Source organism: Sparus aurata, chromosome 7, assembly GCF_900880675.1.
Source record: "Sparus aurata chromosome 7, fSpaAur1.1, whole genome shotgun sequence".
Lineage (NCBI taxonomy): Eukaryota > Metazoa > Chordata > Actinopteri > Spariformes > Sparidae > Sparus > Sparus aurata.
Genome location: NC_044193.1, coordinates 35,526,965 through 35,671,143, shown reverse-complemented (window position 1 = coordinate 35,671,143; position 144,179 = coordinate 35,526,965). Strand labels below are relative to the sequence as shown.

The following is a 144,179-nucleotide window of genomic DNA, read 5'->3' as shown; positions in this document are numbered from 1 at the left end:
TGTGAAAGGAGCCGGATCCTCAGAGGTCACAGCCGACATGAACTTCTTCAGAGAATACAACAAGCTCTACTACGAGAACTTCATCTACATTGCAGCCACTCACACATTCTCGCAGTATGGACCAGTGATATGAATAACTTACAATCTTATATTATACCATTAAGAATTCATATGGTAAGGTAAGCAGCACCATTTTGTTGATGCAGGAATCCTGAGAGAAGACCTGTTGGGAAGAAGCGTCTGGTGAGCTGTGCTGAACTGGTTCTCGATGTGGACACCAAGACTCAGAGGGTCATCCTGAAAAAGAAGGTACTGTTCTCATTTTAAAATAACCTAGAATGAACAAACAGAAGAGAAAAATGTGCTGAGATCGCCTTATTATTATTATTATCATATTATTTCACCTTCAGAAGTTGGTGCAAGAATGGACTGTTTAAATTAAATTATTGTGGAAGTTTGAATGAGAAAAGGGAACAAAGTAGAACATTTTATGAAAAACAATTTAGTTAATGAATGAATTAAAGAATGACTTACAAATCAATCACACATTGCTGCCAATTTATAGATGAACTGATTATCAAAAATAAATCTTATGATAAAAAGGATGATTTAAATAAAAGTATGAAAATATTCATGAATTGCAATTTTTGTGCAGGAGCCAGGGAAGCGCTCCCAGCTATGGAGGATGACTGGCTCCGGCATGCTGTGTCATGAAGGCTCGTCTCCACCACAGAGCAAGCCGGCCCAGCCACGCCCACTGGACTCCTCTTTGGTGTTGGACATTGCCGGGCTTGCAGCCGTTAGTGACAACAGGTTTGTACTGTACCTGTGGGGTGCCTATGAGCTCTCTCAGGGGTCATAACGTCGGCCAATTTTGGGAACTGGCCCATGAACAGGTAGGAAGTTTATAATGGAAGAATTGACCCTCTTTCTCTACCTGTTCGTCCCTCTCAGTTTTGAGCCGTTGATGCTGAGGAGGCCGGACTCACGCCGCAGCACCACCCAGACATGGTACTTCAGCACAGGCATGCTGACCTGTGGTCTTCCCCGGCTGGTAGTACAGGTAGGTACACCTGACTAGTCTTTTGATGTGGAATTTATAAAACTAGTGCATTAAGCAGCTTTTTCATGAATGGCCAAATGAGGCTGTGTTTGAAGGTGGGACGTCAGGGATATTCAGGTTTGTTGTGAAATCTGATATTCCAGGATATAATTGGCCGTTTTTGACTATTTTTGATTTTGCTATTATATTTCACCTTAAAAACTATTTACTTGGTGTCATTATTTTCAGCACAACCTCACATGTGTGACTGTACAGTTATTTTTTCATTTTGACATACTGTATTAACACAATGGACATAAAATCACAAAAAAAAACATAAAATCTGAGTAGTTTGATTTTTCTACTGTGAAAACCACAAATATGTTTAACAAACCATTTTTTATTACTTATAATGCAAATATAAATTGTTGTTTGCTAAATATGTGCATACATTTAAAAAATTACAAAGTTATATGTAACTATTTACATTTAAATGCAGGCAATGCTCAGGTCTGCCTGAGCTCCTTCCAGCTGAATGAAGAGCTGCACTGCCTGCTCCACATTCAGCTTCTCCTCATTGTTCTGACTCATTAAACAAAAAACCGACTCCACTACACACTAAACACACTACACCAAACGAAAAAGCGTGGCGGACATTATTTACCCTAGGTCAGGTTTTGAACGTGCCGGTGGGTCCGGTCGCCTCGGGAGGTGGGCCGTGTAGGTTGGCTAGTGGCTAGCAGCTAGCTACACACGAACATCCACAGATTCCGATTCCACTTTGTTGTCCGTGCATCTCCGGATCTCCTCCGGATCTCCTCAGACCCGAACAGAGTCGGTCCGGACTCGTTTAGTCTCATTAATCCACAACAGTCAGTTTAGATGAACAGAACAGAACAGAACGGGACCGAACCGCCGGCAAAATCCCGGTCCAGCTCGCTCCACTGCAGGTATAAACCTGCTTGTTTCTTAAGGTGGGGGGTCGTGGTGGGCTCTGCAGTGATTGGCTCTGGTGCGCACGTGACTGTAGTGGCTCCAGTGGACAATGCTCGTGGAATTTGTAAAGCATTTATGAAATAATTTATTAACGGTATCATTACAGTCCAAACAAATGCGAAATAGCACACCCTTGAACCACGCAGCAGCCATGTTGAAACTCTCAGGTCAGTCTGATCCTGATCCGCAGAGATATTTGACAAACACACACACACACACACACACACACACACACACACAGACAAAGGTTACTTGCTTTTATAGAGAGATGCCCCCTCCTCTGAGTTTAGAGCCCTCACATATGTTCTGTTACTGTATCTCCATTTTTGCCACATGATTTCCTTCAGTCTTATTTTTAATTCATTACTTGTATCAACCAGGTGAAGGGCGGGCTGGAAGGCCTGTGTGATGGAGCAGAGGTGGTGCTGGGACCAGACTCCGGGCTGATGGAGCCTGGCCCAGAGCAGCAGTTCATTAACCAGAAGATGAGACCTGGTTCTGGGGTGCTGTCGGTCCAGGTGCTGCCAGATGGACCCACACGTGTCCTGCAGGTGAGAAATAAAAGGCTGAGGGACTAATTATCTTTCAGTGCGGACAGCATTGGTACTGGGCCGCTCTTTTTGCAGTATTGATTTGGTGATTTTGAACCTCGATGAAAATATTTTAAAATTTATTTTAATGTTTTCTTTTCATTTCCATACACTTGGAAAAATAGGTTTTTGAGATGTAAGAGCTCGATGAGTTAGGGAATTACTGAAAGTGAATACCATGTCTTTTTTCACCTTAACACAATGTGTCACAGTCAAGTAAATGAGTTGAAATTGAGAACCCAAATGCAGTAACAGAACACAATGGAACGTATAATGATCAAAAGAAAAAAATAGTAAACTTACTAGAGGTGATAACAGAAGAAGACAGGGCAACATAAGTAATCAAAGGTGTCTGGGAAGTCCAGGTAAAAACTAAGAGTAATTCTAAAGAGTGTGGTCCAACAAAACAACAAATTTATCCAAAAGGCAACCAAGGATAAAGCAGGAACAAAGGGACCAATGCACCAAACCGACAAGAAGTGAGGGAACACACATGGACTTAATACACAAGGATTAATTAACTAAATGTGGTGGAACTTCTCTTTGTTGAGGTAGAGTTGCTAATTCTCATAAGAATTTTTGACTCAGTGTGATGAATCAGATCTCTTTAATACATGCTGCATGGAGAGAAGGTCCAGAGTGTTCTCTGAAGGTCCTCCAAATGTTTCAGACTTAAATACAACAGAGTGGGGGTCACGTACTTTTACAACACTTGGTAATTACCGCTTCCCAAAACAATGACCCCCTGATATTTGAGCTGATCGTGCCTTTCCTAGGACAGTGATACATTGATGTTTTATTAAATGTCATCTTATCTACCTTTCTGTTAACAACTCAGGCAGAGAGAATTGCCCCACATATAACTTTCTGACCCTCACCCCATAAAGGGATTCTCCTTTCCTTCTCTCACGTCCTAATATGTTCTTTACAGCACATTGATACTGAACAGGGAAAACGATGTAATCACTCCCTTTTGACAGAAAGTGTCAACACAACATTTCTGGGAATTACCTTCAAAATTTCAAATAAAACAAAACCATTAACAACTACAAAACAAAACAAAAAAATCACTGAAAATGACTGTTTGTTACAGTAAATAACAATACAACAAATCACACTAAAAGAACAAAACTTTACCAACTCATCATGTGAAGCATCATATGGGTTACCTGGGGCCCATTCCAGTGGACCAGTTGGGCTGAAGTCAGTCTCTCAGAGAATGGGAGGCCTCCCTCACCAATTAGACGCTCCTTGTCAGCCACCTTAGCAGCCCTCACTGCACAGGGCGAACACCAAATGGCAAATCCCCTCGGAGATAGACAGGTTTTTTCAACCTTTGAAGGGGAACTCTCATCACTATGATCACAAGACTATGCAAAACAAGTTTACAGTAAACTTTTTGAACTTTAGGTGATTCAACTTAATGCTACTACAGCAGCTGAACTGCGTAAGCAAGAAGATAATAAGGAACTGATTGCCTGGATGACACCAGACCAGCAGTTATACGTGGTTGGGGGTCATCCGAGGTCACACAGGACTCTTGTTGATATAAATACTTGACCTTTGCATGAACAAAACTGAAGATATCCAGTGATAAGCATTGCCTCTGGCATTCAGGACTGGTGAAATAGTACCAGTTTTATTGCATCCTTTATCTTTGACTACACAGATTCTGATCATTCAATGATTCTTTTCCTACGGTGGAAATCATACGTAGTCACAATGATGTTGAATCTTGTAATTTCTCATCTGTTTGTGGTTCTCTAGGTCAGTGACTTCAACCAGAGGAGAATGATCCCGAGCTCACCCAGCACAGAACAGGACAGGAGCAAAGAAGATGTGAAGAAGAGAGAGACTGAGCAGGAGCTGGAGGTATGAGTACCTTTCAAATAATTTAATGGAAGCCTTCATAATAAACCACGGTTTGTAACGGACATTCACATCTGACTAAAAACACAGGTTAACTACATGACACATTCATGAACCATCGCTCGTAAGTTTAATTTTAATATGCAGTTGTGTTGAAAAGTTTCTGTCCACTCATAAAGAACATGTATATCATGGCATATATCTCAAGTTCCAATGTTTTGTACAGTTCTCATTTTTCTGTGATGGAATGAGTGGAACACAAACTACTTTTTCACTAGAACTTCATTAAGCTTGGTTAAAAATATTATATATTATTAAAGGTCTTCTGAATATACAACCAAATCTGCTTGATCAAAAATATACCTACAGTAACTTGAATTATCAATTTAGGCGATTATAGAAGGTTGTGTGAATCAAATTTTATTTGTAGCATGGCCTCTTAACTTCCTCTGAGTGATTCTGATTGATAACAGCTGGTGACTTTTCTGGAACCATTTCAATACTTGTTTGATACACCCATAAGACTCAGCCACAATCATGACAATGGGAAAGTCTAAGGAGCTCAGCATTGATCTGAAGGAGTACATTATTGATTTAAACAAGTGAGTAAAGTCACTTGGAGCCATTTCAAAGCAGTTACAGGTCCCAAGATCAACTGTCCAAACAACTGTTTAAGTAAAAAATGTACATTGGCACAATTGTGTTACTGCCACAATCAGGAAGAAAACACAAACTGTTACCTGCTGCTGACAGAAAACTGGTCAGGATGTAAAGAGTCAACCAAAAACTACCAAATAGCAAGTCTACAATGAATTACAAAGTGCTGAAAGACAGGTGACAGTGTCCACAGTCAAGGGCTGCAAGAGAGGCTGCCTTGAAAGAAAGAAGCCCCTGATCCAGCACCTTAAAGCTTGACTGAAGTTTGCTGCTGATCACAGGGACAAAGAAAAGAACCTTCTGGAGAAACTCTTTGGTCACATGAAAGTTGTTTGGCCACAATGAGCAGCAATATGTTTGGAGGAGAGAAGGTGAGGCCATTAACCCCAAGAAAACCAAACCTGCTGTCAAGCATGGTGCTGGTAGTATTATGCTGTTGGGCTTTTTTGCTGCCAGTGGATCTGCTACTCTAAAGAAAGTAAATGGAATAATGAAGAAGGATCATTTTCAAATTCTTCAGAAAATCTTCAGCTTATCAGTAGAATATTGGGTCTTGGGTGCAGTTTGGTGTCCAACAGGACAATGACCCCAAACACACATCAAAAGTGGTAAAGGAATCAGGCTAGAATTTAGGTTTAGGTTCCTCACTAGAATCCCACCGAGAACATGTGGACTGTGCTGAAGAGAGTCTGTGAAAGGAAGCCAACTAAATTAGTTGAACCTCATAGATTCTGTCAATAGGAGCGGTAAAAAATGTAGCCAGAAAACAACCAGAAGCTTGTGGATTGCTGTCAAAACACCTAAATAAGGTGAAAATGGCCAAGAGACATGTAAATGCAAATGACTGTCCACCTGGGTGCCATAGAGCATGCGCACTCAAGACTTCTACCAAATGAGTCGGCTAATTTCCGGTTTAGCTCCGAACTAACTTAGATGGGGATACAATGTAATCAGGCGGCTCTTCTGGAACATTAAGTCTTCTAGACTTGTATTACCGTTTTACAGACACGTCCTTCACAATGTTTTTGGGGAAAGTCCCCAGTGCGTCACATGATGATGTACTAACACGCCTTGGCCAAGACAAAAACTGACTTCAAGGCCTGTCGCTCTTTGTGGGGGGCGATGGGGCCAGCCATCTTCTTTTCAGAGGAAGTTACGGTCAAGCCAACTGCGTTAAATAGTCCTCCTCCTCTTCTTCATTGGTTTTACCAGCAGACTAAAAAAACACACCGCCATCCACTGTATCGCTGTATATAACGTCATAGCCAATGCTGCTATTGTGGCGGACCGCCACAAATGAATTAATGTGTGGGAAACACTGTCTCTGTCTTGTACCAGGTGCTAAAGCTCATGGGCTTAATGTTTTACAATGCATGACCTTCTATGAGAAACAGATCCTGTGATTTCTTTTTTGTATTAATTCACAGGTGTTGGTAAACTTGGAGGAAGGTCTGGGTGTCTCTTTGGTCAATAAGGTTCCTGAGGAGCTTGTGTTCACAACACTGTCTGGTATAGATGTCCACTTCATCCGTACTGCTGCCAACGAGGTGTTGGAGCTCAGCATTCAGAACATCCAGGTAAGCTCACCACAGCTGTGAGAACTTTCAGTATCCCTGTTCAAGTTCGAATTGTATTTGTCAAACACAAAGGTACTTCACATGAAACAAAAAAACAATAAAGCACAAAGACAGAGAGCACATATGGTATTTCCTAGATGGTGAAAGGTGATCTTGGTGTAATTCATGTCAGTGAGATGACAAGGTGTGTGTCTTATGCTGAATTTAGCAAGGAGAAGGGTGCTGGGACAAAAAGGACAGCACACAGCATGCCATGTTTGTTGGAATAAAATCTGACTATGAACATTTGGTTACACAGGTATGATTCAACCAATGAGGAACAGTGACAGAAAGTGTTGGTGTCAGTTCATCCAAGAAGGAAACATTTGATGTTGATGACTTGTGAAAACACCTGTGTCATAGTGTCTTTTTGTTGTACTACTCAAATTAATTCCTGGTGTAAATGATTGAAACTGATTCTCAAAATCATCTTGACACAAAGAGATGGATTCAGCTCAGCAAGATAAGTGCAGTCCATTTGCATTGTGCAGGTTTATCCAGACGCTTCCTGTCAATATACAGTATGACCAATACTCATGTTGACCTCTGTACTGTTAATAATGTGCATAACTATTAGGTCCTGTCAAGACTGTAGTATAAATGACTGTTGTATAAATACTTGGTCTGTATCAGGTGGACAACCAGCTCCTGGGTACCACCCAGCCTGTGATGTTGTGTGTGACTCCAAGCTCCAGTGACAGCAGTGTCAACGACAGTGGACCGGCCCTGCAGATCAACTCAGTTAAGGTTCCCAGCAGCCTTATGCTAACAGATCTCTTCAAGGTCAGTATCCCACACTGAGACACTGCTGTGTTACATAATCTTGCCACAGAATCTTTCTTTTCCAGCACAGTTAATCCCTGGTTTCTTGTGCACATCATAAATCTAGTGCACGAGAGTGAGACTCACAAGGTACATGGTTCATGTATTCATCATTCCACGAGACAGGCTTGTAGGAAAATTGAAAGTTGTATTTCCTGTATGCTACGCACAAGCCTACAGAACTTAGAGCTGTGTGGAAAACAATAGTGTCTACACGCTAGAAAACGGATGGATGGATTAGCTCCATGTGACATCAAGCCCTTCTTAAGATACAAAGACGAACGGCTTTCGCCTAAACAGAGCATAATGGAACAGTCTTAAATTCATGCTGGGTTAATTTAGCTCTTATCTCAGCTCTCTTCCTCCTCTTGCCGGGGTGATCATAATGCTTGTGGCTGTGTTTGATCTGGCTGGCTGATCGGAAGATCTTTTGGATAGTGATGGTCTGCTGAACTGAATGTAATCCCTTCACTTGCTTTTCTGACGATTATGAGTGTGTTTCTGTCATAACTATTACATGCAACATGAATGACAGCAAAAGAATTCAGAAATTCAGTGATAAATTATATAAATATGATGTGTTCACAGCACCTCATGGTGACAGCCCGACGCTTCACAGTCATCATCGAGGAGAAACTTTTGCTCAAGCTGCTCAGCTTCTTTGGATACGGACAGACAGAAGCTGGTGGGTCATTAGTTGAATGTCATTCTTAATATATGTGTGATTCAGAGATTTACCAGAAACTTTATTTTATTGAACGCAGAGCTGGAGAAGTTGGATGAAAACCTCCACGAGAAGCCAAACGAGAATGTGGGACCTCCCAAACGTTACTACTTTGAGAACCTGAAGATCAGCCTCCCTCAGGTCAAACTGAGTGTCTTCACCTCTCACAAGCTGCCACCTGATCTCAAGGTGACCTCACACTTTTATTATTCTATTCTATTCTCCTTTTCATTTTTTATGTGGAGCTTCATAATCTGTCAAATAATCAACTTTGATATAAAGCAACATGGAACCTTCTATTGGCTTCATCAGGTGGTCACATCTGGAGGCAGCATGCAGTTGAAAGAAAAGTGTATTGCTTTATTTTTAAATTATATTAGCTATAAATAAGCAATGTTTTACATGAATAAGATGATCAAAAACTCAAAGAAACAGGGTCCAACGACTATATCGATTTTTTTCTCAGTTAACATAAGGAATAGTCAGTAGGTGGATTTATTGCTGATCTTTTGGGGGCATTAGCAATGTCACCTAATTAAAAATGAGACTTCAATGGACTGAGCATTGCAAAGCAACAAGACTATCAAGTTAGCATAGCCAGCTGACAAAGAATCAAATGCAGCTGTAGAAGTTGTAGAAGTTTTAAAGCTGGACTAATATCAGATAATGATTCAGGCATAATGTTTGATCCATCTTTACATGTTTTATCACATTTTATCACATATGTTCGCTGTTTATGTCACCCTAGGCTCTGAAAGGCACCCTGGGCTTTCCTCTGGTTCGGTTTGAAGACGCAGTCATTAACATGTATCCGTTCACCAGAGTACATCCCTATGAGACGCAAGAGATCATCATCAACGACATCCTCAAACACTTTAGAGAGGTAAGTGCTGAACACCGACCTATTAAGCATGTTTGTAAGCGTAGCTTTGAACTTCTTTACTTAATTGGCCAGAACAATCCAAACTTAATGTCCCACACATAAAAAAATGTGAGTTAATACCCTTTAAAAATGCCTGCATGGTTGATGAGAAGAAAAAAGGCATCATGACCACACAGTCTAAAGAGATGAGATTTAAAATGTTCATGATTATGTCCATGATAATGCACTCTATGTCCCTAATGGCAGTTTGATGCATTTCAAGTCTTTTTAATGTATGTTCTGCTACAGTCTGCATTCAGTTGTAAGGAAAAAACATGGTCTCTTTTACTCTCTCAGCAGGAATTCATTTGGTTAAATGAACTCTCTTCTCAACCTGTCCTATTTATGTCTGCCTCTAACAGATTTCATCCCAAAGGAATTTTTTCACAAGCTAGACACATTCATAGCTAACAAAGGTTTTTACGCCCATGTTTTAAGTCCTTAGGGGGCGATATGGCACTGCCAACACTGATTACCCCACCTAGTGGATTCTGTATCCGCTCTAACCTCTGAAATCCACTCTGCTTCATCAGGCCGTGGAGCCAATAGATTTCACTTTAGTCTATGTGTTTACGTTGCTGCGTTGAGTATCTGCTCCGTTGCGTATCTGCTCCGTTGCAGCTCACACACAGAAACAAAAACTGAAGGGAGGGTTGCCGGATTCCAACACGTGCATCCCGTGGAATTCTTGGGTAACCCTGGCATCAGAACATTGCAGGAGCCACACAGTGATTGTACTTTATTATCAACCATGACCGAGTACCCACCTCATAAGGATGAAGCTGAGGAGCTTGGCTGAAGAACTTCACCCAGTGGATGGGGGGTGGCCAGATTCACTTTTTATAGTATCCAAAAATAAAAAAGAATGTGGTCAGTGGATTTCCTGATCCACTAGACAAGCTGTGCCGGTCAAATTTAGAAGCGCCCCGTCAAAATTTTAAATACTTAAATAATTTAATTTGGATTTGTGGAAAAAAGGGACACTTGACCAAATGTTGCAGCGGGGGGGGGGGGGGGGGGACACAGACACACAGTAATTTAATCATTTGTTAATACATTTATTCATAAAGACAATAACAACCAATTTGTTGTATTAACACAACTGGAAAAATTTATGTTTTGCAATGTGATCCGACTTACTATGAATGTTTTTTGTCTTTTCAATGTAATTTTCAATCTATGGAATCAAACTGTGCCTTTTTTTTGCCAAGCTTCTCTCAAGTTTTACTCTTTCAAATAATCAACCATCTAGAGAACTTTTCAGTACGCTATTTTTCTACTTCTTCTTCTCATCATCATTAATTATTATTATTAATAATATTGTTAAATTGAGCCTCTTATCGTTTAACAGAAAAATACATCATACAAACAGCAACTTTTGCAGCCTTGTCAGTCTGATGGAGAGTTGTTACCTTTCTGTCATCACTAACATGCTGTTAATAATCAAAGAAGCTCTGAGGCTTTACATTTGTTCTATATGTTATAATACAAGATTTCAGCATTGAGCTACAATCAGGCTACATTCATGATTTTGTACAGTCAAACTAACCAAAAACTTCTTATTGATCATCATTATAAAGTTTCAGGGCGTTCCTGTAACCATGGTTACTCACGGTGCCAGAGGGGAGGCAGAGACGCTGAAGCCGTTTACACAGATACACTGCAGACAAAGTCCAGACTATAGTTGTTATTTCACACATGTAGCACACAACAGGAGACTCTCCGTGTCAGACGAGTTCTCACGTGTTGACTAAACTCAGAAACTAATTGATAACGTAGCAGCGCGACGAGTCCTTGCTAGCTGAGCAGCTAAACATTTAACTAAACTCAGAAACTAATTGATAACGTAGCAGCGCGACGAGTCCTTGCTAGCTAAGCAGCTAAACGTTAGCGCCGCTCCGTGTTTAGATCCCGCCCTGTGTGGGTCACTGCACTGTCATTGGTCAGACAGCACACGCTGTTAACGATACCATTGGCTGCAGAGTGTGACAATCTGTCAATAAAGATCAGCCAACACTTGTTCTCCTCCGATCTTCATTGATCTCATAAGTCGCCTCTGTGAAGTTTGAATGACGGAAATCCGTCGTAGCGACGGAGAACTTTAATCCATGTGTCTTTGATGGGAACCTTTCTACACTACAGAACAAAAACGGGACAAATTGTGTCCCGGGAGAGATTTATGTTTTCCCGGGACAGCTGATGAAAAAAGAGAACAATTCTGGGAAAAACGGGACGGGTGGCAACCCTAGTCCAGACCCGTACCTCGGTCCGCTTGTGTTATTCTTTAGAGTATTGTTCAGATCTGATGGAGGGGGAACAAAACCTGTTAATTTTAAGCACAAACAAAAAGCGCAAATTTCTGTTTGTGGTAATATTTTTAATGATACTCTCACAAAGGAACAATAACACATTACCACCACCCATGGGCTGCACCATGAACAGATGTCACATACAGCTGTCATGTAATTCTACCCTGTTTGCGTGGGATCATAACTGTGTATTGTTTGCTGTCTGTAGGAGCTGATCAGCCAGGCAGCTCAGATCCTTGGCTCTGTGGACTTCCTAGGAAACCCCATGGGCCTCCTCAACGATGTCAGTGAGGGTGTATCTGAGCTCATAAAGTACGGCAATGTGGGTGGTCTCATACGAAATGTGACGCACGGCGTGTCCAATTCTGCTGCCAAGGTACCCATCTGAGCTCTGTATAAGGGACTTGTCTTCTTTGTGTTTGGTTGCGTTTTGTAATGTGTTGCACAAAAGCACAGGTGTTCCAATTAATGTGTCCACCACCCAAATGTACTTACACACCCTCTTACCCAGCTACTGCCCTCTATCTTTAATCAGCACAAACATGAAAGTCCTCATCAAAGTTATATTCACTGAAGTGAAGCTGTCCATTTATAATTCCTGTTGATTAAACAGGTTTTATCTCATGAAGACATGCAGACGATAACACAGCCATGTATTGTGAACATCCTCTTGTCGTCTGTATGTTAGTTTGCAGGAACTTTATCAGACGGGCTGGGGAAGACCATGGACAACCGACACCAGAGTGAGCGAGAGTACATCAGATACCACGGAGCCACCAGTGGAGAGCACCTGGTAGCAGGGATCCATGGACTGGCTCATGGTACAACCTGTAAACATTTCTGTGTGTAATTACAGAAACAGCAGTGATGATTCATGCCTCAGTTTTGGGGGAATTAAAAAGATTAGGCTAATCCTTTTTATACCTACAGATGCTGTAAATGTCTGCAGGTTAAAATGTTTGTAAGTGAGGAGCAGCATGGCTCTGTGATCAGTGCTCTGATGATCAGTATCATGTGAGTTTACATTTTTATTGTGGGATTGTGACAGCTGACAGATACGCAGACTGAAGACCATGGATAAAAAGTATCTATCACATTGTCATCCGTGTAATATGTCACCAACAGGTGTACCGAGTCTCTGTTCATCATCCCAAGCTACTGAAAAATAATCTCAAATAAATCCTATGTTGACATTCTGCCATTTTTTAAGACATGGCAAATATATGTCCAAGTATATTTTGATGGCAAACAGCCAATGTTAATACATGCTAACACATGTCATACTACATGTGTGGGTTGGATTCTGTGCCTCAACACGCCCTGTTGTCTGAGATAGACACAGATATTACTTCACCTGCGAGCATTATCTTTCCATAATGTCAGGTTGTGTGCTGTATAGTAAGAAAGTTCTGGAAAGTTCTGCTCACTAAATGAGCCTGAGTGTGAGCAGTCTGCCAACTGTTGTACAACACTGTAGTGAGAGGGGAGCGAGAACACTCTCTTCATACGATATCCTACAGATTGCCAGTCCGTATGAGCCAACAACAAGTGCACCGCTAATTAACTGTTCGCTCAAGTGAGAATGCTCTGCTAATCATGATAAACAAGGATACAAGAACAGTATATTCAGCACGGAGGCGTCTGCATTTCCATGAATTAATGATGTGCTCCAAAGCTGCCACAAGTCATCCAGTGTTTCTCTCTTTACAGCCCTGCCCTGTAATCTCAGAAACACCACTTTTACCAAAAAGTTCATGAGAAGTGGATAATCTGGTGATCCAGTCCGTCTGTTCTTCTTCTCTGCAATCCATCCTTTTAAATACACTTCACTTTCCCCAGGTATCATTGGAGGCATGACGAGCATCATCACCTCCACAGTGGAGGGGGTGAAGACAGAGGGCGGAGTCAGCGGCTTTTTCTCAGGTCTGGGTAAAGGTCTGGTCGGCACTGTGACCAAACCGGTGGCTGGAGCTCTGGACTTTGCCTCAGAAACAGCACAGACGGTCCGGGACATGGCTAGTCTCAGTAATCACAGGTGGGTTGAAGACTATGCTGTGTTGATTCCTTCATGAACAGGAAGTGTGTACTGCACTCTGTATAAAGTGTTTGTGTTCTTGGCTGTGTTGTTCAGGCTCGGTGTGCAGAGGGTCAGGAAGCCTCGCTGCTGTAAGGGACCTCAGGGCTTGCTCCCTAGACACTCAGCCACACAGGCTGACGGTCAGGAGCAGCTCTTCCGCCTTACAGACAACATCCACTCTGAGTTGTGAGTCTCACTCATTTCAGCGCACTGTGACGCTGTCTGTGTCTTTTACTAGAGATGCACCGATCAGGATTTTTGGGGCCGATCACTGAAAGCAGTATCTGCCGATCCCGATATTGCCGATCACCGATCACAGTGTCAAATCCATAAATTCTTCTATATTGTTGTCTTGTGTAACTTTCATATATTTAATTAATGATTCTTCTTACACAACATTGACATTGTATTATTAAGTATAAAAATTAGGAGATGAGAAAGTATCATGAATTGACCACCGTTTTATTGCAGGCTGAGGCAATGTGCAATATTTCACACTCTAGAGACTCTTAGAGACAACTTGGACTCAGCTTACACAGAGTAACTGTAGCTTACTAGTGGGAATGCAGTCAGGGAGGGAATTTTGTCATTTTAGGGGCACCAAGGCCACATGACAGGGCACAAAGGCCACTGAGTAAAATGTGTTGATTTACCTTTCAGACTGATACCATAACATCCTAATTTATAATAAGACATGGATTGTGTATTAACACATTTTTTAATACCAAAATCAAGTTAAAGTTACATTAGAAAGTAGTTTTTGTTAAGTAGGGTTAGGGAGAGATGATTTTTGTGACACCCCACTGAATATTAGTGTTATTGAATATTTCTCTCAATAGAAATTCCCCAAAATTATGGCAAAGCACATTTTTTCCAAACAAAAAATTGTAGAATAACCAGCAGGAGACCACTGATGTGTGGAGTGATTTTGGTGACACTACACTCTGAATAATAGTGAAGTTATTGAATATTTTTTGTAGTTTCTCTTTTCAGTGTTGCACTTTGTAGACGGTCCCTGCGCCCTCGTCTCACAGCTGGCTGACCATACAGACCAGAGTTAATGTCCAGACGCTCGTTTAGATGAAAATACGGTTGTAGCTCGTTGTCTACCTTACTACGGTAGGAAAGAGCCGTCGTTTGTGTTTTAACAAGGTTTCATTATGAGTTATTGATCCGGGAAGTTCGAATCTGTGAATATATTTCCAACTTTACCGGACTAAATCAGTCCTACCACATAAGTCAGTTACGTATCATGTCAAAACCGGCTGCGCTCGCTCGCTGTGCTGTAAGTTTCGTTCTTCTGTTTTGAGACGCTGCTGCTGTTTGAGAGGCTTTCACGTGAGATCATCGTGATGATGAGACTCCACCTGCACGAACCGCGGACTCACTGAAGTTACTGTGAGTGACTACTGTGCACTCAGGTGGCTGTAATTAAAGGCAAGCTCGCTACGCTGACCGGGCCAGGGGCACAGAGGCCACTGTGGCCGTACGATGAGATTTTTTTTCACGCTGCATCAAGGCCAAAGTGCGGGGCAACAGCGGCCATGGCCACCGTAAAATTCCCACCCTGCATGCAGTCAGTGCACTGTCTTTATACTTAAACGTCATCTGATCGGCCTGATTTGATCTATTTTGAGAACTCCGATCAAAACCGATAGGGGCATTATCGGCCGATTGCTATCAGTTGCCGATCAATCGGTGCATCTCTATCTTTTACCTTAATTACCTGCTGTCCATCAGACTGACAATTCATTGTGTCTTTCTCACACCAGCTTCATTGCTGTGGAGCCCATCGACAGCTACTGCGTCCTCATCTCCTCCAAAGTAGTCTACTTCCTGAAACCAGGTGACTATGTGGACCGTGAGGCTATCTTCCTGGAGGTCAAGTACGACGACCTGTACCACTGCCTAGTCTCTAAGGATCATGGGAAAGTATATGTGCAGCTCACCAAGAAGGCTGAAAGCACCAGCAGTGGTGTTGCCATTCCTGGACCCTCCCACCAGAAACCCATGGTAAGACACTCACCTGACTGTCTTCATCGACAGTCTGGACAGTACGACAGCTTTACAGTAACCCAAATTACACAGAACATTTTGTGTTTTTCACCAGTTCCCTATACTGGTATCTTTCCATGCAGTTTTGCTGTTATTTGTCCAGGTTAATGTGAATAACAAAACACTACACACTGCCAACAGTTGTCATAGAAACGATTCATTTGTTAGGAATTAAAGTTTGTTCAAATTCAACTAGCAGAAACAACATATTACATCTCAGCAGGAAAGATCATTGTCAGTCACTGTTGACTGGTTAGGTGACACTTAGTCCAATCATCAAACTAATGCTAGTTGCTCTTTAGTAGTGGAAATGTCAGTAGCCCCATTCACACTGCTGTTTGCATGCAGGTCCTGCGCCAATTCTCCGCCTCCTCCTCTGTGTGAAAGTCTCATAGACGGCGCTGATCCGCCTCGGGTGGTAGTATCAGTGGGGCAGTATTGGCGAACCGAACCAGTCTGAATGCAAATGCCAGTGACACGTATCGAGGTTGTGTCAGTCTGACAGTCTGATAACTACACAGGTCCTTCACTCAGCTTAATACAGAGAAATGTCCCACAAAGCAACGTTACAGGACCGAACAAAAGTAACGTAGTAACTGTAACTGTCTTTGGCAACTTATATGCGGAAAACAAATACCGCAGCTGTATATGGAGAAGCGTCCGTCCTCCTGTCTGTCCTCCTGACTCCTCGTCACATTTCTGCCCGAAAAACAGCGTCTGTCACAGCAAAAAACTTTAAGTGATTGTGTTGAAAAAAAAAATCACTGCGACGGTCAGCCCTCCTGACTGAGACTTTAATGAACTTTCCCCCAGAAAACAGCCTCCGTCCCTGTGAGTGACAGAGTCAGACAGCGTCCTGTTTACTGATGGAGATTATGTTATTATGTAATTTACAGTGAAAAGCGTAACTTTGTCACTTTCTAGGATGTTTGGTGGGTCAGTATGTCAATCACAACACATTATAACAGCATCCATATGATTATAAACTATCCGCGGGTTCAGATTGACAGGAAGACACCGGGGAAACACCTTGAAAACACACAGACGTCATCATCATGATGCGTACTCTCACGCCTCTTTAGGAGCCGCAGCGCCGGCTTTCTGTGTGAATTACACAGCGGTTCTTCTTTACTCCGGGGATGCTTCACTCTGTGTGAATGACCAGCGGCAGAGAATGCAGCATCTCTGTGTGAAAAGGGCTAGTGTTAGCTCTGAGCACCTCAAGCTAAAGACCATTCTTCTCCATTACATTAGGCTGGAGGCAGAAATCTGAAACCTGGACAAATGAACCCATTAACACAAGCATACACTGACCAGGTTGTGATCAGACTGCACAGCAATTGTTGTTTGGACACAGTCATTATGTCTCCATCTTAGTTATGTTGTGATCAGACTGATAACAGCCCAATAATGGCCCCACCTCACAAACTGGGGTGGGCTGGATGGATGGTTAGATGTATAGATGGATAGATACCCTGGACAAGGCTCAACAAAACACACGATTAACATTTTAAACATGGGTCATCCAGTAATCAGATGGCTGTTGGTTCGATTCCCCAGGTCCCCCAGCTGTCTGTCAAAGTATCCTTGAGCGAGATACTGAACCCCAAATTGCTTCTGATGAGCAGTTGGCACCTTGAATGGGTGAATGTGATGAGCCAAGTGTTGTAAAGTGCTTTAAGCGGTCAGTAGACTGAAAAAAGTGCTATAGAATGCAAATCCATTCTGTGGATGTGAGTGCAGACACATATGTGCACCCTCCGCGCTCACATCCCACACTCACATTATATTTCCACAGCTTTGAGGGTAAGACACCCACCATCAACACCTAGTGATCATGAATGTTTTCACCTTCACCATCATTCAGAAAACCCTGATCAAATACATTAACATTCATTGTTGGTGCCATCCCAGTTTGTATAGGCTGATCCCAGCATTAGGAGAACAGGGCCTTGCAGTGATCAGGGCAAAAAACATCCCAGAGAAGATGTTGATACCAACCAAAATAAGCTCCTGGTCTTTCAGGACCTACATAACTTGTAAAAATGAATAGACAGGAGTAGTGACTGTGGAGCCCATTGTCCATGTTAATGAGTATTTAATCTCAGAGTCCGTCCTATGTTTGTGTGTATGGTCCCAGCTTTAATGTTGTCACTGTGTTGTTGATTGTGTTACAATCCTTTCAACAGGTCCATGTGAAGAGTGAGAGTCTCGCCATCAAGATCTCTCAAGAAATCAACTATGCCAAAAGTCTGTACTACGAGCAGCAGCTCATGCTCCCTGCCAGCGCGAACGAGGACTGCTTACTGCTCGAGTCCTGATCACATGACTTTTCTGAGGAGGTTATTGATTGTTGTAGGTCTTAATCTTATTAAAGTGTTTGACAAACTGCATTAAAGGGAAAATTCAGATACCTGTGCGCTTGGTTTAGTCACATGACCTGATGTTTGTTTGAAGCACATACATATAAATGACTTTAAAAAAAACAAACATTTGCAAGACAATGTTAGATTGTGTATATGCAGAGAACACTGCTAACACACCACTGACTGACTGCTCATGGCACCAGGTGTACCCATCCTACAGGTATTCTTTGTGTTTGTGAATAGACAGAAATGTAAATAGAGCTTCATACCAATACTATCAACCAGTGTATATACTGTAATAATTATGAAGTATTGAGAGTATCAACAGAAGCTGATATAATGTGAAATATAACTGCCTTTACAACTCTATTTTGTTTTTAAGTGACTACTAGTATGAGTGGGTGGAGAATGAATTGCACTGACACAGGGAGGGGAGGCCCCTGCAGCCCCCTGCCTCACACACACTGGAGCTGCCAGTCACTGTCTGTCTTTTACGATCACACACCCCGGGTCCCACGTGTCTCAACTTTCATTTATCAGCCCTTTTTTAAAGAGCTCAGTCTTCTTTCTAACCAGCATTCTCTATAGAACAGTGTTCACTCTTTATTGTGCACAACTTGTTGAAACTTGATCCTGGTTTTAGTTTGGTGTCAGATGAGATTTCCCTGAGTTGTGTATTCGAGAGGAAAAGGGGAGTTCAGGACAGAACTGTCAGAGGGGTAGTGGACTTGAAAACTTGGAAACTGCTTGAAATAAAGCACCACAACTGCAGCACGTACTGTGTTGGATCTTTTTATTTCCTAACTTAATGAAAGTTATTCTGTTACTGCATGCATATAATCTGTCTGAGTGAGTGTCATGATAATATTCACTATGATAAATCCTGTGGATATTTATATATATGAAGATATTTATATATATATAAATTATTTATATATAAATTACTATTTTATCAAAAGACACATGATCACCTCCGACTGGCCTGAACATGCAACACCTGACACTGTGGTATGCCATGTTAGTAAAACAGTTGATAGCTCGGTAAATAGAGATCTAGAATTGTCTGTTTAAAACTCTACTCTTTGTTTTTAAAGGAGTCATCACCTGGTTTTTTACATATCCAGTCCCTCTTGGATCGCTTTGGATCAATTCTTAAAACTTATTAAAAATGAATTAATAAAAAAATCAAACATAGAGCTTGTTCTGACACTTTTTCATACCGCGACTTTCTCACGCGAGATTATGCGCGAGGTTTTGACCGGTCCGGATGTGCGTTGTATTAATGGGCGCGTTCAAGTTGACCTCCTGCTGCCTGATCACATCAGCGAGATCTGCTGGCGACGGCAGGGGCGGGGCTACAAACGCTGCTATGAAGTCGGACACTCTCTCTTCCCGTAGACGTGACGTGACCTGGCTGAGCTTGCAGTGTTGCCTCCTTCGTCAGCGAAGAAGTGGAGGAAATTGAAATTCCATTAATGTTTGATTACAATCAACAACGACTGCGATCAGTTTTCTTACCTGATGCTATGGGAACTTTGCTGGCCTTTTTCTCATATTAATCTCCTTCAGAAATTATTCAATCAGAGATGTTCAAAGTAGTAGCTAACTAAAACATTTGGGCTGAGGGAATAGAGCAGTGGAACTGCTGCTGTGTTGCATGCAGACGACCGGAGATCAAGACCCGTGTCAAGCCTGTATTTTTGCAGAGGATGTATTCATCTGATTATGTGTATGACAGACAGTTCATATTTAGAGACAACAGAATGTGACAGCTTTGTCACAATAACAACTTCAAATTTGGATACTTTGTAATTGCTTCACTTCAAACGGTCACACAGTGGCGCATCAAGAGTAGATGAAGAGCCTAAATGTTGTCTTACTGTAAATGATCATGTTCTGTTTTCCTTGTAATGTCACCATTAAATACATTTGAACTTTGTCTATCTGGTACATTATAGTAAGTCTTGCCTAATAATAATACAATACAATTACAACAGTTACTCATTATTATGATGACAACTGTGCTTAGGTGCATCATGATTAAATCACAGCTGAGGGGAATTTGCTGACTACATTTAACAAATAAGCATAACTATCGACACATAAGATGATGCATGTTATTATAGCAACATCACAATGAATGAAATACATTTCACTGAATGAATGAAATACAATAATCAGAACAAATGACTGAATCAGATGCCTTGTCCCGCTGCACCATCTCATCACACGCAGAATAGCTCAGGATAATTCTTTGTATTGTTAATGTGACGGGAACAGAAAGGGTTAATTAATAAGAGTGGATAGTACAGATAACACTGGACACAGCAGTTAACCACTTCTCCATCATCACCACAAGCTGACGACATCTTTCAGGGTTGTTGCGTTACATGAAGGATTTTATAGGTTTATTCATGGTGACTATCCCACAGGTGCGGCCGCACGGCTGCTACTTATCTGAAAGTATTTGATATTTGAGTAGAAAAGAGGCAGAGGCCTTATGGATATGGAAATTCATCGGAACACACGTCATATACATCAGCGTAGATGAGAGCCAATTAGGGCAAAGTCCTGACGTCATGAAGGTGGGTCTAGACTCGCGCAGTACCTGGAGAGCAACAGCGCGAATGCTCTGCAGCAGCCTCGCTCCCGCGATAACTTAAGGTCATGTGACATCAGATGCGGAGCAGAAACCACTCCCATCCAGGCAAGGCCGCTTTAATGCACGGGCTTACCTGGGCTGAAGCCCAGGGGCCTCACGCGTTCAGGGGCCTCCCAAGTTCAGGTTCACAATGAGCTGAAAAGATCATATTGTTTTGTAACTTGTCAGGTTTTCTGTCAATCACTCTAATCGCACCTTACGTGGCTGCTGATTGATCCAAATTAGGAGTGACCCACGTGGCCCCATAGCCTATGGCCCGTGGGCTGACCTATCAGAATGTCTGTAGTTAGTTTTGGGGTGTGTCCCTCTATGATTGATTGACATTTAGTGGAAAATGTCGGGGAGGACGTTTGAGAGTGGTGCCCAGAAAAGCAAAAAACTAAGAAAGAGTTGGGCGAAAAATAATTACTGAAGAAGATCCCAATGCTTTTTTAAACCAGCTGCTGCTGAAGATGGACCCAGCACCAGGGGAAGCTCGCTATCTCACACACCGGAGGGAGCGGAGGAGGCGCAGGCCGCGCAGGTGGATGTAGCTGGAGAGGAGCAGCAGTGGAGGGCAGGAGGAGGGGGAAGCACACGGGCCCCAGAGAGAGGACCAGGCTGCAAAGCAGTCAGGGGGAGACGAGTCAAATGACCCATGTAACAGTGACCCGGGCCGCAGGGGAAACGATACTGATGCAAAAGTGCGCGCTTATTGGGCGAAAATGGAGTCCTGTCAAAGTAAAGATGCTAACATGATGGATCACACCCCATGCAAACATGTTCTATCCTTTTTAATTAATAGAATGGTGTTAGTGGAGCCTGTTTCATATGTCCACGCTTGCTCTCCATGACTTCTCCACACCGGAGCGCACAACAAGGATGCGCTCCGACTCGGACTGCCCTTCCACCTGGACACCGCATACCTCGACCCCGTACTCGGCCAGAGTTTACCCTACACACGGTTCTCGTATTTCTCCTTTCACGGACTCCTCGGCGTGTGTGATTACTCCTTCAGCCTGCGTTCATCCGCAAAAGGAGCGGCTCGAGTGCGCTGCGTAAATGAAGGCCACGCGCAGCTCAGAAAGCATCTGCCGCAGGAGCTGGAAGACAAACGACTCAGCAAGGTGGAGACACTGCGGGTAGCTATTTACTATATCAATGTGGAGCCTGCTGGACTTGTATCGGGATGGAGGTGTCACTCTGAGACGCGCGTAACTGCGCCGCTGCAGCAGAGGACAGAGTGCAGCAATGATGGCGAATACTCGCTCAAGTTGGCACAGCCATATAAATGTGCCACAAAGTCAACCCAGTGGGAGACTTGGAGATCAGGCGCTAAATTCGGATTAGCTGTTGTTAACGTAGTGCTAACTTGAGCCAGTGTGCAGGCGAAGTTGAGCGCACAGAAGGAGAGATTGAGAGCAAGAGTGAGCGGTCTGCAGCGCAGCCAGCAAGAGTCTGTGAGAGTGCAGGGGTTATTATTGCACCTTAAAATGCATACAAGCAAACATGCAAATACATTTATTGAGCACAGAATATATTTCTGTTTCCGCAAATTAAATTATGTTTTTAGATTATACTGCAAACCTTCTATAAATGTTGCTCAGTTTCATCTTTTTGGCATCTGGCATTAGGCCATGTTGCTATCCATGGGGCTGAATGGAGTGTGTGTGTGCAGGTGCATGTGATTGGTTCACAGGCCCACTGAGGCCGGAGAACAGGTCACTAACTTTGATCTGTTGCTGTTCTTCGCTTATACTGTTATTAGTTATTATCAATATTTGTGCAGACAGGTGATGGTTTGTGATGTTTTTCATAATATCGTTTGAAATCATATTTGCACACATTTTGGTTTTATTATGACCATAAGTTGCTGTGTGTGGTTCTTAAATAAAGTGTATTGTGTTTCTACTCAAGTGGGCTCAGTGATATGTTAATAACAATATTATGGTGTTTTCTGGCTCAAAGAGGGAAAATTCACTGTTGTATGTCTCGAAAGAAACTACTGCATTTTGTGATGTAGATTACCTAGATATTACGCTTTTATAAAATGAGACTCTATAAATCGAGGGGATGGAGGGCCTACAAAACCTCTCAGCCCCGGTGCCTAACATTAGGTTAAGGCGGCCCTGCATCCAGGTCATCGTGGACACATTTTACCCAGCATGCATCACGATTTAGGCGCAGCGCTGCGCAGCGCTGCTTGATCTTGAACTCGCCTATTATGTAATGAGGCGCGCGTTGATTGGCCGCAGGAAGGACAGAGCCGGAATGGGGGGCGAGCCTGCATGCACACACAAGCTGTGTCCCAATTCAGGGTCTGCACACTTCGAGTGCGCATTTGAAGTGCGATTACGTCATTATACCGCGGCGAAGGGTGTTCTCATAATGCACCCCACAAATGCGCACTCCTTTTACCTGTTTTTCGAGTGTGCACCGCTACTACACTTCGTGGTCTCACATATCCCATGATTCATCGCGCGCCCGAAGAGAAGAAATAAATAAATAAATAATGGCGACCTCAAGTGGTGCACATCTCGTATTTAAATGTAAGTATTGGGTTTATACTCGGTTTTTACTCCTTTGAACATCAAACGCCAGATATGTTAAACTTCAAGGGACATTAAAACCTCCACATTTCAGTTAAAATACGTTGGTGGCGCTCAGCTTGATCCCTTTGGAAGTAAAGCCTTAAAAGCCTTCACTTTCAAACGTAAGATGTTCAGAGGTTGACTTGTATTTAATATCTTATGGTGACTGTGGAGATGTTAGAGACTATCTTTACTTAATGTACATAAATTGACCAAGATGAACAGATTTAGATCAGGCTGTGATCCCTGCTTTAGGACTATCCTCGATAATTAGGATATTATTATCCTCGATGATGATTATATATTTTTTTGATTTACGATGATTTTGCCGGCGGTTTCGGTCCCGTTCTGTTCTGTGCATCTAAACTGACTGCTGTGGATTAATGAGACTAAAAGAGTCCGGACCGAGTCTGTTCGGGTCTGAGGAGATCCAGAGACGCGCGGACAACAAAGTGGAATCGGAATCTGTGGATGTTCGTGTGTAGCTAGCTGCTAGCCACTAGCTACACGGCCCACCTCCCGAGGCGACGGACCGGACCCACCGGCACGTCCAAAACCGGACTAAGGGTAAATAATGTCCGCCACGCTTTTTCGCGAACATTGCCGTCACGTTTGCTTTGTGTCTGGTGCAGAAGAAACGGTAAAAACAGGCTTTTGTCACGAAAGTGTCCAAGCAGCAAGTTTGGTTGTTGAGGAACAGGAAGTTGTGGGAGGGACCTAGGCGGATGATTGACAGGCAACGATGGTCGGTGTAGAGACAGCGATACTGAGAGTTGAGAGATTTGTGACATTTAGCGTGTTTGGAGTGTGTAGTTAGTGTGTTATGTAGTGTTTGGTGTAGTGTGTTTAGTGTGTAGTGGAGTCGGTTTTTTGTTTAATGAGTCAGAACAATGAGGAGAAGCTGAATGTGGAGCAGGCAGTGCAGCTCTTAAGGAGCACAGGCAGACCTGAGCATTGCCTGCATTTAAATGTAAATAGTTACATATAACTTTGTACATTCTTAAAATTTATGCACATATTTAGCAAACAACAATTTATATTTGCATTATAAGTAAAAAAAATAAAATGGTTTGTTAAACATATTTGTGGTTTTCACAGTAAAAAAAAAATTAACTTTTTCTACTCGGATTTTATGGGTTTTTTTTTGTGATTTTAGGTCCATTGTGTTAATACAGTATGTCAAAATAAAAAAATACAGTCACACATGACAGGTTGTGCTGAAAATAATGACACCAAGTAAATAGTTTTTAGGGTGAAATATAATGGCAAAATCAAAAATAGTCAAAAACAGCCAATTATACCCTGGAATATCGGATTTCACAACAAACCTAAATATCCCTGATGTCCCACCTTCAAACACAGCCTCATTTGGCCATCCATGAAAAAGCTACTTAACCTCCCACTTTTCTATAGGAATACACTTTTGTTATGGGCACTGCACTAGTAAAGAAAATGAGAGATATGGATAGATGTAAAGGCCTATTTTTTTGGGCAGCATAATTCATCATTAAATTAACTAGAGCATTTTAGTTTTCCTTCCATAAGGTTCATTCAAAAATATTTGACTATAGTGCTTGCTAATTTACTCATGTAGATCCAGGACTATCATTGCCATGTTTACCATTGATCATTAGCCTATGTGGATGCAGGATCATCATTGCGATGTTGACCATGTATCATCGTTAATGATGATCCAGGACCATCATCGTCAGGTTGACCATGGATCATCAACTGGATCATGGATCTATCTATCTATAAAAAGGCATGTCGGGTGCAAAAGACGCTCACTCCCAAATCACCATCTTACATGACAATTTGACAGTAAGGATTACATAAAAGATTAAAAAGACTGCTAATGGAAGTGAAGCATCTTATGTATTGGGGGTAGCAAGGCTTTAGTATCGTAGTCTGGTTCAAAACGTTAACCAAAACATATACAGTTATTTCAAAGAAAATACTTTACTAAGAATTGTACTAAATGCAGTTTAGATCATTTGGAGCTTTTACATAACGTCCAGTAGCACATTCTTAGATTCAAAAAGGAGAGCTCTATTCTTTAAAGAAGGAAATACTTGTAATCAGCACAAAGCTCAGAGTCCAGCAGTAACAAAGGGTTGGAGTGATCCTGCTTGAGTATCTGTAGACATTACTATGATTTAGCCCATGAAGAAATTAATGAAAAAAAAGCATTTTTGCTTTTTTGATCAAAGTTTTTAATTTGACCTCCAGGAACTTGTATTGAGCAAAGACGGGAGCAGAGACAGGACCCAAACAAACCATCACATGAGCCAGGTGTGAACAGCTGTTTTGGACAATGAAATAAAACTAATTTATTTAAAATGTCTTAATTTCTGAGAGCACAAATACAATTTCAACTGTTTCTCACAGATCCAAGAGAATAATGATCTTTACCAAATGATACTTGATGGTTATGCAACTTTATCAGAGTATCAGTTAGGAATGGCTATAGGCCCATCATTTACTTTTACATGGGTTTGACTGCCCATCAGAAAATTCAATTTCAGCTCTTTCCTGGTTATGAAAAAGTGTCTTCTTTGGGTCTTTTGTCAGTATGAGAACTGTTTGTCCAGCTTGTAGCCTACCAGGACTACGATTCTCCAGTGCCATTATTCCCTGGGATCTTGTGTGAACCCTGCAGACATTTACAGACTTCATCCAAGACTTCCCCTAGTATGATGCATTTAGAGCCTCCTACATTCTCCTAATCAGTCAGAGTCGAGTAACCAATCAGCTAATTTGCTCACAGTGTAGCAGTATTTTGTGCAGCATCTGGACCTTTGCTCCTACACTGCATCAGAATTTGTCCTCTCTTTAAGGGTTAAGACCAGCTGCACTTTTCATGTTCCAGTAGCGCTGCGTGTTGCTGCTACCAGCTGAATGGACATTTCACTACTGCCAGGGAATCATTGAAGAGCAGGCGCCACAGGAGAACATGGGTGGTGGCGCGTGGATGAGCAGCAGAGTCTCGAATCACGTCAGCTCACATGTAAAGCTCAGGAGCAGCAACAAGGAGGTCAGTGTGAGGGAGCGCTGGCTGACCGCTGCGTCAATGGCTGCACACAAACAAGACAGTATACAGAGCACTGCTGCAGATCATTAAAAATAAGATCATTACAGTTTACATTACAATCAGCATGCTGGCAGCAAGTGTAATGTAATAACTTCTCATTAACAGATAAGTCAAAATTCTGTATTAATATCATCAACAAATCTCTTGTGCAGAGCCAGACAATGTGCAGCCGTGCTAAGTTACCAACACCACTGAACCACTGAAAACTGACATTATGACGTGTAAATATTCAGGGCAAAAGTATTACTGGGGAAATGCCACAATAAAATATTGTGTCAATATATTTAACACACATGCACATTTATTCATGTGAGTCATTAGGACATCCTGTGGGTCATTGACTCAACCGGCCTTCAGGTGTGAATGGTTGTTAAGTTTTCTGGGGAGGGAACTCAGTGCTGCATTGTAGCTGGGTGATAAGTAATGTCATGGGCCAGCTCCTCTGTTCAAAATCAATTGTTCCAGTTTGACATAGATGGATTCTTTACTCCTCTTTCAAACCATCTGTCTTCTCTGGACAAGATGTTCACGTTGTTGTCCTCAAAGGAATGATTTCTTTCCTTGAGATGTCAGTGGACAGCAGAGGATGGCTTCCCCAGGCTACAGTCAGTAATACAATGGTCTGTCAGTGACCTTGTCCTTTCCTAGATTTTGTAGATATTCTATAACCTTACAGTTTTATAGAACTGAAGAAGCGTCTCGCTTGAGAGATGTAAGGTCTTCAAGAAACTGAAACCAAAACTGTAGTCCAGTTGCCAACAGCACTTAGAATTAACCTTAGATGTTTGTCTGATGTATAGAATTGTTCTGGTCTAGCCAAACAGGTGGTCTGTTGTAATGTGTTGCTAATTAACCTTGCAGTACAGCTTGCCTGTAATACGTTGTTAATTAACCTAAAAAAAAAAGACAAGGTTTTGGTTATCAACAAATGTAATGAAGTGAAACTATGTTAAATAAAGCCCAAATAAATGCATCATCCTCTGAGCTCTGTTCTTTTGATATGGCACTACATTCGTCAAATGACAGCCTGTGTTGTCTAATTATGCCATGATAGATGCATGTTTGTAGTATAAGTTTGTTTTTTACAGTGCTATTTGGTAGTAGGGGCGGTGTCTAATGGATGTATTTGGTATAATAGCCTAAGTATATACATTTAGGTCTAATAATGCATTATGCAGTTTCACATTACAGCATGCGTTTGGTGTTGTGCTCTGTAAGTAGGGTATAACTTTGTTTACTCTAATATAGTTTTTGTCCAATTCGATATATATAACATTTGGGATTTAGTGACATTTTCAAATAAATACCATGTAATTTCTCGTTTTTGCCTAATTTCATACAAATTGAGGCTAATTGTGTCTTATCAGTTTACCGCCTAAAAACAACTATATCAGTTCTATTTTGTCTAATTTGACAAAAAGTAGGGCTTATTACATCTTACAAGTGCAATCTAAAAGAAAGTGCTACCAAAATGTGTTTGCTTTTAAAATAAAAAGTTTTGCAAAAGCTCAAAATTACAGTAAAAGGAGCCCAGATTCCTGTGGACACCCTGTATTCATACTACTTGTTTATTACAGTAAGGTACCACAGTAGCTGTAACAGTGCCTAAACTGACTACGAAATGAAATGACCTACCAATAAATTGTTCTCTTCCTTTTCTTAGTCTTGGGTTGTCTGCAAAAACACACAAAAAGGAACATTAATGGTGAGCACACTGAACAGATGCAGAACCAAAGTACCCCACAAACAGACTCACCAAACACAATGAGGCGGGTGTGGGTGTCTGTGGATCCCAGAGGATTCTGGGCTGTGCAGCGGAACATGGAGCCGTTGAGTTCAGCAGGAACTCTATCCAGGACGAGTTCCCTTCCATCGTGCTCCTCACTGCCATCTAGCAGACGGCCACCGACCTTGGTCCAGGTGAACATGGGCTCAGGGAAGACCTCACTCTGTGGACACACACAGGTTTGTGGGAAGGGTGATGTAGGGTCAGGGCACAATGTGAGCTGGGAGAACAAGGTTTAAGAGCACAGATCTCTCCTGCAGTAACTGCTGTCATGTCTCTGAAGCTCCTTCTTAACCTGTCACACTGCACTGGAGCAAAGCAGTGGGCAGCACAAGAATGGCAAACATATCTGTATGAATGTTATATCTGAAGCTTTTATTATAAAATATGAGTTTAGCCTGAAATAGAATTGACCACAAACACAGACACACAAGGGAGAGCACCCTTGGTGCCTGCTGTCGCTTGCTGGCTTAAGATTTGTGTACAATAAAATATCTTTACCTAACCTGTAATGTATACAAAGGTTACAATACAGATAAACAGAATGAAATTAAACCAATCGCTGCCTGGAATGAAGGAACTCTATCTAAAAACTTGTGGTAAAATAAGAAGGCACCCATCTGACCACTTTTTAGAGAGCTGCTGTTTTGGAAACTTACTGCTGAAGGTCCCAACTGGAAACCCTGGACCGTGATCCGCACTGTGTCTCCAACCTTGGCCTTACTGGGGCTCATGGTCAGCTTGGGTCCTCTGGGAGCAGCTGGTAGAGTAAAATACCATGTCGAAAGAACATATTCATTTCCATTGTGAAGATGTTGTAAAAATGAGATGTATGAATAATAGGAAAGTCATAACAGCACATACAGTACCAATGAGGTACTGGTATAAATCACCTATGGTGAAACACTACAAACTGCTAAAAATTCATTTTGGCTTTTCAGAAACCTGCAGGTGACGTCACATTGGCTCTGTCCACTTTTTTTACGCTTAATGGTCAGGACTCCATCCAGTATGTATGACTTCAGTAATTACAGAATATTCTTAATATTATAAGCATGTGGCCTGAGTAATAGTGTTGAGAAAGGGAACTGACTGACAATAAACCCTGTCACTAAATCAATGCTTTAATCACTGCTTAATCAAAGAACTCTTAAAACCTTCGACAACCTTTCTGGAGTACATCCTTAAATCCAGACACAGTCAGTCATTTTAAATATGTGGAACTTTAGAGTGCACTAGAGGGAATTAACTGTTGACTTGAAAAACATGGAGCGTTGACTCAATTTGATAATTCTGTTCTGGTCTATTAATTTAACAGATGACGAAAATCTAACCATTTGTAATGATGTTATATAAAGACAGCAGCAGAGTGAAACATTAATGAAATGAGATTTAAAAAAAAGTATTTCATCCAGTATGCAAAACAATTAATAACACTAGCATCTATCGACCGAACTGCAACAATGAGTTTCTCCAAACTACCCAGGTCACAAGAATAGTTTCCATGGGCTAAAAAGCACTCGCTGTACAATGTGGGGAGATTTTCTGGGGACTCTCAACAATCTGCAGGATGAGGGTCACATGAATGTCGAGCTTACTTGCTAGCATATCAAAGTCCCCTTCTGTGGTTGGAAAATTCGCTTCAAAGCCTGGGGCACTTCCTGAGGGCTGGGCAGGTCCTCTTCCATGGAGCCCACTATGTTGCATCATATATTTTTATCGTAGCCCAGACTGGACAAACCAAGCACTTTTATGTTTTAGCTGCCATTGTAGGATCTCCTACACAGTCGGAAGGGGACAGTGAAGGAAGCGGAATTCAGTCTGTCCAAATCTGCAATGTCACCATGAGACTGCACTAAATCCTCCATACCGGCCCTTTAGATGAGGGTTTAAAAATCTGATTAACTGGATGTTGTGTTTGCATGAAAATTCATGAAGGGAATAATGACATATTTTTGAGGGAGGCTGTCTTGCCACAATTCTTCATTTAGTTTTAAAATGATTGCACTGATTGGAAACACTGCTGCCCATCGATCAACATGTTCTTCTCAATTTTCAAATGGAGTTTTGATTTTTACTTTTTTGATAATTAAAGCCATACAGCACATGTCTGAGGGCTCATCGCTCCTAAACTATATCAATACCCTTTGGCGTTTGGATTGTAGTTGGGCGTGGACAGGGAGTGTTGAAAGCAGCAATTGTGTATGGGAGCTTGTATCAACAATGTGTTGAGCTCAAGGGTTTACAATTGTATGAACTATCAGCAGTGGGTGCATGAGGGCTTGTACAGTTACAGCAAGAAATACGAGGAACATACATCAGTCAGCAACACTGAGCTCAAGTAAACAACAAACTGTCATACTTTAACAGCAGTAGCTACAGGTTGGTGGCTGTTAGCTTGGCACTACTTGAAACCATTTAAGGAAGGTGAGGGGTTTTGTTATGTTATTGTTGTGCTCAGATTGTGAGGCTGTGCTGTCTCATTGAAGCTGAAAAAAACATGTATGCATTCACACATATGAACAAATATGAAAAAGTACCAGTCAAAGGATTTGTTTGATCAGTTTTCACAGCACTATCCCTGCAGTAAGTCTAAGTCTGATATAATAGAAAACCTGAGTTAGCCAGAGCGTAGGTTCATAACTCACCCAGTGTGACCTCAGCCTGCATGGGCATAGACAGAGCTGGGTGGTTGACCTCACAGCTGAACAAAGCCTCGTTGTCCAGCTGCGGGTTGAGGCTCCAGGTCAGCATGGCTCTGACCTCCATAGTGCCATCACCTGCCACCTGCTGCCAGTGCTGGAAGTAGTAGAGTGGGTCGCTGCTCTGAACCCAGCGGGGAAACTCTCGGCTCACTACTGTTTCGGGGATCACCTCGGTGGTTGACTTGGGTACTGACATTGACTCTTGCTCTTGCCCCTGTTTGGGGCCATCAGGGCCATCGGGGCCATCTGGGCCATCTTGGCCCAGCCGAGCCAGCTTCCCCTCTTGTTCCAGCAGGGACAAGGATTTTTGGACTTTGGTGTCATCAATGTCTCGACTTGTGAGAACCTGGGAGCTCCGGAGCCCTGCCGGGCTCCTGCCTTGGAGCTTTTCCTGCCCTGGGTCCTTGCTTTGGTCCCCCCCTGAGGAGGAAGACTTGGCAGTTGGCACTACATCAATTAGCTCACCATCCCGCTTGAAGTAAACCTGAAATGCAGGGACAAAGACAGGTGAGCTCAACAGGAGCAGCAGAAGCATTTAAAATCATGAAGACAGAGGATACAGTACAGAGGTGATTTACAGAGGCTCTGACCAGACCTATGACTCCGAGGATAAGAAGAGATGGCAGGTGGGGAAAGGAGAGGCATGAAGCAGGAGGGGAGAGAGAGAGAGTCGGACATCATTACATCACATCATTACTTAGACCAAATCTGGCACTGTTTAGTTTCTGTCCAGTTTGAATGAAGTGTGTTTTTTAAGATGAGTTAACAAGGCGATTAGGCTTAGTTTCTTCGAAAGACAGGAACTTGAATTCAGAGGACGTACAGTTGTGTTTTTAGTTTTTTACGGAAAATAGGTGCGCAAATATTTTCTCTCTTGACATTTTGTGAGTTTGTTTCATTAATTTACTACACTAAAGACTTAGAGAGCTTGTGAAACTCATAGCTGATTAGCATGCAAACCTTAGTAGATACTGTATCTCTGCAACACAATACATGTCATTGAAGGAATGTCAACACTTTTTTCTTCTCATTCTGTTGATATTGATGAATTTTCAATGTTTTAAAAGAAAATTCTGGCCATGTCTCACATATTGCAGCTGTAAACATTTATATGTTCGTGGGCTTCTCAGAACTAGCCTTTAATAGGGTGACCTTGTGGCTCTGAAAAGATTTGACATAATAAAGTATGCCAATCTTAAATATTTTCAAAGCATACACATTCAATGGACAAAAACAAGACAACTATAATGTATTGTGTCGTGTGCGCATAATTAAAATCTCATATTTGCAGAAATGTTCATTTCTGTAAGATGTGCTTTAAACATGAAGATGATGATGCCTACATTAAAAAAACATGAAAGAACAGGTATATCATGTCAGTCTTCAGTTCCAAAGATTTCTACATTTTTCTGTGATGGAATGAGTGGAACACAAACTTTGTTGCAAAAACCATTCATGAAGATGGTTCAATGATGAATTTGTTTGTCTTCTGAAATTGTGACCAAATCTGTTGGATCAAAAATATACATACAGTAACTTGAATGATCAACTGAGGTGATGATAGAAACTTGTGTGAATCACTTCTCCTGAGTGATTCTGATTGAATCAGAGCAGTTGGTGACTTTTCTGGACCCATTTCAGTAGGACCTGTTTGATACACCCATTAGACTCAGCCACAAACATTACAATGGCAAAGTCTAAAGAGCTCAGCATTGGTCTGAAAGAGCACATGATTAATTTGAACAAGTGAGTAAAGTCACTTTGAACCATTTCAAAGCAGTTACAGGTCCCAAGATCAACTGTACAAAAGAATTATTTGTAAGTATAAAGTGCCAGTCACAGTTCTTTCGCTGCCAATATCAAAGAAGCATCCATGCAAGCACAAATTAAGAGGAGGGTTTGGCCTCCCTTGTTTTCAGTGCTATTACTGGGCAGCAAACTTGAGAGTTCTGTTCCTGTAGCACAAAAGTCTAACGGCAATCCCCAGTCTAATTTCAAAACCTTCTTGGCTCCAGATTGAACAGGCAGCCTGTGGAAGTACATCTCTTCCCGAGCTTTTGAACAATCCCACCAAAGCCAAACTCCAAACATACATAATGAATTCTGTCATTCTACATAACTTGACAACATGGAGGCAAATTCAGTCTTTCCTAAATCTCCCCAAAGTCTTCCTAAACAGCCCTTTTTGCATTTCATTCCAGGTTTACACTGTGTCCACAATTATTAGGCAAGTCAGTATTTTGACTGTATCATCATTATTATGCATATTTTCCAACTCTAAGCTGTATAAACTGGAATGCTTATTGGATTTAATCATATCACGTGTAACGTATTTGTGTAATGAGGGAGAGTGAGGCCTGAGGAGATCAACATCCTATATCAAGGTGTGCATAATTATTAGGCAGCTTCTTTTCCTTCGGCAAAATAGGCCAAAAAAGATATTTAACTGACTCTGAAAAGCCAAAAATTGTAGGAGTTATTGGGGCGTAATCACAGAACTAAACATTTTGCTGCAAATAGTCAACAGGGTCGCAAGAAACGTGTTGAGAAAAAAAAGACACTAATTAACTGTCAAAGATTTGAGAAGAATCAAACGTGAAGCTACCAGGAACCCATTATCCTCCAGTGCTGTCATATTTCAGAACTGCAACCTACCTGGAGTGGCCAAAAGTACAAGGTGTTCAGTGCTCAGACACATGGCCAAGGTATGGAAGGCTGAAACCTGACCACCACTGAACAAGACACACAGCAGCACATGAGCAGCAATATGTCTGGGGGTGAGAAGGTGAGGCCTTTAACCCCAAGAACACCAAACCTACTGTCAAACATGGTGCTGGTTGTATCATGCTGTGGGGTTGTTCAACTGCCAGTATGTGGACCTGGTGCTTTTAAAGAAAGTAAATGGAATAATGAAGAAGTAGGATTATCTCCAATTTCTTAGGAAAACCTCAAATTATCAGTCTGAAGATTGGGATGTTCTCGGATGTTCTAACAGGACAATGATCCCAAACACACACCAAAAGTGACAAAGGAATGGATAAATCAGGCTAGACTTGAACCCCATCGAGAACATTTGGACTGTGCTGAAAATTAAGAGGTCTGTGCCAGGAAGCCAACAAATTTAGTTGAAATTCACTGATTCCTTCAATAGGAGTGGTTAAATATTCAGCCAAGTGGACCAGAAGCTTGTGAGGTGATGGCTAAGAGACATTTAACCAGGTATCAGAATAACGGTCACACTATCAAGAAGACCTATAATAGATGAATAACAGAACCAAAGTTCATGAATGTTTTTTTAAGACAAAGCAATAGAAAGTAAAAAAAAAAAACAATTGATTACAAGTCCACAAGTCTTAACACAAGAAGATTTCCTCTCTTATATTATCTGTTTTCACACAACCTCTGACACACTTCTGGGCAACAAGGTAATTTGAAGCAAATTAATAGTGAAATTATCTCCATAATCCAGGCACAGAAATATAAATAATCTACATAACTAAACAATAAAGCTGTGCTCTTGTTGTACATTATGATGTATTCATGCATATATATCTGTGTGTCATGTAGCTCCTCTTTGTTTCACTCATGAGTAAAGCCACTTTTTACTGGATTTTTGTTTCATCACATATACAGCTGTCCTCTAATCCCCAGTACATTTTCCACAGAGGTCACAGAGTGTGCAGACCAAAGCTTTAGCAGCAGCATCAAGTGGGAGCACTGTTCTCTTTTGATTTTTTTTGTCTGAGAGTGCTAAAAATTTCAAATCCTGCAGTGTTTCCAATTTCATTCTGCAGTGAAAGTACTGTTCTCCTCCTTTTCCAAAGGGTTGTTTTTCATCATCATACATGGATGAAAGGATGGATGATGAAGTTCTCCTTCATAGCACACAAAGAGGTGAAGCAAATTTGATTATGGAGACTGAGACCTCCAAGAGAGTGAAAGGCTGCATCTCACCATGGGAGCTGGCTTTGCTCCCTTAACAATGCAAACCAGAGTGAAGTTCTGGGCCTCGTAGCGACTGAAAGGAGCTGGGCTGTTGGCTGCCACCACAGAGATAGACTTGGGAGGTACTGCAGAGAAAATACACAAGGCACTCAGAGATTAAATTGATATCTAATCTAATAATTAAAAAATCAGGTTATCTGATGCGTCAGAGTGCTGGTGATGCCTTCCATAAAAAAAAATACATTTTGGGGAATGTGCTGATTTACTTTCTTTCTGAGAGTACAAATAGATCTCAACCTCATGCAGAGCCGGAGTCAGGACTTCATGTTTGTTGAACTTAATTCAATTAAAAATGGGCTTTATTGGTAGAACTAAAACATATATATTAATCTCTCCAACACAACAACACCATCAGTGATTGATTAACCAGTGGACATCTGCCCTCACTCTTCCCCTTCAATCTGTTGACAGTGGAACATGCTCGACAGAGAAAGAGAGAGATATTCTCTGGAATTACATCCTCCTGTAAACACACTGATTGTAATGCAACCTGTCCTATTTAATGTAGGAGGCTGTGGCTCAGGAGAGCATGTCATCTACCAGTCTAATGGATGGTGGTTTGATCGCTGGATCCCCAGCTGCATGTCAAAGTATCTTTGGGTAAGATACTAAACTTACTTGATAAGTATCTGAATGGATTGCCATTACATTTGGTAAAGATGTCCATGTTGGGTAACACCTCCTCTTACTGGTTCATACATTTCATGGTAGGTAGGTGGAAATGACTAAGCAGCATGTATGAAATTTCATGTTTTAATGATTTAATTAATGCTTGTTGGAAATTTAATTTCCAACAAGCAGTTAGTAAACAGCTGCTAATTTCCTCAATAATTTCTAGAATACTTCCAACTGGTTTCTGCTTAACTTCTGCTGATCATGTCATTTGAATGTCCAACTGGTTACTGTCTAACTTCCACAGGACAGTAAATTGAAGCACATCGTTTTTTTCTATCTTACTGATTTCTATCACTTCAGGTGACGTTTATTGAGTTTCTTTTATTTGATTTGATTTTATTGGGGAAAGGTAACATAAACAAAAATGTTCAGGGTAATTTAAAGTAAGTTCTCAAATATGTTTACAGTGTATGTATGAGCACAAAAATATATATCAAAAGCTGCAGGCCTTGTGGGCCTCAACTCAGTCTTAAGGCAAATTGACAGTCCATGTCCACCTGGAGGTGTGCATATCTGCTATTACCCATCTGTGTCATACATCAGTATTCAGCCACATGCCCACATGTATACAACCATCATAACAATGTGTGTTACCATTGCAGTTTGTCAGCAAACTTTGTGTCTTACTTTCTTAGATGTGCCCACCTGAAACTAAATTGACCATCTAACTATATACATCAGAAAAAGGGAGCTTACATTTCTATTCACCTCATGAATGGATAAAAAGCTTTGAATCACTATTGAAGCCATACAAAATCTGCTTGCACTGGGGTTGTAAATTCAACCCATTTATTCCCAAACTTATTTTTTGAATCCTCAAAGAAAAAGTGATCTTGTCAATTCTTTAAACTGTATTTTCAAAATGATTCCATACCACTCTTATAGTGTATGTGGGACTGGATTTAGCCACTTTCTAGTATATGATTTTTAACTTGCCACCAAAAGAGCCTGCAGCAGCTTTGTATCACTACTCTATTTCCAAAATGAAACATGTCCCAGGTAAAGAATCTCGAGCTACAGGGGTTTTGAGTCTTGAATATTCTGCTTAATGTTCTGTGAATCCCATTCCAATACATACTACATTTGGAACAAATCCCAGAATATATAGAAATAGTTTGCCTCCATTGAGCCAAATTGTCTCCAACACATCAAACTTCTAAAAAACGTCTAAAAAGTAACTTATAATATTTTCCCCAAAATGTTCTCTCCAATCCATGGAGTTAGTAATTTGGGGGTACTTTTAAAGAAATGTCAAATATGTTACTAGGTAATTACCACCTACTTAACCTGAAATGTCCAGACCTGTAAAACAAAGTGTTACATGGTGCCCACAGGAAGTAACATAATGCCAATGAAGATTCTCAGTCATCCAGGTCATGGTACATCCAAGAGGCTTCTTCAGTTATAGAGAAAGTCCAGTTGCCTTTCTATAAAAGTTAGACATGGGATGAAACCTAATGAGTTTGAACCTTTCTTATGGTCTTTAAAGTTCATGAGACAACCTCAGAGATCAATACATACCTATGACAGTGAGAACGATGCTTCCAGAGGCTAGAATCACTTTTTCTCTGGAGTTCCTGTCATAGATCCCCACATGACACTCATACAGACCGTCATCCTCCATCTGGACCTCAGGAAGCCTGTTCATATTCAGGATTACAAAGATTATAGAGGGTTTTTTTTTTATATCCATACTGTACCTGTCATCTTTAACATCCCTCTATATTCCTCCACTTTCAAAAGAATCCTCCCTGTAACCAGTCCTACCGAACAGTTGACTGATAGACAAGGTCCTCTTGTCTACGGTTGTCCTCCAAGTGGGAATAACTGGTATTGTACATGGCATCATAGGTAAAAATCTTCTGCTTGGCACTGCCTCCTTCTATCACCTAAAAGGGAAAGTGCATTGGTATCACAGACTTTGAATATCATAGCTGCAACCATATAGACACAGCAATATTCTGTATGTATAATGCTTCATATATTCAGTTCAGATATCAGTTTTCAACAGGATTTTAGCATGCGAATGTTGTACATTTACATTTACATTTACATTTAGGGCTTATGGCAGACCCTTTTGTCCAAAGCAACTCATTGGTCGGGGGCTCGTTGCACCACTGTGGCACCAGAACAGAGAAGAGTCGTGACTTTGCTGAGCGACCGTTGTTTGCTCTGAGCGATGGCAGTACCAGCCTGCCAGCTGATGTAGTGAAGTGCTCACGCTGGGGCGTGTGGTACATATTCTATTTCCTTCCTCTTTGCTTCTGCACTGTGCAACACCATGAGTGTCTCACTGGCCCTGACTGTTAATTAACAGTTAATTAAAACTCCCCTGGAGCAACATGGTTGCTTTTCCTCTTATTTAGGACATGAGTGGTCATGCACTTCGGCCTCTTTTGTTCAAAATGAGTGTTACAGAAACCAACTCTGAAATATTAGCCTTACTTTCCTTTAAAAAAAGAAAAAAGTTTTTCACTGGGTTACACACATGCACACTCAGCTCAATACATGGGAAAAAAGACCTTCTTGTGGCCTTACTCACATGAAGAAAAAAATGTTGAACTTAGGAAATGAAGCACCAGACAAATAATTCTTACTTGCCCCTCAGGGCCTGCATATAGGGTAACTGGAGGAGGGAGTGTCATCAACCAAATGCAGACGGAGGATGGCAAGCAGCAATGCATCAAGTTCACCTGTGTGCTCACCCGAAACCATACAATCTCTCGGAGGTTGCCGTCTGTTTGGAAGTTGCACTTGACTGTTACTGTGTCTCCAATGACAACATGAGGAAGAGGTTCAATGGAAACAGTTAAATAACCTGCCAAAGAGAGAACATAGAAGATAATTAGATACAACATTGCTTACCCTTGTATGGCCCTCGTGGTGAACTATGATGTTAATGTTCTTATGCATTTACAAAGCAATCTACCATGAAAGCATTACTGGACTTGATGAACTGCACTCAGCAGCCTCAGTGTTAATATCCCTGTAGGCTGTAGCTTTGGTGGCCACTCAGCTTAATTTAAAGCTGTGCTGAGGTCAACCCCTATTTGACAAATATAAAGCTCACAATACACAGCCAAAGAGAGCATGGCAAATGAAAAAGAGAAAACAGAATTAAAGAAAAATGAAGGGTCACAATATATGCTGTGGACTGAAGTGAAAAACTACAAAGTGCTTGCTTATATATATGTATATATACCAAACAGCAAGGCCATAATTATAATGTGTTTTGGTTGGAAGGTGTTCATCGTCATATTACAATAATGCATAAAACAATGCATATATTTGTGATATGATTATTCTTGTCATTTTTTGATCCCTAATCACCATTATGTACACTGAAACAAGTGAAGATGTAAAATTAAAAACAAAGCAATGTAATAAAGTACACTTTTAGACATTATTTTTATTATAATGCGCATCCCATGTTGGTGTATTTTTAAATCTCTTTCAATGGCAGGCACAGAATTTTCTAATTTATGAATAAATAAATGGTAAATTGGGTCTCTCCCAATGTTGACTCAGAGAATAAGTACAATCAATAATATCTAGGCTTGGTTAAAGGGGTTTACAATTTGTTAAATATGGCCAGAATGTGAGGGTAGTAATTGTAAGTGACACCCTCCGGCTCTTGTTATTGAAGCCAGTGCTCCTCAAATGCTCTCTTGAGGCTGGCTCCAAAAGCGAGTCCATCCCCATAAGCGACCGTAGCCCTTTTCACAGAGAGACTCTGCATTATCGCTGCTAGCGAAGGTTGCTTTGCTCCACCTTTGTACGGTCACACTTCAACCAAGCAACCAAAAGAGGCATGACGGTACAGACAATGACATTAAGATGGTTTTGGGGGGAAAGTTCACTGAAGTTTCGGTCAGGGGGGCTGACTGTTGCAGTGATTTTTTCTATAAACCTTTCCAGAGACATTTACTAGAACAACACAATAGTGGAAGGAGGGTTAGGGTGTTAAAGTTTTTTGCTCTCAATTACGTCACATAATCACCACCATTTAACTGCGCGAGCTGCCTCGCTCTTCTGCCGGGGACAGACACTGTTTTTCACGTGGTAAAGTGATGAAGAGTCGGTAGGACAGACAGGATGACGGACACTTCTCCACATATAACTGTACTAAAGACACTACCAGCTAATACCTGCTTTGACTGACAGCTAGCCATGAGTTGTCTGCTGGGCTTTACTTCAGCTTATTCAAGTCACTGAACTTTTCAAGGATTTTACTTCACATGAAATGTCTTTCTGTGCGGTTAATTGGACTAACAGACCGGGGGAGAGGGGAAACTGAAGTGAGTTAGGTGAGGCGAAATTTGCTCCCCTTTATGTGTAAGCACAGACAGCTTGTTAGCGAACAGCTAGCTTGGTAGCTTCCAGCTAGGTGTCCCTGTTTAAGTAACAAGGCTTGCTTCATCCTCACGCATGTGTGACACCCAGTAATGTGTGGTCACATTAGGTAATTTGTGTATGATTTTTATATGACTATTTTTTTTGGAAATGAGCCTTATTAAGGTAATTTGATGAATATTTATGTTGGTAACAGTACCCTTATTATGCCACAAGGGGGCATCGCCTCCTCAATGGGACAGACTTGGTGCTGTGGGCAGTCCGATCTCGTCTTCAGTATGACAGAAGCGAGAAAAGGAAACACATCACCCGTTGTCTGTCTCATCCTTTCTCTGTCCTTTACAGGTCAGTAACTTGCCAAAACACACTTATGACCGCTAAAATGTTGATTTAGATGATTAATGCGTGTGTTACTGTGTGCTTTGGTCACCCGGACATTTTGGTTTTGTCACTCTGAGAGCAGTAAAAGGAGCGGTAAACAACGCTAGCTTAAATGCTATATGTGCTGCATGTGGTTAGGCTTCCTGTACATTTGAAATGTTGTATTATGCTAAATGTTTTCTAAAGGAACATTTCTTGTGTTTATTTCATGTTTCTGTACCTGAAAAGTTGATGTGAAAACCATTTCCTGGCTCTGTCTTTTTCACATGGTGTTTGCCATTATATTTTGTTAGCAGTGTAAGCAAGCTGCCAGTTAGTCTGACGGGACATTGATGTATGTATGAGAATACAATTTTTTGAGCTAAAAGCTTTACACCAAAGGACATTTGGAGGAACTATGTGTTCAATTTCATTATATATGAAAAGCAATAGTAACATGGACTGGAAGGAATGTGTTTATTGCAAAGAGAGACTTTGTTAAGTTGAGTTGTGACCCAGTATTAGGTTTATGGAAAGTGTGTGAAAAAGGAGACTATGTGTGAAGTGCATATTTGTTAAAAATTAAAGTATGACAGAAGCGAGAAAAGGAAACACATCACCCGTTGTCTGTCTCATCCTTTCTCTGTCCTTTACAGGACAATATCATAATCTGCACACTGGCCACACACCTGGGGCCTGTTACAGATTCTTGGGGGCTCGTCCGGGATCGGCTCCTGATGCTGTCCAGGAGTTGATCCTTAATTCCACTTACCTACAACCAAGAGACAGAGCTAGTGGTCGCATGCCTGGTGCTGGTACCTGAAGGGGAGCTGTTGCTGCATTCCTGGGAGCTGCTGGCTGCAGAGAGCTGAGGAGCATCTGAGACGGGAGCTGAGTGACCATCTGTAAGGGACTGGAGGAGACATTGCCATGGCCAACAAAGAGAGGAAGAACCTGGTGTGGAGCATCAAACAGAGCCTGCTCTCCCTGTCGCCTGGTAAACTTTTCCAGATTGTTGATCAAATTGGTCCACTTCCAAGCAGGGACACGTCAGAGCTATCCAGTGAAGATGCAGAGGGGTGCTTTGAACATATCAATGCCTTCATGTACAGCAAGAACCTAATAGAGTCAGAGGACATGGGGATGGGTGAACTACTGGCCCTGAAAGATGTGATTGATGGACTTGTACAGTCAAATAGTGATGTCATACTACCTGTTGACACAAGTGTAAGTGCAGAGCCAGTGTCTAACCCTGTCACTTCTCCTTCCGCTGAGTTAGCCCAGGCAGCCACAGTCAGTCCATTAGCAACCACTACAGTAAGTGAACCTGCTGCTACTACAGCCGCTGAGGCTAACACGCTGAGTAATGCTAATGTTGTGCCGGATAATGTCCAGCAAATGCTTTTGAATTATGAAGATTTGAGTAAAAAACTACTCCAATATGCAAACATAACATTACAGACCACAGCACAACCGACACCTGCACAGCCTACCTCACCAAACATTGCTCCCTCTCATAGCAGTACACGGTCAGATGGTACCTCACACCACGCTTCAGAGCAGGTAGTGTCCCTCAAAGATCTCTCCTTCATACAAAGACGTGAATTCAAAGTTCAGGGAGGCCAAATTGGGGACCACTCGTCTGACATAAGCTATAACAGCGTATGTAGGCAGATTGAGGAGGGAGTAAAAGACAACTTCACAGATACTGAGATCGTAAGAGGTGTACTAAGAATAATAAAGCCAGGAGATTTCAAAGATATGCTTGTCAACAAGGAAGATATGACGGTAGCTGAGCTCAAAAGATTTTTGCAGTCACATTTAGGTGAGAGAAATAGCACAGAACTATTTCAAGAGCTAATTTGTGCCAAGCAGAAAGAGCATGAAACCGCTCAGCAGTTTCTTTATCGCGTTATCGGGCTCAAGCAAAGAATCCTGTTCTTATCAAAACAATCCGAAGCAGAGATGAAGTATAACCCAGACACAGTCCAAGGTGTATTCCTGCACACAGTGTATCAAGGAATAGGGCACAAACACAACGACATTCGTAGGGAGCTGAAGCCCTTACTCTCAGATCATACGGTTGCCGATGAAACGATCCTTAAACAGGTCATGAAAATAACGAGTGATGAGAGTGAGCGCCAGCGGAGGTTAGGCTCAGCTCTACGCCCAAAACAAACCTCTGCACATAGTGCACAGGTCGAGGCAGAACATATAAAGCAGCCAAATGCAAAAAAAGAAACTGTTGAGCAAAAGAACAAAACAGACATTGTGCAACAGCTCTCTGACAAAGTGGAGATGCTCACTAAGCTTGTGGACTCACTTGCAGAGGCCGTGCAAAAGAACCAAGTGTGTAACTACTCGTCTGCCAAACCACAAATGGACAGGAAAGAGAGGCCCTATGGTTGCCCAAAGTGTCTGGAAAAGGGCTTGCAGGATTGTAGACACTGTTTTATTTGCGGCGGAGAAGGCCACAGAGCCATAGGTTGCCTAAAACGCCCTCAGCGCCAGGGAAACGCAAGCCGGTTGCTGCAGAGGGACAAACAGTAACCGGAGCTCTTACAGAGTCCCACCTTGTAGAGGCAAAAGGTGCCTTTAGTGACAGTCAGCCCACCAGTGGGAATAATGAACAAAATACAGCAACTGAAGCAGTTAAAATAAACCAAGGGTGTTGTCGTAAGAAAACACCTGGTGCACCTTTACAAGAACACCTACCTTCCAGCCAGGAGCAGATAGCCAAACTGATAGGCAGGAAAGCTTTAACTAGGTGTATCCTTAATGGCCTGGCAGTTACTGCTCTAGTAGACACCGGGGCTCAAGTAAGTATAATATATAGGTCTTGGAAAGACAAGTACCTACCTGATCTTGACATTCGGCCTCTATCAGAGCTCATAGAGCTTCTGGAGGATAAATCCCAACTGGACGTGTATGCAGTGAATGGAGAGCTCATTCCATTTGAGGGGTGGGTTATCATCACAGTGAACTTACCGGGAAATGAGGATCCCAATCTGTCGATTAATGTGCCATTTCTTGTGAGTCCCTTACCTCAGGATATGCCACTGATAGGTTTTAATGTAGTGGAAGTAGTGATCCAGGAAAAGCCCGAGAGATTGATCCCCACTCTCACTCAGCTGCTTGGGGGAGCCATGTCCATCCCTGAAGAGACAGCCCAGACTATTGTACATTTTGTCCAGACCAAAAAAACTGTTGCACCTCAGGGGCGCCTGAGAATAGGACAGAAAGATAGAGTAATCTCTGCTGGTGGTGTAACCTGGGTGAAATGTAGAGTCCCACCACAGCTAGATCCATCTGACTCATTGGTGTTGTTTGAGCCAGAGGAAAACTGTGTGCAACTGCAGCAGTTGGATTTAGGTGAGGGATTGTTGGTAATTCAGAACGAGAGACAACCCTATGTAGCTGTGCCTCTAGGGAACCACACTAAACATGACATCACTTTGCCCAGAAAATCCCCCATTGGCATCATTCAGTCAATAAAAAAAATAGTTGAAACTGACTCACCTGCTGAAACAGAGACTAAGGTTCAGAGTATCAGGGTGTCATCAGCCGAGTCAACCTGCACTCCAGTAAGGTGGCAACCACCAGTTGATTTGAGTCATCTTAATAAAGACCAGAAAGAAATGGCAAGTAGAATGCTATATGAGGAGTCATCCGCTTTCTCAAAAGATGTTGATGATATTGGCTGTATTCCAAGCTTACAAATGTCGATTAACACCAAAGACGCAATCCCAGTACAGAAAGCTTACTCTTCTGTGCCAAAGCCACTGGTGGCTGAAGTGAAAGAGTACATCCAAGATCTATTAGCAAAAGGGTGGATTGTTAAGTCGAGGTCTCCTTATGCAGCCCCCGTCGTGTGCGTCCGCAAAAAGGATGGTTCACTGCGCCTTTGTGTTGATTACCGGTTGTTGAACCAGAAAACCATCCCTGACAGGCATCCACTCCCTCGGATCCAAGATCTGACTGACACACTTGGCGGGCATTCATGGTTCAGCATCCTCGATCAGGGCAAGGCGTACCATCAAGGGTTCATAGCAGAAGGCTCAAGACATCTCACAGCATTTGTAACTCCTTGGGGGTTATATGAGTGGGTTAGAATACCCTTTGGCCTTTCCAACGCCCCTGCGGCTTTCCAAAGGAGTATGGAAGAGATGCTTACCTCGCTCAGGGATGAATGTTGTATTCCCTATTTGGATGACATCCTTTGCTATGCCAAAACCTTTGAGGAACATGTTGAGGGAGTTCGAAAAGTCTTGAGAGCACTTCAAAAACATGGCGTGAAGTTGAGACCCGAAAAATGTGAACTGTTTCGCAGGCAGGTCAGATATGTGGGTCGCCTGGTCTCAGCAGAAGGCGTGCACATTGACCCAAAGGATCTTGAAGCTGTGCAGTCTCTTACAGCTAAAACCCCCCGAACAGTTGGTGATGTAAGACGTCTTTTGGGGTTCTTAAGCTACTATCGGAGCTACGTTGGGGATTTCTCACGCATTGCACAACCAATGTATGAACTCCTCAAAGTCAAACCTGGTGTGTCAACTGTGCAACCCAACCAAGCAAAGACCAAGGGCCCCCAGCTCTCCTCCAAGACCGCTGTGGAGTGGACTAGTGAGCACCAGAAGGCACTGGAGCACCTTACCAACAGGCTCACCAATCCTCCAGTTCTTGCCTACCCAGACTTCAGTCTGCCATTCCAACTGCACACAGACGCCTCTGAACGGGGTCTTGGCGCTGTCCTCTATCAGCACCAAAATGGTAAACTGAGAGTCATAGGCTACGGTTCTAGGACACTGACGCCAGCTGAAAAGAATTACCATCTGCACAGTGGAAAATTGGAGTTTCTAGCACTTAAATGGGCTGTGTGCGAGAAGTTTAGGGATTACCTATACTACGCCCCACACTTCACTATTTATACCGACAATAACCCATTGACTTATGTGATGAGTACTGCAAAACTCAACGCTGTTGGGCACCGTTGGGTTGGAGAGCTATCCGACTTCAGGTTTGATATAAAGTACAGACCTGGCAAGACAAATGTAGATGCTGACACATTATCTCGCATGCCCCTCAACATTGATGAGTATGTAGGAGAGTGTACTGAGGGGTTATCACAGGATGTTGTTCAGGCCACCTGGAATGGGACCAGAGCAGCTCAGGAACGGGAGGTGGCTTGGGTAGCTGCACTTACTCTCGCAACTAATGCCGACCAAGACCCCCCTGCACCCCTTTCAACAATCAGTAGGGACGAATTAGCCAAAGCCCAAAGAGAAGATGAAGCAGTGGGGGAAATCATAAGACTAAAAGAGACAAATGCAGTACTGACCAGTGACACCCGACGAACAGTAAACAGAACAGCAAAGAAACTTCTCCATGAATGGAGTAGACTGTTTATAAGCGATGGACTTTTGTACAGACAATCTAGTGACAGACAACAACTAGTCCTGCCCAACAAATACAGGCCCATAGCATTAAAGTGCCTCCATGATGACATGGGGCACGTAGGTACTGAGCGAGTCCTGTGTCTGGCAAGAGAGCGGTTTTACTGGCCGTATATGAAAAGGGAAGTGGAGGAATATGTCACTAGGAAATGTCCTTGTGTTAAACAAAAGAAACCTGTTGGACATGTCCGTGCCCCGATGGGGTCGATCACCTCAAACTCGCCATTTGACCTTGTTTGTATAGACTACCTGCATCTCGAACCTAGTCGCGGGGGATATGAATATATCCTGGTGGTAGTAGATCATTTTACAAGATTTGCTCAAGTGTACCCGACTAAGAACAAATCTGGACGAACGGCAGCTGATCGCATCTTTGAGGATTTCATCCCACGCTTTGGCTACACAGGCAGATTACATCACGACCAGGGTCGTGAATTCGAAAACGAACTCTTCAGGACCCTGCGGGAAAAATCAGGTATCGGACACTCACGGACAACGCCCTATCACCCTCAGGGAAACCCAGCTGAGAGGTTCAACAGGACTCTCTTGCAGATGCTGCGGACGCTCACTGACAAGGAGAAAGAGCGGTGGAAAGACCATCTTCAACACACAGTGCACGCTTACAACTGTACGCGACATGAGTCGACCGGTTATTCCCCCTACTTTTTGCTGTACGGGCACCACCCCCGTCTCCCAATAGACCTATTGTTTGGTCTGATGGGTGATAAGAGTCAAGTGTCACACAAAAACTATGCAGAAAAATGGGCTGGAAAGATGAGTGAAGCGTACCGGATCGCTAGTGAGAACAGTAATCTGTCAAGCATTCGAAACAAGTCGTATTATGACAAAAAATTGAAGGGTGTCATGTTGCACCCCGGGGACAGAGTTCTAGTTAGGAATCTCTCTGAGCGAGGTGGCCCAGGAAAGCTTAGGTCATACTGGGAAAGAAACATCTATGTAGTCAAAGAGCAGGTGGCAGGTAGTCCTGTGTACGTGGTCCATCCTGAAGCAGGAGACAAGTGTAAGACCAGGGTTCTCCACCGCAACTTGCTTTTACTGGTAAATGACCTCCCCATAGAGACTCCGTCACATACAACAGAACATGTTTCAAAGAGACAAACTAAACCAAGACAGCCCAACCACATTCATTACCGATCATGTAATAAAAATGTAAGACGACACAAAAGTGACACAAGTGGGTCTGATTCAGACGAGAGCACTACAGGATATTGGTTAAGGGTCCCTGTGAAAGAAAGAGGACAAGATCAACAGAGCAGTCACCATGACCTACCTGTTGTTCCCCAAACAGATTATGCCCCAGTGGAAACAGACAGGCATGTCCCAGTATTTGTTAGGGAACAGAGACATGATGGTGGACCAGTTAATGACAATGAAGGTGAGGAAGACGGCCAGTGTTTGACACAGCCGCTCGTTGATTCAGTACCACCTGAGATGTTTAGTGAGGATGATGGGCTTTTAGACCCTAGGGAGGAGAGAGTTTTGTCCATCCCAGCAGCAGACACAACCGATCTGGTCAGGAGGTCATCTAGAGAAAGACGACCTAGGCAGCTGTTCACATATGAGACTCTAGGTGAACCCTCAATGCAACCTCACACCACTGTAGCTGCAGTGACCGCGCTGACTTCACCTTACATACCTGCATGGACAACACCTTATCTCACTCCGCCACCCACAAGTTTTGCACCTTATGCCTCATACCCATGCACCCCCTACATGTACACCACACCTTTATTGCATTGAGTATTTGTAAATATGTTGTTTTGTGTTGACCTTTCGGATGGAGATGTTTTATAGTTTAAATGTCAGGAGCCATTTCTATTTTGCAGGGGAGTGTGTGACACCCAGTAATGTGTGGTCACATTAGGTAATTTGTGTATGATTTTTATATGACTATTTTTTTTGGAAATGAGCCTTATTAAGGTAATTTGATGAATATTTATGTTGGTAACAGTACCCTTATTATGCCACAAGGGGGCATCGCCTCCTCAATGGGACAGACTTGGTGCTGTGGGCAGTCCGATCTCGTCTTCAGTATGACAGAAGCGAGAAAAGGAAACACATCACCCGTTGTCTGTCTCATCCTTTCTCTGTCCTTTACAGGTCAGTAACTTGCCAAAACACACTTATGACCGCTAAAATGTTGATTTAGATGATTAATGCGTGTGTTACTGTGTGCTTTGGTCACCCGGACATTTTGGTTTTGTCACTCTGAGAGCAGTAAAAGGAGCGGTAAACAACGCTAGCTTAAATGCTATATGTGCTGCATGTGGTTAGGCTTCCTGTACATTTGAAATGTTGTATTATGCTAAATGTTTTCTAAAGGAACATTTCTTGTGTTTATTTCATGTTTCTGTACCTGAAAAGTTGATGTGAAAACCATTTCCTGGCTCTGTCTTTTTCACATGGTGTTTGCCATTATATTTTGTTAGCAGTGTAAGCAAGCTGCCAGTTAGTCTGACGGGACATTGATGTATGTATGAGAATACAATTTTTTGAGCTAAAAGCTTTACACCAAAGGACATTTGGAGGAACTATGTGTTCAATTTCATTATATATGAAAAGCAATAGTAACATGGACTGGAAGGAATGTGTTTATTGCAAAGAGAGACTTTGTTAAGTTGAGTTGTGACCCAGTATTAGGTTTATGGAAAGTGTGTGAAAAAGGAGACTATGTGTGAAGTGCATATTTGTTAAAAATTAAAGTATGACAGAAGCGAGAAAAGGAAACACATCACCCGTTGTCTGTCTCATCCTTTCTCTGTCCTTTACAGGACAATATCATAATCTGCACACTGGCCACACACCTGGGGCCTGTTACACATGCTCCACCTCTTTGCCCACTTGTGATTAACTGGAAGTGCCCAGATGGCGATGGCCAGTACCACCCACTTTCTGGCTCTTCAGAAACCTGTGGGTGATGTCACGGGGGCTCTGTCTCCAAAAAAGGACAGTTAATAGTGGAAAAATAGTGGACAGAGCCACTGTGAGATTTCTGAAGAGCCAGAATGAAACTACAATGGCTCTGTCTGCCATTTTATTCAGTCAGTAGTTTCAACCTGTTCCTGTTTGGAGGCAGCATGGCAGGAGAATGATCCACACCTTAAGTAACTTCCTCTGATAGCTGCAACTTATATAAGAGAGCTGGAGAGCTCCCTCTTTTTCTCTCTGTCTCCCAACCAGCTGAGTTTTAGTTTGGTGGCATTTGCATTCATTTAGATCTGGTCTACTTTGGTTCAATTTGATTTACCGTGCATAATGCTTATTCTAAATGTTTGCCTTTGTGTGGTCTATCTTTTTGTTGTTTTTGCCGAGCCGGGTTGTAACACTAAACCAGGGCTTTAGATCAACAGGGGGCAACAGTGCTCAACTGTAACTACCGTGGCTCTGTGGAAGAGAAGACACAGCAGGCGGAGACAGGAGAGAGACAGAGTCGGACATCAGCAGTTGGAGCCGGAGCATTTTCACATGTTACTCTGTGAACTGAGGATTTATTTGGACCAAACCAGAGGTGATTAACATTCATGCTGAATATGTAACACACAGACATTCCTTAAAGCAAGGGTAAAGCATAATACAGATGAAAGGGAGGAAGGTCAGAAGCAAAGAGAAATGTAAAAGGTACAGAACGCACTGAGTAACAGAACCACACTGCCTGCTCAAAGACTGCTATGAGACAGACAAATATTCTTGACTGGTAATATCTGTTACCTGTTTTTTATTATTTTAAATTCTTGTTAATATAATTCTGTCAGACAGTGTGGAATGAGATCACTTTGAAAACCATGAATAAGGCTTTTACACAAAAAGCGATTTTCTAGGTTAACTTTCAAATAATGTTGTATGATGTTATCATTAACCATGTGCTATGATGAAATGATCTGAACTTTAAAGAATCACAGATGTAGTTCACTGTGTTCACAGCAGCAGTATTTGGTGCAGCGCTCCAGATTTCTTCCTGACACTTGAATATTAAATATTCACCCTATCCCTCGGACGGCACGGGATTAAATTTAGTAGGGAATATTCAGCTGCTGCGGCTACTGCTGCATGTCTTCATGGCATTCTGAATTTCTGTGTTTGATAGCAGCTCAGCATCAGTCAGCGCTGCTAAAACGGCAAAGCATGCTAATCATTCCATCCATTAAGAAGGCCAGCTGTGCTGCAAGTGTGCCACAAACTAAAAGCTGACCCCTGCTGGTTTAATGAACACACAAACAGCTCACACAGCTCATTGCTTACACACACTAATCCCCAGAAGCAACAGTAGTTACACCACACTGAGATCTACAGTGGTGCTTGAAAGTGTCTAAAGCCCTTAGGCTTAAAATTTTCTATATATCTGCATAAATGTTACCTGAAACAACATTTATTTTTTTCACGCAAGTACTAAAAGTAGATCAAGAGAACCCAATTAAACAAATGAGACAAAAAATATTGTACTTGGTTATTTATGAATTGCGGTAAATGATCCAATATTACATATCTGTGAGTGGCAAACGTATGTGAACCTTTGCTTTCAGTATCTGCACATCGGCTTGGAGGAATTTTGTTCCATTCCTCTGTACAGAAAAGCTTCAGCTCTGGGACGTTGGTGGGTTTCCTCACATGAACTGCTCGCTTCAGGTCCCTTCAGAACATTTCGGTTGGATTGAGGTCAGGACTTTGACTTGGCCATTCCAAAACATTAACTTTATTCTTCTTTAACCATTCTTTGGTAGATGACTTGTGTGCTTGGGGTCGTTGTCTTGCTGCATGACCCACATTCTCTTGAGCTTCAGTTCATGGACAGATGTCCTGACATTTTCCTTCAGAATTCAGGATTAAGGTCCTTTGTGACCTCGCGGATGGTTATACGTCTTGATCATGGAGTGACCTTTGTTGGTCGACCACTCCTGGGGAGGGTAACAATGGTCTTCTATTTCCTCCATTTGTACACAATCTGTCTGACTGTGGATTGGTGAATACAAACTATTTAGATATGGTTTTGTAACCTTTTTTGGCCTGATGAGCATCAACAACTCTTTTCTGAGGTCTCCACACCAAATAAATTCCCTTTGGTCATAATTTTTCTCAATAAAAAAATAGCAAGTATAACATATTTGTCTTGTTTGTTTAATGGGGTTCTCTCTATCTACTTTGAAGACTTGTGTGAATTATGTCATATTTATGCAGAAATGTAGAAAGGTCTAAAGGGTCCACAAACTTTCAAGCACTACTGTATATGTTGCTGTGCTGTGACCAGAGGGGTTCAAAAGGTTAATTCAAATTGCAGGCCTTTAGCTGCATGACTGTATGACAATCTCTTGCATGGCAAACACTGTATACTGTATTTCACATTGTGAAAACATCAGTTAAAGCAACAGTGTGGAACTATTTTACCTTCAAATAACAGCTTCAAAATCATGTTAATGTCACAGGGTCTTTTAATAGGGTGGACGGTGTCCCTTTCTCAGCCACTCTGATCCCCTCTGGCTTGTTCCTGTACTATGTAACTTTGCTGAGCGGGTAGAATCACCGTGCATAATGCTTAAAGCAGTACATCAAACACAGTATCAACTTTCAGTGAATTTGCTGAAACTAGATCACATTTTATGGAGAAACAGTTTCTGGTTTTCCCTTTGATGTCCACCGACTGCTCTATTTCAACTCTGTGATATACAAAGTTTTATGTAAGCAATAGAGGCGAAAGAGGTGAAGAGACCAAAGAGGACACTGATGGCCAAACTTATATGAGTAAATCTAGACTTTACACACTTAGAGCGCTTTCTTTTGTGTGTGTGTGTGTGTGTGTGTGTGTGTGTGCGTGCAAATCATTTGCAAGTCAATGTTTTTTCAAACTGTGATGAGGACTGATAGGAAAATTATTGGGAACAAGGTACATTTTTGTGAGCTTTCGCTCCATGAATGAAGGCATCAACCAACCATGTTGTAGGAAATAGACATCTTGTCTCAGCTCATGAGAATGGTGGATGTGTTGAATGTTTGTCTGTCATCAGCCTGTTTTATATGTTGAATGATACAACTTATGAAGACAATATGACAAACGTGACTTGGGATGAGTAACCTGATTGCTCACTGCACAGACAGACCGCTGTGTAAGTTGGATTTACTGACAGGGAACTTAAACTGAGACAATCCATTGGTGCTGTCTTTAAATTCACCAGACTACTTTGATGAAGACAGTTATTTTACCAAACATGGGTTCTAATCTGTCTGCCTCATCTGTTTAGTTTGTTTGTAACTTTGGTGTTTTAACGTATTAATACATCATTACGGAGCAGACTGGAGTCTTGGGACAGTCAGATGACGATGATGGTGAATGTGACCGCTCTCTACCTGTCAGCACTGCAATGCAACCCCAAGGATCCCCCGAGCTGGCACTGTTTCTCTACCATTCCCTGCCCTGCTTTTCTGTTTAATTTTAATCTGATAAGATACCCATGTTGCAAAATCATGTTGCTGACAGTGTGAATACTTTTGAAGCGACATATTCGCAGGCAAGTTTTTGCCATATTCAAGTCACTTTTTCCTAATACCTCTAGTGTGTAAAGGTCTTCAGATTGTTTTTTGGCAAAAGTTTCAGTAAATAAAAGGCTGCAGACAGAAGCCCAGCTTGACTTGTTGCTGTTGAATAGTCAGTAATATTAGCTGGTGCGCTATTGTGTTGTTGATTTGCACTTTCTTGTTGTTTGGCTGTGTTGGCATAAGGCCTGTCAGCCCATTTGGACAGAGGTTTAGCTGACAACATGTTACAGCCAGCTGTAATTGTCTCTGGTTCAGGTTAAGTTTGTGCAAAGTTTGAATCTCTAATGGTAAAAATGCCTAAGCATGCATTTTTACCAAAAAATTGTTGTTTTCAAGTGGAACAGTTTAGGAATTGAACATATTAAGAATTGACACAATTTCATGCTAACTTTGAACATTTCGGGGTGCCGTTTAGCTCAGTTGGTAGAGCGCACGTCCCATGTGCCGAGGCTCTGCAGGGGACCCGGGTCCCTTTGCTGTGTGTCTCTCTCTCTCCCTCTCCCGGTTTCCTGTCATATCTTCAGCTGTACCATCAATAAAAGGCAAAAAAAACACCTACATTTTTTTTTTTTTCAACATTTCACAGGTGAAATATTGTACTTCTATCTACAATTTTTCACATGTGCTGTCATTTGTAAAGTACAGAAACAAAGCCTCAGCCTGGTGTAGTCTCAATGCTGTGTATGTATGTGTGGGGACCTCATGTCCAGGAGCTGAGCAGCTGCCCTCTGACACATGGACTGCGTCCAAAGGCACCTTGCATAGCAGCAGCCTGGCAGTGCTGGAAGGGACTCTCATGCCCTCTGTCATCACAGTGTGCCTCACCTCAACAACACTGGCCTGTACTGCATGACGTCAGCCTGCTTACAGATTATTTTTCCCATGTTTTTCCTCTTAATCCTCCCTCCAGCTTTTCATCCAAAGAGCCAGCCATTCACCAAGCTCCAGTCTCCCCACACAGACACAAACAATGTGGCAGAGAGATTAACATGTATCAGAAAGACACTGAAATGATTAAAAAAACACAGCACTTTCACATGATAACTCATTCATAGTGTCCTCTGTAAACAACAAAACCAATCATTTAACTGAGGGAAAGCATATTTTGGAATGAGATTAAGGTTAAAGAAATGAGATATAGCGCAGTGATATCACTATCCCTGTTCAGCTTCTGTTTGGCTGTGGACTGTTGCTGCTCTGCCCTACTTTAATGTGACAAACATAGAAAGGGCAATTCAACAGCTTAGCCATTATCGAGGGCTCTGAACTCAAGTGTTTGGAATTCTGTGTCTGGTGTTGTCCTCGCTGGAGGAGATAAAGCTGGTTTGTCCAGCCAAGTTCCTCTCCTCTTTGTGAATGTCTCCTAATATAGAAGGCAGAGTGACCCTCAGGACACCCCTTCAGCACTCCTCTGTGACTATCAGCATTTCCAGCTGACTGTATAATCATATGTCAGTACAGGTTTGTCTGTCATTCAGCAGCTGACTAATACATTTGATTTGGTTGATTCGAAATTAGATTTGTTTAAATTTCCCACATTTTCCAGGGTGTTAGCGCAGACACAGCCTTTATTTTTTTACTCTCACTTTAACCTCTTAATGAACGCCCCCATTTTAAAGTTCTTTTTCCAAAACGACATACCAAAATTAAAAACATGACAGCTCCCACATAGTGTGAGACTCAGGGATTCTATGACATACTGACACAGAGTTACAGAGATTGGAACACAGGTTTTGGTTTCCGTCCAATTCAAATGTCAATAAACTGACTAAGATATAAGGGTTCAGGTATGTCTATGGACACAGCAGACACAATTGGGCCATAGCCACAGGTCTCAGCTTGCTACACTCAAAATCTGAAGTCATAAGACTAAAAAAATGATTTTTCACAATTGTTTTTCTAAAGGCATGTCTGTGCGTTTTGCTTGGGTCCTTTTTTTCCAAGAGCGCCTACTGAGATTCAAAGGCTTATAACTTGAGAACCCCTTTACCTAGAAACATCATCTTGGTCTCAAATGAAAGCTAAGACCCTGCAGGGTTTGTGGCATAACAGCTGTGGAAAAAGGGAACACTCCGAAGGTATGTAGGCATTCTTGCTTCTTGCGGTAGAGGGCTCTTTCTAATGTTGTGTCATGGTGAGTTTAGAAGGCTAGTACATGGTCTGGAAATAACTTTTTTGAGCTTAAAATAATCACGACAGTCTCAGCTTTCCAACAGTGAGTATATACTGTTAAGATCTGATGCTTAGCAAAAAAAACATTCGTTTTTACGAAGGGTGTTCGTTTAGTGAAGGGTGTTCCTATGTTGGAACGATGTTCCTTAAGGGGTTAAACAAAAATAGCAAACATCTCTTAACCTAACGTGAGGTCAGACTTGTGCTGGCTCTCTTACCTACAAACATTTCTTAAAGTCCTGCTGCTTCCTCTATCACAGCTGATCATTGTCAGATTGTTCACATGAAATAAAAGAAAAATGCTCAAAATATAATTTGCCATCAAAACAAAAAAGGCCCTAACACGAACTGGGGTTACAGACCAAAGCCACAGTTCTTAAAAGCATCTCAAGGTTGTCCCATTGTAACACCATAGATCATTTTAACCTGAAGTTGATTTGTGGAAATGCAGCCCAGTCTCAAAAGGATTAATGCTGCAAATGATAAAGGCCATGTCTTGTAGTAAACTGGTTTAATTCTAAACCACCTGAGGATATAATCCATTTAAATATCTCAACTAATGGCTCCATACAAAATGCTTAACAGTAAAGTCAAGTTAATGATAACAAGGACTATAATGGTGATTTTAACAAACACGTGTACATGGATGCAAAGAAAGTATAACAAAAGATCTTATCATTACACGATTGGTTCCGTTATCTAATAATTTAACAAAATCTAACAAAAAAAAATGTTTTAGGAGTGTCTCACATGAAACCAAAATTTGACACGTGCAGAAGCTTTGCAGCGCTAAAAAAAAAGACACAACTTTACCATCAGGGGACCTGTTGAACTGCTGTAAACTGCAAATAAAGGACAGACAGTGGCTGATATTGCTGTGTTGGAGCTGTTCCTGGAACATTATAATTATTGCAGCTCCACAGTCGTCAACATTTTGAAAGGGTTCAATATATTTTAACCTGAACCTTGTAATCCTAAACCTAACCAAGTCATTTTCTTTTGCCTAAACCAATATGCTCCCAACAGGATATAAACCCCTGTGTGTTGGGTAACAATCCTACCCTTAATCAGTCACAACAGCCTCCTGAAGCACTTTGTCGCTCTTACATGAATAGAAATGTTGGTCAACATTAATTATGAGGCAGTATTTTTTCTCCTCATATAAGATGCTGAGGACACGACCTGCTATCACATTACTGTTGTTTGGTCCTGTAACGCTGCTTTGTGGGTTGAAGGGGGACATTTCTCTTTTGTTTGATGAGTGAAGGATCTGTTTAGCTGTCAGACTGTGAACACCATCAGACTGACACACTCCTGTCCACCCCTGAGGCTAGTGATTTACATGAATCATGCCGCCATGTCTTTAAGATTAAAAATAGAAAAAACAGAACACATTTTTTTTAAGAGATAGATTTAAAAGAGAAAGCTGTTTTAATTTGTGTTGCATTTCCCATTACAATTTGATGTACTGTAATTGTTACAAGATCGTAGTTGTTGATCTGAGTCATATAACATACCTGATCTTTGAACTTCTGGAAACCACTTATTCATGGCACCTCAACCTGACTCACCAGGTGTTTATAAGAACTCTGAGTTTTTGTCTCTTCCAAGTCAGGGTACAAGTAGATTCACTACTACAGACCTTAAACTGATAGTGAGTTTGCAGGCAAGGTCGAAATAGCTCAGCTGTATCTTCACAACTATATTGTGTAATGCTGGCATCAAGATGGCAAAGTAGGCAACAAAATTCCTCTTGCTAAACTTAATCGTGTCCAAGTTGACTTTGCTTGAGGTTAATTGCAGGTAGCTGTTTCCGACACATCCAAGCCAAAAACTGTCTTCATCACACTGTGGCCTCTTCCAGTTCAGAACCCTCCCCTTTGGCCTTATTCATGCATCAGTGACCTTTCAGAAACATAAGAAAATGGTTGTAGACAGACCTGGAGGAAGTCCTAGTCATACTGAAAGTGTCAGTTGTGCCTCAGCGAACTCAACTTCCTTTCACGTTCAAGGTGCCATTTACTTTGGATCACTGTGGCTCAGGAGGTAGAGCAAGGGGTCCTGGTAGCCTCTGACATCAGTGTATGAATTTATGGATTAATATGGCAAGTGGCAAGCACTTTGAGTGGTCGTTATACCAGAAAGGTGCTACAGAAGTGCAAATCTATTTACTATATAATCAGAATCACTGAATTACAATTGATCCTGATGGGGACAAGTATTTGTACTAGTTTTTATAGCAACTAGCAGAGTTGTTCACACATTTCACTCAAAACATCAAATGTGAACTACATACAGGCAGTAGAGTCTAAACATGTTAAAGAGAAAGCAACGCATTTCCCCAAATATTGTTCGTATATCTTTAAAAGATCAAGTACTTTTTGAGTATTTGGTGTCATTATTTATTTAAAAGGCTATGGAAAAATTTACTGGACCAAAATGTATGCCATAATGTAGATTAATCAATTACACCTCAGCTACAATAACAACAAATTCAAAGCAAGAGCTCTCTCAAGGCCATGCTGTAATGATGGCAGCAAAGTTGTAAGAATATATACTATATACGTAACACACATATACAGTACAGTAGATATATAAGTCTGATTTTATAAGGCTGAGTGGAAGGGCTTCAGGGTATGTCAGCTCTGTGGTGTCTAACAGTGGGCAGGGAGATTGATTCATAATCCAAACTCTAGACAGGCTCCCGAGATCATAGACAGAAAATCAGTGAATTCTGCTTTGGGATTGACATCCATGCACTTGAACAACCACAAGCATTTAATCATTTTTAAGTACAGATTACCTTGTCCAATATGGGTCAGAGTCAGACAATGGGCTTTTTAAACCCCAAGGCGGAAAATCTCCAAATAGCATTAGGTACAAATCACCAGGCTGCATTAACATTTGAACTCCCTTTGATGCACCATATGTTTTATTTTGCTTTAGATTGTCATCACCTGGAGCCACACAAATATTACTGAATGTATGCTTTAAAATTCTTCATGTGTACAATATCGCCGTTTGGTTATGGCCAGGAAGAAATTGTTATGGCTAATAAACTATGGTTAAGTATGACATGGGTGCGGCAGTTAAACTTGGTTATGGTTAGGCCAGGATTGGAGATAAGGATCATGATTATGGATAAACAACTGGTGAATGAATTGCAAGTCTGTGACAGGACATCTGATGGAGCTGCTGCACGCTCATCCACCATCCCAACATCCACATCCTGTCTTTCCTCCCTGATTCATAACAGTACAACAGCTTCAGTCCATTTAACATAATTCATGGAAAATATTATATTGGAATATGACCCTCTCACATCTCATTCAATATTCAGCATTACTTCAGGCTGCAGCCAACAGAACACATGGCCAGTCATTTGTTTGTGACAACCTTGATATTTAATTTGGGACAATGGCATTGCTGGGTAGCTAGCTAGCTTTGTTGTTAAACATACCGTAAAATTATATTTACTATTTGTCAACCATCAGACCTTTTTCAACAGTGCCATGCCAGTGCTGGAGCAAGATGACCGATTCTTATTCAAGTGAAAGGCTCGTTTGCATGTTTTTAACTGATCAAAGTCATCTTGGGCAGCGTTTAAACAAGATGAAGCCTTGGCATTAAATGGCAAAATCCCTTACCCTGAAAAGGTAACAGGTCCTAGTTTGTTTGAGTTTGTGCCATTAGCGAACAGGTGAATGTTAAAGTAACTGACAGGTTTCAGAGTCTATGTGGCTAGGTAAGAGGTTGTTGTTGATGTTGTCATTTCCATGTAGCGATGGGGATTGTGATAGCGATGTTGTTGTTTGTGAAAAACTTGCATATTTTGATCGCAAAACACATTAAAAATACATTAATGTTCTTAATTTTTTTCTTTGGCAAGTCACCATGGCATTAGCAGGATAATACGTGACAAGGTGTCCATTATCAGGAATCAATAGACGTCAACCTACCTGCATGATGCACAACCAACACATGTAACAACCTACAAATGGCGTTTTCTAAGTGTCATGGGTTCATCCCATATTGTGACTCTCGCCATGTTACCAAAGTTCCATCGTTGGGTCAAGTTGTAACAACTGAGCAGACTTAATTTGCTGATCAAGCTCCACTGTCACCAGAGAACAGTTGAGGAAATCATTCTTACCTTTTACTATAGCACTGTACACCTTGGAAACACCTCTGTGTGTCTGGTGAACAATCTTCTGCACTACTATTGTATATATCTGTATTTAATTCTGTTCTTCAGATACACACACACACACACACACACACACACACACACACACATTCATAAAAAAAAACAGTTATGAGTTTCTCTCAGTCAAGCATTTAAGCTATAAACCAAGTGAGCACATTATAGACTACATTCCAAAAAAGCTCATCCTACTTCACCCCATTCAAACAGTACATAAATGTACAGAAAAAGCTGCTTGTGGAGGTCATGCCCACTTACCAGTCGTGATACTGACAGTGTAAACAGAGAGGAGAAGGCAGCAGAGAGTGAGAGGGCTAGTCATCCTGCCGAGTGCTGCTGCTCAGACCAGAGGATGCTCCATCTGTCATCAGAGCAGAGGACGATGGCAATGTTTGATCTCCCATCCTTCACACTGAGGTTTCCTCACTATACCACTCGGGTTTAGAGTCAGAGGATTAAAGCAGTTCTCTCTCTCTCTCTCTCTCTCTCTCTCTCTCTCTCTCTCTCTCTCTCTCTCTCTCTCTCTCTTTTTTTTAACATCACCCCACTTAATCCAAATAATAACATTTTACTTGACTTGAAATTGTTTTATGTTGTGGACATAACCCAGATGTAGAATATCCCATATTCTACAGTGGTTCAGGTTCAGGTTACTGAATTCTGATATATGAAGTCCTGAGGTGAAGAGATCACATTTTTAAATTAAGGCTTTTAATTGCTACGGAGACAAGAAAAACTTCACATCTTTTGTATCTTTTTAGTAATCACCACCTTAACTGTCGATTCATACAGCATGCCAGTGCTGCGTATCTAAAAGAGGCATGGCCATACAGATCATGACGGTGAGATCTGTGTGTTTCCTTCAACGTGTTTCCCCTGTCGTCCACCTGTTAATCTAAACATGTATCCGCCAAATGTTTATAATCATATGGATGCTGTTACAATGTGTTGTGAATGAGATCCTGACCCACCATGCATTGTGTAAAGTGACAAAGTTATGTTTCTTTCGTCACATAATTGTTGCCATTAAACTGCTGTTTTTCAGGCAAAAATGTGACGAAGAGTCGGCCGGACAGACAGGATGATAATATTCCATTCCACGAGTGAAGGATCAGTTTAGTTGTCAGACTGTGAACACCATCAGAGGGGAGTAACATGCTGATGAAGGCTCTCATTCATCCAGGTCATGGTAATTCTAAGTACTGTATGGTAGGCAACTGGACTTATGTCAATTTCTCAAAGATGTTTCCGTTTCCTAAATTTATTTCACCTCTGCTGCTTCAGTTCTGAACTGACACCTGCCTATTTTGTTTACATCTGCTTCCCCATGAGATCATGTGAGAAGAATCATTGATCCCTCTTAAGGTATAACTTTATCTGTGGTGTGTGAAGTGTCATTTTGTTTTCAAATCATGTAGTGTGTGCATTTTTACGATTAGAGAGTATGTTTGCCCTTATGTGTGACACAACCCAATTAAAAATTGTTCAGTAGGCCCAAGATAAAGCTTTTAAAAAATTCAGTTGAATTTACTATTTGATAGAAATGTGTCCATCATAGTTGAATTACAACAAAGTGGCAGTGGTTCAGGTTCAGGTTACTTTATTTGTACACGTAAATAGATTTTGAAGAAAGAAGAAAAAAAAAGGCATCTATCTTGGCATTGCAACGTGCATCTTGGAATATCTGGCAGACATTTCCGCTTGGACAAGAGAGCATCACCCTAAGCTCAACCTTAGTAAAAATGAACTCCTCTTCATCCCAGGGAAAGACTGCCCTCACATGGACCTGTTGAGGACATCACAGTATCACCTTCATCGACTGCCAGGAACCTGGGGGTAATCCTCGACGACGGACTATCCTGCACCCCCAACATCACTGCTGTGGCCCAATCCTGCAGATTTGCCCTCTACAACATTGGCAGGATCCTGTCTTTCCTCACAAAGGACGCAATGCAACTCCTGGTCCAAGCACTGGTCATCTCCTGCCTGGACTACTACAACTCGCTCTTGGCTGGACTACCAGCCTCCACGACTGAACTGTTGCAGCGTATCCAGAACGCTGCAGCAAACCTCGATTTCAATCTACACAAATTCTCATGTGACCCCCTCCTCCATCATCTCCACTGGCTTCCTGTTCGTCCAATACAAGACAATGGTGATCGCATTCAAGGCTGTAAACAGAAATACACCCGTCTACCTCCAAACACTGATCAGACCACACGCCCCAGCGCAAGCACTTCACTCCACTACATCAGCTGGCGGGCTGGTACTGCCCATAAATACTCTTCAAACCTTTTCACATCATGGATTCCTAAACTGATACAAATTACAACAGAGACCTGTATTTCATAAGACATACCCCAGGGTCTCCCAATTGATAGGATGCTTGTAGATGTTTTATCAAAGTGTATGACACATATCACCAGAATAGTCATACATTCTGTCACTGTGTTACTTTTGGATGAAATGATACTCTCCCCCAAAAACCCCCTCAAGGACCGCAGCAGGGTTCCTGGACCACACTTGTACAACTGTCTTTCTGTGGAATGCAGTGCAATGGAGCATTTAAAACATACAGACTAGACTGTGCTCAGTAAATAATAATTTAACAATAATAAATAAATACAAATTTCCATTATATCTAGTTAAGTACAGATTTGTGTTTGTACTTCTCACAAGTGTCCACCAGATGGTGCTGTTGGTATCATACTATCAATACACCTCACCCATATTACATCTTTAAATGTATATATTGACTGCATTTGCATGAACATTTGTATCAATATGTGACTGACATATGTATGTAAGAGGCAGAATGACATACAGCTTATGGCCCCCTATATATTAATAATTGATTAATGAAATCAATTACTGATATATATATATATATGTCTGTTTATATATGTTTATATATATATAAACATATATAAACAGGGATAAAATAACAGGAAATAGGTAATAAAGAAATTGTGTGTATGCATGTTGATGATGAAGCACAAATTATTTTATCCGTCAGATTCAGAAAAAACTGGAGTTGCAAGGGCTTCACAGATTCGCTATATGTACTTTTACATACTTTTACACAAGTTATGTATTTGATATTAGTCTCTCCACACACAAACTGTAGGTCATATTTTATTCTATATATGACATATCACAACACTATATCACAAGCTATATAGTGAAACCTCAGATGGACACTAAGACGACTATCTACTATGAAATGAAATAGTCCGTGTCCCATCAATGAGTGGTATTTGATCATAAGGCATATTTACAGATTTACACAGCCCATTCTGTAGACATTAATTTGTTTTAGTTTTATAAATTTGTTTGATTTTATAAAGCATTCCATCAAAGTAAAAATGATGTCTCCAACTTTTGTTGTGACCTTGTGAGTCAGGTCATGACAGCTGGTTTGCAGGCCCCTCTTTGGATTTCCCTGCTGTTGTTTCTACACCGGCTGGTGAAAGTGTTCCATGTCTGCCAGCATCTGTACTGTTGTCTACGATGAGGCATTTATGTATTGTATTGAGGTTAACCACACAGACACAAAAGTAGATACATTCTTGTGCAACATAGTGACTCACAGAATTGTAAGTAGTTTTCTGAACCAACATCAAAGTATGTGTCATCAGTGATATTTGGCAAGTTGGACTTCACATGTTGTATACATTAGTTTCACATATTTTTATACATGTTTTATACATTCTCATTAGTTCTCATGAGGTAAGCCGTCCTGAGATTGTCCACAGACTGAGATGGTAAAAATTCAAATCAGTTCACTTTAAAGCCACCATGTTAACATTTGGAAGAATATATGACCGACAACAAACAAAGAAAGGAACTTTGAATGAGATGTCTCCTCTGTGCCACCACTGAAGAGGTTTTTGTTTGCGTCACCCTTCAGCAGGACCTCCACTGGGTAATGGTCACTAACCTCAAGCGCCTGAATAAAAAACACAAACAAAACAGCTTACTAACATCAGCACACTTCTATAGGACACAGTTTTAGGCTTTACATGGGTTGTTCGCTTTTTTTTTTTAACTGCTTTAGTTAAGCCTATCAAATAGCTTCACATTTCACAAGACACGCAGCCTGTTACCTGCTCCTCTGTGAGTCGGTATTCCATTTGGAAGTTAAATGGTTTGGCTGAGAAGGGCACAACTGCTCTGGCAAACCTTTCCCCATGAACCACGATCCTGGTGTAAAACACACAAGGGACAGTCCAAAATACATACTTGATACAAACACTGATGTTTTCTCATTTGAAATAAGATGGCATGTTAAAGAAACTTGGTCCCTACAGTATTTAACACAGCGTAATTTTAGTTGGGTTTCCATGACCAGATGCTTCGCTACTAGACAACAATAAACTGCAGCAATATCTCACAAGGAGGTCATCTTTGGTTATTAGAGGAAACCACACCCATCTGCAAATGCAGCCATCATTTGATCTCAACTACTCACCTGTTTCATGACTTCATCTTGCAGGGTTATGATACTATTGCAGTGACAGAATCTGTCCACATACATATGAACAGCTACCAAAGTACTCAACACTTCAGACACAGAAGCAGACAGGCTGGTACATAAGCTCACACTTTTTGAAGGAAACAAACATCTTGTTGTTTTGATTTAATGCTGAATTCACAAGAAGGCATCCTCCACCTCACTTAAAAACTCTCACAGTCAAATGATTTATAAGGGAGTCTGGGGATATTGCAGTTACTAGTTGGATACTTAGTTAAAACAGATGCTGTGTTACCCAATCATCTGCTAGTATGCTTCTTTGGGGTGTTCACACCTGCATTTAGAGCTGTCTACCTTATCTGATAACTCACAGACTCACATTAGGCTCACAAAACATTACAAGCAGAGGCTTGAGTGGTGTAGGGTCCAACTAGATCTATGGATCTAGAGCCACTTTGTGGTGGGACCTATGGAGTGTGAATTCACCTGTCATAGGTGCAGGACGTGGAGGATCGCACAGTAGTGTCAACCTTATCTGGAATCAGCCAGAAGAGGCTCCTCTCTGTAATCAGGCGAACGTTCTTCCTGTTCTTCTTAGCAAGGTAGCCGCAGTCAGCGTTGAAGTCCCCCAGAAGCATCACATCCTGCTCTTATACAAACATTCACAGCAAAATTGATGGTAGAACTACAAAATGGTATCAACTTTGAGACTGGGTCATTATGAATGTGTCCTGCAGTTTTAATTAGCACCAACAAACCTTACCTCAGTTTTCCACATCTTCTTCACATGTTGTAATACATCATACAAGGCATCTAGTTCCTTAGTTGTGTTGGTCGGAGTGGTATGCTGAGGTATGAGGACAAACTCCTTTATAGCTGAAGATATAGATGGGGTTTGGAGGGAGGGAGGGCGCAAGGAAAGGTGTTTATATGCCACACATCACCATGCTATTCCTCATCTTAAATGGGAATCCTGAGTGTCAGAGAACTGACCTGTCTTGGGGGCTGTGAAGCGGACAACAAAAGGCTCTCTGGAGAAAGCATCAACATCTCCGGGTTGATCATCTGGGTACTGATACTTGCCAGTGACTTTGACTGTACCTGTCCTGTACACAATCAGACAAACAAATTACAGCCTGTATTCAAGATGGCTTAACTTTGGTTCATCCAGCAGTGTGGACACACTGTTTAGCTCACCTGTAAACAAATACATACTGCTCCTGGTATGATTCAGACCTGCCCAGTCTCTCACTGGCCACAGCGTCATACACATGGTCAGTGTCATACCTGAATGTCGAAGAGAGACAGACAGAAAAGTTGACACAACTGTTAATTCTGTTATTCTGATCTTCAGAACATCACTGTTTCTGACTTGTGTTATGATTCAGATTTAGTGCGATACCAAATATTTTATTTCCTGTCACCTCAGTTTGGATTTGGGTGGGTATGTTTGCTCTGAGTGGTGCATCACTCTGTTGCTTCTGATAATGGTCACAGTGTCAGATATGAGAAACGCTGATTTGAACTAACTGTTTGGAAGAACAATGTATGAGTCCACTCTTGATTAAAAGCTGTTTTCACTGTCCTTTGTCTCTGTCTTTGGCTGTTGTCTCTCGTTTCATCTCTCATCTGTGTGTGAATATCTGTCTGACTTTAATCACAGTGCTCAACACAATGATTCATGATTAACAATGTATGCAATTGTTCTGTGAGTTTACAGGTTCACTAGTGCTGTAAAGGTTAGAAAAGAGAAATGCTCTTGCAAAATGTAATAATTTTCAAAAATGTATCAGTTATAGTTCCAATTCTGGATAGGATGCTATCTGGGTTTGGTCCATCTATGAGTGATCTTGGGGAGAGTCACCTGTTAAGGCGTTCAAGCAGCCGTGGTAAAGCTCTTTGTTGACTGTCTCGCACTTCCTGGAGCAAACTCACATCACAGCGAGCGATGATCTGGAAGATATATTACAGCAATTAAAAAGTTATTTGCATCGTAACACAAAAGTAAATGTTGCATTTTGGCCAGGAGGATAAAGCAGATGAAATTGCAGACGGACTGAGGTTTTGTTGTTGGTGATGTGTATTGAGCAAGGTGACGTTGTTCACTGAGCACTTTGACACAAAAATATCTGATACAACAAACTTGCAAGTTTGAACTGACAGACTTCATATGTGTGATTCATGGGTCAATTCAGACAGGATAAAAGTATTTGTTGTTTCAGGTCCTGCATAGCATTCATTTACAAAACCTAGCCTTGGCAGGTTGTATACAGGTATTAGTGATACAAGTGTTAGATGTGGCTCGTCACTGGCTGATCATACCCGTATGTTCTTTTTCTTGTCTAAAACATACTTCTTGTCTTATTTCTTCAACACATTGCCCAAAGCCCTTTATATAATCCTAGCCCCTTGATAGCTATCTTCGGGGCATCCCTTACACCAGCCTGCCTCATTCATTAAGCATTAATGACACATTAACTTGCTTTTGCTTCAGTCGTTGCCCGTAGATGTATTCTCTTACACTAGAAAAGCCCAAATCCACCTTCCGTCACAGCTTGGTTAACTGAGTTAACATCCCGTCTGTCATTAGAAAATACCAAACATTCCCATAGAGGTTCAACTGCCAGTTTCTACAAAACATGGCAGCCTATCCTCTCCTCAATAGTCTTCTCTGGACCCATCTGATTCTTAATGCATCTATTTTTTGACATAAGCATCTTGAACATTCTTCCTATTGCATTTTCCTCCCTGTATTTTTATCTTTTATTCATTTTTGGTATGTTGTGTTCTTATCTCCTTCTGAGAGTTTGGAGTAGCAGGTGAGGGGTTGGAGTAAGGTACTTGTTCTGTGTTTCTGTTTTAACACACCAAAGAGGCCTGGGGAGGAAAAAGGTGTTGGAACACTTTGGATATATTTTGATACTTGCTCAAAACTGGTTTCATTGAGAGATTTTTTTTCTGTTTGGTAGTAGTATCCTTGGGCAAGATCCTGAACTCCAACTAGCTCCCTACCAAGCAAGTTAAGAGGCTGCAAATGCGCAGCACAGTGAATGGTAAAAACATGGATGACTTTTTGGCAATGTACATTACATAATATATATTGTATCAATACCTTTGGCGACTTCTTCTTCTTTTGTTTTTCACAGCTTCCTGCTACGGATTTATGCCATGGACTACCGGGTCAATGCCCGGCAACTGTGGTGCATGCACAGGATGCCGAGGCCATTTCAGATTTGACTAAGGCCTATACATGAAAGAGTAAATTGACTTCCAACTGCATTACATGGCCGTTAAAAGTTTAATTGGACCTTAAAAGCTTTTAAATCGGACTAACACAATAGTCTCTGTCCCTTTTACTTGTTATTGTCATATTTGTCTTCATACAGGTACCCAGAGAGTATTTTGTGCAAATAGGGCTGCACAATATTGGGAAAAAATTATTTGAAATGAATGTTTTTTTCTGCAATATATATTGCAATATAAAGAAATATAGAATGATAAAATAAATAAAATAGACTAATCAAATCATGTCATGCCAAACTATGCAGCAAATAGCAAGCAGCAATGAAATTCAACGCTAAAACACATCAGAAGCAAGAACAAAAGACCACAACTCAGTTCAATATAAGTTGCTTTACCTTCCATCCCTCAACAGTTTGGTTCTAATCCAGTTCACACACACAAAAGCTAAATCCATCCATCTTTGTCTTACCCTGGTAAGAGTAAACATGACACTGCTCTTCTGGGACTTGGAATCCCCAAAGCTTTGGACGTTGAAAGCACAGATTCTAAAATCTGAGGAGCCTGCAACATCACACACACCCGTGAGGAAGGGAAGTAGGAGGAGGGTGAAGGACCTCATGGCACAGAGCTGGGACAGTGACCTTATGTGTGGAGACAAAGACAGATCAAATTTGATTGACTGACATCTACAGTTTTTGTGCACAAGAACCACAGAAGCAATAGTAACTGTAACTGATGATCACTAGCCCTTTTCACACAGAGATGCTGCAGAAATGTGACAATGTGAAGAGTCAGTAGGACAGACAGGAGGACAGAAACTTCTCTGTGTATATCTGCAGTATTTTCTTCCTTAGATAAGTATAAGTAGTAGTAGTTACAGTTACTACGTTACTGTTACTGTTTATGTTGTTGAGTGAAGGACCTGTGTTGTTATCAGACTGACAAGGCCCTACTCCGCGCCGCCGGCTTATCTGGTTGGAATACAAGTTGTTGTGTATGATCTGGGTTGTCTTAATACATCGCAACAGATTATATTGATAATTCAGCAGACAAACTGATAAAAATTCCTTTCCAATATATCACAACAGTACTGGCAAATTTGCACAGTTGCACACTGTGTTACCTGTTATGGCCCTTAGCCCATGGCTGTGTCCTGTGTGTAGTGGGTGTGTCTGTGTGTTTGGGATTGGGAGCACCTGGGCCTGGCTCTGCAGCTGATTTAAGCCGGCTGGTTTAAGTCCTCTCTCTCTCTTTCCTCAGGATCGACACCCTGCTGCTGCTGCTGCTGCTGCTGTTTTGTTTGTTCTGTTCTTTTCTGCACCGGACAACATGCACCTCACATTTGACACCACATACAAGCACCCTCTTACACTACTGATATACACTTCCACACTCCATGGTACATTTAATTTGTGGTTATAATCAATAAACATAACTCTTTTGTTTTCATCCCGCATCAATTATCCATATTTTGTTGCGGCCTCGGAGCCAGTCGTACATTACGTTGAACACACTCATGTAGCTGCCATAACAATATAAGTGCACTCTTGCACTTAACTGGATACACTGAAACAGTGGAACAACATGAAAATAAAGTCCATTGGGTGTTATCTTGTGTCATTGAACTTATTTTGACTGGTTTTTCATAAATGCACACGTATCCTCAGTGTTCCTGAACACACTGTAAACATCATATGAATATAAAGTTACTTTTAAAAGTAACATTACCCAACACTGACTTTAAAGGATCCCTGATCGGTTCAATATGTGCTAACTCTGTTTGTCCATTTCCTCTGACAATTGTGGGATTTTATATGGTGGGAAAAAAGAAAGAAATCATAGTTTGCGTTAAAATAGATTTGTTTTGCAAAGGTAGCAAACCCTTGTCTTCCATGGAAAGGTGTGACCTATCCATCTCTCCCCAGCCACCGCCTGTGCTTTGCTTAATGGTACCTACATATTTATGTATGTAAGTTAACTTATGTAATTATGTAATACCATGATCTGTTCACGACACAAGCTTATACCAAAATTAAGGAATAGGTTGATCACAAGCAGAACTAAAAAAACATATAGGGTTTTGAACATTTCCAATCCTGGTACCTGGAATTTGGTTCCCAACGATCGAGTCATATTCCTATGGTGTAACAGTGTATATCACATGTGAGTCAGTCTTTCTGAGTTTTATTTCATCATTGCTATACTGCATATGAGAGTAGTAAATAAAATAACTGTTGAATTAAACTGCTACATTTAGTTGTTGATAAAAGACGTTTTACCTCTCATACAAGAGGCTTCCTTAGTTCTTACTAACTGAAGGAGAGTTGGCAGGCTTTTAAACTATATGTGGGAGTGTCCTTACAGAGTTGTTAAGGACATGTGTGAGCTCTGAGTTTCAGAGTTGTTAGGGCCACTTGTGGGTCATTGACTCAACCAGCCTTCAGGTGGGCTGCTAAGGCTGGGTGAGCCCCGGTGTGAATGGTTGTTAAGTTGTCTGGCGAGGGAACTAAGTACTGTACTAGCTGGGGGTGATAGGTAATGTCTTAGGCCACCTCCTCTGTCCAAAATAACCTACTGTTGACTTTTGGTATCAAACTGGACACGAACAGCTGTCTCCTGAGCTATATTGACTTTTCACTCTTTATACCACTTTTGTTCACTTCCTCATTTGTAGACATGCTGCTTCCAAAGTCGAACTACACCGTTGTGTGTCTGGGACAGGCTACATGAACCCAACCAAAGTTATTATCTTCCTCAACCAAGGAGTTTTGGTGCCTCTGATACATATATTATCAAAACTTAACCAAACAGCGACTGATTTGCAATTCTTTACCTTCTATTTGTGGCCCAAACAGATAGACTTGTTTAAGTGAACAGTAACATTTCTTTCTAACAAATCAATATAACATAGTCCAGAATGTGTGTGTGTGTGTGTGTGTGTGTGTGTGTGAGTGAGTGTATTTGTGTATGTGAATCCTATCTACATGATCTTCTTGAAGAGTTACTGAGTCAGCAGTCACAGTGGAACTTCCTGTTTGCTTTGCTGTTTCCCCAAGATGAGTTTGGTCTTGGTTGGGTTTAGCTAATACCTCATGCTAATGTTTCGTACTTGTTGTTAAATTTGTCATTTTTGTGGAGTACAATTGTCAAATAACTGCTTTCTTGTTGGCAGATGATAAAAAAGGAACTCTTGTCTATCTGTTAGATATGGTGCAATGGCCAGGAGGTTAGAGATCAAAAATACCAGCTCCTCTAAAAAGCAAACATAGCTTAACAGAAACTTACAAACAAAAAGGTCCTCTAACTTGAACTATTCACTTAAAGCAAAGCCTAATCCAGATGTTAAAGTTTTTCAGTTGTGGTCACTCAAAGTGTGTATCAATTATTTTGATAAAGAACTGATCCTATCTAATACAATCATTTGAAATTAATGTGTGTCATTGTTTTACTGTAATAGCCTTCTTTCGCATGTGCACACACACACACACACACACACACACACACACACACAGATAAAAACACATGACATAAGATATGACTGGTCAGTCACACACAAAGTTTCTTTCTCATTCAGGGTTCCCAGGAACACAGGCAGCTGTGGCAGATCAAGAGGCAGCAGCTCTGTTAAATTACTTCAGGCTCAGGGACAAAACAGCCATGATGTCATGGTTCATAACATGGACTACTTCCGTCAGCCTGCCTGTCATTTATTCCTGTCAAACACAACCCCCCCCCCCCCAAACACACACACACACACACACACACACACACACACACACACACATGAGGAAGAATAAAGGGAAGGTTGAGTGAAAGGTGGAGTAGCAGCAGTTTACCAGATTGTTGTCTCGGTGTGGCAGCGGGGTTTCCTGCTTGCTTTCTCTCTACTGAAACTTGAAGCTCCAGTATGTTTCCTGGAGGTGGGACTTGTTGACAAGTGGAGCTTCGGGATATAACTTGATCTTGATCCTAGTTTAAAAAGTCACTAAAGGCATGTTGTTACTTGTCTACCAAAGGCAAAATACAAGAAGGCAGGTTTCATTTGTCGGCTAAGGCTGTAAACACAGCAGTCAAAGTTGGCCCCTCCTCTCGACTCAACAACATACAGACAGAGAGACACTGCCTGTGTTCCCATTTTAATGGGTGACAGGTTATTCTTTGTCTACAAACAGTTTTTTGCAAAGGAAAATCTCACTCATTCTGCCTGTAATTCAAATTTGGCATGCCAATAAAAAGGAAACCATAAGAATAACTGTGAGAGATAACACTAGGTGAGTGCAGATGTCAACATTCATGTAAAGTCAGTCATTGGTATCATTAGCGTAGGCTGTCATGTGACAATAAGACAGACTACTTATGAGGCTTCATAATCTTACTATCACATCAAACAGTTTAATGATGAAACTAATTACAAATGCACTCTTAAATACTTATGGCTATATTAAAGTCCATTTAGCAATAATTCACTCAAACCTTTTTGTTACGTCATAAAATAGTTCTGAAAAGTCTCAAGTTGTGTTTTTACAAAACTTTTTTTTCATTATTTGTAGGCTGTCCAGCGCGAGATTGGTCCTCCAAAGACTATCCCTGTGCTACCAGTCTTCAAGATGAACATTTAAATTTAAAACTACTTTCCTAACTTTGCAGATTACAGTCTTGTGTCCTATGTGAAGTCTGCTATGTTTCTGTGTTTTATCATTGTTCATCAGTTTTTAAATAAACAAAACTGAAAGCAGTCTAGTGATGTGTTGGTCTCGAACAAAACAGCTCACAGAGCCGGTTCTCCACAGCTACGATCGGAGCAGGAGACGGATTCACTTCTTCTTCCGCTCTCATTTTTTTTCAGTTTAAGCCGCACGTGATTGGTCAACTACATCACGTGCGTCTGTGTGTGTCCAAGCTGAGCGGGGGGGGATGGGAGGGGAGGGGCGGGGCTTACAGACACTGTACAGAAAGAGAGAGAGAAAGAGAGAGAGAGAGAGAGAGAGAGAGAGAGAGAGCAGCTGCTACAGGGACAATACGATGGAAAAGTGTGAACATGAGTGACTGCAGGAAACCAGTCAAATTTGAATTTTAATGACATTGATTTCAAAGGCAGAGTATAGAGTGTGCAAGGATGAGAATCTCATATAGAGCAGGCTCTACAAATAACCTGCACATTAGAACTGTACATCCTTCAGCAGTTGGAAAAAAAGACAAGCAAGTGAACCTGCTGCTAATGAAAGTGCCAGTTTATCTAGTGCAACTACTGCTGCTGCGTCAGTGTCTACCTCCTGTACACCACCACAACCACCTGGACCTCCTACTCAGAGCTCTATGAAACAATCTGTGCAAAAGGCTATGACCCCAGTAAGACAGAACACAACACATGAGGAATTGGCTAAAATGGTTGCACGTGATTTCCAACCATTTTCAGTTGTGGATGACAGAGGATTTAGAAGCTTTCCTCATCGTCTTAATGCAATGTATGTAATTCCAAGACGGAAGACTCTCTCCCACCAAATAATCCCAGTACTATATGACAGAATGTGCTTCCCTGCAAGAGAGAGTTAAAAAAGCCCCAGCAATTTTGCCTGACTACTGACTGCTTGTCAGTCTGTATACTCGATGTAAGGCAACCTTGAATGCCATGAAAGGCGCCATCAAATAAAATGTGTTATTATTATTATTATCATTATTATTATTATTATTGTTATTATTTGCTGGACATCCCTCACCACCACATCCTTCATGTTAGTTATTTGCCACTTCGTTGAAAATTACAAAATTGTGTCCTGTCTTTCGTATTTCACTGTAAATAGTTAAACCATTATAGATATTATACATACAATCAGAGATTGTACCTTTTTGTCAAACTGAGATGTTTTTTTTTTGTAGAACTCAATTAAATGTTGAGTATAATAAGACATATAAATAATAAACATTTTATATAATGTATGTTTTTTACATTAGTAATTTATTTTACATCTAATTTTACATTATTCTTGGTAATAATTTAGATTAGGCAACAACAAAATCTGAGGAGACATTGGGAGCCGGGAGGGTTAGCCAGCTCTTTTTAGTGAGAACGGCTTTCTTGGAAGAGCCGAGTTCCCATCACTAACACAGTCCTTCCAAACCCAAAGATAAGATGTGAAGCAGGTATAATGGTGCATTGAAGTTGTGTCTGAATAATCTCAACAATTCTTTATCAATTCACGAACTCCATATCAATTTTTCGCTTACATACAATTTGTCATGTGGTTTTAGGTCGTAACCCTTGCTGTCCACGTCAGTTGGCAAAACGGTTTATTGGTATGAACCACGAGAGCAAGTCAGGTAAATGAAAACAAGTGGTTCATTGAATGTACTGTTGCAGCAAGTCTGGGACAAAAATAACTTTTTAATTTTCAAACAAACATCCACATGTTATTTAAACGGTCTGAGTAATAAGATATGACACAACCGTGTGGCATCCATCTTGTTTCCACCTTTGTTCTTGATGAGCACACCGAAGTCGTTGGGACGACTTCCAAAAACAGGCAATACGGGAAATTCCACGTGTACTTGAATGCAGCGTAAGATATGCGCTTCGTCACATTTCATCACACTTCTGGTTGGCATTCAGAATAAAAGTGTGTAATTCTAATTCTTCAAATATTTTATTGATCTAACTACAGGGTAGGGGTGCAGGTTGGCATTTACTCACGAAATGATCACACAGTTGAGGAAGTGATTCCAGAAAATGATGAACGTGTTATGCCATACTTCCTTTGTCATCTAGTGGGTGCGAACAAGGAGCCAGCTAAATTTCATAATTGATTGATAATGAACAGCATGTAGGTCGTTATGCACCTTTTCACCCTTGCACAGCATCGCAGTGACTTTGACATCTCTAAAGAACAAGCAGGGTCATGATATTTGAGCATTAACAACAAACGAAGGGATTGTACAAATGACATGTTACTGTTCACTGCATGGGATTTAAATTTATTTATTTATTTTTAAATCTTTTTTGAATAATTTTCAAACTCTACTAAATTGTGTGTGGATAGTGTAAGGCACTCTGCATAGTGCGCTGTGCAAGATATTCAGTTTTATTTGTTTGGGTGACGCTTTTATTCTGAAGGGCACGGCCCGTTGGCCCTGTTGGTTGGCGAGGAAGTGACAACACCCAGAAAACACACTGAAGGTGGATTCTCTCCTGAGGAGTTGGCAACCGTGGATACTCATGTTTGATGGAGGTATGAGCAGCAACGCAGAACCGTTTGTCACTGAACTCCGGCTGCTCCTGACAGGGACGCTTTGCTTTGCTTTGGCTCGTTTCTAGCATGTCCAAATCGTTACTTGTGGCACGAGCCCCAGGTGTTGAGGAGAAGGTGAGGATGACGTTAGCTAACGTTACCAGCACGAACTGTGTGTAAAGAGCGAGGACTCCTGTATTCTGTTCTTGATAGAAACATAGGGAGCCGAAGCTGCTTTTGTCAATCATATTTTGCCTTTATGCCAGAGAGTTCCGTGGCAGTTTTGTGTTTTATGGCTTTAAGGGCTGTGATAGAAGAAACTCAGGAAATACATTCAACGTAGTTGTCACTTTCACTTTTATTTAGCCTGCATACGTGTGTCCAAACTAGAACTAGTAAAACTAGTTTCCTGATTATCACTAAATCCACAGTTGTTGTAACAATTCGCTGGTTGGATACAATTCATTTAAAATAGTGACATTGATTTATTTTGCTCTCGGGAGTCACGGGGAATTCAACTAGTTCGTAACATCTGAATATCTCTTTTATACATTCCTCTGTACGTGAGTACTGTATGTGAGACAGGACATGAGTCAGATATTTTTCTAACGGTTTTGTTTGGGATTTGGACTTCATTGTAGTTTCAGCTGGGAAATGTAAAAACAGCAAGTTCACTAGTTGGTCTTCTAAATATACAAAATAAACGACATCAAAAATATTTTTATTTCTGTTTTTCATACGAAACAGAAAAATCTGATTCAATCTCATCTAATCGGTACACCATCTAAATCTCTTTTACCAAACTAAGATTATCTTAATTGCCTAAATTTTCATGTAGTTTGAAAGGATTATTCAGTTTATTATGACATGAAAGAAGCCAGAGCTGCTGTTGAACACACAGCAGAGTGTGCTGTCAGAGCACGGCCGGCTCTTGACATTTTGGTGAATGAGGAGTCTGCCACTAATAGAAATCAAATAAATGATTTTGTTTGATAGTTGAATCTAAAAATGAACCAACACATATGATTATATAGGGATAAAAACCAAGCAGACCCCGTTCTTAGCATGTGTCCCAGTCAGAGAGCACTATATTATGAATATATATATATATATATATATAAAACACTATTTAAACACAGTAGCACTTTTCACACAGAAATGCTGCATTATCTCCACAGTGGAGGTTCGGCACTTCTCTGTCTTTGTTTTTTCAAACCGAGCCAAGCAATTCTGGTGTTAAGCCGCACCAGTCCCTCCTGTTAATCTAAACATGCACTGGCTGATCATATGGATGCAGTTATAATGTGTCACTTGCGGGGAGGGATGCTGTTTTCTGTGGGAAAGTTAACAGAAGTCTTGGGTCCGTAGGGCTGACCATCGCTGTGATTTTTTTTAAGACAGCAACTACAATATTACAATAGTGGAAGGAGACAAACACATGGTGACTTAAAGTTTTCTGCTGGGGACAAACGCTGTTTTTCGAGCAGAAATATGCCAGTAGGATGGACACCTCTCCAAGTATAACTGCAGTATTTTTTTCCTCATATTTGCTGCCAAAGACACTACCAGTTTCGTAAGTGTTGTTTGGTCATGTAACATTCCTTTGTAGGACATTTCTCTTTATTTTTTTGAGTGAAGGATCACTTTATTTATCAGACTGTGAACACCATAAGCCCGACACGCCGCCACCTTGTCCATTCACACAGGTATGGTTCACCTCTGCTGCAGAGGATCAGAGCCGCAGCGAAATTTCACCCCTCGCTTTACCTGAAACTTTAACACAGAGGAGGCTGTGGAGAACTGGTGCAGGATTACCGCACTCAAAGGGTGGTGTGAATGGGGCTAGTGTCAAATTTGTTATCAATTGATGGTTTCTATAATATCTGGTATTAGGAGGTGCTGCAGTCCCTTTTTAAAAAATGGAAATGGAAAATGACTTGCTTAAAGCACTTTTTCACTTTGTGACTTTTTCCATTTTAAATAAAATATTGTGTTTTCAGGTAAACTGTAAAAAATATGTTGCCGATTCAAGTGATGCTCTTGAATTTCTTGAAGCACCAGTGCTACAACTGGGAGAACTGTCTGGAGCCCTGTAGACCTTTTTATGGATATGTTCTTTATGTGTTCACAGGGAAATAAACAGAGCATGGATTTCCTTGAAAGTCTGGAAATCTACATCCCAGTGAAAGCTGAGGTGAAAAACATCTGTCTGTGGAGTTTACCTAATTCGGTGCTCAGACGAATGGGTCTCCCATTGTGTGACACTGAGGGCTCCAGGAAGCTTGCAGAATCACCAAAAGGCATATGGATTTGTCCAGTAGTCCTACGAAAGAAAGGCCAGAGACTGACCTCTGCAGGAAACAGCATGGCAGAAAACATGTCATCACTAATGGGTAAAGCGTTTCGGGGTGGAACAGGTCCCTTCCGAATGTCTTTTGTCTCCTCCAACCATGCAGCTTACAACATACTGCAGGACGTTATGCCTAAAGGGCAGGTCTCTGAACACATGTCTCGCAGCTCCAAGTTACATCCCGGCTCCGCACCGCAGACCTACCAAGACGCCATCGTCATCTACCATGGACGCATTTACCTGTCCATAAGGAAGCCCAGTCGAAGCCAGCATAAACAGGAGACACATGAACACAAGCCAGCTTCCCAGTTTTCAGTTCTTTCAACACCAGACGTGTCATCTAAAAGCCAGACCAAGGTAACATGACATTTCAGTTGGCGAATACATTCAAGTCTCAGCAACAATACGTAAACCTGGGAAAAACATGGCAGGTCTTTTGACAGGTATAGATGGCAAAATTGGAGTTGAAGTAATATACTGCAATAATCTGCAGCCATGAGATCAGCTCTGAGAGGCTGCACAGTGGTGCTTTGTTAGAATGCTATAATGCTTACAATGATACTGTTAACATGCTGATGCTTAGCAGGAAATGTTAGCAATGTTCACCATCTTAGTTAGCATGCTAAATGTGTTCACTAAAATATTGGAGTATAAGAAATTAACTTGATGGTGAGTGGGAAGTCAGAAGAAATGATACTAAAGCCTAATGGATATAAAGCCCCATTCTGACAGTGGAGTGAGTTAAGTAGTAGGTGTAAAGTTTGAGTCTTCCTCTTTTAGAAAGCTTTTGCGCTCAGTAACATGTGTCCGTGACATCTTTATCCTCCTGCAGCGACAGTACCCCAAGGCTTCTCTTGACCCTGCAGACAAACACCTAAAAAGGACAAGATTGAATGTCATTGTGCCCCAAATCTCCTCGAATCAGCCAGAGGATCTTCCCATACAAGTAGATGATCACTCCACCACATATAAGGTGTGTATAATAATGCCATATATAGCTAAATATAACTAGTTGTGTTGTGAGGGGACAGACAGCAGCTGAAGTAATGCAGAGTACTAATTGCAAATAAATAATATCTTTATTTAAAGCCATATGTGAATCAAGTGAATCACAATTTAATTTCCAAGCGTAGGCTTCCCTATAACTGCATTTACATACATGTCTGAACTGATTACACTATGAACTGGAAAGACAGATATTTGCCTTTATCACGGTAGTGATGCACGCATTACAGGTATATCCATTGCCACCAAGGAAAATCTATGTATTGAGAGGTCAATGTCCTAAAACTAAACCTTGTTATAACTAATATCAGATTGGTGGGTAAAATAAAACCTGTTATTAATGAGCTTACAGCTGATCCAGCTGTGATCAGATGCAGCCATTGCCAGAAACAGGCGTTGCTTAAGGTGGCGCTTCAGAAGAAGGGACTTCTCATTTCTCTTAAAACATATTTTGTTGTCTACGTAATCGAGGATTAGCATTAGACAGCTCCCAGTCTCACAAATCCTCGGTGTGAGCTACTTAGACACAAGGAAAAGTTGAGGTGAGGGAATTTGCAATTTACATGAAATGGGACATACCCACTGTCTTGTCTGTATGGTTGACGTTACAGCTAAAAAACACAATTGCCATTTAGTGCGTGCACATGTGAACGCATGTAGATGTGCAACATGGTTATCTGTCCAGGTTAGGACAGGGACAGGACCAAACAGATCCTCCAAGACAGACAAAGGCCGGTTTGACAACAGGGCGTGCAGTACTGATGTAATCTGCAAAGTTTCCTGATGGACAGATAGCTTTACTTGTTGCTGTAGTAACTATTTACTGCTGATAACCGTACCTGATATTAGCTAGTTAGTGCTACTAGCCGTGCATTCAATCCTATTAACTGACTCAGCCCTGGGCAGCCAGGAGCCGTAAGAAGTAGGAAAAACACCCTTGCACCATCTTTCCTGTCCCATCGGTCTGAGAGGCCATGTTCACTTGGAGCTTTTTAAAGTGAATAATTTGCTCAATAGTAAAAAAAAAGATTTCCTCATTTCAAGATAAAATCCAGTAATTCAGTCGAAAATAATTACGTGACCAAAGGGGAATATGAAAATATAGAAAAGATAAGGGCCCAGATTAAAGCCTTTGGGTATACCACCAGCAAGGTAGACAAGGAGATGGACTTGCCAGGTCCCTAGAAAAATGTCTTTCAGAGAGACAGGACTTTAAACACTCAAGAGAACAGCCACCTGTTGTCACCAACGTGATTATTGAGTTAGATGTTAGTATGGGTTAGTTTTACAACTAATTAGATATGGCATATGGTAGTTCTTGTATTCTGTACTGTGGATTTTTGTGACACCACTTTGTATTTCCTCCAGGAGCTGCAAAAAGTAAATGGTCCCAAGAAGAGGCACACCCCATGTAAAGTAACACAAAGTGAAAACACAATGGATGTTACTCACCAAGGAAGGGATGCACCCTCACCCAAGATTGCACGATCTGTCCCTAAGTCCACAGTGCACACCATGCAAAGTCATTGTCATAAGGACACTAGAGGAGACCAGACTGCAGAGAAAGCAACACGCCATGAGTCAGTTTGGTTTCAGCTTCGAGGGGAGCAGGAAGAAGTGGTCAGCAATGACACTGAGATACAGAACTTAGTCAGTGAAGAAGCTGATGGCACCAGTCAAAACAATGATGGTGGGGAATGTGACAACATTGTCGGTGTTGTAGAGCACAGCAGCAACCAGAGCTGGAGCAAGAGAGCCTCTCAGGGGGCAGCCTGTGCTTCCACATCACTACAGCAGGAGTATGACGAGCTGGCACAAGAGGAGGAGATCTCTCAAATGAAGGCCAAACTCAGACTGAGCGAAGCAGTTCTCAACAACATGTACTCATCATTATGACAGCTCAGTCGTGGTGAACAGCAGTAACAATGCTCTACTTCTACATTGATGCAGAATCATCCATATCTGTATCCTGATGCATTTGATAATCAAAAATATTTCCACAGCTCTAGAAAGGATGTCTTGGTGACAAGATATGTTGAAAACTAGTACTCACATTTTGTTGATGATTACTCCAGACAACTACTACTATTGATTTCTCTTTTTTTGTGATCAGGTATGTCTTGATAATTTGCAAGGGAAGTGGAAGCATCATCCAAGTCGCACAAGTGGGACCTGGCATATACTGTTGCTTTCTGACCCTTTACTTTCCTCCTTGGGCCATCAGCAGGTATATGCTAATTATTTATCTTTGCACTCCTTTAACATTGTCAGACTCACAACTGACTATTGAGGAAATTAGGAAAAAACCTCCAGAATCAGAGATGGGTTGGGTGCCAGTGGAAGTGAATGAAGCCTGGAGCCTCTAGCATGCAGCAACACTTGAAGGATATGTATGAGACTTTATGAGGCTTTGAATGCTTTGGTAGGTTTTTCTACTTTTTAATCCATTATTTAAGTATCAATAATATCTATGAATATCTTAAGAAATTATTGTTATAATGAGACCATTACATGTAGATTAGAGTATCATTTTTGCTGTTTAATGGAATGCCTCTGTCTCCTAAGCCCATTTTTTTCCGTTATTGAGTGAATCCTCTCCTTGAGTTTTCCATGAACTTATGTTTGTACTCTGCTAACTGAAAACCTGAAAACAGTCGCCCCTGTGTTGTATTGCTGACAGAATGTCTACTAAAGCTGCAAGAGTTAATTGTTTTAGATGTAGCTCACAGCTACATGCTTGTGCCCCTTAAAATATAATTTTTCATTTTCAACACAGACATTCACTTTTGGCAGAGTGTTACTGACTTTTTCAAAAGCATTTCATGGGATATATTTCAGACAATAAAGAAATGATTGTGTGTACAGTGTTGTGAGTTTTTGCTCAATTAATGGAGGATTCAGCATGTCTCCCAGATGATCTGCATCCAGCTGCTGCTCACCCCCATAGACACTGTGTGAAATAATTTATATTGTAAAGAATCTAAAACCTCCTGTATTTTTTAATTAAGTTAGGGAAAGGGTGCATCACTGTTTGTCTTTTGGTAATTTAATCAGTTGCATATTTGTTTAGAAATTTCACACAAATTAATTAGACCAACAACACTGCATCACTGCTGTGATTGCTAGAAGTTGTCAGAGCTTTCTTGCACCTTTCACAGTTAAGCACATATGCAGGAGCAGCCTGGGATTAATCCACCAACCCGGTGATCGGTGGTCATCCCGCTCTATCACTGTGCTTTCAACTATCACATTAATAAAGATCAAAGATAACAATAATTTGATGGCAATCACACCAATATTAAACTGCAAAGATAACAAATTCACACTTATTACTTTATCAGTTGCATTTGACAAAATAGTCTCAGCACAAGTTCCCCCAAGCTTGCAATCATACCACATGATACTATTCTTATCTTCATTACTTTATAAAAAAAAGTATTTTTTTAAGCAATTCTTCAGCAAATTCAGGGAGATTTAGGTCGATTTCAGGAGCTCTGTTTACTCTGCATGGTATGACCCAGCACACGTCCACTATTCTCACTTTTGGTAGGTTGGCTGGTGCTTTTCTCGATTTCCTTTTACACTGAAGTTGCTGCCCCCTCGGTGTAGGAGGCTGGTTGTCATGGCAATGCCGTGATCATCTTCAACACAAGATAAACACAGGAACAATAGAGGACATCAAAGGACCAATGTTATTGATTCTCATCATGTGGCTGTTTGTCAAATCAAGGAGGCCAAAAAGGCTGACCGCTAGACTAGACTGCTGAAAAAAATCACACCAGCGCGCAGATGGTGAGACGACTACTGGTCGCTCGGTATCACTCAAGTTAACCAATCAGTGGCCTGCAGTGTTCTCAATCCAATTCAAGTATGGGCTTAGCTCATTCGGGACCTCAACTTAGGTGAAACCAAAAAAAGTATTAGATACCAAGCACAGTTTTTTAGCAAATGGAAAACCACAAATGAGTCTTCAAGCAAGTGGAGTCAAGCCACACCATGCAAATGTACCCCAGCGTTTGAAACTTTAACACCTCACACGACTGTGCAGTCGCCACAGTTCATGTCCTATGCAAATATTTGTATTATTGTTTCTATTATTTTGTCCAACCCATTTCTATTAATGAGGGTAGCATAAATATTAGAAACATTATTTAGTCTAACTTAATCCAATTTATCAGCTTCACAATCTACGTGCTCCAAAATGACCGTACAGTTGAATCAACTGCTTTCTAATATAGTTTTTTAACAGAATCTCATCACAGCAGAACAAGTCCATCCTCAGTGACAGAATGTCAAATCCTCTGATATGAGCTGTGGAGGAGATTTGACTGGGAAACAGTAAGGAATGGAGGGAGGAAACCTCGGTGCTGTGGTCCTCCCACCTGATGCCTGACTATAAGACTGCAGGTCTCCTGAAGTCAGTCCACACAGACAGGATGCACTGCTCATGCTGCCGCTCTGCCAGGCCACAGACTCTGAGGGTAAGACTTTTTTCACGCTCTATTGATCAACTGGGACTGGGAATATGCAAACTAGTAGACGCTCATAGACACCCATAGAGTTAAAATTACTTCTTGATCATAATTGAACCAGTTGGTTTTAGTTGAAAAAGTTCTGCTCTTTTTGATGTTGTCGCTAGTAACACTTTTTTCTTTTTTCGAATGTCATCAGTTTTGTTTTTTCAATCAAATCTCACTGTCCCTCTCAGTGTAAAGAGTCTTGGGGGTTTGCTCACTTGTTATTTTTAACATCAACAAAATATCAATCGGCCAAGAGCTCCTTGCTCTTAAAAATAGATGACCTTCATCTGACAGGTGAAAAGAAAGCAAGCGTACATGATTTATTTATGTCATTTTTTGGATTAATACACACTCAACAGTAGAGGGATGACAGCAAAAGAGGTAGAGAGAGAGAGATGTATAGCGACATGCAACAAACCAAACCCAGGAAGTCAACGTTTATGGTTGGCACTTTTAACCCCCTCAGACCCCAGTTCAATTGTGTTTTCATTACAAGTTTGGACACCAAAAATCAAGATATAATCAGTGTTGTAGGTTGTGTTCACATTTGTTCTGACAGTTTCTCACCTCCTTGTCTTCAGGTGATGTGTGCTCGGATGTGTGTTTTCTACTCTGCAATGTGTCTGGCAGGCTGGCCGCTGTCCTCGGAGGCAGCCAGACTGCGCTGTGGTTCTGATCTCCTCAGTGACCTCATATTTGTGTGTGGGGAACGTGGAATCTATTTGGGTGAGCCCATATTCATCTTATCCACTTATTTTACATTACATATCTAATGTCACCAATGAAACTGCCTTAGAAAAGTGGAAAACTGTGGCATTATAAGATAAGATATGACTTTATTGATCCCTCACTGGGGAAAGTCACCTTTTTTGGCAGACATGGAAAGGTCAGGAAATCGTAAACATCACTGGCATTCAACCTTTGCAAGTACATTTATACAAATCTTCACATATGAATATAGAATGTGCAGTGAATATATAGAGCAGGACAGTGATTTTAATTTTGCACTGGAAATAGAGTTTTGCAACCTGACCTAAAGAAGAAAACCATGCCATTAAAACAACAGTACAAAGTAATGGAACTAAAAAGAAAAATTGAAAAGAATCTTGTTTAGAATATTTCATTATCTTGTGCATTGTAATGTGCTTCTTGGAGACAATCTTCTAATTTTTTCATCAATTTTCTGTGAGATTTTTTTTTAACACTGCCCTTATCATTTTAAGTGCTATTGTTTTTTTTAAATATCTAGGGGAGGGTTTGAGTAGAAGGGGGCAATAAATGGGTGATATAATCCATATATTTTCCTGAATCCAACATCCACTCTGAAGCTTGATATGATCACATACATGTATCTCAGTGTGAAATGATATCCACACAGATCACCATTTATATACAGCGATGGCTTTCAGAGGTTTGTTGAAAGGATGGCTAAATGTTGTCCCAAAAATTAGAATTTAATTATTATCTACTTACCCTCATGCAGAAATAAGGTTTTATAGTCCATTTCTGGAGCTTCACAGTAAAACAGTGATGCAGCATTCTCCCAAACAACTGAAGTAGATGGTCACTTGCTTGAAATGTAAAAAAAAAAACAACAACAGAAAATAGCATAAAATAGCTCCATACAGCCAAAATTATTTGAAAATAAACTTCCCTTTCTATCAGAGTGGGGGTGAGTAGATAATAACCGAATTTTCATTTTTGGGAGAGCTGTTCCATGAAGTCTGTTTCTCTTTCACTGTTTTATGGGACAAACTTCATTTTATTTGGGCCTCCACCCACTGCATGCAGAATAACAGTAACATAGGAAAAGCAGGACAACTTTCTGTGCAGAGTTTGTGTGTTCTCCCGGATCCTTTGTGGGTTATCTCTGGTTGCTCCTCCAGGTTAGGTTAATTGGTGACTTTAAATTGCCTGTCAGTGTGAATATCACCGTGAATGACTGTCTGTCTCCATGCGTCATTCCTGTGATGGACTGGTGACCTGTCCAGAGTGTACAATGCGTCTTGTCCAATGTCAGCTGGCATTGACTCCAGCAGAGATCTAATGGATGGAATGGATGTTGTCATGGCAGTAATGCACATTGATTCCATTTTGTTTTGATGTAGATTTTATTACAGATAAAAATGTTAAGACCAAGATGCAATCAAGGTTGTACTACACTGGCAGAGGTGCATAACACAGATAAGGTCATGGTCATCAATGTCCACATGAAACAATGCAGGCACTTTAAGCAAGTTAGTCTCGCCACAACATGAAATACACTTTAGCAAAATGTAATTTGATTGTCCTACAAAACAATAGTTCATCATTAGAAACAAAGTTGACTGGTACAGCATCTGTTGGATTGGCAGTGTGCTCTCTACTGTAAGGTGCATTGTAGCATTTCATTTGAAAGGTTTATTATTATTAAAATATACTGTAATCTCTCCAACTGCATACAAGAATTACCCACAGGCCCTTTCACTTGATTACCTTTCCCCTGCTCTAACCAAGGCCAACTTCTCTGCCTCTATCAAAGTGGTGACAATCCAAGAAAATGGCAGTGTACTCACCAGGACACCATGCCTCAGTGTGCGATAGCTTTATTGTTTAAACATTTGTTATCTGAGACCAGCACAGCCTTTACACTGAAAACAATGAAAGGTGCAGAAACAGCACAGGGATCATTTAGAAGCAGAGATATGCAGAGGATGTAAGAAGGGCAGGGGCTCAAATTTCCAAAAGCCATTTTTTGCAAATAATTAAAAAAATAATATACCCAGAACGACTACTTTTGTGACACAGTTAAAGCAATATTAAACGCCGATACATGTTTTTTTTTATTTTTTTATTTGGCGGTGACCATTAAACCACTTGGATTGAATGCCTGCTATTGATTACAGCTGTTGGTAACAGGAAACACATATCAAAGGGGGAATAGAGTTTGACAGAACACTGGAGCGCTCTCAATTGATTGAATATCTGTATGTTTACTCTTGTTTTAACCTGATGTCTATCACTCTCGCTCTTCACCTTCTTTGCCTCCTCCATTAGCAGGTTCTTTTTTTTCTTTTTCTTTTTCTTTTTTACAGTATAGAGTTTTCACCATTATTCCAGTTGTTCCATCGTTACCTGTGGATAGCCACCAGGAAAAACAAAGCCACTTCAGGTTTTGGTTAAGTTTTTGCAAATGCACTTCCTTCACCCAGTGGGAGGCTGAATAGCAGTGTGAAAACAAGGCTTATATGGAACAAATCAATAAACAGATTGTGTTCTACAGCCATTACATGGTGGGCTAATGAAAATTTAATCAGTTTAGTTGGTATTGGACAGAAAGTTATTTTGAACTAATGATAGCACTAGATCAAAAGTCAGTATATGACCAAAGTTATTACAATTTATAGCAAGGCGAAGAATTTTCAACCTAAACCAAGATGCTGGTGCTAGAGGAGAAGTCAGGTGATCACCAAATTTTTAGGATCTTTAGGTCTGTCAGTTCAGATATTTGAGTCTGGGCCAAAGTAAGGGGATAAACCGGTTGATCTCCATTGCAATCTATAGAGCTCCATTTAGCGTGTCTAGAACAGCAGTTCTTACCTACAGTATGAAAAACCTATGGTGGAGGTTAAATCTTGTGTGAAGGTTTTCATCATCTTGTAAAAAACAAAACAGTGTGATTGCCTGACACATTTATTTTCCAGGGGAAGATATCTTGTCAACTACTTGCCAGACCGACATGAAATTGTCTTTTCATATTCATTCACGGCTGGATCATCATGAAATTTGTTGAACATATTCATGCTCCCCAGAAGAGCACTTGTGATTTTAATGCCCCAAGTGTTTCCCCTCTTGCACCACCCACTTTGCATTTTGGAATGTAATGACAATAGGTGAGATTTTATCAGATATGTATGTATCTGGTGCTACCATTTACATTTACAGCATTTAGCAGCTTTTGTCCAAAGTGACTTACAGTAATTCATACATACATTCATACACTGATGTCGGTGGCTACCATGCAAGGTGCCGACCAGCACATCAGGAGCAGTTTTTGGGATCCATTTTCTTGCCCAAAGACACTTCGACATGCAGACCAGGGGAATCTCTGGCTCTACCCCTGAGCCACAGCCGCCCCATATGTACCATATGTTTTGGAATAAGTGAGTTCCTGAGGAAATTCACGAGTGCCCTTTTTTTTTCTTTTTTAAAGAAACAGTATCAAGGCTCAAAAGAAAGACAAGAAGCTTATGTTTGTCATTACTTTCTCTGCAGGTAAAGGCACGTGGTCTGGTTATGGTGCACGGCCCAGAGGGAAGGGGATAGTGGACCAGTGCTGTCAGCCAGCTGGCTGTGAACTTCAGCATCTGGAGATGTACTGTGCTAAACCAAAAAACCTGCAGCACACCACAGCTTATCCAGCCACAACCACAGCATCTCATACCACTACACAGCTAGACACGGTATGACCTCTACTGCTTGAATATAAAAGTTCATTCTTCTCATTTAGAATTTTTCCAAGGCAACAGTGACTGGACTTGGCTCAGTTGTCATCAGTGGACCTAAGTAAAGAACTATGCCATTGTCAGTGGATTGGCTTAGAAAAATCAAGGAGGTACAGGTCTTCATGGTTGCAAGATTTTGGACCTGATTTGAAAAAAAAAAACCTCGGAAATCCTTGTTAAACCAAAAATGACTCAAATAATTTTCAAGCAAAGAAAGACCCGGTCTGAAAGGAGCCAGGGGACAGTAAGGACGGGACAATACCCGACCTGTTTCAGTATTACAGAGGCTGTTACTATGAACGACTAAACCTTATCTTGTTGAATTGTATACATAACTCATCCCAAATTCCATTCATTCCATGCCAACTCACCCAAAATTCAGAATCATTCCCATTATACTACAATTATAATGTAGACTTGAATCCATTCTGTCAGAGAAATTGGCCTGTATAGAATTTAAAATATAAGGTGGAAACAATTAAAACATTAGAATAGCAACTTAAATACCAGAAGCAAAGCTAAAAAAAAACACCATGATATTGTTGATATGCATAATAAATCCTGCCTGATCAGTGCAAGCTTGACACTGGACTTAGGTTATTTGCTTCAGCCATGCTACAGGTCCATCAGTCAACTCTTTATCCTTATCTTTGTCTTACAGGCGCAGCAGTTCCAAGCAGTATTTCAGAAGAAACTCTTGGAGCACCTGGGGACTCCCAACAGTCCAAAGAGAGAAGCCTACAGAAAGAAAACACAGCCTTCACTTCGTCGGAAAAGCAAAGTTTCATCATCACGCAGGAAGAATAACACAAAGAACACAACCAGCAGGCCTCCTTCAGCCTTTCAGAGTCCCCTTCAAAGATTGATTACATTTGAATCATGACCTTTGACCTTGTGAAAAGCTGAAATTGAGACTGGAGCCAGCAGCAATTTTAAAGACTAATGCCAACTAGCTTGACCCTGAAGACATTCTCTGCCAAGTAGGGATCACAGAGGTCGAAAATGGCCAGGCTACGCTACACACAAACTGGCAGCAATATTGGAGGTTCTCAGTTGAAGAAGAAAATAGACAAGAGAAGTTCTGACACCTTCTTGTACTGGCCCTTGGAACTCAATGGAATCTCAATGAACCTTTCTTTCATGGAATTTTCTGGAACAGAGTGTCATTGTGTGACTGATGTGTAATTATAACTGTTCTCCCTTATCCATGATATCCACACAGACTCTTTTCTAATGACACCTTTTTGTTTCTAGGTTTAAATGTGTATGTAATAGCCATCTCTGGACTAGAAAGGTTGACAAGTCAATTCTAATAGCTGTCTACTTGACTGGATTCAATTTATTAATCCGTTGATCCAATCTTGGTCTTGGGAAATGTTTTTTGTTACAGGCTACTAAATGTTTAACAAAAAACAATAATATATTGTTTACTATCTGTGTTGGAAAAATTAGAGTGAGGCACAATACATTTGATTTTTAGTAACTTGCCTTAATTACAATCTTGTTTGTGTACATGTTATTTGTACTTCTTGAACTGAACCAAGTAGTGCCAGTTTCACTACAGCTCTCCATTAGCCCTGTGCCATGGCAGCAACTTGTGATTTACCTAATATGTAAATCATATATTATATTAAACATACATTTTAAGTCTGTGTAGTGTGGAATACAGTGCACTATTTTTTATTGTGTGTGTTTGGGACAGACATTAGCAGGGCAGAATGCACTGACCAAATCTTGTGTATTTATTGAATCATTTTCAAGTTCTGTCTATTATGGTTATACAGACTTTTATTTTTATTTGAGACCATAAGTGTTTATTATTTCAATTTCTGAGTATTATTTGTTTTCTATAAAACAATTTTAATGCATTCATTATTTATTTGACTGTGACGACATATTCCTATAATAAATAAATATATAATTAAAAGATTCTTGATGTTCATGTTGTTAAGACTAAGCCACGCAGGATAAAGGACAAGAAAGAGATTCACGTTTGAACATGCCATTCTTCTTCTGCTGATCTGCACTAACAATATTGCTCACAGAGTTGTTATGAATTAAAGATTAGAAAATGTAACACAAAGAACCTTTTATTTTGACGTTCAGCTTTAGGGACTCATATCATAAAGGGACTCATTTTACTTTGACGTGACTTAAGTTATCTTTTTCCAAGAGTTCTGAAGGCCATATTTGCCGTCTGTGTAGAGCAGCCTGATAAAATGACTGCTAAATAAACATTATCCAGTGATTAGCAAATTCGGCATGTTGATGTTTAATGTCCCTAATGCATTTTATGCCACAGAACAAATTGTTGACCAAAGACCCTATTTCAAGCATCCAAAGGAAAACTCATTCAGAAATCATGCTGACTTCAAGGCTAGGGAACTGGAAGTGCAAAAATGCTAACTTATTTCTGGGTTTTAGGATTCATTTGTGCAGCTATGTTTATGGATGATGCTGGTATTCTCTGTCTCTGATGCGCAGACGGATATCTACCTTATGTCCATGTCTTGGTTTGCCTAGCTTAGCATAAAGACAGGAAGCGAAGGGAAAGAGCTAGCTTGGCTATGCCCAAAGTTAAACACCACACATTCCAGCTCTTCTAAAGCTCACTGATTAACATGTTGTAACTTTTCCAAATGTCCTACTTGGGAAGCTCTCAACCGTTTTACATTTTTCTGGAAAAGGAAAGTTTGAGGCAAACTGCCTGCCCCAACCTTCAAGTTAACATGTCCCCAGCTAGAATAGAATAGAATGACTTTATTGATCCCAGAATGGGACAGCAGCAGTGGGTCCACAAAAAAAAGAAAGAAAAAGAAAAACACAGTGTACATAACATAAATAGAAAGCAAGATATATACTGTGAGGGCACTCAATCTTTCAACTCTGTGAGAGTGGTGAGAGAATCAACTCATTGCAACCAGGTGTGTGGCACTGATTGGCTTGGTGTGGGGAGCCTTCATATACCCTGAGTCTCCAGCGCTCTGTGCTGACTCATTATCTCACCTTCAGAGGTAGTGAGAGGTTCTCCCCGTGGCCCCTCAACTCAGAACTTTGTGTGTATTTGGTGTCAATTGCCTCGTGTTTTCTGGGTCTCCTGGACAATTTTGGTTTTGAGTCAGCTGCTTGGCAGCGGTGGTCAGTGTTGGGCACGTTACTTTTAAAAAGTAATTAGTTATAGTTACTAGTTACTTCTCCCAAAAAGTAACTGAGTTGGTAACGGAATTACTCCACTATAAAAGTAATTAGTTACCAGGAAAAGTAACTATTGCATTACTTTTATTTCTTCCCCCTTTTGAGCTCAGCAGTCATTTTAGCGTACTCTGCATCTACATAATTATGTATTTAGAAAATGTATTTCTGCATGGCGGACCGGCTCCTGTTCCCCCCCGATATTTTGCCAGTGAGTGCTCTGAAGGAGTCTGAGTCAGCTGTTAACAGGAGCATGTTCTCAAAAACATACCTGTCTATCATTGCATTCAGTTCAGTCTGTGTCACAAGTTTTTGTGAAGCTGTTAGCAGAGCTCACGTTAGCCACACCTGGCCTGCTATCATCATCAACAGCGTCAGCAACGGAGTTTTTGGCCAGTGTTAGTTTTGTAGAAGCGTGTGCCACCGAGAGATGCTTCATTAGATCAGAGTTTCTTACAAAGGACGTGGACAAAAGAGATTAAAGTCGTGTCTGTACTTCCACTTTGAAAACGTCAACTTTCCCTCCAGACTCGCCATTGCTGCAGCTCACCTCTGCTAGTTAGAGTGTGTGAGGCTGCTGTGTGCGTGTCAGGCTTGTGTGTAAACCGAACATTGCCACTGATTGGCTTAAGAACTCTCACTCAACGTTAGAGAGCCAATAATCATCACTTATGTGGTTGTCTTGCCCCTCCCTCCTCCCTCACCGGAGGAAAAAAGAAACAGCTCTGCAGCTCCGGTGGCTGAGAGCCGGATGTCGGATGACAACTGCTTCAATGATCAGCTTCAGTTTGTAATGCGCCACATGTAATAGTCGGTAACGGCGTTGTAACGATGGAAATAGTAATTAGTTAGATTACCAGTTACTGAAAAAAAATAACGCTGTTTAGTTTCCCAACACTGCCAGTGGTTTAGTTAGTTTATCATTTTAGCGCTATGTTTTGTTAGGGAAGCCTGTAGTGGCTCTATACAATTTTTTTTTTTTTTTTGTTTTCTTTTTCCCCCCTTTCCCATCTATCGCTTTTCGTCCCAACCCCTCCCCCCCCGTTTCCTGACGTGTGTGTGTGTGTGTGTGTGTGTGTGTGTGTGTGTGTGTGTGTGTGCGCGCACATACACAGTGCAAACTATACTATAAACAATAATTATCTGTACAACTATATAATAAACAATTCCAATGAATGTGCAATAACAGAAATAAAATGTACATATGAGTGTGCAATTATAAAACCAAAGGTAATATAAGGGTCATTCTACGAAAACGTGCCTTTTCCATTCTGAAAATCAGATTTTCAAAGTATTATTTTTATTGTGTTTAAGGACTTATTTGGTTTAAGTAGACCCTTACCTGTCAGAAAATGTGGTGCCATCTCAGGTTATCTTATATATTTTATTTTCCTAAAATAATCAACATGCACATGTGTGTTTTGTCAGTCGCGTTACCAACACCAAATTGTATTAAATAAGTATTTGAAGTATTAACAATATTATTAGTATAATATTAATAATGTATTGTATAATTCTGGTTTTGGACACAACAAATATTGGGACATGGTAGGGAAAGGATTAATAGTAACAGGTTTGACTAAATTTGTTTTTGGCAGCCATTACTAGCCATGTGGTTCACACCATTACATCACATGGCTCTATACAGTTTTGTCCCCCCCCCTTCTCATCTATCGTTTTGCGATTTTTTTTGGCCAACACAGCAGACCCCTTGACTAGTGCTTCTCAGACTTTGGACCTCAGTGATAAACTAGCTGTGCATGGTCAGGCTATTGCCGCACAAGAAGCCCTTTTAGGCTCTCATGAACAAATGCTACGTGCGATCGATGAGCAACAGGCCTGTCATGACAATATGCGTAGGGAGATACTTGCACGTCTACAGACACCCGGACCAGCCCCAACCCTAGTACAAGCACCTAACCTCACAACTCCCCAAGCACCTCCAGTTCCACCTCATGGCCCTATTGTAATTCAGGAGACCAAGCTGGCAACCACAGCCCGCTATGACGGGCATCAAGGGAGGTGTAAGGGATTTATCACCCAATGTAGTTTTAGTGTTTGAGTTACAACCCTCTATGTTTAGCACAGACTGAGCCCGGGTAGCATATATAATATCCCTTCTTTCAGACAAGGCCCTGTCATGGGCTACAGCCTTGTGGGATAGGCAGACTCCGGTCTGTGCTGATTCCACCCTCTTCATAGCGGAGATGAGAAGGGTGTTCGACCACAATGTAAGTGGCCAGGAAGCAGCCAAACGCCTTCTTAGGTTACGTCAGGGCTCTTCAAGCATGGCAGAATTTTCAATTCAATTCCGAACTTTAGCTACGGAATCAGGTTGGAACAGGGATGCTCTGGTAAGCACTTTTTAGTCATGCCTTGTCTGAGAGGGTTAAGGATGAGCTTGCTTCCCGTAAGGTTCCAGATTCACTTGAGGATTTGATCTCATTGGCAATTAGAAATGACAACAGAATCCATGAGCGCAACAGAGAGAGAAAACAGACGTGCAACCGCCCAATGTCAGAGGAGTTTAACATCCCTCATGAAAGACCTAACTTGCCTAAGGGATCCCTTAACGATGATGATCAGGAACCCATGCAAATGGGATGCACATGGCTTACTTCAGCGGAAAGACAGAGGCGTATGAGCAGTGGAGCTTGTCTATACTGTGGGAGGGTGGGTCACTTCATTCGCCAGTGCCCCTCTATGCAGAAACATGATGCGCAGGAAAACAAATAGACTCATCAGACCATGGGGAGGTCTTGCCGAGTCTTAATAATTCCCCGCCAGTGGCCAATAATCACACCCTTTTGCCCTTTGAGTTATTATGGGATGGACACTGGTGCACCGTCTTGGCATTTGTTGATTCAGGAGCAGCAGGTAGTTTTATGGACTCAACCCTGGCCCAAAATCTCAAATTACCCACTTTCGATCTTGTCCACTCGCAATCACCGCAGTGGATGGGCAACCATTGGGTATGGGTAGGGTTGAAAGGGTCACCTGCCCGATCTTCATTCGCATTGGCAATCACACCGAAGAGATTAAGTTATTTCTTATTGATGCACTTCAGTTACCCCTCATTTTGGGACACCCATGGCTCAAGGAACACAACCCTCACATCAATTGGAGGACTGGGAGGGTGCTGAGTTAGGGGCCCAGACTGTGCATCTCGTATGATGGAATCAGACTCTGTTCAACTCCAACCTTTGGGTCTTGAGCTTCCTGCTGCCACCAGCGCCTCTGCCTCAAAATCTCCTAGTTCAGTAGGCCCCACCTGTTCTACCCCCAGTGATCCCCTGACCCTTGGGGCTCTCGAGTCCTCGATTCCTGATTCTTTGTCCTCTGTGTCTCTTCTTCCCAATGGGGTTCCTGCAGAGTGTACTGAATTTAGCGAAGTCTTCAGAAAACAGAAGGCCTCCATCCTTCCTCCCCATAGGCCCTATGATTGTTCCATCAATCTCCTCCCAGGCACTACACCCCCAAGGGGCCACTTGTATTCATTATCACAACCTGAAACATCAGCTATGACAAGCTAAATTGATGAAGCTTTAGCTGCAGGTTTCATTTGCCCCTCTACATCTCTAGCTGAGGCAGTTTTTTTCTTTGTGGGGAAGAAAGATGGGGGGGCTTCAACCCTGCATCGATTACAGGGGTCTAAATAACATCACCGTTAAAAACAGCTACCTGCTCCCCCTCATGTCCACGGTGTTTGAGCGGCTACAGGGTGTGTCATTCTTTACCAAGTTGGACCTTAGGAATGCCTACAATCTTGTGCACATACAAGAGGGGGGCGAGTGGAAAACGGCTTTCAACACTCCACGGAGGCACCATGAATATCTGGTCATGCCCGTTGGACGTTCGAATGCCCCTGCAGTTTTCCAGGCCTTTGTTAATGATGTCCTCAGGGAGATGCTTGAACTTTTTGTCTACGTGTATTTGGACGACAACCTGACTTTTTATTCTAAGTCCTATCTGGAGCATGTGTCTCATGTTAAGAGGGTTCTCCAGAAGTTGTTGGAGCACCAACTCCTAAGGCAGAAAAATGTGTCTTCCATGCCCTCACTATGCACTGTGGCGAAGAGCAGTGTCAGAATGGACCAGAGCAAGGTCAAAGTGATGCGGTAATGGCTGCAACCTGACTCTGTCAAACAGGTTCAGCGCTTTTTGGGGTTTGCAAATTTTTATCGACGCTTCATTAGGGGCTTTAGTTCGATTGTTGCCCCTATTTCAGCACTGGTAAAAGGCCCTCCTTCACGATTTCATTGGTCCCAAGAGGCTGAGAAGGCATTTACAGAGTTCAAGAGAAGGTTTACCATCGCACCGGTCCTGACTCACCCAGACCCCTCAATACAGTTTGTTGTTGAGGTTGATGCCTCTGATGTGGGAGTTGGAGGAGGGTTAGGGTTAGAATGAAAGATTTCAACCTTTTCATTCCATCCAGGTTTGAAGAATCTGAAGCCAGATGCCCTATCTCGTCGTTTTGAGGGTTCAGGTAGTGACAGTTCTCCAGAGCCCATTGTACCTCTTACTTGCATCCTTGCCCCACTCACTTGGGAGATTGACACGGTGGTTCAGGGGGCTCAACAGCAGGAGCCCGACCCAGGAGGGGGGCCCCATGGCTGTCGGTATGTTCCGGCAGGAGTGCGATCACAAGTGCTTCAGTGGGGTCATTCCTCGTGCCTCACAAATGACCCTGGTGTTCGTCGCACTGTTGATTTTCTCAAATTGCGCCATTTGCGCCCGAAACAAGATGTCACAACAGTCCCCTGCTGGTCTGCTCCAGTCTTTACCTATCCAAAATTGCATGTGGCTCTGGATTTTATAACAAGACTACCCTCATGTAAAGGGTTCACTGTCATTATGTTTGTTGTATAATAATAATAATAATAATAATAATAATAATAATAATAATAATAATAATAATAATAAAAGAAAACATTTAATCCCTTGTCACTGAAAAGTAGCACTTGATGCCATTTGCTGTTATAAATTGTACTTAAGCTGTAAATACTGAATGGAATAGACAACATGCAACAATAGAACAATATTTTATTTCACGAATTATATAAAATGAACAAATAATTTTAAAAGAACTCATACATTGTTAAAGTCATCAATGACCTCCTCACCCCTGCAGACTCCGGTGCCCTCAACATCCTGCTACTACTAGACCTCAGCGCAGCCTTTGATACTGTCAATCATTCCGTCCTCCTTAAAAGGCTGCGCCAGCAGGGTGTTGAGGGCACTGCTCTCGACTGGCTCACCTCCTACCTCACTGACAGGCAACAGTTCGTCTCCCTCTGGCCACACATCCACCCTCTCTCCTGTTACGCAGGGGGTCCCTCAGGGCTCAGTCCTCGGCCCCCTTCTTTTCATCTGCTACCTGTTCCCCCTTGGACAAATCATCCGCAAACTCAACCTCGACTTCCACTGTTATGCTGACGACACCCAGATCTACATTCGCACCAAACCCACCCAAAATCCTCCACTCAACCACATCGAAACCTGCATCTCTGCAATAAAAACATGGCTTTCCCAGAACTTCCTAAACCTCAACAGTAACAAAACAGAGCTCCTCCTCATTGGCACCAAACTTAAAAAAACTGGACCCACCTCACTCACCACTGACAGCTCGATCATCTCTCCCTCCCCCTGGCACACAACCTTGGCGTTATCTTGGACCCCACCCTCTCCTTTGATCCCCATGTCAGCTCCACTGTCAAGACCTCCTACTTCCACCTCTGCCGCATCGCCAAAATCAGACACTGCCTCTCCCCCCCTGCTGCTGAATCCCTTATCCACGCCTTCATCTCCTCACGTTTTGACTACAGCAACTCCCTCCTCACTGGCATCACCTCTCATTCCCTCCATAGACTTCAGACGGTCCAAAACTCTGCTGCTCACCTCCTCACTAACACCCGGTCCCGTGAACATGTCACCCCCGTTCTCTACACCCTCCACTGGCTCCCTATCAAACAACGCATTGACTTCAAAATACTCCTCCTGACCTTCAAAGCTCTCCACCACCTTGCCCCACCCTACCTGTCTGACCTCCTTATCCCCCATCGCCCCTCCCGAGCCCTCCAATCCTCCTCCTCTCTCAATCTGACTATACCACCATCCAAACTCAAAACCTTCGGAGACAGAGCTTTCTTTAGAACAGCGAGGTTGCCATTATTTATTTAAGTTCAAGTTCCTTTATTAGTACCCAGAGGTAGATTTTGTTTGCAGCAGCAGCAGAGTCATTACACACACATATGGGAATACATAGAGACACAAACACACACCATCCAGCTCAGGACAATGAAAGCTAGAAAAAAGGAAAAGGGAAAAAAAGAATCTTAAAAGTCTTAAAAAGTTCTTACAGGTCTAGGTCAATTTATAGCTGTGAAGGATGGTAGCGGTGTGTCCTCCAGGAAGAGGGAAAAGCAGGCAGCATTTGTGGGGAGCATTTGGAGAACACTTTGAATTGGGACAGGCTTTGCGCGGCATAGTGATGTACACTACCGTTCAAACGTTTGGGGTCACCCAGAAAATTTTGTGTTTTCCATGAAAAGTCACACTTTTATTTACCACCATGAGTTGTAAAATGAATAGAAAATATAGTCAAGACATTGACAAGGTTAGAAATAATGATTTTTATTTGAAATAATATTTTTTTCCTTCAAACTCTGCTTTCGTCAAAGAATCCTCCATTTGCAGCAATTACAGCATTGCAGACCTTGGGCATTCTAGCTGTTAATTTGTTGAGGTAATCAGGAGAAATTTCACCCCACGCTTCTAGAACCCCATCCCACAAGTTGGATTGGCTGGATGGGCACTTCTTGCGTACCATACGGTCAAGCTGCTCCCACAACAGCTCAATGGGGTTTAGATCTGGTGACTGCGCTGGCCACTCCATTACAGATAGAATACCAGCTGCCTGCTTCTTCTCTAAATAGTTCTTGCACAACTTGGAGGTGTGCTTTGGGTCATTGTCCTGTTGTAGGATGAAATTGGCTCCAATCAAGCGCTGTCCACAGGGTATGGCATGGCGTTGCAAAATGGAGTGATAGCCTTCCTTATTCAGAATCCCTTTAACCCTGAACAAATCTCCCACCTTACCAGCACCAAAGCAACCCCAGACCATCACGTTACCCCCACCATGCTTGACAGATGGCGTCAGGCACTCTTCCAGCATCTTTTCAGTTGTTCTGCGTCTCACAAATGTTCTTCTGTGTGATCCAAACACCTCAAACTTCGATTCGTCCGTCCATAACACTTTTTTCCAATCTTCCTCTGTCCAATGTCTGTGTTCTTTTGCCCATATTAATCTTTTTCTTTTATTGGCCAGTCTCAGATATGGCTTTTTCTTTGCCACTCTGCCCTGAAGACCAGCATCCCGGAGTCGCCTCTTCACTGTAGATGTTGACACTGGCGTTTTGCGGGTACTATTTAATGAAGCTGCCAGTTGAGGACCTGTGAGGCGTCTATTTCTCAAACTAGAGACTCTAATGTACTTATCTTCTTGCTCAGTTGTGCAGCGGGGCCTCCCACTTCTCTTTCTACTCTGGTTAGAGCCTGTTTGTGCTGTTCTCTGAAGGGAGTAGTACACACCGTTGTAGGAAATCTTCAGTTTCTTGGCAATTTCTCGCATGGAATAGCCTTCATTTCTAAGAACAAGAATAGACTGTCGAGTTTCACATGAAAGTTCTCTTTTTCTGGCCATTTTGAGCGTTTAATCGTCCCCACAAATGTGATGCTCCAGATACTCAACCTGTTCAAAGGAAGGTCAGTTTTATAGCTTCTCTAACCAGCTAAACTGTTTTCAGCTGTGCTAACATAATTGCACAAGGGTTTTCTAATCATCCATTAGCCTTCTGACCCAATGAGCAAACACATTGTACCATTAGAACACTGGAGTGATAGTTGCTTGAAATGGGCCTCTATACACCTATGTAGATATTGCACCAAAAAACAGACATTTGCAGCTAGAATAGTCATTTACCACATTAGCAATGTATAGATTAGTTTAAACTTAGATTAGTTTAAAGCACTGTTTAAAAAAACAAAACAGTGCTTTTCTTTCAAAAATAAGGAAATTTCTAAGTGACCCCAAACTTTTGGCCGGTAGTGTAATTGCACTTCAAATGCGCACTCCGAAGGATGTTGCCCCTGAATTGGGACACAGCCAGTGTGTTTTGACCGAGGTCCTCAGTTTGCTTCCCGCTTCTAGAGGGCATTTTGTTCCCTTGTGGGTGCTTCAGCTAGCCTTTCCCCCCGCGACCAATGGTCAGACTGAGCGCACCAGACACTCGAGAACACTTCGTTGCCTGGTCTCCTCCAACCCTACCACGTGGAGCGAACAACTGGTGTGGGCTGAGTATGCTTATAACACCTTACAGAATGCATCTACGGGTTTCTCTCCTTTTGAGTGCCAGTATGGATATCAGCCACCGTTGTTCCCAGAACAGGAGAGAGACGTGGGGGTGCCTTCTGCTGCTCAGTTCATCCAGCTGTGTTGTGCTACCTGAAAGCGCGTTCGTGCGTCTCTTCAACACTGTGCAGAAGCACTACGCAGACCAGCATCGCCGTCCAGCCCCAAACTATCGGGTTGGTCAGAGGATGTGGCTCTCCACAAGGGATCTCCCACTGCGGGTAGAGTCTCGCAAATTGGCGTCACGCTTCGTTGGTCCCTTCAAGATCATTCAAAGGATTAACCTCGTCACTTTTCGCCTCCTGTTCCCCCGGTCCATGAGGATTCACCCCTCGTTTCATGTTTCCCGCCTCAGCCAGTCTGCTCCAGTCTGCGCCAGTCCACTGGCAACTCCATGGAGGCATCCGCCTCCACCCAGGTTGGTTGGGGGTCAACCAGTGTACACGGTTCGCAGTGGTGGACAGTAACGGAGTAAATTTACTTGAGTACTGTACTTAAGTACATATCCAGAGGATTTGTACTTTACTTGAGTATTAGATTTCTTCGGTACTTATTACTCTTACTTGAATACATTTCCAAGACAAATATTTTTACTTTTACTCGAGTTAATTTCTAGGAAGGCTGAAAAGTACTCGTTACTTTCAGGTCTGCTCTTTTTTTTTTTTTTTCTACAATACTATTGGACACAAGCTGTGTTTGTCAAAGAAGGAAACCTATCACAGTGCACGCTCTCCACTGGGATCTACGTAAAAGCGGAAAAACGTCATCCCTCCCCATAAGGATACCACCAAAGTAACCGTGCTCTCGACTGCGTTTGTCAACACAAAACCGCGACAATGGCTGCATCAGATGTAGTTTTTTTGTAAAGCAGTGATTCTCAACCAGTGGTCTGAGGACAACATTGGTCTTTGAGGGGGTTCCAGTTCCCAACTTCTGATAGAGTTAGTTGGACGGTGCAGGGTTCATTTGGTTACAGTTTTAATGATAGTTAATAAACATCTGCATCTGCAACATCTGCTGCAGTGATGTTGCTAGGTACGCATCCTGCTTCCCTGACGCATTAAAATCTGAAAGGACGCACTAAACTCACTATCCATGCATCCCGGGGACGCACCTCATTTTTCCCATGAAAAACGATACATTGTGAACATTAAACAACTCGTGTTTAATCACAGTAACTGGCAAAATGAACCTTGTTGTTAGCAGACCGGACAAGCGCTGTTTCAACCCTCTGTGCATCTACTCGGCTCAGACGTGATCCCCTGTACAAAGTATCGCGACATCCTAATTTAGCTGCTACCAAAACAAATAGCCCTTCACCGCTGATTTCATTTCAACCAGGGACGTCGCACCCGTGGGGGATGTGTGTGTTTTAACACCCACACTTTTCCCGGTGAGAGGGTTCAGCACCCACACTTTTTCTGCAGTTATTCTGCAGTTTTGCACAAACGCCATACTGCGGCCGCTTAGTCTGCTCTCGCTGCAGCTGCCTCCTTTCCCCCTCCCTCTCCTGTTGCTGCTTCAGACATGACACCGGCTTTGGGACTGACCGGCTGATGATTGGCTGTTCTGCCCTAAGTCCCGCCTCTCTTGCTATGCTAGATTTATTGTTCAGCTCGTGCTGATGAGGCGGGATCTGCCGTAAAATACCAAATAATAGCCGGGCGTGTATTTGTCTCAACCACTTAACAGACCAGGTGTTTATTTGGGACAGGCGTTTAATTCCCTCCTAACAAAAATCCGGGATGAAAATGTCACAAACTTCTCCAGCTTCTCTGTGAATTCTCTGGAAACGGAGAGGAACCAAAAACAATGTCTGTAACGTTCTCTGATGATTATAAACGTTGATTAGTCCTGATACGTTCAGTTACAGGTCGACACCAAACCACATGATGTGTTTTATAATGTTTGTATGTGTTTACAGCTGCTAATGTATGTAACGCTGTTACTGTGATGACATATGACAGTTAAATATTTAATATGTCTATAATAACCACATCCTGACATGTAACTGTGATTTTTGATAATCGAAGTACTAATAATAACAATCATGACAAAAAATTAACAGAGACTGCAGATAAAGATAAGAAGCTGCAACTGGCAGTTAGCAGCTCTCTTTTCTGTTAGACATAGTCCACGACAGAACATTATAAAATATGATAATGTATAAAATAACATTTAATGGTAAAAAAAAAGTACAGTTGCATTAGGCTTCTATTATAAATATTATATTATATTATAATGAAACGAATCAAGACAGATGTCACATTTACATGTCAGGGTGTGGTTATTATAGACACAGATTTAATATTTAAGTGTCATTTATCATCACCCCCCGACCCAAAATTGTGTTAAAAAAACACCACCACCACATCCATCCCCCGCACTTTTGAAAAGCTTGCTACACCTCTGATTTCAACAATTAAAAATACGAACTTCATAGTAAATAAACCCACGTTTCCACTGCTCGATGCTGTGCTCATTCGTGTCAATTATGTTTTAACGTTTAGGGGATGTGCTGTAATGAAATAAATAGAACATAATCCGGTGGTGGTGATGAAAACTACATTGAATGGCAGCCGCCATTTTGTTATGCCCAAACGGTGGAGGTCAGCAGACTATTTGAATTTTAGTAATTTATTTTGGTGCTATTTATGTTGCTACAAAAATGCTGTTTGATTTGAATGTCATACGTCATGCCACTGTGACAGTTGTTTTGCAATAAACTTTTCAGATCTGGAATTTTATTTGTTTAATTTCAGATACATTTTAAACATACATGAATATATCAGTTTATTATAACCATATCATACCACCATCAAAGGAGTTTAACACTCAATAAAATTTAAGAAGGAGAATAATATAAGAAAGAAAGAAATCTTTTTAACTGGGGAGTCAGGACCCATTGAATTTCCCAGGGACCCTCTCAACTCACCACCTGTGTGTCCCCGGGGACTCACTACATTGAAAACCTATCAACATCACTGTGCTGTCCTCCTGTGATCCCATTCATTGTATTTGTTTTTATAGGTGTTTCTGCAGGCTTTATATAACATTGTGGCTCTAAAAGCAAGCACATCAGTGCAGGTGGTTTCAAAGAGTTCATTCTCAGAAACAAGAGTTAAAAGGTCCTTAAATTCATTTAGAAAAAATCATAGTAATTCATTGATGTGAAAAATAAGAAATTTACTCTTACTCTTACTCTTACTTTTACTTTTACTTAAAGTAAATTTAAAAGCATGTACTTTTGGATACTTAAGTACCTTTAAAAGCAAGTACTTTTTTACTCTTACTTGAGTAACATGTTGACTGAGCTACTTTTACTTGTAACGGAGTAAATTTTGACCAGTAGTATTTGTACTCTTACCCAAGTACTGGGGTCGAGTACTCTGTCCATCTCTGACGGTTCGGCGGATATTGAACAGTCGTCGTGTGGGACGTGGGGTTCAGTATCTTGAGGACTGGGAGCGATATGGTCCTGAGGAGCGTGCCTGGGTCACAGCTCAGGACATTTTGGACCCAGCTCTTATCCGGGATTTTCGCCGCCTCCAGCCTGCTGGCCTGAGTGTCAGGTGCTGTTCCCTAGAGAGGGGGTCCTGTGAGGGCACTCAATCTTTGTGGTGTGGTTTAGTTTAGTTTATCATTTTAGCACTTTGTTTTGTTAGGGAAGCCTGAAGTGGCTCTTTACAGTTTTGTTGGGTTTTTTTTTTTCCCCCTTTCCCATCTATCGCTTTTGCGATTTTGTGGTTATCCCTCTGGGATAACTCTGAGACACCCCTGGGTCCGTGCCTGCATTATCTAACAACTATCTGCACTCCAGAGGCTCATCCATGGCATAAAACTTGAGAAAGTGTTTATTTGATGATGAGTCATTAACATTAAAAAATATATATATATTATTTATTTATTTATTTATATATATATATATATATATATATATATATATATATATATATATATATATATATATATATATATATATATATATAATTTTTTTTTTTTTTACAAGAAACTATTAACTCATGAATACCATTACAAATACCTACAAATTAGCGTGGTGGTATAATATATAGCAAGATACAGACTATGTGATAAAACCACATAATCGTCAAATTTGATATTGGTCTTCTTGATAAGTTCATCCAGTTGCTTCCTACCTGTTGATGAGATGCTGCTGCTCCAGCAGACTTCACCATAGAAAATGGTCAATGCCACCACAGAGTCGTAGAAAGTTGTCAGGAGTGCCCCCTGCACTCCAAAGGACCTGAGCTTCCTCATTCGTAAGATGTCACCATCTCAATGTCCGTTCTCTGGATGTTCACCTGAGTGCAGGGTTGTCTGTGCCTGCAGAAATCCACCACTAGCTCTTTAGTCGTCCCGGCATTGAGCTGGAGGTGGTTCTGTCTGCACCAGGCTACAAAATCCTTAATAAGTTCTCTGTAGGCCCTGTCGTCCCCGTCCCTGATGAGGCCGACAATCGGAGTTGTCAGAACTTTTGTAGATGGCACTGGGGTGATTTGTAGAAGTCTGCAGTGTACAGGGTGAACAGGAAAAAGGCCAGGACTGTTCATGGAAACATCAAAGTATGAAAATGACAAGCTGTGGTTATACACTTGATATCCCTCACCATTAGGCCTGCTAAAGTGTGTTGCTTGAGCCAAAAATCTGAATCCTGATCAGTAAAGTGATTTCTTCTGGTAAACTAGTGATCAACCATTTAGTGTTGGAGTTTGTCCTGAGCCTCGGTAAGGACATCTGCCATTCCTTCTGCTGCAGGCTGACCGGCCTCCTCATTTTAAAGACACTCACATGCTAACTTTAATTTAGTTACTTTTAAATAAACCGTTTTAATGAACTGTGTTACTCTCCTTATCCCCTGGCCTTTGGGGGACATAACAAGGAGAGATGCTGCTTTATTACTAATTTTGCTGCACATTCTGGAAAATAAACATGTGTTGAATATTTTGAGAGGGTACCTGAGGTCAGAGGCAGTTTGTTTTTGTCTGATGTGAGCAGTTTACTCATATTCCCAGCTGGAATGTAACAGCTCTGCCAACCAGCTTGGTTGGTGTAGAGCAGATTTAGGACAGGATATTGGTTGGATTGTAGGAGACACAGCTTCGACTGCAGGGTAGGTAGTTTCACAGTGGATTTTCTCATGCTGCAACACAAAAGGCTTGTGAGGCAGCCTTAAAATAGTAGTATAATATGTTAGAAAATTTGTCCCTGAAAACAAGATTTTCAGATGGATATCAACCTTTAGTCGGAGAGTTCAGTACAGAGCTGAAGTCCGGACATGGTTAACCTAGCTTAGCACAAAGACTGGAAGCAGGCGGGACACTGCTAGCATTTAAAAAATACACATACCAGCTCTTCTAATTTTCAGCTTGTCTCTCCATTGAGTGATGACAAGGTATTGGTTTGGCGTTGTGGTGGGGAGTTGAGTTTCAGTGAGTGTGCATAGGTCTCGAGATGTATGGTTTTTGGCCTGTCCCCATTTTGCCTTGATGGCAGTGTGTGCTGGGCCAGGCTTGGGCTCCATGGGTTTGTGCAGGGCCTGATAGCATATTTTGTTCTGGCTTGATTTGGTGGTGGGCCACAGGACTTCCCGTGCTGTTACCTAGTGCTTGGCTTTCTTTGTCTTCAGGTGCCCATGCTGGGTTGGGCTGCAGGGGCGTTGTGGCTGTGAATGGATTTTGTTGTGTTCAGAGCTCTGTAGTCTTCCTTGGTCTATGGCAAAGATGCTCACAAGTCCTTTTTGGCAAGTCCAAGTCAAGTCTCGAGTCACCTATTGCTGTAATGAGTGTTCTATCATTTGCTGTATGCCATCTGGTCTGCTTAGAACACTGCCTAACTATATCGAAGGAACTGAAATGTATTGTGTTATCACTTCTTTATCTATTAGCATACAGTATCAGCACTGATCAGCTTATTGGTATATGATCACTATTATTGCATTTCAATATGAAAAGACGCACAAATTGTCATGTTAAATTTGAATTAAAAAATCTTTGGTAGCACAATGACCCCAGAAGAGAGTGACTTTTCTCCCATGCATACTGTACATGTCCTTTCTATGCCAATTTCCACCATTTAAAGATAAAAAAAATAATGAAAATTAAGCCTTGATTTACGTGTGTGTGTGTGTGTGTGTGTGTGTGTGTGTGTGTGTGTGTGTGTGTGTGTGTAAATCGGCACCGTGGCGCTGCTGATGGCCAACAGCTGATCCCTACCGTTACAACGTACAGGTTCCCGGGAGATGGCGGAAAACAGTGAAATAAGCAGTACTGAGACCAGAGCGAAAAAAGCAAGTCTGGTCTCCATACTGTTGTGTCCTGAAAGTTAATACTTTACCAGAGCAGTAGGTGGCAGTGTTGTGTTAATGTTGTTACATGACTGAAGAAGAATTAAGTGCCGAAAATTGTCGTAATGCGTTGGTTGAAAGGCACGCAAGAAAATAAAGTCATGAAAAGTTACTCTTCCGTCCAGTGTTTCTTTTCAAGTGTTTATTACTACCATTACTCTCTAAAATCTTAGAGAAGATTGTGTATTCCCAGCTCATGGACTTTTTAAATGAAGAAAATATTCTTGGGATTTTCCAATCTGGTTTTAAAACATTGCACAGCACAGAATCAGCGCTTTTAAGAGTTTCTAATGACATATTTATAGCTACTGACTCTGGTCACTGTGTTGTCCTTGTACTTTTAGATTTGACTGCAGCTTTTGATACAGTGGACCATGAAATCCTGATTGCTCATTTGGAGCAGTGGGTGGGCATCAGTGGCACAGCACTAGAATGGTTCAGGTCAGTGGCATGCACAGACTTTTTGAAGGGCAGGGGCGAAAAGAAAAAAAAGGGCACATACAGCGCGTTCTCGCCACTTTAGAGGGCACTAAGTTCCTTGTGTTGCCGAGGGCACTTTAGACATGTTTATGTTATACAAATGGCACATTTATATAGCCTTAAAACAGACTAACTAGACAGACTACTCAAGTTAATTTGTAGTTAGGATCAGCATCCATGAGAACTGTGTAGATTCAACATTGGACTGTGAAGAACACACAGAGACATGGATGTATGAAGGAATTAAAACCCTGGGGGGTCTGGGGGTCCTCCCCCAGAACATTTTCAATTAAGTAGATGCCATTTCCTGTATTCTAGTGCATTTTAACACCATATTAGCACCAGATAATCCAAACTGGTTCTGTGAGATATAGTTCTGGCTCAATATAGATCAAAAAGGGGCCCAACATAAAAGTTATTGCAACAGTAATGTTTCATAGTATTTCTTGGTCTTAATAGTCTTCTGGAGTTTAGTGTGTTTTCTTCACCCAATAGGGCTCTGTGATAAAAACACAGGGAACAATACACATTTAAAATATTTATTTGACACCTCAAAAGAAACAAACTATGATGAAGCATGGACATACAGTGGCTTGCAAAAGTATTCACCCCCCTTGAACTTTTCCACATTTTCTCATGTTACAACCACAAATGTAAATGTATTTTAATGGGGTTTTATGTGATAGACCAACACAAAGTGGTGCATGTTTGTGAAGTGGAAGGAAAATGATACATGGTTTTTAAACATTTTTAAAAATAAAAAACAGAAAAGTGTGGTGTGCAAAAGTATTCACCCCCCTGAGTCAATACTTTGTAGAACCACCTTTCCCTGCAATGACAGCTACAAGTCTTTCGGGGTAAGTCTCTACAAGCGATGCACATATAGAGACTGAAATATTTGCTCAATCCTTCTTGCAAAATAGCTCGAGTTTAGTCTGATTGGATGGAGAGTGTCTGTGAACAGCAATTTTCAAGTCTTGCCAAAGATTCTCACTTGGAATTAGGTCTAGACTTTGACTGGGCCATTCTAACACATGAATATTCTTTGATCTAAATTTGATCTATGTTTAGGCTCGTTGTCCTGCTGGAAGGTGAACCTCCGCCCCAGTCTCAAGTCTTTTGCAGACTCTAACAGGTTTTCTTCTAAGATTGTCCTGTATTTGGCTCCATCCGTCTTCCCATCCAATGGATTGAACAGTGCTCTGTGAGATGTTCAAAGCTTGGGATATTTTTTCATATCCTAACCATGCTTTAAACTTCTCCACAACTTTATCCCTGACCTGTCCGGTGTGTTCCTTGGGCTTCATCATGCTGTTTGTTCAACAATGTTCTCTAGCAAACCTCTGAGGCCTTCACAGATCAGCTGTATTTACACTGAGATTAGATTACACACAGGTGGACTCCATTTACTAATTAGGTGACTTCTGAAGGCAATTGGTTGCACTGGATTTTGTTTAAGTGTATCAGAGTAAAGTGGGGTGAATACTTTTGCACACCACACTTTTCAGTTTTCTATTTTTAAAAATGTTTGAAAACCTTGTATCATTTTCCTTCCACTTCACAATTATGCACCACTTTGTGTTGGTCTATCACATGAAATGCCATTAAAATACAATTACGTTTGTGGTTGTAACGTGACAAGATGTGGAAAAGTTCAAGGGGGGTGAATACTTTTGCAAGCCACTGTATATGTTTCCAACTGAGCTGTGCACTTAAAAAGGCTTTTTAAAGAAAAGCATTTTTAAAAATTAAAACAGAATAAAAAATCCCAAATGCTTAGCCTGGCGGGGGGTCAACTTAAACCTGGTGGAAACCCTGATATGCAATGCTAACCCCACTTTTAATTTTACTGGCTAGCTTTAAAAAGCTATTCCCGCAAGACTTAGCTAGGCTACTTCCTCAGCCTAGGCTTAAACATGTGATAGGAATCTCTACCTAATAATAGCACTCCCAGGGTACATACACTAGTATTTAGTAATGCAAAATTGGTAACTTAATAGACAGCTTGCTATATTAGCTACCTACCTCACACAGCAATAGGATGCTGGGTTGCACCTCAGTCAGTATTAAGTCCCCACTGACATGTGACCATTTGAGAGAGAGTGTGTCTAAAACTGAATACTTAAATGGATGGAATGGACTTATTTTAACAACAGGAATGTGTTCTTAAAACTTAAGTTACCATCTATCTAGCTGCTATCAATTTGGTCCATCATTTACTAAGTACAATGAATCTAACTGACCTAGCCTAAATTGAAAATAAAATCTAGAAAGTTTATTAGCCTATCAGCTAATAAATAAAATGTAATTAATTAATAAAAAATAAAAAAAAAAACAGAAAATATGGGCTAATGGCCATACAAAGTGTATTGAACATAAACAGGGTTTAACTTGTTGAGACCATAAAATTACTCTGGGAAAGCTTGCATGCCTTAATTGGAATCAATATTCTCCATCATGTTTTGCCAACCGGGAGTGCGCTTAAACTTGTTTTAACCACCCAAGAGAGCAATTAACTGTTTTGTTTTCACTTAAGAGGGCAGTTTAGTGTGTTTTGCCAATGAGGAGGGCATTTAAAGACGCCCTTTTGCCACCCAAGTGGATAGTTTATCATGTTTTAACCAGCCAAGGGGGCAATTTAGTGTTTGTTCCACCCAAGAGGGCAGTTTAGTGTGTTTTGCCAACCAGGTGGGCACTTTAGCATGCGTTTTTGCCTCCCAAGAAGGCACTTTAGCACGCGTTTTTGCCTCCCAAGAAGGCACTTTAGCACACGTTTTTGCCTCCCAAGAAGGCATTTTAGCACACGTTTTTGCCTCCCAAGAGGGCACATTAGTACGCGTTTTTGTCACCCAAGAGGGCAGTTGTATTTTGCCAACCAGGTGGGCACTTTAGCACGCGTTTTTGGCTCCCAAGAGGGCACTTTAGCGCAAGTTTTTGCCACCCAAGAGGGCAGTTTATCATGTTTTAACCAGCCAAGGGGGCAGTTTAGTGAGTTTTTTTCCACCCAAGAGGGCAGTTTAGCACGCGTTTTGGCTCCCAAGAGGGCACTTTAGCGCGCGTTTTTCAACAACTGGGCCACACCGCCCCCGCCCCCCCCTGTGCACATCACTGGTTCAGGTCCTACCTGTCACATCAGACTAGTGTCAGCCTAGATGACTCTGTGTCCTCCACTGCTCCTCTTTCATGGCACTCTTTTATTTTCTCTCTATCTTCTACCACTTGGTTCTATTCTCAGGAAACATGGCATTTCTTTTCATTGCTATGCGGATGACAGCCAGATCTATGTCCCCCTCAAAAAGGCTGATTCCTACTCCGTTAACCCACTGCTAAAGTGTTTACATAATCCGTGTACCCTTCGTTCTTTGGTTTTTCCGTTTCAGAACCAAATTAAAATAATTATCAAAATATACACCTGCACCCTGCGTTTAAAGGGACCCTGCGGTTCATTGAAACCCGGCTATTATTTGGTAATAAATGGTACATTTACACCCGGCTCTGTACGCCGGAGCGGCGGCGGCCATGCGCATCCGCGATTCATTTACAGCCTGGAGGCGGCGTGGTGTGTGTCTCCTCTCTGCTCTGACTGCAGGCTGGACTGCTGCACGAGGCTACTGAGAGACTGACCGCCTGTGAGTGCTTTTGGACGGTGAAGGGACTCACGGCAGCACCCACTGCTCGTTGAGCACAGTAACTGCAGAGTGATACGTGCTTTCAAGTCAGAGTCTCTAAACACCAAAAAAGTCTCCAATAACACCAGTAAAAGTCGCTATTTGTCAGTAGTCGCTATTGACAAAAAAATTCGCCAGAAGGATGATTTGTTTGTGTGTTATAATAGTCCAACCACTTGCATTTCGACATGGGGGGAATTTTCGTGATTTTGTTTTTTATTTTTTAATATTTTTTCCGATTTTTTTTTCCCTCCCATCCTGTAGCCTACTCGCGCCCCCCCGGGAGAGTGTCCGCCCCACCTGTTGAGAACCACTGCATTAGTCCATTATTAGATTCCTTCTGATGCTGACTATCACATAAAAAGGTGTTTTAGAGGCTCAGACAGACCTCTTGTGTTCATTGGCAGCTCATTATGAGAGAGATCACGTCCACCTTCGGTGCGTGACGCACATTTCCTAATATGGACTTCACTCCTGGAGAGGGTGACCCCTAATTTCCACTGGATCCGCTCCGTGTGTGTAGGTTACAACAGGTTGTGGAATTTGGTTAAAATTCCGCGTAGTCAAGCCAGCCGCTCCAACATTTTAAGTGCACCCATATTACAGACTTTATGGCCATAAAGTAAGGGCGCACTTAAAATGTTGGAGCTGCTCCGTCTCTTCTTCTTTCTCTCCTGAGACGGGGGCGGACCGGACGAGCTAATGTTCCGGAGCAGAATGTCAATCAATATTTTATCAGTATATGCCTATTGAGATTGAGGAGTCACGTGCTGATTTGGGTTGATCTGGGCGGGGTCTGAGCCGGTCGGCCATGATGGTAGGAGACGCTATCGGTTGTCAGGGGCAACGCCTGCAGAACTTCACAGAGACGCGACTAAACAGTCCAGAGCTCTTTAATTTCTGCGCATTTATTATTTCGGCGGGACAGAGACGGATCTACGAATATGAGAAAGAAAAGGAAGAAAGTAAAGCAATGCAAAAAGATAAGGCGAAAGAAAAGGGACCTTACAGGAACAAGCTCACACCAAGCGCATAACAGCGGTATTTGGAGAAGCTCTCGGACATCCAAAATATCGACCCATACGAGCAGTGCCGGATTTAGCAATTTGGGGGCCCAAGGCGAAGGTATGTATGGGGGCCCTAAACCCTGCATGCACTTCTTTACTCCAAAATGAAGACAGAGAACGAAGACAAGCTAATAGTACACAAGCTAATAGTCACCCATGATGGAGAATAAGAAAACAACTGTCCTTGCAAAAATTCCAGGTTAACCAGCACTGTTTATTTCTAAAAGTCGGCAACAAAAGCACATAACACAGTCCCCTGATTCACTGTAGATAAGTCACATCCTATTAATCTTCTCCCTGTTTTTCATTTGGATGTAGTACTTATTACTACACTGCATGAAAAGTGGGATTTTCGTCCCTGTAAACGCCCGGAAATCTTCCTAATTTTCAGCAGTTAACGTCAATTTACAGCCTGCGAACGTCGCGTTCGTCTGTGCCACATACTGACGGAAACGAACCATGACCTTCAATTTGCATATGAATAGCAGCAAAACCACGCCTTGCCAGAGAATGTGTGGGCTGGCTTGAATATCCTTACTCAGTATTGGATGAAACCACTACTAATAAACAAGCAAAATCACTCGTGATTGGCCACCCTGGGCCATTATAAATGTAAACCCCAGTAAGAATAAATAAAAATAAAAATTTAAATTATATATATATATATATATATATATATATATATATATATATATATATATATATATATATATATATAAATATATATATATATGATATCATCAAAGACATGAATTAATTTATTGAGGAAAGGAACATTTGCCAGGAAGGTGTTGTTTATTCAAAGAAAGAGCTTTATTAGCACAAACACAATCACACCACAACTATGTACAAAGCATAATCTGCCCACACAACAAACGGGAAGCTCCTGAGAAGCCCAAAATCCTACAGCACCGTAAAGTGTCTGTTTCTGCAGACGTCTGTGGTGCGCTGCCCTGTACTTCGGAATCGCCTCTCATGTGACAGCAGTGTTGCACAGAGCTCGGTGAGCTCCCGGCTGCGAAAGGACGGAGGTCGCACAATCCATCCAGACACCCGCCATCTTGTGCCGTCTTCCTCCTCAGACATCAGGTCTATGGCGGCGCACTTCCAAAGGTCCACCTCATCCTCAGCTAGCACTCTGTCTCGCTTGCAGCAGCTGTAAAAACAATCAATAAAGACGATCAGTACTGCGCGATGCACTGCGTATGGATACAACACATCTATTATTTAATAGAATATTAGTCACATTGACCAAAAACGGATCTAATGTAATAATGTCTTACAGGCAGGTAGAAAACAATGAAAAAGAGTGGTATGAATAAAGAAACGAAAGTCACAGTAAAATTAAACTAGGGAGAACACAGTAACAGTTACTTACACACGATGGCGTCATTATTGGCATCATGTAAATCTGGACTTGCAGACATAACTCCAAGCTAATAGGAGGTCGCGGCCTGGTTGTGAGGCGAGGTTAGTCTGTCAAAACAAAATGCTGGCAGCGATAAACCTCCGTGTCCCTCTGTGGCAGCGAAGCTCCGTCCATCGGCGACACTCTCCGTGGCGACGCGGCAAATATCCTCCCGTCAGCGCAGGCCTCCTCTGGACAATGGCCGGGCCGCTAGCCTAGCTCCTGCTAGCTAGCTTAGCCGAACTTGCTTCGTGTCCAATAAAACACAAACACTTTGACTGCGATGGAGAGTCCAACTCACACACTCACAGCACGTCGTCCGACAACAGTTCACAGTCCGTTAGTGATAAAACACGACACTGACGACACTCACAGTCCTCTGTCAGCTGCTCGACGCCATTAACTCTCCTCTCCTTCTTCCTCGTCACTCACGCTCCGGTCAACCCGGAAGTGTAAAAACTCTTAAAGGTCATGAACTCTCACACGTAATAAGAATTACTTTTCAACTTCTTTTAAAACATTCAGAACCCATGATATTATACAAATACTTATATATTTTTGCATAAAATATTTCAAAATATTTTATGCAAATTTTAACTTCTTAACAACTGGCGTTTTATCTTTAACTTGTTCCCAGGAGAGAGAGAGAGAGAAAACAAGAATAAATAACCTTTTTTACATAACATTGGCCATTGCTAATGACATACACAGTAACTAATCTAGCATACTTTCATTAAATAAATCAATTCAAGTGAAAATATAAGGGTCTATAATTAGGCAATACTGAGCCTCATCAATTTATACCAGAGATTTTCTTAAAATGAAGTTAACACCTTTTAGAAAAAGGTCACCTTGGGTAAAACTCCCCCTGCTACCCTGATTTGCATTTGTATAGCTCACAGCATTTTCATTTACATGTTAAAGTCTCCCCTAGAATCAGGGGGAGGGGGGTCATTGTTGCCTGCAAACAGCCGCGTGCAGTCGCAAACCTGAAATTCCACGTCAATCTACATTTCCGCATACTGACGGAAATCCCACTTTTTATGCAGTGTAGTAAATCTATCTAGGGCTATAACTGGCAGAACTAGGTTGACTCACCAGAACCCCACCATTGTCATCATCATCGTCATCATCGCTGTCAAAATGGCCATCACTGGACAACTCCTCCACCTTGTCTGTGTCAACGCCAGACACAGCTAACGTTAGCTGCTGCTGCTGCTGCTGCTGTTGCGGCGCCGGCATATCCAACCGTTTGGACGTTGTTGACTGTATCCCCAGTAACAGCAGTGGTAAAATAGTTTGTAAGCTTTGCTATATATTTCTCCGCGTCTTTTTCCTTTTTCCGTTTATTCGAACCGCTCGGGTAGTTTCGTTTCATTTTAGCTTTTACTCCTTGTCTGTTTGTTTACATCTTCTACTTCTTCTTCTTCTCCTTCTGTGTGGTTTATTGGCGGTTGGCAAACGGTGCATTACCGCCACCAACTGGACTGGAGTGTTTTTTGTTTGTGTTCATCTTTTGCAGTCCGTCACGGACTAGTCCATTTCATTGTGAAAGTAGGGGGTGTATGTGGGACAGATACCCATGAATTTGACATTTTAACTAATACTTAAACGTTTTTCTAAATAATGAATTACATATTAACAAAAATTGCCACGTTTTTGAAGTGTGTTGATGATACATTTCTTATTTTCCTTTTTTTTTTTTTCCCTGGAGGTTGGTGGGGGCCCCCCCCTACAACCGCTGGTGGAGGGGCCCCAAGCAACCGCCTACCTATGCCTCTATGTTAAAGGAGTCATATTATACCCTATTTCTACAAGTTAATCTAGTTCCCTGGTGTCCTAATGAAATGTCTGTGACATGCTTTGGTCAAAATACCATAAGGATGAAGCACAATAGCAGTTCATAACTGTTCAATAACCCTGCCAAAACAGCCCTGTTAAGAACAGTCGGTTTTGAGTGCCTGTCTCTTTAAATGCAAATGAGACACAGGTAATCCACCCACTTCTTCCGGGAGGTGTGACGACGCCGGCACGCTCATGCTACCATGACAACAACTGAGCGTGAACCCTGGGAGAAACATGGCTGCAGGAGGAAACTTTGCTGTCCAACCTTAAATGTTTGAACCAGAGTCAGACCCTGAACAAGAAGGAGCTAGCGAATAAGTTGCTCAATGTAGACTGCAACAAGACGTTTCTGAATGGTGAGTTATGATCTTTATTTTACTTTTTTCTTAAAAATGTGTATGTTTGTACGTCGGTAAATACGGTCGCTGACTAAATACGGTCGACCGCTGACCGCTCTATGTGTAACTCACTGCTTATAACAATCTAGATATGTGTTGAGTAAACATAAGTAGCATGCTATTCCCGTTACACGAGTAAATTTCACAAGTCCGCAATGTTTTTTCGGCAGCTACGAGTGGGAATGTAGCACTTTTATTCTCAGCTACGCCATAATAATGTTAACTGTTACGTCATTATTTTGTCCGACATCTAACTCACAGCGATACACTTTTCACGTGTGTGCGGGCTGGGGCGACTGTCTGCCAGCTCCGTATCCCCCATAGTAATGTCTGTTTATCCGTTTGTACTGCGTTTCAACATAATGCACTAATTCCAATTAATAACGTTACATCGTTGCACATGCTGACCAGTCGTTATTGCTAACAACATATTCAAATAAAAAAACCGTTAAACTGATATGTTCCCTTTTTCCCCTCTGGTTTAGGTGTGTACTTATGTTTAGATGCATAACAATGCATACAGCACCTGAGAATGTCTGCTTGTTGAATGAAAATGTAACTATTCAGTCATATTATCAGTCATCAAACGTCACTTAACCTTTCACATTTACAGGTTATAAGAAGACTAAATCAGCTTCAAAACTCACGTTCCTGCATGGCAGACCACCCTGGCCTCGTACCAGTGTGCATTCTCACTTCAGAATGCACTAAATATCTACAGAGCCTTTACGTCTGAGGGGAATAGAACAGTAAGTGTTTTTTTTTTTTGCATACCGTAAAATATCAAATAATAGCCGGGCGTTTATTTGTTTGTTCCAACCACTTAACAGACCAGGCCTTTGTTTTGGACAGGCGTTTAATTGAGACCCGGCTATTATTTGGTAATATACGGTATAAATTCTGTTACTGTAATAAAAATATGAGTAATGAAATAAATTCAATTTTCCACTTTGTTACATTGCTTATTTTTCTTTTTGAAAGGCAGTTTGACAATTGTTAAAATGTTACATATCAAACACTAGGAAAGATACATTTCTGCAAAAAAATCAATTTGCAAGAACACAGTTTATTAGCAACATCTACACCTAGGTCTATGACAATCTTGCTGCTCATAAATGGTGGAAATCCAAATTAGATATTGTGCAGGAATTTATGTTTTGTACTTTTGGATACTCATCCCACTCCTACGAACCTGTCTCTTGATGATCATAATTCTTATGTCTACATGTCAAACACTGAAAGTACAGAAAACAGCTTATATAATTTTATAAATACAAGTACAGCAAACAACACACAACTATTCAAAAAGTTACTGAATGTACAAGTAGTTTTTATTGCCTGTTGTTAAACAGTAGGTAATATAAATATTTACAAAAAAATATAAGGTAAATCAAAAACTATGTCTAAATATAAATGTATAACTAAATATATCCACTCTGTTCAGCCGTTACAGATACTTGGCATATAGGAGCTTTGAGAGCTGGTGTTGGGGCTTTCTGGGCTGAAGAGTTTGTGGCACTGCCCAGCTGTGTGGTGCTGCGTATACGGATGGAGTTCCCCGGCACTCGAGGCATCTACGTGGGGTTCAGACCGGCCCTTGACTGAACCTTGTCACATAGTGGTCCATCACCTCCTTCTTGTCCAGCGTTTCTAACTGCGCAGAGAGCACCTCAGGAATGGAGATCTTCAAAACCTCATCTGCGTATGAACCAGGGTCCTGAAAAACCTTCTCAAACACCAGGTCCAAGATGTCATCCACCTAATCTGCAATTAGAAAAAGTGAAATATTGTGCGTACTTTATCATGTTTTATCGTATATTTATTAAAAACAAAACTAGAAAAAGCCATAGACACTGGTTAATTATATTTTATTTATTTTACAAGTATTTTTTAATGTCTGTTTCATTTTTCTGTGTGATTTCAATAAAAAGGTTTAAAACTTACGAAAGGTTGGTTGCTCCTTCACTGGCTTTGCTGTGTATTCTCCTCCTTTCTTCCACTTTGGAAATGAAGCCTGAACAGTGGCTCACCAGCTGAGGTTGTTGCCTGTGGACGGTCTGTATTTTCATTGAAGTGCAGGGCTGCCAGGTATAGTCTTGGGAGGAAAAATAATACAATGCTAAATAAGAATGCGAGCACATTGTACACATTGCAAAAAATATTCAGAAAATGGTGATTTATTTTCAAATAAATAGCTGTATTTAGAAAAATGCAGGACTCAAATGTCCTCTGATGATGATTAAAAAATCAATTTGATGAGGAAGAATCTGGCAAATCACAATCCGAGCAAACCCATGCACATCCCTCATTTCACATTAGATTTTAGTAAGTGAGCAAAAACGTACACATTTGCGAAGCAACTTTTCTGTGTCCGTGTCTGCATATAACTAACGTTAATCGTAGCACAGCAGGCAGGGAACCCCTGTATCCGACTCCAAAACTAAGTAGTGATTGCTTTACTGCAGATAACGTTTTGGTACTCTCAGATCGGGTCTCTTATGCCAGCAGCTAACACTACACACGTAGTTACATGAATACTAACACAAAGGAAGTCTTTAGCCTCCTTTAGCACAACATGATAATAAATTAACGCAGCCCACCGTCCGTGAACAACTGAGACCATTTCATACCGTCTGCTCGGCCGTGAGCATGTGGAGGAGACGGTCTCCCATGCGTATTCACGTCGGAGAAGTTGTTCGCGGACGGTGAGCTAGCTAGCTAGCTGCTCGGCCTTGAACATGCTAGCCAGCTAGCTAGCTAGCATGTTCACGGCCGAGCAGTTGTTCACCGGCCGATTAGAAGCGATCATATATGAATATCCTAATTCATTTTCTCAATTCAGTGCCATGTTTTAAAAGACTGCTGATTAACATTACAGTGAATCATATGACCAGTAAGCCCAACGTTGCAACTTAACGTTAGTTCAGCCTCATATCTACATCAACGGTTAGCGTTAGCTCATGTGCTAAACGGCCAAAGTAACACAAACGAAACTGTTTTTTTTAAATACTTACACGGACAGTGGGTATGGATCCATCTTCTAGGAACAATCTCGTTGCCAGTCCAGCTTTATACCCTGGTTGCTGAAACAGTCCGGCGTGAAGTGACTGGCACAGACAAAAACACTTTTGCTCACTGAAGCTGGGACGTTTCCCTGAAAAATAAAATTTAGCCACTTCGCTCTGATATCCTCTTTGGTAGGGAAGCGATGACGGGAAACATGAGTATCCATGCATCTCATGACATAGCAGGAGTGCTTGGCTTTCGGGTTGTACATGGTAGCGTTCAGGCTGTCGCGTACGAGTGAGGCGAGAAAATGGCGGATCATCGTTCAGGTAGCCGGCGTAATGTGGGAGGAGATATCCAGCATGAGGGTGGGAGTATTCAAATCACCCGCTCTGTTACGTAACAGCGCGGGTGAAATCCAACTGGCTCCTTTAGAGACACATTTTCTGACTGCGTCCGTTTACAAAACATTGACTTAGTGGTCAAAAATCATTCTTAAGGGGTGGGGAGGCACTCCAGATATGCAAATACACACACTAAAGCAACGAAAAAGTGAGTTTTGCATAATATGTCTCCTTTAAGACCGGCTATGCATACGAGCTCCCTGCAGTGGAATGGCACAGAGACCTGGATCATTTACCTCCATGCACATACATGGACATCGTCAGTTACCTTGTTTTTGGTGTAAGTTACTACACAATGCAGGAGTTTAAAAGCCACAAGTCTTTGGAAAGTTACGAGACTTTCTGCTGCGGCTGGGTGCAGGACTTGGCCATCTACAAGCCCCCAGGTGGTGAAAACAGCGTTGTACCGGCAAAAAGACATTTTTAGAGAATGTACCCGAGTGAAAATGCAGAGAACACACTCTCATCGACTGGGGGGTGCGATCGAAAGTAAGGTCCTTTCTTCTTATTGCAGCCAACCAAGCAATCCGGCGTCTACTCGTCAGGTCAGAGACTTGCTTTCCTTATGCTGTGTCCATTTCGGCAACCTAAACTGTATCCCATTGTTCCTATGTTTTCCATATGAATCGTGTGAGGTACTGAATCAGTTTTTAACGCAGCAGTGACTTCCAGGCATGGTAAAACAGTGCGGAATTGTAAAAACCTCCACTACTACAGAGTAAAGAACACACGTAAACAATCATGTTTTGCCGCTGGCATCCTGCCATCATGGCGGAGAGGGGGAAGATCCCGCGAGATCGAGGGAGGGGCTTTGTACCATGACGACAACTCCTCACTCTCAATAGGCTACATACACACATAGCCTACCCTGTTTATAGAAGTAATCACAGCCGTTTCCAGATCGGCATCTGAAACATAGGCTACTTCTACAGTGAAGGTTGTGCTCCATGAAAAATAAAAAATCGGAAAAAAGATTATAAGAAAAAAATAATCACGAAAATTCCCCCAATGTCGAAATGCAAGTGGTTGGACTATTATAACACACAAACAAATCTTCAATCTAGCGACTTTTACTGGTGTTATTGGAGACTTTTGTGGTGTTTGGAGACTCTGACTTGAAAGCACGTATCACTCTGCAGTTACTGTGCTCAACGAGCAGCGGGTGCTGCCGTGAGTCCCTTCACCGTCCAAAAGCACTCACAGGCGGTCAGTCTCTCAGTAGCCTCGTGCAGCAGTCCAGCCTGCAGTCAGAACAGAGAGGAGACACACACCACTCTGCCTCCAGACTGTAAATGAATCGCGGATGCGCATGGCCGCCGCCGCTCCGGCGTACAGAGCTTTATTACCAAATAATAGCCGGGTTTCAATGAACCGCAGGGTCCCTTTAAACGCAGGGTGCAAGTGTATATTTTGATAAATAACCGCAGGGGAAACACCCCGATCTCATCATCATGACGTCTACGTCACGTCTCTTTAGGAGCGGCAGCGCAGCTTTCTGTGTGAATTACATGAATTACAATTACTGCGCTGCTGCTCCTAAATCCAAATTTTCCAAATATCACAATAACAAAACAGTAAAAATCAAAAAACGTAATTTTCACGTTATTCTGTTTTTGTTTTAAAACAGAATAACAGCTACAAAATGTGTGATTTTGTGTTATTCTGTTTTTCCGTTTTTCCGTTCTGGTTTTAAAACAAAATAACAGAAAAACAAAGTTGTTTTTCTGTTATTTTAATTTGGTTTTGAAACGGAAAAACCAAAGAACGAAGGGTACACGGATTTTACATGACATTAAAGCTTGGATGTCTTTAAATCTTCTGAAATTTAATGACGAAAAGACAGAAGTCATGGTCTTTGGTGGCACTTCTGTGACCCTCCCCCAAGTTGATTTGGTCTCTCTGGCACAGTATCACAAGCCAGTTGTGAACAATCTGGGTGTAAAAGTAGACTCGGACCTTAAATTTGACAGCCAGATTAAAGCTGTGGTGAAATCTAGCTTTTTCCACTTAAGGCAGTTGGCAAAAATCAAACCAGTCCTTCAGAGACACCAATTTGAGACAGTAATCCACGCCTTTGTGAACACTAGGCTGGATTACTGTAATGCACTTTATATGGGGGTTAGTGGGTCCTCCATTGCACGTCTTCAACTGGTACAAAATGCTGCTGCACGTCTTTTAACTGGCACAAGCAAGTATGAGCACATCTCACCTATAGCTTCACTCCACTGGCTGCCTGTCCATTTAAGGATTCATTTTAAAATTCTTTTATTTGCTTTTTAAAGCCTTGAATGGCCTTGCCCCACTGTACCTCTCTGAGCTGCTGCACCCCTACATGCCCAGCCGATCTCTCAGGTCAGCTGACCAGCTGCTCCTGACAGTGCCTAAAGCTAGGCTTAAGCTCAGAGGAGACCGAGCGTTTGGAATGGCTGTGGCTACTACTCCTTTGCCTCCGGCTTTCCTACAATGTCCAGGAGAACCTGCTATGCCGTTTGAAACATGGTTGAGAATGTTTGAAAATTATCTGCTTGTGATTGACGTGTAAGGAGAAAAGTGGCCTGATACCCGACAGCGAGCTGTACTACTGCATAGCGGCGGTACTGAAGCACAGCGGATTTTCTACACATTGCCTGAAACGGGTACTACTTACGCCCATGCTGTGGCTGCCTTGAGATCGCATTTTGTGCAGAAAGTAAATATGATTGCTGAGAGACATAAGTTCCGCCAACGAGCGCAGAGAGACATGATGAAACAATGGCGCAGTACGTCTCCACCCTACGCGAGATGCTGCCATTGTGTGACTGGAAATGCAGAGCAAGATATGCTACAAGATCAAATTGTTGAACGGGTTTACATTGGACGCATACATGAACGTTTATTACTGGAAGATAAACTGACACTGAATAAAGCCATACAGATTGCCAACCAAGTGGAATCTTGGTGCTGCACGTGACGCCAGTACATTCTCAAACAGTGAAGTGCCAGTGTGGGATCAAAACCGCCAAAGAAGGGAGGAGGATGCTTCCACAGCTCAGGTGGACTAAGGAAAGGTGAAGCACAGTCTGCACACACACGCCAATGTTACAGATGTGACTCAAACACCTGGCAAATTCTACAAAATGCCCTACTACAAATAAAATATGCAAATCATGTGGAAAGACTGGGCACTTCACAAAAGTGTGTCGCTCAGGTCAAAAACATGAAGTGAAGGAGGTTGTTATCCCTGAACTGACTGTATTGTTTCTGCAAGATGCTGCTCCAGTGGAAAAGAAAATAATGTGCAAAGTGGAATTAGGCACATCCCCAAATACGATATACTTTATTGTCCCGTTCAGGGAAATTTGTCTTGGACTCAACAGCTGCGCCATAAATGCCTTGACAGCCACAATGACAACAAACAATACATCATCAGCCATACCATCACTGACAAATACATAACAATATTGCACATATCCCATAACATAACACATACACTATACATAAGTAATACATGCTAAAAGATCACCACAATAAATAATCAAAACACTAAAAATTATTGCACAAGTATCGGCCTCAAGCAGCATTATGTAGGAATTAAATATACAGCCATGGGACATGATAGTGGATACTGGATCGTCAGTTTCAATATTGCCAGCTCATGTTTATGAGTACACATTTAGTCACATACCCCTGAGAAAGCAGAGATCCCACATATTCAAGACAGAGGATCCCAGTACTAGGCACACTGGATACACAGGTACACCATGATGGACACTCTGCCCCAGCTTCCTTCTACATCGTTAAGTCAGGTTCACTGCTAACTGTTCAGATACCAGCGAGTCTGCTACGGCTTAGCATCAGCACCCTCAGCATTCCAGAATTGATGTCCATTGTGCTGCAAGGTCTACCAGGAGTCCAAGCATATCTGGACGACATCATAGTGTACTCATCTAACCATGCTGATCATGAAACACACCTGAAAGCTGTACTCTACAGGTTACAGGAAAAGCTGGACTACGTCCGAATACAGAGAAATGCAAATTCTACCAGGAAAAGCTGACTTACCTTGGCCACACAATAACCAAAGACGGTTTGCTGCCAAATGATGACCACATTGTGGCCATTCGTGATGCCCCAGCGCCTGCAGATGCTACTTCCCTCAGATCTTTTCTTGGCCTGACATTGTGGTACTCAAAGTTCATACAAAACTATGCAACTGTAGTGGAGCCAATGAGAGCAGTACTACGGGACGCTACATTCACATGGACTGAGGATGCACAGCGTAGTTTCCAGCAAGTAAAACTACTTATTACTGACAGTTCATCACTTGCCATGTTTGACCCCTCACTGCCCACCATAGTGTCCACGGATGCCTCGGACTATGGCATAGGCGGGGTCCTCACACAGATACACCCAGATAGCTCTGAAAGAACAGTGGCATTTGCTTTCCGCTCTGAGTGCTGCTGAGAGGAGATACTCAGTAGTGGAAAAAGAAGCATTGGCCTGTGTCTAGGCCACAGAGCGCTGGAGGACCTACTTATGGGGGACAAAATTCACCTTGAGAACTGATCACCAGGCCTTAACCACACTCCTGAATACAAAAGGCATGGGTAGGGCTGGTATGAGAGTAGCACGCTGGTCTGCCAGGCTACTCTGTTTCAACTATGACATTGTCTACAGGCCCGGTGCACAGAACCATGCAGCAGACTGCCTCTCTCGTTTGTCGCTGCCATACGACTAGAATTGCTCCCCAGACATGGAACCAGAAGCTGTTGCTGCTGTGTCTGTTCTCCTGACTGCTGTTCCCATGTCTGATTTCTCAGATTTCTGCTCTTCCTGCCCAGAGTTGTGCCAGCTCCGCAACTATATGACAAAAGGATGGCCTGCATCCTCTAAAGGTTTGCCTGCAGACATGATGCCATACTACAAGGTTAGGAAGGAACTGTCCATACACGAGTCACTTGGCGTAAGAGGAAGCTACAGGTTAGTAGTGCCAGTACAGTTACGTTCACGCATGGTACATCTAGCACATGAGAGCCACCAAGGCATCGTCTGTACCAAACAGCGACTCCGAGACTTGTATTGGTGGCCCAAGATGGATGCGCTGGTACAGTCTGTCATTGCCACCTGTGTTTCCTGCCAGCTGAACGACAAGGCAACAAAGACTAACCCTGCACCGATGACACCAGTGTCTTTGCCCCATGGACCTTGGCAAAAGCTGGCACTGGACATTGTTGGCCCATTCGAGACTGGTCCTGCTGATTGCAAGTTCGCTATTACTATGGTGGACTACGACTCAAAGTGGCCAGAAGTGTGTTTTGCTCCACAATGCACCACCGCTACAGTGATTCGCTTCACGAGGACTGTGTTTAGCCAAAAGGGAAACCCCATAACAGTGGTTACAGATAATGGCTCACAGTTTACCTCCTCAGAACTGGAGGAACGAGACATCCAACACATCAGGACCACAATATACCACCAAGAAGGAAATGGAGCTGTAGAGAGACTAAATAGGGTGTTGAAGGAAAGCATCCTTAATGCAGAGAGAGAGAAAGCTCCATGGAAAGCTCATATCACTGAGTTCCTTCGAGTATACAGAGCTACACCACATGCAACCACGGGGATATCACCATTCCAGCTCATGTATGGAAGAAAGATGAGAACTAAACTCTCTGTCCAACCTGACTCCACAGCTGGACCATGAACGGAGAGACAGAGTCAAAAAGAAGCAGCTACATATGAAAACATACACTGATGCCAAGCGACATGCCAAAGCTCCTAAGTTGCACCCAGGAAGCCTGGTGCGTGTGAGAAACCCAGTGCATGTCAAGAAAGGAAAGTCCAAGTTCAGTGAGCCTCTCAAAGTAATGCAGCAGAAAGGACCTCACAGCTACACACTCACTGATGGGAAAACGTGGGATGCTTCACACCTGTCAGTGCTGCCTGAGACCTTCCCTCTTCCAACTGGAGAACAGAGGCCGGAGGGGCCTGCTCCAAGTGACAATGTACCAATCGGGAGCCAGCGGATCAGAAAACAACCAAAGTGGCTTAAAGACTATGTTACTTGAGAGTACAAGGACTTAAAATGTGTTGTTTTAGCAGTGCTTACAACAGAGCATAACATGTGGTTGCATTAGCAGTGTTATACAAAGAAAATGTGTTCTGCAAATTGTTGTAGGTGACATAATAACAGGGTTATCACTACATTCAATAGTTCTTTGAAAATATTTAGCAATTACCCCATTTGGTTTAATGTAGAAGTAATACTTTTAAGAACGGGGGAAATGTTGTGTCCTGAAAATTAATACTATGCCAGACCAGTAGGTGGCAGTGCTGTGTTACTATTGTTACATGACTGAAGAAGAATTAAGTGCCGAAAATTGTTGTAATGCGTTGGTTGAAAGGCGTGCAAGAAAAAGTAAAGTCATGAAAAGTTAGTCTTCCGTCCGGTGTTTCTTTTCAAGTGTTTATTACTACTAAAACACAACACGTACTGCCCAGAGAGAGAGCTCCAAAAAGAAGTAATTAAAAACAGTACAGTGCAAGTAAAACAAACAATAGGAAAGAGGAAAAAAGGTGAGCAATAGCTGCTGTAACAGGCTGCCACTTAACTGCCAACCTTTGTTCAGAACATGCCATACAACCAAATAGTTTTAGCTATTTGTCACTTAACATTCAATCAGTTTATGCAAACTTTATTGGCTCTGGTGTATCCCGGCAGCACTACACCTGTGACATCATCTGTGGCCAACACTGCATTTGACGAGTGAGCAACTGCTGGAGGCTTTTGACAAAGACATTTTCTGAACTATGAAACAGGAGGGAGAGAGTGGAAATGAAGGTGAGCTCATTGGACTTTAAACTACATTTTCTCACTTAAGTCTCGAGTCCCCAACTCACGTCTTCAGGGGGTCTTTGTGGAGCTTAGGGGTGTGTTGGGTCTTGGTCCTGCTAGAGTTGGACTTGGTGTCTCCTCTGAGCTTTGTTCTGCCTTGGGGGCCAAGGGCACTGGGGGTTCCTAGCTGTCTTGGGTTTTTTCTCTGCAGCCATCTGGCCTCCACCCTGTTTGGACATTTGCAGTGGCACTTGGGGACCCAGAGGAATCTCACTGGGGCATCCAGATGATGCTGCGGTGGTTTTGCACAGACTTGTTGGGTCTGTGCTGGCTCGGGTGCATGCTGTTGTTGAAACAGGTGGGTTGTTGCACCTGAGAATGAGGCATCTGTGGTGGAGCGGTGGTGTTGCACTTTGGGTGGGGGTGTTCTAGATTGTAGTCTCAGTTTTTACTGCTCTCATTGTGTAAAGCACTTTGTGTTACTGCGTTGTATTAAAATTGACATACACAAAGTTTGATTCACTAATATCTCTAATTCTAGGACAAATAAGCAAATCAAGATACAGCATATGATGATAATAACGTGTTAAATAGATAGACTTGCAGTATCACTTTCACCAACAGTTCCACCTCCTAACTTCACTTTATCCTCCTGCTGAATCTGCACCTACACCAGTTCAAACTGGACATGCTCTTTGAAAAGTCTTTTTTCTCAGACAGGAAGGTGTTTCTGGCCTTTTGACTCCACAACATAGTAACAGCTGTTCACAGTTGGCTTGATAAGGCAGGAGGGGAGAGCTTTCTGGTTGTGGCTGCTCGCGTCAAAGCCAGATAGTGTCATGCACTCCCATCTCTTCCCATGAAGAGCTAATCTAGAAAAGCCCCCACTCACATTTGATTCTCATGGCCATGAGCGAGCTGTTGTTGTCAGCCCAAAAGGATCAATGTTAGACTGGTAACATTTTTGCACACTTTATATTTTTGACAAGCTAAATAAATCTGTAATGAGGAAATAGGGTAATATTCTCCTGTCAGGTACAATTGATTTACTTAATGTGCAGTTCAATCGTGTACCATCAACAGCTTTCTCCTCTCCTGGCTTTCTGTTGCAACTGTTTTTAATAATGTCCAAACATATCTTTCTTGCAGTCTTCAAGACCAAAATGCAGTTGTATTCACTCTTGTCCCTGCACGATGACAATGAGCACATTCTTAATTAGTCATTACATCTTGTATCTTGAGAGGTCCTTTGCTCATTTTGTCCATACTTCTACTGTATATTCCTGCAAACTAATTTCCTTGTAACTTCCTGCTCTTGCAATGGGAGTAGGGGGTAGGGAGGAAAGAGTGCCAGATCTAGCCCATGCTCAGTGCACGACTTGAACTATGCACTGTGGTTGTTACTTATTGATATAGGTACTGTCTGTGTGTGTGTGTGTGTGTGTGTGTGTGTGTGTGTGTGTGTGTGTGTCAGTGATAACTGATCCAACCAGGAAAAAAAATCTCCTCTCTTTGAGCCACTCCTCCAAAACACATGAAATGAATGTAGCACCCATTCGGTAGATGTTTTAGTGGCTAATTGCTATGTTCAACAGGCTCTCTTATCTTTTTAGACTCAGAAATACAGGACAAATAAAATGCTGAAATGCCACAATCATTTAAACACAAGCAAAAGAGCCATCACAAATAAACCTCAGGCTTGGCTCAGGGGCTGTGTGCTTTATGCTATTGTTAGCCGCCTCAGGAGTGTGTTACTGCCACAGTGGACTCAGGGGCTGTGTGCTTTGTGGTTCTCTGTTAGCAAAGCCTATAAGCAATATATCCATGTAGCTTGTGGAAGACTCTGGTCATGTGTAATAAATGCAAAAGGTATAGAGTGTGCAGGCAGGCGGGTACGCAAGACGACAGATGGGTCCTGAACAGTTCTTTTATTTGTCACAGAATTTAATTTACTGATTGCTGCTGGGGTGTTAAGAGATGTTCTACAACTTCCCTTTCTTAAAAATAAGCTACAGTATAATAAACCCCAAGAAGCTAGGGGTGGGCGATTGGGCAAATTTTGGTATCGATCTGATACCAAGTAATTACAGGGCCAGTATTGCCGATACCGATACTGATACTTTTTACTTGAAAATTCCTGATCATTGATTGATTTAGTACTTTTTCCCTTAACTAGTTGACCATGATTATGATAACGATAAAACACAGGAAAAAAGATTTTAGCCAAATAAGAAAATATATTTAACTTAATTAAATCTATAACCTATCTGCATGTAGCCTAAATAGAAATACTGATGTTCCTTCAACAGATACACAAAAGGGATTATTATATTCTGCCATATTCAAACTTCAGGTTTGAGGTAGGCTCTATATCGATATACAGCACAGCAGCTGAGCAGCTGTACAACTCCTCACTAGGGGGGAGGAGGGCAAACAAATGATGAACAAATGCATGTACAATAACCATGGGCAATAACAACACAACCATACAAATACTGTGTATCTGTGAATACTGTGTACAGTATAGATGGATGGATGGATGGATGGATGGATGGATAGATATCTATCTATATCTAGAGAGAGAGAGATCTATATGTATGTGTGTATATATAGACAGTAAGGTAGTATAGTAAGGTAGACAGCTAGCTCACGAGGCAGAGGAGTTCCCGCGATAATCACATAATCACTCACGACCGCAGTTAGAGATCTGTGTTATTAAAAACAACAACACAAAGTGTTCCCGACCGAAGGATCAGCAGAAGAGCTTGTGTTTGTCTCTTTTGTGAGATTTGTGTGCTGGTGTCAACACGGAGTGTTTTATTTTGAAAGGTAACCGGATGCTGCTTGTTATTTTGGCGCTTGACTTCCTGTCTGCTCCGTGCTAAATTCAGGTGAATTGCTGCGTCGTGCTCCGTGTTGTGCTACTTCTACCAATTCAGTCATTGGTTTTCTTGACCACCCAACTATCAATTGTACTTTTGTTCTGCTATGTGGTTGAAGACTATTCACAAACAAATGCTGCATGTAACCAGCTGAAAATCCAACATTTTGACTTGGTGACAGACTACACTTGTCCTTTGCAGTTGTCATCATTTTTACATACAGCTCCCTAGGATTGCCATCTTGTATTTGTCTAATTTGTGTGGGAGGAGCAAAGTGAATTTGTTGTATTACTTCCTGTTTGACTGCTGAAGCTATGGCGCTGTAAAGCATCTGAGCCTTCTCTGGTGTAATCCTGGACCACTCTGTGGGATTGCGGGGGATTTCTCAGGTATCAATTGTTTTGTCTTTCAAATCAGATGGCAAAGTCAGTTCTAAGAGTTGCATCATAGCAGGTATATGAGGACTGTTAGACCATGCATACTGAATTCTATTCTTCTAACCATTTTTGTTTACTTGTCCTTACATCCTTGGGAAAATATCTGGCTCCAAGGTTTGTAGTCACACCTTTTCCCATTGTAAGTAGTGGAGCTAATTGTGTGGGGTTTGTTTTCTTTAGTTTTATACTTTTTCTTGTTGGAACCCACCCCTGTTCTTTTACCTGATTATTAATCTCAGGTCTGGGATAGTCAAAAACCTAGTCATCATCAGTGCCATCAACACCGGATTCTTTTATCTCTTACAGGATAAAAGCTTTTATTGTGATCGTTTTTCTTTGTTTTAGTTTATTTTAGTCTGCGTTGTGTTTTTTTTCTGCTGCTACTGCTGCTTCTAATTGAACTATTAGCTTTTTATCTTGATCTGTAAGAGAAACTATTTTAGATTCTGCATTACGGTGGTAATGGAGAAATGCTTATTATCTTATCTGGGAGAGTAGTCCATTTTTCTCATATTTTCCAATCTCATAATCTTACTTTACCAAATTTAAACCCATGTTGCAACAAATGACAGACAAACAAACAAAAGCTAGCATTACCATAATTATCATGCATGTACTTTACAGGACCAGTCAAATCTATCTCAGACCTTCTGATAACTTTCCATTTTCCTTCCGTAAGATCCCTCTATAAAACAAAATGACCTTCATACTCCTACTTTAACCAACAATTCACTCACTGATCCTTTCAATCAACATTCTACACAGGAGACTGTGATGGCCCACACCTCCTAGTTTCCTGTGTTGCTCTGTAGGAGTCATGGTGGATCATCCGACAAATGGCTTGCACCTGAAGAAGGGAGGAGCTAAGCACATAAAAGAGCAACTCACCCAGAGTGTGCTCTCTGGCTGGGCTGCCTCCACCTCTGTACCAAGGCTTGCATTCATACATGTTTACATTTCTTACTACATTCTTTCATCTTCACTTTTTTGCTTAAAGATGTTATAAGTGAAAATAAAACCCTCTGATTTTGAACTTTTGTGTGTGTGAGCTTCATCTGTTGTTACAAGCCTGAGCCAAGTTTGTAACATGACACAAGTCACGAAATGAAATATATTTCCAATTATTGGGATCTATCATCCCTGGGATAATGGATTATCCCCATTACTTCCTACCAGTTCTGCATAGGCCTATTTTCTCAGTGTTCCAAACATCCGTTCACCAAAACAGAATCACAGGACTTTATATCTGATCGTTTCTAACAAAACAAAACAGAATCACAGGACTTTATATCTGATCGTTTCTAACAAAACAAAACAGAATCACAGGACTTTATATCTGATCGTTTCTAACAAAACAAAACAGAATCACAGGACTTTAGATGACGATGACAACGACGACGACGATGACACATTGTTACACCCCCGGTCTAGGGGAACCAGAGACAAAACTTTCTTCCCACTCCCAAGAAGGCCAGTGTCACCAGGAATTTAAAGTTAGAGTAGCCTTTTATTTAGCTTCAGAGGGGGAGAAAATCAAAACAACAAACAAAAGAATATATCTCCCTACCATTCTTATGCAAATCAAAACATATTAACAAGAAAACAACATCTTACCTAACTCCTAAATAAGAAAAAACGTGAGAAAAGGGTTAAAGAAAATGCTTCTCCCTCCTACAGGGCTACCACACACAGTTTTCTTAGTTCACAAATTTACCAAAAAGCTCAGATTGTAGATCACCCTGGATTTCACAAACACTAAATCCTAGTCAAGCTAGACACTAGTCCCAGTTGGATGTGGGTGATTTTGGTGGAGAGAGACTGCAGTCAGCCGGTGCTTCAGAAGGGCTCCTCTCCTGCCTGACCAATCCTGGAGCAGCAATCAGGTGGGTCCAGCCAATCAGCAGGTCCAACCTGCTATCAATCACTCACACACTCAGAAGACTGCTCACACTAGGAGGAGGAGGGACGGAGCAGCATCATGTATACACAAAATATGAGCCAGGGTCATAACATTTATTTTATATAGCACTTTTCAGGGAACATAAAGACACTTTACAGGTTAAAACATAAATATAAAAACAACACACTAAAAGTATAAAGGAAGAGACAAGTTATACATTAAAAGTGATTTTAAAAAGGTGAGTCGAGTATCGACTTCTTTACAGTCTCTGATGTGTTTGGGCAGGGAGTTCCAGAGGGAGGGGGCAGCTACTTAGAAGGCTCTGTCGCCCCAAGTTCAGTGCTTGGTTCTGTGTAGTGGAGTCAGGAAGTTTGCATCAGAGGAATGGAGGGTATGGGACGGGTTGTGGAGTTGGAGTAGATCGGCGAGGTAGGGGGGTGCCTGGTTATGGAGGGCTTTGTGAGTGAGGAGGAGTATTTTGAATTGAGTCCGTTGAGGTATGGAGAGTCAGTGGAAGACAGGGGTGATGTGGTCACGGTTGCGGGAAATTCGACACTGATCTTTCTGTTAGAACAACAGAATTACAGGAATTTGGACCTGATCGTTTCTTACAAAAAATCTTAGAATTTTCGGATGGCGTCACCTTTTCTTAGGGACTCCCATCTCGACAGACTTCCAACAAGGCACAGTAACAATAATTGGGTTTTAAAAGGACCCTTCCCTCTGCGATTTGGTTCTCAGGTCACTGTCCACTTTATTTGCAATAAAGTTTAATGACAGCACAGTTTCAGGTTATCTTACAAGACAATGGGGGGGAGACTATCTGTAGTAGGGTTGTTGATTTATGTGGACCAATCGGGTCCCACCGCAGACAGACATTCCTCAAAATCCCATCAAACACACCTGGACGAACAAATCTACATCACATTTTTAAAAAACATAATGGGAAAAATGAATATATCAATGCATTTATGTTCACAATATTAAAGTATAACAGTATGAATGTTATAGATAAGGAGGTTAGAACTTAATGTGTCTTCAAGATCCTGTACTTGGAAAAAGAAAAGAAAAAAACATCCACCCTGCATTGCACTCTATTCTGGCTTTTGCACTTTTACCAGCCCTGAGGCACACATTATAAACATCTATGCACTGCTTTCATTGCTGATGTACCCACACCACAATTTGTTTTGTGTTTACTTTCATTTTAATTTATTCAGTTTTCAAAGTAAACTTGTGTGGCTCTCTCTTCACACTCCCTAAGGACAAGCTGTAACAATGCTGCAGAGTGAAAACTGTTTAACAAATAAAGACAGACTGATCCTATTCACATTTTGTTCCTGACAGTGAGACTACAGTGTTCTTAGTCTGTCATGTCTGCACTGTTCATGTTAGGTTCAGCTTGTGGGAAAGCTGGCCTTCAACCACAGGCCACCTGTTCAGCTTTGTTGTCCTCTCATTAGGTCAGTGTGTGTCTGGCTGCATGCATTGGACCTTCAGCTTTGAGGTTGTGCAGGAAAAGTTCAGCTCTCTAGAGCAGGGCACCAACACTGAAATGACAAACCCAAGAAGAGCACATTTTTCATACTAGTGCAGTGCCCGTTGGAAGTATGTATTGCTATAGAAAAGTGGGAGGTTAAGTAGCTTTTTCATGGATGGCCAAATGAGGCTGTTTTTGAAGGTAGGACATCAGGGACATTTAGGTTTGTTGTGAAATGTGTAGATTGGTAACTATTGTGTTTTCATATATTTTGGCTTTTAGCAAGGACAATGTAGGGAGTTGAACCCCATTCCACTAATGTGAAAGTACAACTACCGGTGCCTTTTGCTTTTTTAGCCATTGGGAAAAAGCAAAAACATTAATGCAACAGGATGATATCTGAAAGTGTTTTGAAGGCTAAATCTGGTTAGATTTCTGTTTTGAGGTGAATCAAAGGGTATGTATGGTCAAATATTGTAATAAGTATGAATTTGTTATCCATCATGGTTATGCTGTTGCATTGGTGTTCAACACAAACCCTTAGTATGTTTAAACAAACATGTTAAGTTTTGAATAATTCATTGTAAGACAGAAATTGGGAAGGTAGATAGAGAATGACAGCTGTTGCAGCACAGTGATGATTTTATTAGAATGAGAACTTGTCTGTTCAGTTATGGTGAGGGTTAGTGTTAGTGAGGGTCATGCCGTGAGTTAAATCATAAATGGTAAATGATTAAATATATGTAATATTCATGCATGTAATTCAATCATCATGCATGTCACATCATGCAAGAACATACAGGTTGGCACACGTGTACTTACCCACATAGAGACACACACACACACACACACACACACACACACACACACGTTCACAGACACATACACACACAGCTTTGCGTTGAGTAGTACCTAATTCAGAATCATTTGTATGGATGACAGTGTAGTCCGAACAGGTTATTTTCTCATACTTGGTTTGTTGTCAGAGTGTGTTAACTGTGTCAGCACTTCTGTAAAAACAACATTGCTCAGAAAGTGACACTTTTTCTTTGCTGCCAGCAGAGTTGGCAGATCAAACAAACTTTGTTTCTTCGTCTAGAGCAAGTATGCAAAGTAGAATTGTCCATGGCTGAAGAAATCTCTTGTGCAGAAAACACCAACGCGTTGTAAAGACTAACCCTGTGACTTATTCACAGTCATGGCAAAGCAGGGTCTCACTGGAAATTGTTTCCGTCGCAAGGTGAATGGAAAGATGTTGTCAGATGGTATGAGTTGATTTGTGGAATTAAGAGAGTGCGTCCGGCATTGAATCCAATTACAGATTTTGCAACTAAGAGGTGTGGCAGTATTTGTTCTATGATGTATCTTGAGCCATTGCAATATCCATTTTGTTGGTCAAAGTTTTGCAGTAGCATGATCACCATTCCCACCTTTAAAGTTATGCGATGAGGAGGCATTCCGGATGGGCAAACTGTATTTAAAAACTCAGTTGGGTACATATGGTGACCTTCAGAATCTGCAGTGTCAACGCTGTTGCAAACATGTTCTTCTCCTGGAAATATCTTGGTCATGTACTCATTTACTATGTTGACTTCAGAGTTAGCTGGGCATAATATGACACGTTTACATAGCCACGTTGGACACCCAATTGTCGATACACCCAATCGACAATGTCTTTCAGTTTGTCACCAGGAATTGTCAGTGTGTCATTGAGTTTAATGGCAAACTCACCCTCTTCTGGCACTACTGGAATTTTAGCCTCGCCAAGGTCTAAAAGAAATCTGGCAAAGTCTTCTTCAGCTTGTTGATGTTCTGCAGCTTGTGAGATCCTCATGTTTTCTGTTGGACGAAGATTGTCAACATTTTTCCATGGGTATGAGCTCTTGCAACACCTTCCTATGATCTCGATGCGGCTACTCGATGCTGTTGCATTGGTGTTCAACACAAACCCTTAGTATGTTTTAAACAAACATGTTAAGTTTTGAATAATTTGTTGTAAGACAGAAATTGGGAAGGTAGATAGAGAATGACGGCTGTTGTATACCAGTGATGATTTTATTGTTGTAAACTGAAAACGGTATCAATCAAACCTACACCACCTTGGATAAAGACTGAAATAAAACAACTGAAAAGAAATTGCAGGAGTGCAGAGAGAAAATGGAGGCACACAAAGTTAACAGTTTATTTTGACATATTCCGGGACAAACTCAAAGGCTACAATAAAGCAGTAAAACAGGCAAGAACTTCCCATTTCTCACAACTCATCTCAGACAAAAAGAACGACCATAAATTCCTCTTCTCCACAATCGCTCGTTTAATTAATACTGATTTTAAGAAGTCCTCCATAGTTCCAATAAACAATCTATGTGAGGACTTTGCAGACCACTTCAGAGGTAGAATCGATGGCATTAGATCCACTCTTTTAGAAAAAAACAATGTCGCTTTTAACAGACCTGAACCATCACTTTTATCTGAGGATTCACTAGCAAGGACCACACCATCAATGAGATGCGTTTAAGGATTTATTAGTGACAAAGGAAAACGAAGTGTCGAAGATCTTGGTTCTTTTGAGTTCTTCGAGTGCATTGTGGGGATTCTTGTAGAGAATCCGCCGCCGCTCCCGGGCAGCGACGGACCCCCTCATGGACCTACGAAGGAGAAGAGAGAAAGAAGAAACAGGCAGAGAGAAATGGGGTGGGGGGGAGGGGTGCAGAATACGAGAGCGAAGCAGAGGAGAGGGTCAGGTGGTTATTTATAGAAATGCGGAAGTTGGCGCTGTTGAGGTGTGGTCCTGCTCCTGAAACTTCGCCAATTAAGCTTCAATTCACTAGCAAGGACCACACTGTCAACGAGATGCGTTTAAGGATTTATTAATGACAAAAGAACCAAGATCTTCGACACTTCGTTTTCCTTTGAGTTCTTCGAGTGCGTTGTGGGGATTCTTGTAGAGAACCCCCAAAACCCCCAAAAACCTCCAATTACTTGAGAAGAGATTGAGCGGATCTGAGATCTTTGAGATCTGAACGGATGTAACGGTGGTACGTTTGGGAGGACCAGCGGCCTATGAGATGTATGAAGTGTTCTGGGAAGCCATTACGGGAGGCTGAAGTGGCAGCTCCGATTCTGAAGGAGTGCCCAGAGTAGTTGTCGGGCAAAAAACGAGAGCACCCGGCGAAAGTGATGGTGGAATCAGAATCGAGTAGCCACTTGGCTGGATTCGGAGATGAAGAGAGGATCTGTCGTTGTTGTGAGATTTACGGAATTGCAAGAAATTTGCGAGGGTTTCGAAGGGATTCAGTGGTGATTGGACCTTGAAGAAGAAGACGGGTGTAGGCGGACCAAATTGATTGGTTTTGGTTTGCTTTAAGTGGAACACCATAGTGTCGTCTGAAAAGCGAGACAAGTCAGAAATGCAAGCATGACGGTTTGAGTCGAAGTGAATGGTTGAGGAGGTGAATTCGGAGCATCTGAGGAAACCAAAAGGCAAGCAAGAACATGGCTTCCAGGGTTTGGGCGACTTGAGGAGTGCCGTACCCGGAACGGATTGTGTGGAGGCAGATTAACAGCAAGTTGGCATTAAGAGGAAGACGGTGAGGGCTTAACGAACTGTTAATGAACAGCCGGTTATTGTCTTGGAAAGAAGCTGATACTGCTAAGTTAAGCTTGGTGATGCGTGATTTGTCATGAGGAATGGGCGTAAGTACTGAAAGAAGTCGTGGTGATGAGATCGAATGACGGAAAGGTTGTGTTGTATTGGTCGTGAAAGTAATGGAAGCTTTCCAAGCTGTCCAGTAGGAAGAGAGGGTCGAGGGTGATAGGCTGTTGATGGTGGAGCTCTGGGAGTCGCTTATCAGGGGTATAAGCGCAGGATTTACGAGTTGAATGTCGACGCCCAACTGGCGTAGGGAAGGTATCTGCGTGAGGTGCCAAGCTTCTGAACTTCTGGCATTCATTAGCGAGCTTCGGGGGCAAGCCATCTTCCTTTGTAGAAACCCCCCAAAACCGGCCTAAGGAGCAGCATCGATGTACAGATGGATGTCATGTGGGTTAGTTGGTTGGTCATCCTAAAAGAAAGTGATTCCGTTCCGACTGGTGAGAGGTTTGAGTCACGGACGGATTTCAGCAAGGCTCGAGCTATCCAGGGAGATGGAGGTCAAGAGTGATGGGACGGAAGGGACAGAAGTTGACGTTTGGTGCGGCGCGGGGCGCAGAAGAAGGTTCGGCTGAGCTTTCCGAAGTCTGTCTAAAACGAAGTCTAAAACTTGTTATTGTCAAGAATAATTCCGAGAAACTCAAGGGATGTGGAAGGGCCCTCTGTTTTCTCTGCGACGATGGGACCCCGAGGTTGGAGAAGACTGAAGTCAGGGTAATCAGGCCGGAAGCGGGTGGCGATGAGGTGGGGGGAAATTGTTAGACTGGATTCAGCTGAGGGCTTCAGGTGGGGTGTCGAAGAGTTTAGGCTGCTTTGTGACCAAAGGTGAGCCTAACGGCGAAGTAATATATACCACGCCAGTGGATGCTGAAGAAACGGCAGAAGTCGGGGTGAATAGGGAGGACTTTAAGAGCACTGGTCTGTTCCTGGACCTTCCTTAACTTCCTTAGCGAGCGTGCGGTCAACTGAATCTGGCTCGGTTATGGTCGACTGAAGATTTTGGATTTCAAAAGAGATAGATGATTGTGTGGGAGTCCGGGGTGAAGACCTTCTTCAAGTCCTTTATGAGAAACTAGCTTTGGCGAAGTAGGTTGTACGGGCATTCGGGGTGGGCGTGGCCCCCGCTGCAGAAGGAGTAAACGTGGAGGAAGCGGCACTGGGACACGGTGCATCTGGTACTGTTGAAGCCGTTGCAAATCGAACGACCTCCTTGGTGCATGACGAGCCTGCCTTTCTTATATACGCCGTTGATTACGGGAAGATGACTGAAGGGGTAGATGACATCTGTTCTGGAGGTATGGGTGCTGGTGGAACTGCCGACGACAGGCGAGAGAAGGCTGAAGCTCTTCTCGTTTGTTTTTTTTTTGTGCGGCTCAGTGTGGGTAGCTGTGTATAAAGTGAAATTAGTGGTTGCCTGCTGAGGGGGAAGAACGGGTGCCAGCATCCGGGTGCTGACGACCCCAGCCGACATGAGCTGCTGGGACTGATGGAGCTGGGAGATGGAAGCTCCCTGCATCCCGGCATAGGGTGCTGGCACCCGGTGCCAGGAGTTGAAGCGAGGTGCTGTGGTTGCTGGAATTAGACGGCAGAGGGCACTGGCATCTTGGTGCCAGGAGACTTGGTTGAAGCGAGGTGCTGTTGTTGATGGAAACAGGAAGCAGAGGGCTCTGGCATCCCGGTGCCAGGAGCCCTGGTTGAAGCAATCTGCTGTGGTTGCTGGAAATAGGCGCCAGAGGGCGCTGGCATCTCGGTGCCAGGAGCCCCGGTTGAAGCGAGCAGCTGTGGTTGCTTGAAACGGGAAGCAGGGGGTGCTGGCATCTCGGTGCCAGGAGCCCCAGTTGAAGCGAGCTGCTGTGGTTGCTTGAAACGGGAAGCAGGGGGTGCTGACATCTCGGTGCCGGGAGCCCTGGTTGATCAAGCTGCTGTGGTTGCTTGAAACTGAAAGCCGGGGGCGCTGGCATCTTGGTGCCAGGAGCCCCAGTTGAAGCGAGCTGCTGTGGTTGCTGGAAACAGGAAGCAGAGGGCTCTGGCATCTCGGTGCCAGGATCAGAATCAGAATCAGAATCCTTTAATGTCCCGCAGACGGGGAAATGTGTTTGTCGCAGCAGCAGAATATTACGAGAACAGAGCAATAGCAAAATAGATAATAGAATAGACACTATAATTAAAAAGGGAAATAAAATGGAATCGAATCGACGTATATACATATTTACATGATGTAGTGCAAGAATGGACAGTAATTTTTAATATACAGACCGGAGCGGTTGAAGCGAGCTGCTGTGGTTGCTGGACACAGGAAGCAGAGGGCGCTGGCATCTCGGTGCCAGGAGCCCCGGTTGAAGCGAGCTGCTGTGGTTGCTGGAAACAGGAAGCAGGGGGCGCTGGCATCTCGGTGCCAGGAGCCCCGGTTGAAGCGAGCTGCTGTGGTTGCTGGACACAGGAAGCAGAGGGCGCTGGCATCCCGGTGCCAGGAGCCCCCGCAAAGTTTAGCTGCGGTGATGGCTGGAACTGGATGGCGGTGGGCACTGTGGCGTTTGCCCTTGAGGTTGTAGGTTGCTGTAGCTGATGATGATAATCCTGGAATCCATCTGGGCGCTACCTCTGGAGTGTAGTGATGCGAGAAGTGGTGGCGGAAAGTTGTTTGATCTGGCAGAGGATCTCTGTCTCTGCTTTTGCTGCTGCTCTTTGTTTTCTTTGGGCTGTGTTATTTGATTGTACTGTCCCTTTAACAAGAGCATAGACGTCACTGCCTGTAGGGCTGTGCATGATGACGTCACCTGGAAGCGATCTGGTGTTAACGGAACGAGCAGCCATGAGTTTATTTATTTATTTTGTATTTTTTTATTTTTTATTTTTTTAATAATAATAATAATAATTATGATAATAATAATAATAATTATTATTATTATTATTATTATTATTATTTATTTATTTATCTTTATTTTTTTTTATTTTTATTTTTTTTTTTTTTCAAAGATTGGATATTGTGGTGGCTAGAACTGGATGGCAGTGGGCACCATGTTGTAGGTTGCTGGTGTCCATGATGAAAATCCTGATGGGGATTGGAAGGTCCTGAAATCCATCTGGGCACTCCCTTTGGAGTGGAGTAATGACAAGAGGTGGTAGGAGAAACTCTAGAGTCATTTGATCTGGCTGAGGATCACTGTCTCCACTTTTGCTGCTGCACTTTCTGTTGTCTATGAGCTTTCTGCTGTCTTTGGGCTGTAGTATTTAATTGTACTGCCCCTTTTAACAGGAGCGTCGACGTAGCGGTGTGTTGCGTGCGCGTGATGACATCACCCGGAAGAGAGCTGGTGTTGACGGAAGAAGCTCACATGCGTGTGGAGAAAGTTTGGCTTTATAGTCCATTCGGTGAAACAGAATTCATTTGTCGTTTAAAATTTTCTGGAGAGTGGCTACTGTCCAATCGGTGACTGTAGAAGATGAAAGCCGGTCAGGGGAACTCACCGAAGCGTGGAGATGTTGCGACCGGCGAGTTGTTCGGCCGGTGTTGGTGGAACGATGGCGGGAGGCTTCGCTTCTTGGAGGTGAAGGAGTCGGCGAACTGCAGAGACGGTGACTTTCGGTTCCGAAATTTCCTCGTACTCTCTTTGCTGCGGAAGGAGGTGGGCTGGGAGACACTGGAGAGTCGTCGGACGAACTATGATAATTTTGGATGTTGAGGAGAGATGAACCAGGCGGGATGCAAACCATGGATGAGACAAAGTTGGTGCTCTTCGGACCCGCTGGCGTCCTAGGCGGCTGTTGGGCCACTGGAATCGGGGTCTCGGGTACAGAGGTGACGGGAAAGTAGTCGGCTTCAGATGAATGGTGATCCTGATCTCGTCTGAAAGATCGTCCCACGGGGATAGTGATACGAAGTCCATGATGAGGTGAGTAGAGCCTGATGTTGCTCGTACAAAAGTTTGGATGTGCTTGGGCGAGGCGATGTCGCGTGATCTCGTTTCTGGGTGCGAGAGCGCAGAATACGAGAGCGAAGCAGAGGAGAGGGTCAGGTGGTTATTTATAGAAATGCGGAAGTTGGCGCTGTTGAGGTGTGGTCCTGCTCCTGAAACTTCGCCAATTAAGCTTCAAGACAATGGAGCATTTTGCCCTGGTTGATGCAGAAACACTCGGTAGAGTTTTCTCCCGAGTTAACCCAACAACCTGCCTTTTAGACCCAATTCCCACATCACTCTTAAAACAATTGTATGCGTTCTTTGAGTTTGAACTTTTAAATCTTGTGAACTGCTCCCTGCAGACAGGTGTCTTCCCCACTGCCTTTAAAACAGCAGTGGTGAAGCCCCTTCTGAAAAAGAGCAATTTGGATCCTGATATTTTCGCCAACTACCGACCTGTATCCAACTTACCCTTTTTAAGTAAAATTTTAGAAAAGCTGGTTTATATCCAATTAAATGTTTTTTTAAACAGCAACAGTATTTTAGAACAGTGTCAATCTGGTTTCAGGATGAACCACAGTACCAAGACAGCCCTCGTGAAGATTGTTAATGATCTCAGGTGTAACATGGACTCTCAGAAACTGTCAGTCCTGGTGCTACTGGATCTAAGCGCAGCTTTTGATACAGTAGATCACCACATTTTGTTAAATAGACTCAGACACCTGGTGGGCCTCTCTGGTACTGTTCTTAACTGGTTTTATTCCTACCTCACAGATCGTCACTTTCTTGTAAGTATGGATACATGTTATATATGCTATTTTGTCATGTTTGTTAACTGCTGTGCATGTTTGGAGATTGCCCTGGCTAGTAATTTTGTAATTTTAATCTAATTTTTTCTATATTCTGTTCTGTTTTTAGGATGACTTTAACATCTGTCTAGGGACTACAGATGAAAAATAGCCTCTTGGCTAATTCTGGCGCATTTACAGTAATATTATTAATGTGCACTGTCCCTGTTTTCAAATAAACTAAACTTTAAACTTCCTTAGGAACGCATGAACTTAAGTATGGGGTGCCCCAAGGGTCAAATTTAGGTCCAATACTTTTTAATTTATATATGCTTCCCCTTGGGGACGTCATCAGGAGGCACGGCATCAATTTTCACAGCTACACTGATGATACACAGCTTTACATCGCCGTGTCTCCTGATGACACAGGGCCTATTGATTCCTTTTTAAACTGTATTTTAGATATAAAGTCATGGATGGCAGAGAACTTCTTACAGCTCAACCAGGACAAAACAGAAGTTTTAATTATTGGTCCTGAAGGCAAGGGAGAGAAACTTTTACCAAAACTAAATGCTTTTAAACACTCACAGTGCATAAAAAACCTGGGCGTTCTTTTCGACTCTGAGCTTGATTTTATTCCACACATCAGAAATTCTACAAAGATCGGTTTTTACCATCTAAAGAATATAGCCAGAGTTCGCCCGTTTCTCTCTCAGGCCAGCACGGAGGTGCTAATGCATGCTTTTATTTCTAGCCGGTTAGATTACTGTAATGCCCTGCTCTCTGGTCTCCCAAAAAAGAGCATTTCACAGCTGCAACTGCTCCAGAACTCAGCTGCTCGGGTGCTGACGAAGACCAGAAAGCGGGCTCACATTACACCAGTTTTGGAATCACTGCACTGGCTCCCTGTGTGCTTCAGGATCGATTTTAAGGTTCTTTTATTAGTTTTTAAGTGTCTTAACGGCCTTGGGCCTTCTTATCTGTCTGACCTGCTTTTACCGTATCGGCCCTCGAGGACCCTGAGGTCCTCCGGTACTGGTCTTTTATCTGTTCCCACTGTTAGAACCAAAACCTTTGGTGAAGCCTCATTTTATCATTAAGGCCCTCGCCTGTGGAACAGCCTGCCGGAGGGCCTCAGGGCCACTGAGTCTGTTCATGCTTTTAAACGCAGGCTGAAGACTCACCTTTTTAATTTAGCTTTTAACTGAGTCCTCTTTTACTCATCTAGTTCCACTCATTTATACTGTCCTGTCATTTTTCCTTTGTCCTTTTATTTTCTCTTAAAGGTTTTATTATTCATTCATTCATTCATTCATTCATTTATTTATTTATTTATTAATTTTTAATGCTGCTTTTACGGGTTTAGTGCTTAAAAGTTATATTTTGCTCTTAGTAATTTATATTAACATTCATTTATGTTGTCTTAGGAGGTTTTTCATTTCTTTTAGTACTTATTTTATTTATTGTTTCTTAGTTTCCAGCTCCAGTGTTCTCCTCATGGGGGCCATCAACACCGGGAGCTCTGTCTGGCCTGCCTACGGGGGTGCCGTCCTGGGGGTTGTCTGGGCCCCGACAGTTGGGGAGTCCTGCCCCAGAGCTTTATGGCCGTGGTATGGGCCCCTGTCTGTCTGTCTGGGTCGGGGCGGTCTCTGCCGGTGTCCCCTGTGGACGTGGGCTTGGACGGCTCTCGTGGGGATTGCTCCCATACGATGGTGTTTCCTCACTTGATCTATCAGTGCTCAGCCATATTCCATTGTATCTTACGTGGGGTGGGGGGGTGGGGTGTATGTATCAGTGTAGTATGCTCAAGAGTGTGTGTGCATGTGTATGTGTTACATGAATGAGGGTGCGCGGAGTGGGGATGTTAAGGGGGTTTGTTTTATTTTATTTTATTTCAATGTAAAGCACTTTGGGTTTCATTTTTACATGTATGAAAGGTGCTATATAAATAAAGTTGATTTGATTTGATTTACTGTGTGGTACAACGGTAAGGATTTGCCTCCAATCGCCACTGAAGACCATTGTGATGCCACCAAATGGTTTGGCTGATCCTCGGAGCCACTGAAATGTACGATCTGCTGCTTCTAATGCATGGCGATCCATCATTGTCACTTCATCCATGACCATGAGGTGTGTCATCCTAATGAGTGTTGCAGTGCTGTCATGTTTACTCACACTGCAAGTGGATTCATCAGTGAGAATGACAGGACATTTTGTTCCGCTGTGAAAGGTGGTGCCTTTCCGAGGCCCTCATCACTATTTTGATAACAGTTTGCTGCTTGTGATTAAGTCTGTTTTCTGTGTGAGTAATGTTAGCTTGAAGTTCTTCCATGTTATGTTCAATCTCGTGCTGGATGATGCGGGGAGTCTGATTATGGTCGTGAAGTGGATTAGGTTCAGGGAGGCGAAGTGTCCACTCAGTGTAAAGCCATGTCTTTCGACTTGGTCCTTGAGGTCAAGTAGCACTTGATTCAGAATGTGTTCATCATGCTCATTCACCACTGCCCTGTGCATGAAGTCTTCACCAAGAACACGCTTGTGCCTTTCCCAGAACTGCAAGTGCTCTCCTCTAAGTACAAACATGAGCATGTTGGCAAATACTTCACGCAGTGCTGGGCCAAAGGTCACATTTGCTGCCTCTTCCATAACAAAATCTACTTCGTTGTCATTGTCAACAATCCCATGTGCAATGCAGGCTGCCAAATATGTGCCCATCATCACATCTCCAACTTTTCGGAGGTTTCTGAATGAAGTTGGTCCTGGCAAACGGTACAAAAGCATGCGAAGATAGAACAGTTCTGCAGTGTGTGGGTTGAAGGCAGTCATTGGGATGCGTCCAACAGTGTCTGCCATGCGGTCATCGTGGGAACTTAGTCTTTTTTTTCACAATTAAAATGTGTTCTGTGTGTACGTAAAGTGTTGAAATACATCTGGGTACACAATGTGTCGCATGTGTGGATGTAGAGACATGGCTCCAAAAAAGGCAGTCAGTGTAGTGGTAGGTGGCCCTGCGTTCAGTAGGTTCTGGGCAGCGCCGTCATCATTAAACGTGATGACTTGTTCATCCTCTAGGTGAATTGCCAGCATCCTTACTGGTAGTTGTTTTCGTTGGATTGGGAAATTGTATATTTGCCAGTACGCCTCAGATGCAATGATGTAACGTTCTAACTCATAGCTTGTCACCTCATCGCACCGAAGTTTTTCATGGGTCTCATCAGCTATATCTAACCTCACCAGGCACTGATCTGGACCCTTCTCTAGGTATTTGTACAGGTTCTTTACACTGGAGACAGCACAGACAATTTCAAGGTTAATGTGTGCATTGTATCGGAGAAGGATGTATGGATTGTATGGCACAACCCATGCATTATTGACAGACACATTAATGCCCCCTCTGGTCGTCTTTGAGATGGGAGAGCCAAGCGCATCTTCAGCTTGTCCTCTTGTCCTTTAAGTTAAAGGGATAGTTGGTGTTTTTTGAAGTGGGGTCATATAAAGTACATATCTATAGTCAATCTGTTCTGTACCGTAATCACTGATCAGCGCAGCCTCAGTTTGGAGCAGCAGAGAGCCGCTCCAGCCCAGACGCTCAGCTTTGTACTGCAGTGAACGGGTCCAGAGAAAAAGCCAAATTAACCACCTAAAACAAGGCTCACCTAAACACATCTATAACAGTTCAAGTGTACGTTGTATAGAGAAAATTCAGACCGCCCTTTCTTTTGGCACTACATTTTCTTAACCATAGAACCTCCGTATCCCTACGCAGTTGCGCTAATGCGTAGTGTAGCAGGACAAGCATTTTGTTTTGTTTTCCCCTCGCCCCTTTTTGTTTACATTGTGGTTACTATGGTTTCTGTTCCTCATTTCCGCTATGCATTGGGGTGGGCCGGTACAAAAGCGGTAGTCCGCCCGCCGGTTCTACCTCTGCGCTCTCCTCGTCACCTGCTTCACCTTGCTGCTCATTTGATTTTGATCATTATGCTTAAGGCATTTGCGTTGTGTTACAGGGCAATTGTGTGCTGCTCTGTGCTCCCTGTCCTTGTGTGCGCTGCTGTAATTGTTTGGCGGTGGTAAGTATCATATCTCTCTCTGCGTTGTGGTTGATGCTACTAGGTGGCTAATGCTAGTGTGGTCACAGGTAAATGCCGGCAGCTGCCTGGAGTCCTTTTTCCCTTCCTCCTCTCGTGAGTGTGTGAGTGTCTGTGCTACTAAAAAGGTATGTAGCCTATATGGTAACGTGTATCCTCATTATTTTAAAGGAGTCATCACCCGGAAATCGCAATTTCTCTCGTTAAATCATGCATATTGGTGTTGGACCTCTGTTGAAACTTGCCTGAAAAGCTGGAGTTTGAAAGTGGCTTATTTTTTTCGCTTTGGCTCTTTTTCCGAACAGGAATAGCGCACAGTAGTGTGCGTTCCTTAAGCACGAGATTTTGACTCTGCTCCTGTGGTGACGTTACCACAGGAGGCTACTTGCATATTAAGCATCGGCTCACAGCCGTCCTCAGCCAGAGTGAGCACGCCGAATCTGCTTATTTCTCTGTCATTTTCACGCCATACATCGTCACCGCCAGCATTAAAACTCAGGTCTTACATGTAAAACACAAGTGTGAAAAGTAAGAAGGAAAAAAAAAGAATTTACCATTCAGAGACATCCTGCTGTAAACGTGTCTCTTCCACCATCTCTGCCTCTTCACTCTCCCGTTCGGGTTCCGACTCCGGCTCGTACATAAATGCCTGAATTCTGTAAGGTTCGTCATTTAGTGTGTGCACCATGACAGCGGGCTGTTTATGTTGTGGAGTCTGTGTGCATGCAGGCTCGCCCCCCATTCCGGCTCTGTCCTTCCTGCGGCCAAGCAACGCGCGCCTCATTACATATTAATACAATGCACATCCGGACCGGTCAAAACCTCGCGCATAATCTCGCGTGAGAAAGTCGCGGTATGAAAAAGGGTCAGAACAAGCTCTATGTTTGATTTTTTTTAATTTTCTTTTTTCTAATAAGTTTTAAGAATGGATCCAAAGCGATCCAAGAGGGACTGGATATGTAAAAAACCAGGTGATGACTCCTTTAATATATTTAGCCAATGCTAATGATGGTTATCCTTAATTAGGTGTTACTGTAGCCTGCTCCTTTGGCCGCTGCTGCTTTGTGTTTATTACGTTCATACCGTTTATATTTGCTGCTGCTGCGTGCCGTTACGGCGTTCCTGCTGCCATTGGAGGTTTCGCCGCCACGTTGTCTTGCACAGGACAGTTGGTCGGCCGCACGCCGCGGGCCGGGCAAGATTATCTTTTTAACCGGGGACTGGTCCCCCTTATGCTGAATGAATGAGTGTATGAATGTGTGGATCCTGTTTCATTATTTTTGAGTGTGTGTTTGAGTTCATTCTGGATTTTGTTTATGTAATTCTATTTTGTAAATCTCGTTAATTGAAAGTTGTTTTGTAAATTAGGTAATCGAGTTTTGTTTTCTTTATTTCTTTGGTTATATTGGGCAGTAATTCATACGTTGTTTAAGCCTGTGATCTGTCCGTTACTTATGGTTTTGTTAGGTTTTCTTTCCTTTTGTGTGTGTGCAACCCCACTAATTTGTTATTTCCTCCCTTTTCAGTTGCTGTAGGCCAGTGGTGGCAGCCTCCCTTCTTGTCTTGCTGTGTCCCTGGGAGTGGGTCTTTCTTCACTGAGTGTGTCTGCCACGTGTGCCCGGTGACTTAAGTTTTATTTCTTTATTTTGGTGGATCCCTCCCCTGCACTAGCCTCCGTCCATCCACTTCGGCCTCAGCCCTGATTAGGTTTGCCTTTCTTTTGTGTGAATGAGTTATATTAACGATTTTTAAGAACATGTCAAAATAAAGTGCATTTTAAATTGTGAACCACGTCTCATGCCTTGTGAGTAACTACGAACCTGTGTGCCTTGTGTCAGAGAATAATTCCCTGGGTGAAACTCCCAGGGTGGCGTTGTTGAGCTCTTTAGTGAAATTAGTTGTATTGTCCCTTTCTTTTCTTTTCTTTCACCTCCTCCTCGCCACAGTAGGGATACGGAGGTTCTACGGTCTGTTAAATTTTGTTTTTATCGAAAGTAAACCTCTCGTCCAGCAACTGGGCCTCGCGCTGTATTTTGCCGCTTGCGCTAATCCGGATCTCCTCAGACCTGAACAG

The 144,179-nt window shown here is 42.1% G+C and overlaps 5 protein-coding genes and 2 long non-coding RNA genes across 19 annotated transcripts in view; 4 read left to right on the top strand and 3 right to left on the bottom strand.

Annotated features, from left to right (window-relative positions):
- vps13d (vacuolar protein sorting 13 homolog D) overlaps positions 1–18,816 on the top strand; it is an 89,035-nt gene extending 70,219 nt beyond the window's left edge. For 7 of the 8 annotated variants that reach the window (XM_030422325.1, XM_030422326.1, XM_030422321.1 and 4 more), the window contains 17 exons: positions 1–114; positions 207–309; positions 656–813; positions 955–1,063; positions 2,419–2,589; positions 4,396–4,500; positions 6,582–6,731; positions 7,404–7,553; positions 8,181–8,277; positions 8,357–8,505; positions 9,065–9,199; positions 11,756–11,923; positions 12,236–12,368; positions 13,387–13,582; positions 13,679–13,810; positions 15,397–15,637; positions 17,869–18,816. The exon at positions 1–114 is cut by the window's left edge and continues 122 nt beyond it. In XM_030422325.1, the coding sequence (XP_030278185.1) occupies positions 1–114; positions 207–309; positions 656–813; positions 955–1,063; positions 2,419–2,589; positions 4,396–4,500; positions 6,582–6,731; positions 7,404–7,553; positions 8,181–8,277; positions 8,357–8,505; positions 9,065–9,199; positions 11,756–11,923; positions 12,236–12,368; positions 13,387–13,582; positions 13,679–13,810; positions 15,397–15,637; positions 17,869–18,000 (2,443 nt within the window). In that variant the 3' untranslated portion in view covers positions 18,001–18,816. The other variant, XM_030422324.1, reaches the window with a different exon arrangement.
- A 6,650-nt stretch (positions 18,817–25,466) lies between these two features.
- Positions 25,467–59,065, bottom strand: LOC115585035 (immunoglobulin superfamily member 21-like). Of its 4 annotated transcripts, none has more exons than XM_030423058.1 (11): positions 58,883–58,991; positions 58,574–58,664; positions 38,233–38,357; positions 37,307–37,428; positions 37,061–37,179; positions 34,814–34,929; positions 30,803–31,343; positions 28,814–28,914; positions 28,125–28,317; positions 28,004–28,042; positions 25,467–26,351 (listed from the first exon to the last, which is right to left on the bottom strand). In XM_030423058.1, exons 4-11 carry the CDS (start codon positions 37,378–37,380, stop codon positions 26,269–26,271), a joined length of 1,266 nt encoding a protein of 421 aa, XP_030278918.1. In that variant the 5' UTR covers positions 37,381–37,428; positions 38,233–38,357; positions 58,574–58,664; positions 58,883–58,991; the 3' UTR covers positions 25,467–26,268. The 4 variants fall into 4 exon arrangements, with proteins under 4 accessions (XP_030278918.1, XP_030278919.1, XP_030278916.1 ...); XM_030423059.1 differs by having other exon boundaries at positions 58,574–58,669; positions 58,883–58,981; XM_030423056.1 differs by lacking the exon at positions 58,574–58,664 and having other exon boundaries at positions 58,883–59,065.
- Positions 59,066–61,610: 2,545 nt separating this feature from the next.
- Positions 61,611–71,132, bottom strand: LOC115585036 (deoxyribonuclease gamma-like). Of its 2 annotated transcripts, none has more exons than XM_030423060.1 (9): positions 70,178–71,132; positions 66,811–66,982; positions 64,963–65,051; positions 64,296–64,385; positions 64,092–64,204; positions 63,862–63,974; positions 63,585–63,742; positions 62,731–62,827; positions 61,611–62,573 (listed from the first exon to the last, which is right to left on the bottom strand). In XM_030423060.1, exons 2-9 carry the CDS (start codon positions 66,958–66,960, stop codon positions 62,412–62,414), a joined length of 972 nt encoding a protein of 323 aa, XP_030278920.1. In that variant the 5' UTR covers positions 66,961–66,982; positions 70,178–71,132; the 3' UTR covers positions 61,611–62,411. The 2 variants fall into 2 exon arrangements, with proteins under 2 accessions (XP_030278920.1, XP_030278921.1); XM_030423061.1 differs by lacking the exon at positions 70,178–71,132 and adding an exon at positions 67,465–67,604 and having other exon boundaries at positions 61,747–62,573.
- Positions 71,133–73,462: 2,330 nt separating this feature from the next.
- On the top strand, positions 73,463–79,781 carry LOC115585493 (uncharacterized). 2 transcript variants are annotated; one of them, XM_030423898.1, is made up of 4 exons: positions 73,463–73,564; positions 75,696–76,271; positions 76,747–76,887; positions 78,288–79,781. In XM_030423898.1, the coding sequence occupies exons 1-4, from the start codon at positions 73,559–73,561 to the stop codon at positions 78,813–78,815; spliced, it is 1,251 nt and encodes a 416-aa protein (XP_030279758.1). In that variant the 5' UTR covers positions 73,463–73,558; the 3' UTR covers positions 78,816–79,781. The 2 variants fall into 2 exon arrangements, with proteins under 2 accessions (XP_030279758.1, XP_030279757.1); XM_030423897.1 differs by having other exon boundaries at positions 73,477–73,699.
- A 121-nt stretch (positions 79,782–79,902) lies between these two features.
- Positions 79,903–87,854, top strand: LOC115585494 (insulin-like growth factor I). The gene is made up of 4 exons (XM_030423899.1): positions 79,903–81,400; positions 82,021–82,165; positions 85,694–85,881; positions 86,585–87,854. Exons 1-4 carry the CDS (start codon positions 81,305–81,307, stop codon positions 86,804–86,806), a joined length of 651 nt encoding a protein of 216 aa, XP_030279759.1. The 5' UTR covers positions 79,903–81,304; the 3' UTR covers positions 86,807–87,854.
- Positions 87,855–112,306: 24,452 nt separating this feature from the next.
- On the top strand, positions 112,307–114,342 carry LOC115584462 (uncharacterized). Its single transcript, XR_003984542.1, has 3 exons — positions 112,307–112,716; positions 113,372–113,507; positions 114,203–114,342. It is a non-coding gene; the product is annotated as an uncharacterized LOC115584462 (long non-coding RNA).
- On the bottom strand, positions 113,805–116,341 carry LOC115584461 (uncharacterized). Its single transcript, XR_003984541.1, has 3 exons — positions 115,773–116,341; positions 114,703–114,853; positions 113,805–114,522 (listed from the first exon to the last, which is right to left on the bottom strand). It is a non-coding gene; the product is annotated as an uncharacterized LOC115584461 (long non-coding RNA).
- Between the last annotated feature and the right edge of the window lie 27,838 nt (positions 116,342–144,179).

What these genes read in the sequence shown, in the direction of transcription:
- LOC115585036 (XM_030423060.1), bottom strand. Translation starts at nt 66,960, where the DNA reads ATGAGGTCCTTCACCCTCCTCCTACTTCCCTTCCTCACGGGTGTGTGT. An exon ending in TCATGTTTACTCTTACCAGG is followed by an intron (nt 65,052 to 66,810) that starts GTAAGACAAAGA and finishes TATATCTTCCAG; the next exon opens with ATCATCGCTCGCTGTGATGT. An exon ending in CAGTATGTATTTGTTTACAG is followed by an intron (nt 64,205 to 64,295) that starts GTGAGCTAAACA and finishes GATTGTGTACAG; the next exon opens with GACAGGTACAGTCAAAGTCA.
- LOC115585494 (XM_030423899.1), top strand. Translation starts at nt 81,305, where the DNA reads ATGCCTGACTATAAGACTGCAGGTCTCCTGAAGTCAGTCCACACAGAC. An exon ending in CCAGGCCACAGACTCTGAGG is followed by an intron (nt 81,401 to 82,020) that starts GTAAGACTTTTT and finishes CCTTGTCTTCAG; the next exon opens with GTGATGTGTGCTCGGATGTG. An exon ending in CCACTACACAGCTAGACACG is followed by an intron (nt 85,882 to 86,584) that starts GTATGACCTCTA and finishes TTTGTCTTACAG; the next exon opens with GCGCAGCAGTTCCAAGCAGT.
- LOC115585035 (XM_030423056.1), bottom strand. Translation starts at nt 58,946, where the DNA reads ATGACTAGCCCTCTCACTCTCTGCTGCCTTCTCCTCTCTGTTTACACT. An exon ending in GGTTTCGGGTGAGCACACAG is followed by an intron (nt 37,429 to 38,232) that starts GTGAACTTGATG and finishes TTTCCCTTTTAG; the next exon opens with GTGATAGAAGGAGGCAGTGC. An exon ending in CACCCGCCTCATTGTGTTTG is followed by an intron (nt 28,043 to 28,124) that starts GTGAGTCTGTTT and finishes GTGTTTTTGCAG; the next exon opens with ACAACCCAAGACTAAGAAAA.
- LOC115585493 (XM_030423897.1), top strand. Translation starts at nt 73,652, where the DNA reads ATGTCCAAATCGTTACTTGTGGCACGAGCCCCAGGTGTTGAGGAGAAG. An exon ending in CCCCAGGTGTTGAGGAGAAG is followed by an intron (nt 73,700 to 75,695) that starts GTGAGGATGACG and finishes ATGTGTTCACAG; the next exon opens with GGAAATAAACAGAGCATGGA. An exon ending in ATCACTCCACCACATATAAG is followed by an intron (nt 76,888 to 78,287) that starts GTGTGTATAATA and finishes TATTTCCTCCAG; the next exon opens with GAGCTGCAAAAAGTAAATGG.